This window comes from Sceloporus occidentalis, unplaced genomic scaffold (genome assembly GCF_023333645.1).
Source record: "Sceloporus occidentalis isolate IW3139 unplaced genomic scaffold, rSceOcc1.0.p SCAF_5, whole genome shotgun sequence".
Taxonomy (NCBI): Eukaryota; Metazoa; Chordata; class Lepidosauria; order Squamata; family Phrynosomatidae; genus Sceloporus; species Sceloporus occidentalis.
Window position 1 is genome coordinate 179,295,786 of NW_028316985.1, and position 118,665 is coordinate 179,414,450.

The 118,665-nt window shown below is 40.9% G+C and overlaps 2 protein-coding genes across 3 annotated transcripts; both read left to right on the forward strand.

The window, feature by feature from the left end:
- Positions 1-437: 437 nt before the first annotated feature.
- MOB1B (MOB kinase activator 1B) lies at positions 438-49,217 on the forward strand. Its single transcript, XM_089526328.1, has 6 exons — positions 438-545; positions 29,664-29,830; positions 36,743-36,836; positions 39,379-39,512; positions 40,803-40,966; positions 43,757-49,217. The coding sequence occupies exons 1-6, from the start codon at positions 532-534 to the stop codon at positions 43,832-43,834; spliced, it is 651 nt and encodes a 216-aa protein (XP_089382454.1). The 5' UTR covers positions 438-531; the 3' UTR covers positions 43,835-49,217.
- Positions 49,218-53,384: 4,167 nt separating this feature from the next.
- On the forward strand, positions 53,385-65,837 carry LOC149313235 (deoxycytidine kinase). Of its 2 annotated transcripts, none has more exons than XM_089526330.1 (7): positions 53,385-53,871; positions 57,942-58,057; positions 60,018-60,211; positions 60,849-60,996; positions 61,397-61,512; positions 63,005-63,104; positions 64,103-65,837. In XM_089526330.1, the coding sequence occupies exons 1-7, from the start codon at positions 53,802-53,804 to the stop codon at positions 64,127-64,129; spliced, it is 771 nt and encodes a 256-aa protein (XP_089382456.1). In that variant the 5' UTR covers positions 53,385-53,801; the 3' UTR covers positions 64,130-65,837. The 2 variants fall into 2 exon arrangements, with proteins under 2 accessions (XP_089382456.1, XP_089382455.1); XM_089526329.1 differs by lacking the exon at positions 53,385-53,871 and adding an exon at positions 55,989-56,111.
- The last annotated feature ends 52,828 nt before the right edge of the window (positions 65,838-118,665 follow it).

Here is a 118,665-nt window from a genome sequence, read left to right on the forward strand (position 1 = left end):
TTATTTGGTCCCGTCCTCCTCTGGCTGGAATGTCCTACATTTTGAGGCACGCTTTCAGGGAAACGACCTGAAAAGTCACACAAATCAACAACCACAAATAATAATAATAATAATAATAATAAATATTTTTATTTATTTTTTATCCCGCCTCTCCAATGGGACCGAGGCGGCTTACGACAGAGCAAAATGCAATACAAAATAATAATAATAATAATAAAGTATTATTATTCCCTCCAGAGCAACAATATTATAACTTCTTGATCTGGAGGGCAAAAGCTGAGTAAACGTCGGAGGAAAAGGGCGGCCTGCTCTGAGGAGGCGAGGAAGGAGGAGGAGAGGCGGCCTCCTCGGCGGCTGAAGGGAGGGAGGCTCAGTCCGGCCTCGCGTAGTCCCCGCCCCGCGGCCTCCGCGCTCCTCCGGGCCTCCTGCTGCTGCTGCTGCTGCTGCTGCTGCCGCTGCCATTGGGAGCCCAGCCGAGGCACTCGCTGTCGGTCGCCCTCAACCGCCAACGCCGCCGCCGCCGCCATCGCCATGAGCTTCTTGTTGTGAGTCTGAGGGAGCGGGAGGCCCAAGGCATGGAGGCCAGGAGCAAGGCCTCGAAGGAGGGGAAAGCCTGCCTCCCGGGCCCTCCTTGGGGCTGGAGCAGCCGGCCTTCAGGCCTGGCTCCAAGGAGCCCTGCGGAGGAAGGAAGGGAGGAAGGAAGGAAGGAAGGGGGTGCTTCTGGGGGGGAACGCCGCCACGAACCACCAGACAAGACCCAAGGCGCCCGGGTCTCCTTCGGGGAGACGTTGCCTCTGTCTGGCAGCCTTTGTGCTGCCCCTCCGCTCCCCTCAGGGCTTCCATTATTATTATGATGCCCCTTCTTTTCGCCCCAGTCTCTGTTTGCCCTCCTTCCTTCCTTCCTTCCTTCCTTCTTTTCTTCCTTCTTCCTCCCTCCCCCTTTCCTTCCTTTCTCTCTACTTTCCTTCCTCTATTCCTCTCTTTCCTTTCTTCCCTTTTTCCTTCCTTCCTTCCCACCCTCTCTCTCTTTATTTCCTCCCTCTTTCCTTCCTTCCTTCCTCTCTACCTGCTTTCCTCTCTTCCTTTTCTTCCCTCCCTCCCCCTCTTCTTCTGTCTTTGGCACATACCCTTCCTCTCCCGACCCCCTTCTGAGGTCTCTTCCTCCCCTCCAGGTGAAAATAAGGCAAGCAGGATTGAATCTTGTGTGTGGAGCCTTCTTCTCTTCACTGTCTCCCTGCCCAGGCCTCATCTTAGAAGGGAGAGCTTTTAAAGCAGGTTCTTTCTTGTCTTGCTAGTCCTTCTTCTTCTTCTTCTTGGCCATAAAAGAGGAAGGAAGTGAGTGAGTGGCTCTTGCCTGGGAGGATGTGGCTTTTGGGGGTGCCTTCTGAGGGGAAGGAGGGGGCTTGGGCTGGTAGTGTGCTCTCCCATGACTCTCTACACTCTGCACTCCAGTTTGATATCACTTTAAGTGTTGTTGTTGTTGTATGCTTTCAGGTTGTTTCTGACCTAGGACTACCCTTGTTGCAGGGTGTTCTTTGCGGGTTCACCATTGGCATCCTCCCGGTGGGTTTGCATGGCTGAGCAGGATTTGAACCCTGGTCTTCAGAGTCATAGTCCTGCACACTGGCTCCATCCTATGGAAACCTGGGATTCGTAGTTTTACGAAGTCCTTAGCCTTCTCTGCCAAAGTGTGCTGGTGCCTCGTGAAACTGCAAACCCAAGGAGTCCGTAGGATGGAGCCTGACAGTTATAGGTCCAAAATGCACTGTAGAAATCATCCAGTTTGAGACCTGGCTCAATTCTAGGGAGTTCTGGGAACTGTAGTTTTGTGACACATTTGTTCCACAATAAACTATAGTTCCCAGGATTTCCTAGCTCTGAGCCAGGGCAGTTAAAGCGGTGTCAGACTGGATTATTTTTGCTGTGTGTTTTGGACCACAGTGGTATCAAACTGCATTATTCCTGCTATGTAGATGCACCTCTAGTGCAGAAATGATTGGTTAGTTACCACTAAACCACCTCCTGTCTTAAAGGCTTGTATTATTCTGCTTTTGTACCTTGGAAAGCCTGTGATTTTCTTTTAAAGGTGATGTGACAGGTGGTGCGTCTGAGTGCTATGGTATGAATATGGTATGCCAAAATGATAACATATGTGTGTACAGTCAGCCCTCCACATTTGTGGTTTTGACTTTTACTGATTTGATTATTCACAGATTTCATTAATATGTTCTCTCTGGATCTCTAGGTCCTCCAGTGTGAGACCGTTGTCAGCTTCGGCCAAATGTCATGTTGGAGGACCTAGACATTCCAGTGCGATTTTGTGGTTAACCTCTGGCAGATCTTGACCATAGAATTGCCTTGGAGGACCTAGAGATTCCTAGAGAGGTATTCTCTCAGATTAAAAAAAGAGTGGTTTTTTATTTGTGGTCTTTCCACTTTGACGGGGTCCTTTGCCCCTAACCCCAATGAATGTGGAGGGCCCACTGTATTTGTATATGGACTGTATTTTACATTATATGAACTCCAGGGGGTTGTTTACAACCAAACTGGGGGGAGAAGGGTGTTGGAGGGAGCTTTGGTCTTGCAAGTAGCCCATATGTCTGCCTGCGCTTCCTTCCTACACTGTGGCAACAGCTTGGAGACTCCCCTGTGGTTTCTTTTTGTAGTCATAAAACGAAATGGCATCTTTTAGCTTGCTTTCCCTTCCATCCTTTTAAAGGGAAAGCAGGAGGCCTATAATCAGTCACTCTTTCTCCCAAACAGTCTCTTCTGTGACACAGATCTCTCTCTCTCTCTCTTGAGTGGTATTTGCGATTAAGTCGTTGTCAAACTTGGAGGAAGAAGGGGTTTTGTGTTGGTGTGTGTGTGTGTTTATGTGTTGTCTTTCTGTGGAAGTTGATAGTTAATGCAGCTGCTGCTGTTGTACTGAGGGGGATGGTGGCTAGACATCCTGGACAATAACCAGAGAAATCTCCTCTTTCTTTTTGGACTCTTGCATTGATGTTGTTGTTTGCACTGTTTTAGTTTTTTTAAACCCATTCTTTTAAAAGAAATATTTGCTATGGTAATAGACAAACCTCTGATTTGGTTAAAAGGGGGATTTACATGTTATGTATCTATATTTAGAAACCAATTGCATAGTACTGTACTGTACTTTGCAGCCATATAAGTCCTTTTAGGAAATGTAGAGGACACAGAGTGTTTTATAGTGGAAAATAAGCCTTCATTTTTTTGGTCCTGCAGATTGCAAATGATGCCTGCATTTTTCTTTTTGTGGAGGGTCTCTTGCTGTGAGGAGAAAAGATCAAACAGTTTTGAGAAGTGGAGACCTACAAATGAGAAAATATATATCCCCTCCTTCTGTTAAACACTGAGAAGCACTAGAAAAAAATGTATAGGACTTTGACAAGTACAGTATAAGTAGAGTCTTGTATACAAAACTAAGCCTCATTTTCAAATGTGTGTTGTGTTTCTGTATAGAAGAGGAGGACTCTTATGGCACCTTTAAGACTAAAAGGTTTATTTTAGCATGAGCTTTTGTGGATTGCCGTCTGCTTCCTCAGATGTATAATGAAGTACGTGACTGGCCTGTATTAAAACCATATGAAGTAAAAAAAAATTGACCCTTGTGGGATTGACATGCATTCTGAAATTCTCAAGCTTCTGGTTGATTTCTGTTTGGTATTGTTGTAAAAGGCAGGTGTGGGAAAGGACAGATGCTGCTACAAGTACTTACAACATAAAAATAGGCGTATCTTCCAAAGAGACAAAAATAGATGCTAGGTACTTGACATGCAAACAGTGTGTAGGGCCTATGGTCCTGCTATTTGGGTTTGGAGTTGAAAACCACAACAAGTCATCTGCAGTCCCTCCCAGTAGGAGTGGAGAGAGTGTAATTATGACAGTCAACACAAACCAGTTAAGTGACTTACAGAATAAAACACAATACAATTCTGGGAAAGGGGACATGGGTCTTGAAACAGTATACCCCTTTGTTGCAGAAACCTTCTTTCAGCCCTGATCCTGTACAACAACAGGCATTAGCAACTTGTGGCTCACCAAATGTTGTTCAACTGCAACTCCTAGCAGCCTTGAGTAGCATAGCCAGTGGCGAGGATTCCTAGAATTACGCTCCCACAAACCTTTGAAGGGCCATTGTTTTCCACTGCTGCTTTAAAACAAACTTGTATGTACAGTATATGCTTCCAAAAACCTCTGTGAATGTTCAGTAATGTTGACATAATCTTTTTGTTCCCAAACTTGACACTAAACTATTGAATGATCAATCTAGGACAAGCATTAGGAAACAAATAGGACAGTTTTCCCCTGCCAGAGTCCTCAGCCAATATGTGCCTTTGTGAATAGTGACAATATGTGCCTTTGATCATAGAAACAATGCTGTGCCACAGGCTACTTTTAAAATGGCTAGCACCATTTCATCTAATCCATTGATTCCCAACTTTTAATCTTCCAGGTGTTTTAGACTTCAACTCCCTGAAGTACTAACCACTTTGTCATACATCTGGAGGACCAAAGTTTGGGAACCACTGATTTAACCCCATGTGCTTTGCACTCTCTCTCTCTCTCTCTCTCTCTCTCTCTCTCTCTATATATATATATATATATATCTAGAGAGAGAGAGAGAGAGAGAGAGAGACATATTGTTTGTGTGTGTGTGTGTGTGTGTGTGTGTATAGTGGAATATTATCCATGAAAGCTAATACTGTAATAATTTTTTTAACTCTACTATTGCACAGTACTCTATTTTTGCCGCAACAGACCAATACAGCTACACTTGCCCCTCCGTATTTGCAGCTTTGATTATTCACGGCTTTTATTAATATGTTCTCTCAAGCATATCTAGGTCCTCCAGCACAACTCTGTGGTCCACTTTAACCAAAAATTGCACAGAAGGACCTACATAGAACACTCCACTAGGCATTTGTAGCTCCTCCAGCACAATTCTAAGGTCAATGTCTGGCAGATGTTGACAACGGAGTTGCGCTGGAGGACTTAGAGATTCCCAGAGAGGTGTTCTCTCAGGTAAAAACATATTGTTTTTCTTACTTGTGATTTTTTCCTCATTCACAAGGGTCCTGTGCTCCTAACCTCAGCGAATATGGAGGGACGAGTGTATCTCTGTTGTATTTCCAGTAATTATAACTGGAATCTACCTTTCAAATTTACAAGGAAATGGTTTGCTTAAGAAGTCTGCTTTAAAACATGCTATGACCTAGTAGAGTCATCTTTTGTGACTTTATGCTACTTTCTACACAATTAAGGCTTATGGTAGCTTCTGACTATAAGCTCTTGATATATATTTGTTCTGCTTGCCAAAGCCAACCCAAGACCCAGTAATCTAAACTCCAGTTTGAGAAAAATCCTCATGGCATTTGAGATTGATGAGAGCAGCTGACTGTTCAGAAAGATCTGGAAGTTTCTCCTTGTCTTGCAAAAAGAAATGAAGAGGGCAAAATAACTTACTGTCGTTTGTTTTGAGACTTTTAAGACCTAATTACAATCACACTACCTGAAAGATAATCTTCCCTCGTATAGTCCTGTTGGATCATGATAATCCATAAATAAGGTCTTGTCTGTGTCACATTTTGCAAAGTTCTGTGGTAGTATGACAACAGACTGATGCCTTACTTCTGGAATGACCTTCCTTCCCTTCATCATATTCTCGGCACCAATAAGCATGTATTTTCAAAGGTTTTTTAAAAAATACATTGATTTTGCATGGCTTTTCCTATCCATTAAGTAGTTAAATTCTTTTGAACTTTGTCTAGCTGAACCTTGTGATGTGTTTCTGTTTGGCTGTTTTACAATTTTTTGTAACTCATTTGTAGATTTTAAAATACAGTCGATCCTCTGTTTTTGCGGGGGATCCGTTCTGGACGCTCCCTCCGAAAACGGAGACTCGCACATATTTAAGCCCAAGTCTGAAAAAGCGGGGGCAGCTTTACATAAATGTTTTTAATATTTTTGCTTCCATGGCTAATAAGCATGATGGGAAATAAGGGTGAGAAGATAGTCTCTAACTTTTGTTCTTCAGTTCTTTTTCAAAGAGTAAAAGAGATCAGCTTTTTTCTTTCATTTCAGAACTTTGGACCTCATTGTGGTCATTAACCAAGGAGGAAGGTGTAATTAAAATATTTATGGACCACTTCTCATTTAGAAATTCCTAAACCATGTACAGTAAATTACACAACAGCAAAACATAAACATATTACAAATTAGAAGGCTTCAAACTGTACTCAGACAGTTAGTGGTTGGCAGAAACCATGATGCAGTGCTTTTAATAAGCACTAAATGCACATATCTATTTCTAAAAAGAACTCTTAATGATTTAAAAAGAAGGTGCTTCTTCCTGGTCTTCCCTCTTTGTGTAGTGTGGCTGTTGTGAGGCATCAGCAGCAGTGCTGTGAACTGCTGGTATCTTTGTGTTGTAGATCATAGGATTGTGCTGTTGGACAGTAGCATTTCATTGGAAATTTAAAAGCCATACTTTCATATAAGTCCGTTTGGCAGTATTTCTTTAAGAACAAATTACTGCATAGTTGCAGAAAGCATAGCCTGCATTTCCCAGAAAGATGTTAAAGATAGCTCTGGTAGGCGTACCATATGGCAGCATACCACTGCTTCTTAGAATTATTTTAATTGCCTACGAAAAAGAACCCCATAGTGGAGGAAAAACATACTTTTCTTAAACTCTTCATTTCTCAGTAGCTCATTTTTGTTATATCATAGACTAAGTAGCTTTTTGACCATATAAATTCCTGTGCCAAAGTTGATGGCTTTTTGCACAGAACCAAGCTTCTTTGCCAAAATCAAGTTTAAGTAATCTAAATAAATAGCACATCTAAGATTTCACTTGAATCTTGCTCCAAATATTTAAGAAGCCTCAAAAATGATAAACCAGCCTTCCTAAGCCTTTATAAACTGCTATCAGCCCTCGCGTATATGGAGCTCTAGTCCAAAATGTGCAGAGGACCATTTGTCAGAAAAGCCCTTTCTAAATTGTGTAGTTCAGATCTATTTAAGAAAACTAAAAATACTGTCTTTTTAAAAAAATCTTTCAGTTCTTCTTGCAGGCCTCTTAAATTTTGTATAATAGGAATGTTATGATGGACTTTGGGGTGAAAAGGATGGGCAAAATAAAGCGGCTTCCAGACACTTTGAAGGAGGGGTGGAAAGCGAAACTAAGTTGTTCTCTGGGGCTAAAGCTGGAGCAAAAAGAGGCTGGGATACTCTGGTTTAGTGGATAAAATGTGCATCTTCGAGGCTGCATATAAACAGCCCAGCGCCAATGCAAGGCCGTGGCAAAGCAAACAAATGAAAGTGTGACAACTCCAATTGATGTAATTACAACAACAACATATTATTATTATTATCCCGCCTTCCTCCCAGTACAGGGACTCAAGACGACTTACAAATCTAAAACAGTCCAACATACACAATCCAGACATTCCCAGCAGTGAGGCAAGGGGTGAAGGGGGGGCAAAGAGGGCATGTATGGAGTGTCTCCATGATTGTGCTTTGCCAGTGTATCACTCCACACCAGTGCCCTGTACCAGCAAAGCATTGCAAGTGAGACTGTGTGGCTGATCAAAGGAGTGGCTATCCAATGGGATGGTATCTGGGCAGGACATGGGGGGTAACTGGAGATCACAGGTGATGTGTTTGTGCGACAGTGCACATGCATGGTGGGGAAGTGACAAAAAATTGCCAGTGGCATAGCTTGATGCTGCTCTGTGGTCTGCCTATGGGTGTTCAGCCCACCTTGGGAGCGGTTTGTAATGCTGTCCTGTTAAAGTGCCGGTACGGTTCCTCCCTACCCCTGGGGAACACAAGTTAAACATGCTTTGGACTTTTAGAAATCTGCTAAAATTTGCTTATTGAACAGAAGTCAGTGCATGAGACGCACTCTTCAGGAAGCCCAAGTGTGAATATGTATGCATGCTTCTGTATAGAGATTGCAAAATCATTGTCTTATGGGAAAGTATACTGCCTGCGTCTGCTTTTGCTTACGTATTCTGTACAACATATATGCTTTCTTGGGCTCCCTTTGGTGGTGCTTGGAAATGCTCTTTCTTCCATGCATGCACATTGCTTTATAAACCAGTTAATGAGGTGTTTTATATTTGTCTTTAAATCTCTTGTTACTGCCCCAGCTTTACTGTGTGATGTATTCTGTACTAAATAAAAGCATCTTTAGAATGCCCCCCCCCCCCCCCCAATTCCACAGTATAAATTGGAAGGAAAATATCTGAATTTAACTGGTTTTTCAAACTTTACATAACCAGGGTTTAGTTTTTCCTTATTGAACAGCTACTGCAAGACCTCTGGTTGCTTCATGATGATTCATGTCTCCTTAAAAAAAACTTCCATGAGAGACTTTTTAGGGCCTTTTAACTGACATCTAGCCTACATTTCAGTGTGATTATACAGAGGAAGCTGACAAGAGAACTCCACATGGTGATTAATTAATTGTCATCAGAACACATAAAATTGGGCATTGATTTTTTCTGCTTTGGCATTTCCACAAAATGTGGAAGAATAAGATATACAGTTCTATATGTTACACTGGTGGCAGTCATAGCATTTACACTCATCCCTCCATATTCACTGTGGTTAGGGGCACAGAACCCCCGTGAATGTGGAAAACCCGCAAATAACGGAAATACTATGTTTTTACCTGAGAGAACACTTCTCTAGGAACCACTAGATCCTCTAGTGCAACTCTGTGATCAACATCTGCCAGACATGGACCATAGAATTGCACTGGAGGAGCTACAAATGCCTAGTGGAGTGTTCTCTCTAGAAATCTCTTGGTCCTTCAGTGTGACTTTTGGTTAAAGTTGACCACAGCATTGTGCTGAAGGACCTAGAGATTCCTAGAGAGAACATATTAATAACATCCGTGAATAATCATATCTGCAAAAGTCAAAGCCGTAAATGTGGAGGGATGGGTGTATATGCTATAACTGCATTTGTAGCATTTATACCCTGAACCTTCAGTACTTTAAATATTCTCAGGATAGCAGTTTCAAGAATGTAATAGTGAAAAGATGGTGCTGTTGCCATTGTTCTCTGGACTCCATTTGTTGGATTTACCATCAGTAGCATTTCCAAGACTGCAGTATTGAGTACAAGGACATCAGCCTATGTCAACTTAAAAGAAGAACAAGCAAAGAGTAAAGTGAAGGCCAAGTTGAAGATTTTTTTTTTCATGTGGCTATGTATGAACATTGTGTTGTACAGTAACAAACCCTCTAAAAGCACTCCTGCAAGGAAATTGATAAACTCACCTGCCTAATAAAAGGGAAATAATGGGGAAAGTATAAAATTGACTGGGAATCTTTAGTTAGTTTTTGACAGAAAGAATGGGGAATGCAATGAATAGTTGGATAAATATGAATTGTTAAATTAATATGAATTAATAATTTGGATATATAATTTGAAAATGATGTGTGTGTGTGTGTGTGTGTGTGTGTGTTTGTTTGTGTGTATATATATATATATATATATATATACATATACATATATATATATGAGAAGTATCCTATGATCTGTTTTGACAATATATATGATAGAGAAATACTAAGGAATGTTATAGAAAGGGTGAGAAAGAAAGCTTATAATTGTAAAATGGAATAGATCGAACTGAAAGGAATGTAATAGAAGAGGGTATAAAAGGAAGTTCGGGAAGTCTGTTTGTTTGTTTGTTTGTTTGTTTAGTTGATTCATTTCAGCCCAGTTTCTTGTCAATCTGTGTCTGCTGTGGTTATTGTTGCTAGGGTAATTTTGTATTGAAGTGTTTTAATAAATAAACAATTTTAAAAAACCCTGTTGCAATAGGTATTAGGAATTTGCGAGGGCAAAGAGAAATATAACAATGCTATCTCTGACCCACCATGTTGGCTGGTTGCAGTTCTTCTTCCTTTCGACTTGTGGAGGACAGATGTCTTTAGCAGGAAGTACCATTTTCTGTCGGGGTGATTTTGAACACATATTCTCCTTTGCAAATGTTTTCTTCAACACATGGAAGTGATAGAGGGAGTGCAGATGGTGTGTGTTTGTTCTTGTTTTCCTCCTTCATGTATTCCTTGTACTCATAAATACCTGTAATGTCTGAATAGGAGTTAAGAGACCTCTGTAAAATGTCCTGTAGCCCTGTTCCAAATGTAGCTCTTTCTGATACTGTTTTCTCACTACATGTGAATATCAGTTTTGGAACTTACTCCCTGAGATTTTTGTGAATTGCTAATTTCCAATGAACAGAGTAAAGTTTGCTGCAATTGAACTTGGACATTATGACAGACAACTTTTATTGGGAGATGGATGAGGGATTGTGAACTTGCTGCTTGTTCTTTAGTGTTGTTGACCATGATGTTCTCCTTCCACTGACTCCATGAGGTCGGAGTAGGAGCCATTGACATTCAGAATCTTTAATAATGAGATACCACAGAGCAGGATCTTGTCCTTAATGCTATTTGACATATGTGAAGCCATGGGCAGTGTCCTCCATTGGGATTGGGGCAAGGTGTCCTTAGCATGCAGATGACTTCTAGCTCAATTTCATTACATCTGAGTCAGATGTGGCTGTATATGACCTAGATGAAGTGGTTGGCTGGGTGAGGTCAACCAACAGAAAATTAATCCTGGTAAGACAGAGACAGTGAGTGAACAGTTGCTAGGTCTGGGAATTGGTTCATTTATCTATGCTGGATGTGATTACACTTCCTTACAGGGTAAACTATATAATCAGAGCACTCTTAGATTAATCTTTGTCGCTATAGAAGCCCCAATGGTCTCAGTATTACCAGCTTTGGCAGGTATTTTAACTCCAGCCATTTCATAAAACGGCTAATCTGAGCAAAGTAATCTATACATTGGTAACCTGATGGCTGGAACATTGTAATGTCCATTATGTGGGGCTGCCCTTGAAATTGGTTTGTGAACTGCTCATACAGAATGTAATCAAAAGGTTGTTCATTGGAGCTTCTTAGCAAACATAATGACTCCTTTGCTAAAAGCTCTTTGCTGGCTTCTGGTTAGGTACTGAGCCATGTTCCAGATGTTACTATTGATTTATAAGACCCAAAACTGCTCAGGGCCACATTGTTATCACTAAAAAAGACTGACTTTTTCTCATGCTTCCTCTTATATAGGTTGCTCCAGGCTTTACCGTCTCAGTGGGAGGCCCCAATCACTGTACCATCACCCATTGAGGCTTGTTTGGTCATGATGCAGGGGAGCAGTGATGAGATTTAAAAACAGTGAAACTTAGTACAGTGAAAGTGCTAAATAAATTAAAATCCTAGTTAAAACACACTGTAGTCATTCCTTTGTTATATTTCTGGATGGAAACATTTCTGTTCTCCCTTGGATATCTTTAGCTTAGGTAACATTTTAAATGGTTTATGTTTTTAACAGGTGTTCATTTTTCATGGTTTAATTAGATTTTTTAATTTTTATAATGTTGTTAATTTCTAACTTTGTTTTAACTGTTGTAAGATGCCTCAAGTCTTGAACTGAGAAAAAGACAGGGATGACGATGATAATTACAATCATTCTACAGTGAACTAACTGTTTTGGATTATTGTTCATTGGGCACAAGGAGACAGCTATTGACGTTATACTATTTCTTCCAGGAGAAGTTCCTTCTCTGTTTAAGAATTAGAAATCTGTTCAAATTAATCAAATTGATTTCTAGTTGAATTAGATTTTATGGAACCTAAGTATGTTGAGGGGCAGTTCCTGGGACAGCAGATCATTTTTACTCTTTAGAACAACAGTCTGACTGAGACAGCAGAGAGAACATCTGACACATTATTTTTTTGCTTTCATAGTAATTGAAGTCTTTGGCACATTACCCTGGTGCAGCAGTCGTTTTGAGAACTGATTTATGATGATTTGAGGTCATTGTTCATGTTTTGAAACCTATTCTAACATCTGTACATTCTACTCCTATGTTTAGCTTTAGAAGTTTAAGGATTTGCCCCAGGCTGGCAGATCCATTTCTTTGTGTTTCTCTAATAACTCTTTAAAGCTTAAATAGAATTTCTCCTGTTACCCCAGTGCTTTGGCTTCAGTACAATTAATATTGCTGTAATTCATGTACTGTCTGTATGTGTCTTTGAATAATTGTCATTCTGTTGTACAATACTTTAATCGCATGGAGGTCTTAAGCAGATGTAGACTTTTTCAAATATGCAAAGAGCTATCTTTGGCTGTACATGGTCCCCCTGCTTTCCCAGTGCGAGTCACCAACCATTTGGGAATGAATTCCAGCCCTTTCTTCATTAACCAGTTTCCATTTCCATAAATTACTTCTGGTATGAACAGTGAATAGGTGATTGTTGTAGGTTTTGATTGAAAGGGAATCCTGTTTAGCATTAACCTCATCTAATAGTTTATTATTTATTTATTCATTATTAGAAATATATCATACCTTTCTGCCAAAAGAGAAGTCAGCTAAAAGTAAAGTATTAACTAAAAACAAAGTCTCAGTTAAACTGTATCAACAGATTAGTTTAAAATAGCAACAAGAAGAAATAAACAGCAGCTAACCAGTTATAACCAACTTCTACCAACAGACCAACTTAAATGCCAAGACCTCTCTGAATAAAAGGGTCTTTGCCATTGTTGCTGAAGGACTGAATTTAAGACAGTCAAAATGGTATTGTATTCGATAGTCAACTGTCCATTGATTTCTAAAAGTTTTTTTTCTTTTGCAGTTTAAATTATGAAATACACTGTTGTAGTGGATTATAATTAACATTAGATTATATTACTTTAAAAGAGAGTTTTATCAATTACCACCACCCATAATAGTAAAAAAGGAACCCACATAAACAGGAGTCAGGAAGATAGGTATGGATTTTGGACTCCTCTCAGGTGGGAATTCTAGCCAAAACTTTGCCCAGGCTAAATACCTTTACACCTTGTTTGTGTGTGGGTGTGTGCGTGGCTTCAAGTTGCTTGTTGACTTATGGTGACCTCATGAATTTCATAGGGTTTTGTTAGGCAAGGAATACTCAGAGGTGGCTTGGCCAGTTCCTTCCCCTGAAATATAGCCTACAGCACCTGGTATTTATTGGCAGTTTCCCATCCAAGTACTAACCAAGGCTGACCATGCTTAGCTTCCAAAATCAGATGGGATCTGGCTTTTTTAGGATATTTAGGCAACTTAGTGATCCATAAATGTATAATACAGTTTTTACTTTGGCTCATTTTAGTGCTTTACTATCATCCCTCTTGGAGGGGATGTACTTATCGAACCTCTTATTCTCAACTGCCTTTGGCAGTTGGACATGTTTAAAGCAGTTGCTCTTGTTCTGCTGTGTACTATAAAGACACCTGCTCTTTATGCATTATCCCATTAATAAGAGTTTTCCATGCAGACATGATGACCTTAACCCTTTTGTCCTCATTTTGGACACCATAAATGAAATTATTATTAATGCCACAAAACTTTGTGTTTTAGCATGTTGTGTTAGGATTCAGTTTGTTAAACTTTCTTAGTACTCAAAACAGGTATGATTCTGTTACTGTTTGCATACATTTTAGAATACCCATAGGATCATAAAGTTGGAAGAGACCACAAGGGCCATCCAGTCCAAACCCCTGCCATGCAGGAAATCATAACCAAAACATCCTCCTGTATCTGTAATTTGAACTTGTTTATTTTGTAACTGTAGAGGATTGTCAGTGACATTAATAACATTATGTATACTTAATCAAGAGTAATTTCTCTGTTATCAAATGTTGGAGAAAAACAGCAAGGGGGGTCATGTTCTTGGAAGCTTACAGGTTGGATCATCTGACTTAGAGTAACCATAGCTGGAGACAGAAAATTAGGCTTGATGGATGCTTGTTTTGTCTTAAACTTGCATGTCTTGAGACTAACTAGCCCCTAAATTGAAGTTATGATTAGGAATGTATTTAATAGAGGTTAGCTTTACTCTTAAGCAATATGAAGCAGGAAGTATCAGGTTGCAGTGAAGGCTATAGATTAACAAGATGTGATGTGGTATTTCTTAAAGCAGGGGTAGGCATCCTTTTTGAGCCGGGGGCCAGGTTGCTGTCCCTCAGACGACTGGAGGGCCGAAGCTAAAAAATAAAGAATTAAATAATTTTTAAAAAATTTAAATAAAGAAAGAAACCGGGACAAATGTAGGACAAAATTTTGAAATGGTGGACACTTTTTTTTAAAAAGTAGAGGACACGCGGAAAAATTTGCTGATTTTTTAAAAAATGTTAACATAAATGCATGTTTCTGAGGCTTCTATAGACAATTGCCCCTGCGCGAGAGAGGCCAAAGGCCCCGGTGGCAATCGGCGGCAGGACCGGGCTGGGGCCGGTCCCAAGGCCTCGCCGGGCCGCATCCAGCCCACGGGCCGCAGGTTGCCTACCCCTGTCTTAAAGAATGGTTTCCTAGTAAAGATACCATATCACTGAGTTAACATGGTAAAAGTAGCTAATAGTGATAGAGAACAGAGACAGGCACTCCAAAATAATCATATAACCTTCCTACTCCTGTGCCTTTTCCTGTCCATACCTGCAGAAAAATCACACAGCTGTTTTCCTTTTTCATTCCTTACCAGTTTTTTTGTGGCTAGAAAAAAGAGTGATGCAACAATGCAAAAATGTGGGACTAATTGCAAATGGTGCATAATAAAGGTTCAGAATGCTGAACCATACTCTCACTGTATTGTAGATTACTAAAATGCTCTCCTTTTTTCCTCCTACACATTGATCAAAAATATTTTACTTATTTGTTAAAATATTTATATCATGCCCTTTATCATGAGGTCTCAGGGCAGTGTACAAAATAAATAATTTTGAACATTTTCATATTAAAGCAAACAGAATGATTTTAAAAGCTAATACAATTTAAAATCCTGTCCATATTTTGAAGTACGTGTTTTAGTATCCAGAAGCTTTAGTTTGTGTCCCCAAAGGCTTAAACAAAAAGCCACGTTTTGGCTTGGTGCTGGAAAGAAACCAGGGTTGGTGCCAGTCAGATCTTGAGGGAGGGTAGTCCACAATAATGGTGCCATAGTCAAGAAGGCCCGCTTCCATGTCCTTCCACTGTATTGACCTCACTGGCTGTACACAGAAGAGTATGCTCCTACAGGCCTCAGTTCTCTGGCAACTATATATATATATGAAGAGATGTTCATGTCCCAAGCTGTTTAGAGAAGTTTTCACAAACTGGACCTCCCAAAACTTGCATGACTTAAGCAGAGTGATTATATAATAAAAGCTTTATATGGAAGAACTGACATAATGAATCTTTGACAGATGACAGCTGGAGGACACTACTTCAAGAGACCTTGGAGAGCTACACTTCTTCTAGAGGCCTTGGAGATAGTTGTTATTGTTGTATTTATTTATATCCCACCCTTTCCCCAAAACTGGGACTCGGAACTCTTGAGTAGTTGGAGCATATAATACAGTCAGCTCCCCACATTCATGGAGGTTAAAGGTATAGTGTCCCCCCCCCCCCAATTGCAGGAGTGGAAAAACCATGAATATAAATAGGAATCATGGATATCTAGCTATCTGTTAACCAGAGAGAACACTTCTTTAGGAAGGGCATTAACCATAGAATCGCTCTGGAGAACTAAAGATCTCTTTAGCAATCCACAAATCATCAGATCTGCGAAAGAGAAATCTAGTTTAGCCTGTCACACTTGAAATAAGGCAGCTTCATGGACAATTCTTTCTACTTTGTCTTATTTTTTTCTTTTTCTATTCCTGCTTTTATATTCCCTTTCTTCTCCAGAAAAAAAAAACCTTGGGGAAAGAGAAAAACAGTACTGGCAGCCCTGTTTGGAATTCTCTAGTTGAAGACCAAAAAATGTAGATACTGGCCTAAATTTTGTTGTCCGCACTGACTTTGTTGTTGTGTGCCTTCAAGTCATTTCCAACTTACAGCAATCCTAAGGCACACCTATCATGGGGGTTTCTTGACAAGGTTTGTTCATAGGAGGTTTGCCATTGCCTTCCCCTGAGGCTGAGAGGATGTGACTTGTCTAAGGTCACCCAGTGGGTTTCATGTACTGACTAGACTGAGCAAGCCAATCAACTGAATGGGATTTACCTATGTATTGACTCACTATTCAGCAATTGATTGAATGGTTCTACTTTAGTTGGGAGTAACCAGGCAGAATGCCAGCTTGCCTTTTTAATATTTGTGCAGAGAGTATATTACTGGCAGTACTTTGACATACATGATTCATCATACGATTTGTTGGCAATACATTTTTGCTCTTTTGGGCTGAGAGTGTGTGCAAACGATGTAGACATGGGCTGGTGTACTTGATCATATTCTAAGCAAGAATGGTGAATACTTCATACTCGCCCAAACTAATGCTGCCTCTCCTTTTTTACTCCTTTCCCTTCAATGGCTAGCAGGGAACATTTTGATCCTTAAGTCTTGGTTTTAGTATTTTGATCTTACACTCTCCCCCTAAATATATATATATATATATTGGAATGGCTTCTATTCCAAGTGTTTGGCCATCAAGTGAATTACTTTCAGATTACTTTCCCTCGTCAGTTCTTAGTTTTCCATCATTCCTAGCTAGCTCCCTTTTTTCTTTAATCATTCACAATTCTTTTCTTTTCAGGCTCTGTGAAAGCTGTATATTTACATTTTCCAGTTTTCTATGAGAACAAACATATCAGTTTTCATTAGCCACCCCCTTCTTTTTAAAAATTACATGAGTATGATATATGATGGTGCTAGTTATGGAGCAGAAGTAACTCAAGTGTAGCATAGTAAAAAAAATCATTTGGCAGACCTCTATGCTGCAACTTGCTCCTTTTAAATGCTTTAATCATATATGACTGTACCTAGAGGTTGCTATCTGAAGATTTATTTATACTAAATAACTGCATCACTTTTCTATCACTTTGACTTCATCTTGTGGGAATCTGGGGATTAATAGATTGGTTGTATGTCTGTATGTGCCATAAACTTTGCCTGTTCATTTATGAATTTAATAGAATTTTCTTAGGCAAGGTTAGATACTGCTGGTGCTTGCCAACAGAATGGGAGTCATAACTGTTCAAGTAGTATATCACTTTGCTGCTACCTACTGTGTAGTGCAAATACAGGAGGAATCTTCGAAATAATATATTGCCAGGGAAGCCATGAGTGATGGAAAATGTAACTAAACAGCAAAGGAGAACTTTCATGATTGTCTATACATCCAGTGGTTAAGAACTCTGTTACATTTACCACTTTGAGAATAAATGGTCCTAAATAATCAAGGATTATTTCTGTGTTCTTTTGCAGAGTTAAAAAGGCTTTTCTTATTAAAGTAAAAGTTCTTGGTTTGCTATCTTGAACACTCTTACTGGGAAGTTAAGAGCTGTTGAACTCAGATTTACATAAGATATTGCTGGATCTTTTATCAATATTGCTATTTTATAATATAATGAAGAATCTTTTACATTTCCTTAATTCTCTGTATTGCTCTTCTACTATTACTATTTTCTTTCATTCAAATGTGAATTTAAAATCACGGATCACTTCCTCCATTCTTTATCTTTAGCAGTTTCTGCTTTTCCTTCTTCCTGGCTGTTTTGTCTTGTCTCTTTCCTCTTTACAGCCCATTTCTATAGGGTCCCATCCTTTATTGAAACAGTTTTGGAACTCCTCCTTTCAAGATCCTTAAGTGTTTATGGCCTCTCTGCTGAGGCATTGTGAAATATAATTGTTCAGAGCCATTCTCTTGAATAAAGAAGATGCCTTATTTGTAGTTGTCAGTAGAAATCATAATATATCTTCCTCCACTCTTGCACTCCCTACCTATCTGCATCTATATGAGTATTATCTTTGGCCTTGTTTTCTTTTGACCTCTCCTGTTGTAGAATGTCACAGTGGTATATTTTTTGCATGTCTGATTGTATTGTGATGTGCTGTGGTAAGAGAGAACATTGTGTAAAAGTAGTACCATGTACAGTTTTGTGTTAACAGTGACCAGACTTGGAAGACCTTTCTGAAATCCTCGAAAGAGCTGCTCCCGTGCCTCCACTCACTGACTTGAGTCTTATAGTAAACAAGATAAAAATAGGCCCTACTGCCAAATTACAACTTAAACTTCCTTTGGCTGGTTTATATAGCACAAACTTCTTGGTCTCATGCATTTGGTACACATGACAAACACTTTCTGTCCCCTTTCTCACATATTCTACAGCAATAACTGCTGAGATTTTTGTTTCTCAACAGCAACTAGCTGTGGGAAAGTGATACTCTTGGAACTGGAATCACCATTACCAGAGATCTCTGCCAAGATCACTGTTTTCCTGCAACTACTGGTAATGGGAATTTTACCAGTCTTGGCGTAATAGTAGTCCTGGAAGCCAGGGAACATGGCTTCTCCTTTCTTCCTCCCCATTCCACGCCTTCGTCTGGTCAGCTGGGATTAGAGGTGTAACATTTCTAAAAACAAACAAACAAACAAAAAAACCTTGAAGCCATGGGGGGGGGAACCCAGAAGTTTTAGGAAAAACTGGGAAATATTCAATATTAAAACCTTTACAGATCACTGCAAAGGAGAGACCACCCTGTGAACAAATTAATACTTTGAATTGTAAGGAAGGCCTATATTATAGTCAGTGAACTTTGTCTTTTGCTTAAAAGAAGAGGCCACACATCAAATGAATAGTAGCGGCACTGCAGGGATATATCCAGAGCAGCACTGTAATGCACTCAGCCCTCTTTATCCAAGGATTCTTTATCCATAGATTCAACTATCCATGGTCTGAAAATATTTTTTAAAAATACAAATTCCAGACAGCAGACCTTGATTTTGCCATTTTATATAAGGGACACCATGTTACTATGCCATTGTATTTCATGGGACTTGAGCATCCATAGAATATGGTATCCATACAGCAAGTACATTTCCATGGAGTGTCCTGGAACCAAACCCCAGTGGATACCAAGGGGACATGGTTATTGTTAAGAAATAAGTGTGAGGCCCTTAAATATGAATTTGATTACAGGTATTTTAAAATAAAAATAATTTTGAAAGCTTTACGCTCTCAAAGTTTTGAAATTTGTTTTTAAAACATGTAGTAAAGGCCCCATGTAGTGCATAAAGGCAGTGTCCTCTCACATGTTGCTACAAGTATTTTAAGATCCCTTGGAGTGCTTTTGGACCAACTGGAGGATAAGATTTTTTTTAAAAAAAAATAGCCTAGCAGTACTACATTGCCACCCTACATTTACTTCTTGTAAATAAGGCTTACTGCCAGGTAAGTGTAGGGCTACTGCCTTTATTAGCAATTTGAGCAATTAATGATGATTGTGCTTACAGTGAATCACAATTTTGTATCATTATACTATGAAGAAAAACGTCATTTCTCTTCTGTTGGTAGACAGTTGCAAAGGTATACTGCATCTCAGGTGTTGTACTTTTTATCTAAGCATGGATGATACTTTCATAAGTTTATTTTTCCAGAGGTACTTTGATTGTTGCTCAGTGAGAACTGTTAATAAGACAAAACTGTTTCATCAACAAAGAAAGATGAAAGAAAATGGAGAGTAATATAAAAAATATACCGCCACAGCATTTTTGATTTTTTTACAACTAGTGTTTAACTGATTCCAGGAAGTCTCCTTTATTTAATTGTTTCATGCAGTATCTGGCAGCTGAATATGTTGGAACTGGAATGCAGCAGTTACTAAATATATACACATACCTGAAGGGTCCTGATTATACTCTGTATGTGCTGAAAAAAGTTCTCTGCTCAGCCTTTGTTTTGGGCAGGCAGCCAAAAAGGGGAGGTATTGTTTTGAATCAGTAATTTGGAGTAGCAGGCAGATGAATTTCCTGTTAACCTCCGTCTCAAGGAGAGTAATCTCTTTAACAGAAATCTTAGGCCCTGCATGTGAAGTTGGCATTTTACTATAAAAATTCAGTTTGGCTTCTGAGGAAACAAGATGGCCCTGTTCAAAGAAATGTTGATTTCCTAAACTGTTTTGGGCCATACAAAAAGTGCAAAAGCCAGAGTGGTGTAGTGGTTTGAGTGATGGACTGGCACTTTGGGAGATGAGGGTTCAAATCTTTACACAGCCATGGAAGGATGTCTGCCCAAGCGTCCAGGAAGACCCCATTACATGTTCAGAGTACTCAAATTTGAAATTGCCTTTAAAATAGCTAGAATCTAGTTCAGCTGGCTGTACTGCTAGCATGTGGGTGGAGATGAACTGAACTTGTTGTTAACTGCCCTTGTGTTGGCCTCGATTCAAGGTGACTCTTTGGATGAGACACCTCCAAGACTCCCCGTCCTCCACTGCTCTGCTTAGATCCTGTATGTTCAGGCTCATGACCTCCCTGATTGAGTCTATCCATCTGACATGCCGTCTTTCTCTCATTCTAGTGCCTTTTACCTTCCCTACATTATTGTCTTTTCTATTGAGTCATGCCTTCTCATGATGTGACAGCCTCAGTTTCATCATCTTGGCTTCCAGGGAGAGTTCAGGCTCAATCTGCTGGGGATCCACTTTTTTGTCTTTTGGGCTGCCCATTGTATCCTCAGTACTCTTCTCCAGCACCACTTCTCAAATGAATTTATTTTCTTCATATCTGTTTTTTTCTGTGTCCAGCTCTCATACCCCATACATGGTGATGGGGAATACAATGGTTTGGACGATTCTAACTTTAGTGCTTGTAGATCCTCTGTGATGATCACTATTTTTGTTTTCTTTATGTTCTATATGTTCAAAATTGAACTTACCACCATTTGTATGGTTAGAATAAAGACATTCTGGGGTGAACTGTAGAATATTTGTATCTTCAGCCATGTCAGTGCGAGTCATCCTGGAGCAGAATGTTTTTGGTTCAAATATAAGGATCAACATGATGCAGGATAATCCAGCAGCAGCTGTATTCCTGATACAAGAATTACATCAAAGTTATAGCAGCAACTGTGCCATTCTCTTTACCATGTTTCTAAGCCTTACCACTGTGTTTAGAGCATCCTCAGAGCAGCACACAATGGCCATCTTATTTGTCAACAGAAGGAACAGGTTAAAATACGCAATTGGGAGCTGGGTATTTAGTGCTTTAATAAGATGTGTCATCCTCCAAAAAAATACCAGACCCTCTCACTCATTTTTGCTGTTCTCTCCCTGCCTCCACATCTTTCTGTAGCCATTTTTGGGTTGTTTTGGTGTTCCCCCAGTGTGTGTGTGTGTGTGTGTGTGTATTTTTTTTTTTTTTTTAAAGGTAGGGTCATATTTTTGTCCTTCCGCAGATCTCAGTATTCCCAGACCTTGGTAATACTTTCTTCTTGTGTTTGGATGGTGCCATTCTAGTTATAAAAGCAACTCCACTTTCATTCCTGAGCATTTGAAAATGGGAGGATGATAATGTTGTAATTTTTGGTGTTTTTTAAAAATGTTTTTTTAAGTCCTCCACTATAATATGTATGATTACTTGATGTTTATGGGTAGTTCTAGCAAAAACAAGTATTTCTGTGTGGAGTTTTATTACTGAGTAAAGCTTGGAGGAAACAGAAATTGTTTTGTGAATGTGTGTTTTCAAACAAGCACTGAAATTACGTGATGAATGTGAGACATTTGGATCACACAATCTGGGAGTGGAATACCTTTTAAATATTACTTTAGAATACCAATGGACAATGACAACCTTTCACAGGTTTCTTTTTTAAAGCTTGCAGAAATAATATTTACATCTGGATAGGAGGTGTAACTGCAAACAGAGTGCATTTGGTGCATTGTGAATTAATACTAAAAGAGGATTAGGTGCAGTTTACATGTACTTCAGTGCTCCAGTTTGTCAGTCCTTTTGACAGTGACATGTGCTTTCAAGTGTCTCTTGAGGACGGCTTCTTGGGCTATTCTTGTCCTGTACTCAAGACATGTATGTTTACTCTTCACTCTTGTTGATTGTAAATGGGATTAAGGGATACCTTTGACCTGAGCAGGAGAGAAACAGCTGTTACTTTTTGACTTCTCACCTTTTACTTGTCACCTTTAAAAAAAAGTCAGCAATCTCCAAATTATGCATGATTCTAGCAGATTTTTTAGATTGTAAACTGGAAGGACATGTGTCTTTAGACCTGTAGTTTTTAAATAGGTGTCATTTTACGGTTAAATATGGGGGTGCAAATTTGAGATGGCACTTCTGTCTGGTATGCTTCATTTCTTTGACTTGCTGTATATTGTCAGGGTTGCTAAATGCTTGTTATGTTTAGGGAAGGACCATAATACAGATAATGTATAAGAACCTAGGTTGAATCCCTGGCATCTGTAGCTAGAAGATTTTGGGTAACAGCCACCTCTTTGATTTTCTGGAGAGTCAAGAGTGTATTAGGTAATGGCCTGGTTTAGCGTTAGCAGTTTGAATTGTTCATAATTTTTTTTTCTAACCAGCAAATGAGAACCTAATAATATAGTTTGCAGTACCTAAAAGCTACACACTGCTTTTTAAAAATCTCTTGCTTTTTTGTTAAGTTATCCACTTCATGGTACCTTCTGCAAGAACCTTAGAAGAAACAATAAGCAGAACATTAGGATATCAGTTTTTAAAGACTGCATTTATATGCATGAAGTTAAACCATCCCAGATTGACAGCAAATTGATGTTGCATTTTCTTTTCAGTTTGCATTCTTCTGCCTATGATTATGTTAGCTGGAACCCATGATACCTGAAACCAACTCCCCACATTCTCTCTAAAGCAGTCTTTAAAAGTTTGGAAAGTGTTTGTATCTTTAGAGGGCAAGTGTAATTTTAATTAAATAAATGTGTGTTGCACACTTTAAAAGTGAAGGAATAACTACAGGGCTGGGTGTGTGTGTCTCAAGATATTGCTGTTTTAATCAGATGCTTGTCATTTGTGTTGGGAAGGTGGGAAGAAGCCAGGCATACTCTAGAGGGACAGAAGTACTGCAACTCTTGTATGATACATTTGTAATGGTATAATTATGTGTGAATACTCAGAGGAGTAAAACTTAGTTGGCCAGTCCAAGAACAAGTGCATTGTGTACTGGAAATTGCGAGACGCCTTAGAAAAAGTTCAGAACTCTGTCATATGGACTTGTTCTTCCAAGGAGAGAGGGCAACACCCTAAGATTTGGTGGAGAGCCACAAAGTTCAAATTCAGAGCAGTTTGCAGATAGAGATGAAGTGTCCAGTCTTCCCTAGTCTCCTACTAATTTTGCAGTTTTGTTGTGTATATATGCCTGCATCTGAAATGTACATGTATGCCATATTATTCTTGACAGAGTTAAGCAGAGTCTTCATTTTGCACAGCACTGCAGTTGGCCCACAACTTTCATGGAGGTTAGGTGTGTAGCAGCCCTGTGAAAATGGAAAAACCATGAATATAGGCCCTTCCTTCCTTCCTTCCTTCCTTCCTTCCTTCCTTCCTTCCTTCCTTCCTTCCGTCCTTCCTTCCCTCCCCGGAAAACATTTCTCTAGTCAATTGTAGGTTTTCCAGTGTGATTCTATGGTTAGCTCCTAGCAGAAATTGATTACAGAATCATTCTGGAACATCTTCAAATGCTTTGAGAGAACACATTAAATAAATCCATGAATAATCTGATCCTTGAATGCTTAACCCACAGGTGTGGAGGGATGTCTGTATACAAATTTGAATTAATAGTTTCCTTTTTATCAGTGATCAATAGGGGATGGATGTTATTAATAAACTGACTTGGTTTTGTATTAGCACGCACATCATTCAGAATGCCAGTGCTGTGAACTGCATCTTCATGAAATGCAATTTGTATGACAAGTGGAAGTTAAACATACCAACATCTATGATGGTCTGTAACTTAAAGGACTAACACACTGCAAATATAATCCAGTTTGAGACCGCTTTAACTGCCCCGGCTCAGTGCTAGGGAATCCTGGGAATTGTAGTTTATTGTGGCACCAGAGCTCTCTGACAGAGAAGGTAAATGTTTCACAAAACTACAGTTCCCAGGATTTCCTTGCATTGAGCCAGGGCAGTTAAAGAGGTCTCAAACGGGATTATTTCTACAGTGTGTTTTGGACCTAAATCACTCTATTCTTTAAGACTATAACTATAGAGTTACAATGTCATTGTGACTATAATAAAGTCTGATGTTACTAAATTAAAATGCACATTGGTTAAGAGGAGCAGAAAATGCCCTTCAGGGAAGGCAAACTGCAGAAGTCAACAGAATTAAAAACAGCAGCAGCTCTTCTTGTGCAAAAGTAATGTGTCTTCTCTATTATAGGAGGTTTCTTACACAATTTTGGATGATATCACCAAGTGTTTGCTTATCATTAAAGTAGAATGTATTGTTTATTTATTTAAATATTTATATTACCCTCTATCATAAGACCAACAATGGAAAACATTCTAAAACAAGAAAACAACTTAAGCATCTTTAAATCATATACAGTATTTATTCGGATTCAAGCCAAGCTCCATAGTCACTGAAACATTTAGTAAACTGTGGCTTTTACCTTGCGAGGAAATCAAAAGCCACTACCAGTTGGGCTTTGAGTATTCCACAGTCATTATCAGTGTAGAAAAGTTCATATTATGTATTGCTCATATTGATGGGAAACAGAAGACAGGCTCTCCAGCAAATGTCAATGCTCAGACAAGTCGTTCGCATATCAAGGTCTCAGGCTGTTTACAGTTTCTAATCATCACCTGTCAGACTATAGGGAACACTGAACAAACTGCAGGCACTATGATAACTGGGGCCATTTTTTGAGTGAGCAATCTTTGAAGTCACTTGCAAATTTATCACAGCCAGTAACTTGGTTCCTCTCCTGGTCTCTGAGTCTGACTTGAAAAAGTTCCTCACTGTCTGGAATAAATGTGCTGGGCAACAGATCAAGGAAGAAATAAATGGAAGCAAACTAAGACCTTTTTTGGTCACTGCTGCATAATAGGCATAGTGAACAGCCCTTGTTAATTTTCACTTGATCTTGATCTAGGCCACCTGCACACAACTATCCTCTAGTCTGATTGCCCATAAATCTTCTGTAAACCAAGGGGAAATTATGGACTCCAGAGCACTGGGGAAATTGTATTGATAACCCTTTCCATTCCATAGTAAAAGCAAGGTCACAGTTGAATTGACAGCCCTGTTAGCCAGAAATTTCCAGAGACCATTCAGGAATCTTTTGGATTCCATAAGCCTACAGGGAGGGGGCCATCTTAATCAATCTCTTGCATGAAAAGTATGTTACAGTCCAATGTATTTAGAGAGAATATAAAAATACACTTGTCCCTCCACATTTGTGCCTTTGACTTTTGTGGATTTGATTATTCATGGATTTTATTAATATGTTCTCTCTAGGAATATCTAGGTTGACTTAACCAAAAGTCACACTGAAGGACCTAGAGATTCCTAGAGAGAACACTCCACTAGGCATTTGTAGCTCCTCCAGTGCAATTCTATGGTCAATGTCTGGCAGATGTTGACCACAGAGTTAGACTGGAGGACCTAGAGATTCCTAGAGAGGTGTTCTCTCAGGTATAGTGTTTTTGTTATTTATGGTTTTTCCACATTCACGGGGGTCCTGTGCCCCTAATCCTAGTGAATGTGGAGGGATGTGTGTACTTGAGTTGGTTGATTACAAACAGGCAGCATGTTTTCAAGGTCTGGTTTTTTCCATTCGTGGTCATCTCCTTCTGAATGGTGCTTCTGCCCAGTTTTGAGGGATACTTCCTGTCCATACACTACAGTAAACCCCATTCAGTAAAGTCTCCTCACCCTTTTTGTATCATTTTAGTGAGCTGGGTCAAGGAAATTGAAATGCACTGGTCCATTTGCATCCACCATAATTTTTCCTACATGCATTATCTCGGTAATTTCTATAGCCATGGTGAAGAGAGGGCAGAGAAACTGGAAACACTCATCCAGTTGCATGTACTAAACATCTGGATCTAGAGCACAAGCATGTGTAATAACTTAAGAAAGTACAGAGCTGCTAGTTTTTTTAAAACATGAAGTGGGCAACTATTGGAGGATAGGAGACACATTAGTTTCTCCCCAAGCTTGGAGGGTCACACCCACTGCAAAAAAATAAATTCTGCCCCCAAAGTCCCTCCATGAGACATAGCGTTATTTTGGGTCAGGAGAGGGGTTTTTTGTTTGTTTGTTTGCAATAGGCAAAGGCCTTTCCTGGATCAAAATGGCTTGGAAACCCCCAAACGTATTTTTTTGCCCTCTACAGGCTACAAAATAGTCCTGGGGGCACGAGAGGCCTTTGACCATCCCTCCTATACATAAACACAGCCTTTTCTGCTATTTATCTTTCTTGTATTAATACTTGCCTTATGTATTAATCTTGTAATCATGTAATGCATGTTGGAAATACTTAATAAAAGAAGGCATAAAGATTTATTAACAAACGTAGTTCATTTTACAGAGCTATTTTGTAAATCTCTGTATACAAATAAACTATTTGCATTTGGGACATGTGCAACCTGACTAATGATTCCCATGCCTCTGGTGAATCTACTGTGGTATGATTGTCTCCTTTTCTGTCTCTCCCAGACTTGATTTTGTGTATGTTAGTTGGGTGTAGTTTTATACTAAGAGGATTAGTTGTAGTTCTGCTTAAGCAACCTACTGCAAATGATAAAGTTGATTGGTTTCATCCTACGGAAGTTTTTTCTTTCTTTCAGTCTTTTGTTAGTATGTTTTTACATTAGCCATGTGATAATCACAAAAGCATCATATTGCAAGTCTTCCTTCCTCTTTGCAGAGAAGTTAACAGATTAATTCTGCTATTGAAATTCACTGTCATATCTTTGACTATGAGAGCCATCCAAAATAAAAGACATAGGTTATTTGATGAGTACACACACAGTTTTTTGTGGTGATCTGAAACCTTTTTTCCAGTATGGTAATTCTCTTAGTCTATAGCAGTAGAAAGTCCTCTGGCATCCTGTAGGTTATTTCATTAATTGTATCATAAGGCTGTGGCCCCTGGTCCTCTTGAAGGCAGTATTTTCCTTCAGATCATCCAAGGTTTAAGTTGATTGAAATCCTCCCTACAGAGATCTCTCACTAGTCCATATTGGATTTGCAAGAACACCCTAATTTTCTTATTGTCCCAACATGTGAAAAGGACTGCTCAGATTACCTTTTTGTTCTTACAGCACATGGTATTTTCCCCCCCAAAGGAGCAGGAAGAAGCTCAGAGAGATCTTTCTCTATTCCTCTTCTAATGTCAGTGCAAGACTACTCCTCACAGATCTTTTATAGAAGCTGTATATGCACAGTTAACTAAAGGGTTTTGTTTTTGCAGACTCTCCTATGGACTAGGTTGCTATTGGATTGGATAAGGATCATAAGATAATGTTTAGAACAGAAGTCCAATTTTTTTAAAAAAAAAACAAGAAACACTGGAGTAAGCTTTTATAACAGTATCTCGAAGGCATGTGATGGTCTGGTTTGAAGTCGCATGATGCGGTTACATCATTCAAACTAAATTGGTCTCTTTTCAGTGTCTGGATAGCCTGTAGGTAAGGCCTAGATCAGCAGCTTTTAGTTCAGCTCAATTCTATAAATATATCCTTCAAAAGTAAGCCTCTGTACTACATAGTGCAATGCAGTTCTCAGTGTGTCTACTGCAATACATGTAAGACACAGCTCGTTTCTCTGCAAGGGTTTTAAAATGTAAGTGCCTTAAATTACTTCTTGTCTGAGATTCAGCGTGGCATAGTGGTTTGAGTGACTCTGGAGGCCAGGGTTCATTTCCCAGCTCAGCCATGAAACCCACTGCATGACCTTGGGCAAATCATATACTCTCAGCCTCAGGGGAAGGCAAATGTCCTCTGAACAATTCTTACCAAGAAAACCCCATGATAGGTTTGCCTTAGGGTCGCCATAAGTCGGAAATGACTTGGAGGTACGCAACATGCACAACCTCTTGTCTCCAGTCACCTTCTGGAGTAACCAACAGACCTGCATTTCTTTTTTTTCTTTTTTTTAATTTTATTTTTTTATTTGCCTTTTCTTTTACACACCTTTGTCCACAATAGACATCTATTGTATTTACATACTTACATTCTTATATTTTTTCTACTGTTTCTTTATCCCTCCCATTCCTCCCCTATTCCCCCTCCCCCCACCCTTCCCCCCTTTCCTTACCCCTCCGCCCCTTTAATAAATCACACTGAAACCAAACCATACTTTTCTTTTTCTTATACATATGTTTCTTTATGTTTTATCTCCCCCTCACGCCTCTTATCTATGTACCACTCATTTCTTTATCTTTTTATTCCTCTTTGTCTATAATCATCATTTTTTTCCTTCCTTATTCTAACTTTCTTATACTTTTTTCCCAGTATCTCATTATTATATCCCATTCATCTTCATCCTTGACCTCCTCCTCTTTTTCACCCTTTAGCCTTTTAGATAATCTATCCGATTCTCTCATATCCAATAATCTATCAATCCACTCTTTTAGCGTAGGAACCTCAGTCCTTTTCCACTTTTGGGCATATAACAATCTCGCCGTTGTCACCATATATAACACTATTTTCCAACGTTTTCTTTCTATTTCCCTTCCTATCACATCTGTCATGTTTAGCAAGAATAGCTCCGGGTTTCTCAGGAAAGTACTTCCTAGTATTTCCTTCATCGCTTCATGTATCTTTCCCCAGAACTGCTTTGCTTTCTTACACAACCACCACATGTGGTAAAATGTACCTTCTGTCTTTCCACACTTCCAACATAATTTATTTACATTTTTAAATATTTTTGAGAGTTTAACAGGTGTCCAATACCACAAATAAAACACCTTATAATAGTTTTCTTTCAAACTCTGTGCCAAGGTGAACTTACTAAGACCTGCATTTCTGATGTAGAAAAATGTGAGTGTGTGTGCTCCTTGAAATTATGAGGATTTGTTGTGTTATACTGAAGTGCTCCATTGCCCCTTCCTTTTTTTTATGTTGTTGCATACGTTCCTGACTTCCTACAGGCATTGCCTCTGCTTTTGTCTGTGGTTATGGCCTCAGTCACATATAACTTTATTCATACAGGAGGAAGACTCATAGCAGTCTCAAACGCATGTTTCATAGGGTCCATGGAATGGATCTTTCCACTTGAGGAATACCTTACATGAGACTTCAGCATGGAGAAATGTATTTTCCATCATCTGAATTTCTACAGATCTATCCCACTCCACCCTTCTTATTAAGAATTAATGTACTCCTAGTAGCAAACAGCTGATGCAAAATTTTAAAGTGACACTTTATTGTTTTCTGTTAAGATTCTAAATTTTCCTTTCAAGGCTGACTTCCCATCAGGTTCATGGGAATTTTTGAAAGACGTTACCTTCTATGTATAGCAAAGAAATTATATACTGTCCTTTAGAGAGAGAGTACTTAAATTTTATACTATATAGTTGTAGTGTATCATAAGGGGACACATTCTGCTTTTGATACACAACAAATTATGCACATAGTAATTGTGGTCTCTCTCCTCCTCCCCCCCCCCCCCCCCCCAGTTTCAGTTATTTGTATTAGTAGCTGATGTCTGGGTAAAGACATGTTAATGCATAAGAATATGAGTCTAGGAAAGAGAAACCATGTTATTAAATGGTTTCTTTCTTCCTCCCAGTGCAAAAGATCCTTTGAACCAAAACCCTTTTTCTCCCTTTGCAGTGGTAGCCGTTCTTCTAAAACTTTTAAACCAAAGAAGAATATTCCTGAAGGCTCCCACCAATATGAACTACTGAAGCATGCAGAAGCTACTCTTGGAAGTGGCAACCTGAGGATGGCTGTTATGTTGCCTGAGGGTGAAGACTTAAATGAATGGGTTGCAGTGAACAGTAAGTAACTTGACTTTTTGTCTCATGTATGATTCTGGGAACTAATATGCACTGATAGCTGGGTGTCGGAGATATCTTTTTGTCCTTAATAGAACATATTCTCCCTACAAGCTATTAACAACAAGAGATTTCATGTAATTTGTGGCGTCATGTAACTATTATTTTTATTTTTAGCAAGTTGCAAGCCTACTTCTAGTAGTAGCAAGAACCATTTTCTTGTAAGAAGGAGAAAATATGTTAGAGATAGCTGCAACATAACTGTGGTCTTGCTGTGGCATATTATAGAGACAGGTGGCAATCAAGATATAGCATATCTTGACCAGTAAGGCCTTTGACAAGGTTCCCCATGACATTCTTGCAAACAAGCTTGTAAAATGTGGGCTAGACAAGGCAACTGTTACATGGATTTGTAATTGGTTGTCCTGCCGAATACAAAGGGATGCTCAATAATGGCTCCTTTTCATCCTGGAGAGAAGTGACCAGTGGGGTGCCACAGGGTTCTGTCCTGGGCCCAGTGCTATTCAACAACTTTATCAGTGACTTGGATGACAGAATTAGGGGCATACTTATCAAATTTGCAGATGATACCAAATTAGGAGAAGTAGCTAACACCCAGAGGACAGGATCAACATTCAAAATGACTTGAATAAACTGGAAAGCTAGGCCAAAGCTAACAAAATGATATTCAACACAGAAAAATGTGAGGTACTGCACTTAGGGGAGAAAAACAAAATGCATAGATATAGGATGGGGGGCACCTGGCTTAAGGAGACTACATGTGAAAGGTATCTGGGAGTCCAAGTAGACCACCAGTTGCACATGAGTCAGCAGTGTGGTGAGGCAGCTAAAAAGGCCAATGCAATTTTAGGCTGCATCAATAAAAGTATAGTGTGTAGACCAAGAGAAGTAATAGTGCCACTCTATTCTGCTCTGGTCAGGCCCCATCTGGAATATTGTGTCCAGTTCTGGGCACCACAATTCAAAAAGGACATTGAGAAGCTGGAGCTATGTGTCCAAAGGAGGGTGACTAAAATGGTGAAAGGTCTGGAAACCATGCTCAGTGAGGAACAACTTAGGGAGCTGGGGATGTTTAGCCTGGAGAAGAGACAGTTAAGAGGTGATATGATAGCCCTGTTTAAATACTTGAAGGGATGTCATATTGAGGAGGGAGCAGGCGTGTTTTCTGTTGCTCCAGAGAATAGGACCTGGAATAATAGATGCAAGCTACAGGAAAAGACATTCCACCTCAATGTTAGGAAGAACTTTGTGACAGTAGCCCTGTTTAAATATTTGCAGGGATATCATATTGAGGAGGGAGCAAACTTGTTTTCTGCTGCTCCAAAGAACAGTACCCGCAACAATGAATGCAAGCTACAGGATAAGAGATTCCACCTCAACATTAGGAGGAACTTTGTGACAGTAAGGGCTGTTCAACAGTGGAACACACTCCCTCGGAGTGTAGTGGAGTCTCCTTTGCTGGAGGTCTTTAAACAGAGGTTTGATGGCCATCTGTCAGGGATGCTTTGATTGAGAGTTCCTGCATGGCAGGGGGTTGGACTGGATGGCCCTTGTGGTCACTTCCAACTCTACGATTCTATGATTCTACAGTAAGGGCTGTTCGACAGTGGAATGCACTCCCTCAGAGTGTAGTGGAGTCTCTTTCCTTGGAGGTCTTTAAACAGAGACTGGATGGCTATCTGTCAGGGATGCTTTGACTGAGAGTTCCTGCATGGCAGGGGATGGACTGGATGGCCCTTGTGGTCTCTTCCAACTCTATGATTCTATGAAATCAAAACCAAATTGAACATGCAGGTATATTTTCAGGTTATTGGTGCTGTAATATTTGCTTTCAGTCCCTACAGTCAACTATAATTATGAGTTTTATCTATGTTGGTTTGGCTTAATAGGCAGATATTAGCGCTTGTCACTCAACCCTTCACCATCTACTTGGCTTATTTGCAGACTGGATTGTAACTCATTTGCCTGGGTGAGCTGAAGGTGACAAAGAGCAGAAAATCTTCTCTTATACTTGGAAAAGATTTTTGTTCTTATCTTATCCTGCCCTACAACACAGATTATAGTCCTGGATATGAGCGTTCTGTGCCCAGTACTCCTGGTGATGACCACTTATGTGAAGGGAGGAGCAGGACAGGCCTGGTTGGAAACAGGCAGTCAGAGCTCATGGAATGCTGTGAAGAGGGCCTGCAGGGAAGAAATGTTTTTTAAAAATGAGGCTTGTTTCATGAGGCAGATAGGGAAATGATGATATAAATATAGGGAAACTATTGCAGAGACACAGGGAGCAGATGGTGGTAGAGACAGGACAGTCAGCAGAGGAAAGAGCTGACTATCGTTTTGGAAGATAATACGGACTAAAGAAACCTAAAACCCAAGGCAGAGCTAAGGAACTCATGGCTCACCATCATCCAGCATAGACAATCTTGGGGATGATGAGGCCTAACAATGTCTGGAAGGCCACATATTTCTCAGCCGTGGCTTAAAGTCTGAGCTATGAACTTGTAATTCCTTGTTTTGAATCTTTCCGTAGATTAAGGAACTCTTGTACTCTTGCAAATTAAGCTACCTACACCTCAGTTTCCAATTTGAAGATAGTAATAATGACCAAAGTAAAAAGGTTATTTTACAGTATAGGTGGCCAAAATGTGGTCCAGGGTTTGTATGTGTTTCCTTCTCCCCACCACTGTTTTTTTAAAAAACAAAAACAGAACAGAAGTGTCCCCTCCTCCTCTAATGGCCAGGAGGAGCAAGATTGCCAGGGTTGTTTTGGTTTTTTTGCCTTCTCCAAAGCTTGTTTGGGTTTGCGTGTCAGGGAGGTGTATATAAAGCACATAAAAAATTCCAGCCACATTTCTGTTTAGAAAAAAAGGCATCTTCAGAACTAAAAAGTGGGCTAGTGCTGGTAAAATATAGTGAAATTCCCCCTCCCCAGTCCGTAGGGGGACTTTTTAGAGTAATTTTAAAATGCGATTAAAAAAACCTTTCATGAAGTGAGAGCATCAGTGATGGAGATGTAGCCAGTGTGAAGGCCTGGAAAAAAAACTGGGAGGGGGGGAGAGGAGATGAAAAAAGGAAGAAAATAAATTATGGAATGTTTTATTTTAGCATGATTTTTTTTGGGGGGGGGATTGTTTTTTTTCCCCAGGGGGTTTTCCAGGCCTTCACATCTCTAGGTGGCTCTCTTTTATGTACAGCAAGTTGTGATCATGCCCACCAACGTCCAGACATGGGGAACTTCCCTTGTTAAGGGATGCAAAAACCTGAAATGCCCTAAACACTTGAAATCTCTGAACTAATATCATTCAACACAGTGCTAGACAGCGCTGATGGGGAATGAACTCAGAAAAGGGGGGGAATAGGAAGAGGCTTTGTAAGCAAAACGGATGTTTGTATAGAGAAGGAATTCCGTTATCTGTTTTTCTGCCCCCATGGTCAAGTGTTTGCACACATAATTAGAAAGCTGTTTTCACTCACAGATGTTATATTTTGAGACTTCTTCCTTATGACCTTTCCCAAATTCATCCCTTATGTTCCTAGTCCTGGATTGTCATTGTATGATTTGTAATTTCCTGTTATGCATGTTGCACCTTCCTCCCTACTCTCTTTGTGATGTTCAAGCTTCATATAAGCAACAGTGAATATCTTGGCACAGACGATAGCAGTTCTTCCTCTCAGTCCAAAAATAGATGCGACATTTGAAAAGGACTGACAAAATGAGTAGTGTACACGCTCATTTCTTCTGTCCTACTGCTTGCAAAATAGAGGTAACAGCAGGGTGAGTGTATTCCTCTTGGGTGGCAATGCCTCTTTTATGCCACCTTCAACTGGTCTAGTTTTAATTTCTACTCACCAAATAACATTTGTTCCAGCTGGGTAAACTGCCACTTAAATATACTTTCCTATAGAATCAGACACATTGCTCTTAATTTCAAGAGACTATTGGGAAGTCATCAAACAGAATGTTCAGGTAACAAATCGATTTTCTCCAACACTTCAGTGCACAAAAGTATTAAAGAACCTCAGTACTTTTAGTCCCCTAACAACATTTCCTGTTTTACACATGGGTGATAGAAACTAAAACATTATGACATCCAAAGCCATCCAGGCTTTGACTGGAAGAGATAGCACTCTTTTGTTTGTGGGATACTATAATCTTTATGAAATGGATTCAGTCTGCTAATGTCATGAGTAATGGCAAAGGCACTGACCTTCCATAAATAGAGAGAACAATGCAGTTCCTGATTCTTCTTGTTTCTGGATCAGCCTTCCAACATGTGGATTCCTTCTGTGTGTCAAAAGACATGTACTTCTAGCTTATAAATCCCATTCGTCTGTCTTGTTTGCCTCTGCTTCTCTCACTGGACACCTCTTTCACAGCTTCTTGGTCTAGCTGGTGCCACTAACATCTTTCTTTCTTTCTTTCTTTCTTTCTTTCTTTCTTTCTTTCTTTCTTTCCTTTCTTTCTTTCTTTCCTTTCATGCCTGCTAGCCACCATTGGGTTCTCCATGTGGCTTGTACATTGACTTATGATTCTTTTTGCATTCTTGAACCAGAAGCCTCCCTTCGCCATCCTTGTTAGAAGGGAGGGGCAGATTTAAGACTGGAATAGAATCATAGAATTGTAGAGTTGGGAGAGACCACAAGGGCCATCCAGTCCAATGCCCTGCCATGCAGGAACTCTCAATCAAAGCATCCCTGACAGATGGCCATCAAACCTCTGTTTAAAGACCTCCAGGGAAGGAGACTCCACTACACTCTGAGGAATGAGTGTGTTCCACTGTCAAACAGCCCTTACTGTCACAAAGTTCCTCCTAATGTTGAGGTGGAATCTCTTATCCTGTAGCTTGCATCCATTGTTCTGAGTCCTGTTCTTTGGAGCAGCAGAAAACAAGCTTCCTCCCTCCTCAATATGATATCCCTTCAAATATTTAAACAGGGCTACTGTCACGAAGTTCTTCCTAACGTTGAGGTGGAATGTCTTTTCCTGTAGCTTGCATCTATTGTTCCGGGTCCTATTCTCTGGAGAAACAGAAAACAAGCTTGTTCCCTCTTCATGACATCCGTTCAGATATTTAAACAGGGCTATCATATCACCTCTTAACCTTCTCTTACTTGAATGAGAAGAGTCCATTTTGTTATAGCAGCATACATGCCCATCTACCACTATTTTCCAGGAATCTTGAGATCTTAAAATGTAAGAAATGCAGGGTTCTTTATTACTTCTTTCAAGGCACAAAGACTTTCAGATATTTCGCTGTGGCCTTTGGTAGTGTAAACATGTTGGCAGAAGCTTGTGACTCAAAAAGGAGCTTTTGGGACTACGGTATATGCAGTTTATAAGCAATGTACTGCTCACTTGGGACTTTGACAATAAGAGATAGCACTTCATTAACAAGACAGACAGTGTTGCTTACTTATATAGGAGATTGCAGGAGGGCAGGCCATCTGTCCTGTTCTGATAGCTTTTATATGTGGGAGTTTATTCTCCAGTTTTTCCTACGTGCAGAATGTGTCCTCATGTAAGAATTTTTGTGGAATTCAGTGAATTCATGAGAGGATCTCTCAGAATTCATTTCTGCTTTTTAGTGCATGGAGAAAGCATTTCTCCTCTCTGGTGAAGGGGCACCAGGCAAAAAAGTGAGCTTAATATTTACGTGATAGGAGCAGCCTATCTTGAACAGCAGTCTGTGTTCTCCAGAATCTCTTTCTTATGGTTCTATAAGTCTACCACCTTTCCATCTCACTCACTGAACTATTGTAGCCTGTTGTTAAACTGATTACCTGTGTAAGCATGGCTACCTGTGTACACAGCTGTAGAGAAAAAGTGAAAATGTATTTGTGTATAGCTTATTCAAACGTTTCCCTGGAAAAAGGCAATCTTCCCTTAAAGTAGCATGGTTCTTTTATGTTTGTTAGTGATGAATACCAGCAATCAAAATGTGAATCCCCTGATGAGTAACTTATACAGTGCTCAGTTCCTTATTTATTTCAGTTTGGTTTCAGTGTAGCAGAGCGAGAATGAATGAATAATCTTAGAACCTAGGGGACTTTAATTCCAGTGTTCTCTGACTGCAGTTGAAGTGCATGGTCACTTTTTTTCTGCATGTAGGAATAGTAGTTTTATGGCAGTGGTACCGAAGTCATAATCTTTCCTCATGTAGCGCCCAGTGAGATTATAGAAAGTCACAGATACATTAGTGCTATTATTGTGTTTCCATCCAGTCTAAAACAAGACTAACTGCACAGCTGCTGCCCAACTTTTCAAGGCCAGTTTTTAAATATGAATCCTCTTGAAATACCCAACATGAAAATTCCAGACAATGGAACATAATCAGCAAGTACTTTAAGAAATTATTTTGTCAGTATTTGCGTTTCTCCAATTTGGATGGTATCAGTATCAGTTGTTTCTTTTGTTGCTGATAAAGAGATCATTGGGTTCACTATGCAGTAAAGCTTTTCTTTGCAAAACAGCATCTAGAATAGTTTTTCTTAAAATCTGGTCTATTTTTGACCAGCATTTCCTTTGTAAATGAAAATGACAACCACAATAGACCAGCTTTGCTAAAGAGCTATGTGCAACTGCCTAACAACATACAATCTTGTTTGCAAATAGAAGAATATAATTTTTGGTAGTTGTTGTTGTACATTTAAGGCATTTCCAACTTATGGCAACCCTAAGAGGAATCTATCACAAAGTTTTCTTGGTACGTTTTGTTCAGAAGGGGTGTGCCTTTGCCTTCCTCTGATGCTGGGAGAATATGACTTGCTCAAGGTCACCCAGGGGGTTTCCATGGTGGAGCGGAGATTTGAACTGGTGCTCAAATTAGTACACCATGCTTGACTCCCTCTTGATAGTTACCTGCTAACTGTGTCACTGTTTTTTTCCCTTGATAGCTGTGGATTTCTTCAACCAGATCAATATGCTTTATGGGACAATTACAGATTTCTGCACAGAGGAGAGTTGCCCAGTGATGTCTGCAGGTCCAAAGTAAGGATGCTTGTGATTGCCTGTCTGCAGTAGTGAAGCAATGAAACAGAAAATAACTGCTGCTTTTTAATTTTATTTTCAACAGTCATCTAGCTCAGGAAGCAAATTGTGCCTTCATTGCAATTTTTATAAACTACATAACCACATCTCTGAAGCCAGGACACAGAAAACCCATCTGCATAATGTTGTCCACTGGAAAATCCACCAGCTGCAAATGTCATTGCCTTCATATTGGTCTTTCAGCTGAAGGCGTGCGACTAGACAGTTTCACATAGTGGGTGGTATTTGGCCAAGTGTCCTCCGGTTGCTGTCTAGCCCTAGCATTGTTGCACTAGTAAAGAATAAACATACAGATCCACATTAATTATATTTTTCCTAATTTTACTTCCTCTTTGTTCTGATGACCATGTTTTAAGAGTTAATTTGTCCTTTAGTTCTGCTTTTGAATATCAAAATGACAAGTTTTATGGCTTTAAAAATATCTTGCTAATTGGTTTGGTGTGCAATAGATTCATGCCCTTTCCCTAATTGAAGAGACTACAGGTCTCTTCCAATTTTTTTAACTGACACAAACTATGCTTAATAAGGAGGCAGCAGCTTGCATGTGTTGGTGGTGTTGGTGGTGTTGGTGGTGTGTGCCTTTAATTCTGACCTTGTCCTAGTGAGGGTTTTTTTGGACAAGATTTCTTCAGAAGAGATTTGCAGTTGTCATCCTTTTAAGCTGACAGAATGTGACTTGCTCAAGTTTTTTCAGTGGGTTTCCTTGTCTGGGAAAGGGATTTGAACCCTGGTCTCTTAGAGTCTTAGTCCAACACTCAACCATGCTGGCTCCACAAATGCACACACACAATACAAATATGTTGCAAAACAGATTATAGTGCCGCCTTGCCATCCTGTTAGTATTACCATAAACTATATTTTCCTATCATTCCATCAGCACAACTGTAGGCAGCTGTTTTTCCTGAGTTAAAGGAGCACCCACAAGCCATTATGTAAAACATGCCATTGAGGTGGGATTTGCTAAACATGGTTAAGAATGTAATTATATGCAAACTGAACCTGTGAGTACTTCCAGCATTTATAGGAGCCGCCTGCAGTAAACATTTTCCTGCCTCCTCACTCTCACAGATAACAATGATGCTGGTTGTGGACAAGGGAAGTTGTAGTGTAGCACATCTGTCCATCTTAGAATGGGTCAAGCAGGTCTTATCTACACATACATTTGACAGGCAGGACTTAACTCTGCAAATTAAAAAGTATATGTTTGAGATACAAGCTGGTGTTTCATGTAATTGACTGATTAACATAACAGTGACATGTCTAACCATATTTCAGAGAGAGAGGTGGTTGTTGTAGTGGTGTGCCTTCAAATCATTTCCAACTTATAGCAATCCTAAGGCATGGTGTTTTCTTGGCAAGATTTGTTCATAGGATCTTGCCTTTGCCTTTCTCTGAGGCTGAGAGAGTGTGACATGTCCAAGGTCACCCAGTGTGTTTCCATGGCTTAGTGGGGATTTGAATACTGGTCTTCAGAGTAGTAGTCTAACACTAAAACCACTACACCATGCTGACTCTCTAAAGAGAGTGATGTCATATAAAAACTGGGATAGGCGAAAATTTCAAGAATTCAATGTGGTTGTGATGACATTTAAAGCCCTAAAAGGCTTGGGAGCTTGATAGTTAAGGGAATGCCTCTACCCATATATGCCTGCCTGAGGATTAAGATCTGCTGTGTGGGGGCTCCTTTGTATCCCACCAGTGAAGTCAATACACTATTTTGGGACATGGAAGAGAGCTTTCTCAGCTATGGCACCACAATTGTGATATGCCTTCCCCATGGAGGCCTGACTGGTGCCAATATTCATTTCATTTAGGTGCCAAGTAAAAACTTGCCTGTTCATAAAGACCTTTGTGCCTCGTTAATGCAACTCAAATACTGTCATATATAGTTTTAAAATCATTAAAATCTGTTTTTAACTCATTGTGGTTTACACTATATTTTAATTTATTTAAAATTATTATAGTCTAGTTAGCGTGATGTATTGCAGGCATGGCAGAGCTACACATGTGCAGCTACCATCAGGTCTCAATAAGGAAATCTGGATAATAATTGAATGAATAACAACCAAATATCTCCTTTGAATTTATTTAGTGGTTGGGAGGGATCAATTACTGGCTTATCCTTAAGGGTAAAATACTTTTTTCTGTAGCTTATGTTCATAGTATCATCAGGCTTCATTGTTCTGGTTTTAAAATTGCTTGCAGGGTGGAATATTAGATCTCATTCTTATTGGCTAGTATCTAAGACATGCCCTATTAGTACTGTGTGTCCAAGGAAGTGTTGTGTTTTGTAAGTTAAACAGCAACTTTTCATGCCATGTAACTAACTTTTGAAACCGAGGTTGTGTGTGACTGGGATGAAGGTATGATTGATGATTTTAAGAGAAGTAAAATCACCCTGGGTATTTCTGTGTCCTCAAGTAGGTCCTGCAGACTGCAGATTATTTTTAAAGGGATCTCTTTAATTTCCATTTCATTCCAGATATGAGTACCACTGGGCAGATGGGACAAACATAAAGAAGCCAATCAAGTGCTCAGCACCAAAGTACATTGATTACCTTATGACCTGGGTTCAGGACCAGCTGGACGATGAGACACTATTTCCATCCAAAATAGGTATTTTTTTAAAAAAGAGGGGCTTTAGTATATTGTCAGTAATAAAAATTGTCTGGATTAATTTACAAATTGTGATCAACTGTGTTATTTCTAACACAGAAGAAAACAATAACCCTAACCTGAAGGGGAAACCACACATTTGTAAATACAGTGGACCCTTGTTATTGTATATAAATAAAAATTATAGTCTGGCAGTTTTTACAAGACTGATTTTAACACTGATTCCAAAAGACTTCATGTGTGGGCCAGAACATATGTAATTGTAACAATCCTTGTTTTAAAAGAAAGGATTTTTTAAAAAAATGAACAGCTACATTTTCTGTGCTTCCTTTAATTTTGGACAGCAACATTTATTTTCTTAGAGAAAAGGCAGTATTGAGGGAAGCCCCAAGAGCCATTTTGTTTGAGCACCATTATTCTGTTGTTGGCTCTTATTGTTATACAGTGCTTTTTGAGAAACAACACTATGTTTGGAGATTGGTATGCTGGTTTACTATTGTATTTTTCCTCCCATATGAGCACTAAATTCATAATTGTTTTAAATACATTATTGTTTCAAATCAATCAAGACATTGTTCTGTTCCAAAAAAAATCCTTAAGTTCTGAAATCACTTTTTACCTGATTTTTGTAAATGATAAAATGAGACTTGCTTGTGTTGAGTTTTGTTAATTTCTGAACCACTCATCAGATCCTATTATCATTAGTAGATTGCGTAATAACACCTTTGTGAAAACGACAATAGTTTTTTAAAAAAAATATTTTGAATGTTTCTATTTCACACTTTTACTGTGAGTGATAAAGAGGCTGTAGTCCTCAGGTTTTGAATCCCATAAAATTATAGTTTTGTTTATTGATAAACTTGAATGTCTTGAAAATGTTTGAAAACTATGCATTCTTAGTTTTATTGAGCATGCTCTGTGGCCATGCAAAGCAATGAGCAATATCTACAACTGCAGGATCCAGACTGAAAAATACCGATATCTTGGCTTTATGTCTCTGTAATAGTACCCGTATCACAGGTAAACCTCAGTGGTCAAATAAATTGAATTGATGGAGTTCTGATAGTAACTTTGTAGTCTTCATGGCTACTGGTCTCCTGTTTTTACTGGAAAGGTGACATGGAGAAAGATTTACTTAGCTTTTCATGGGCCATGAACTGTACTCTTGCTTAAGCACTGAACTAAAAAGCAAACATGTAGTTAAGTCCTGAGAATGTGATAGCTTTTGTAAGTACAGTAGCTATCAGACTGAAATATTAAAAATGAAGAATTCTTTTTGTTGATTTCTAGGTGTTCCTTTCCCAAAGAACTTCATGTCAGTAGCTAAAACCATCCTAAAGCGTCTCTTCAGAGTGTATGCTCACATCTACCACCAGCATTTTGATCCAGTCATCCAACTTCAAGAAGAAGCACATCTGAACACATCCTTCAAGCACTTTATCTTTTTTGTTCAGGTAAAGTACTACAGAAATCACTGCTGCATTATCCCCCTCTAAAGTGGAATAGACTCCAGTACTCCTTGCATTTTCTGGCACTTAAAGCCATAAAATTAATGTCTTCATATTATTCAAAACCTTAGTAATCTTTTGCTGTGATCTTAAAGGTGCTGCCATGCTGTGTAGATGGTACCCTATTCTCAATAAAATTGCCATAAAGTTGTACTTAAAAAAAACCCTCTCTCTCTCTCCTCCCATTCTCTCTCAAATATGTATATGCATATATGGATATGTATATATAAAAATATAGATATAAATACAGATAGTGGAGGCATTAAGGAGAGAAGGGACTGATAAAACTGTAGCCTTTGCTGTCTGATTTCAACAAATTTTCTACAAGCATATGATGAAAGTAGACTTGCTTTTTTATAATCAAACCTGAAATGTTTATTGGCTTTTCCACACGGAGGAGGCAAACATTAATAAAACGTGATTAAAACGTGGTAATAGCGCAGTCGAGGAATATTGTCACACCCCCGCACACTTTTCCCATTCGTGTGCAGTGCATAAACTGTAATGGACGCGTCATTGTGTAATAATGGAAACCCCCATTATTACCCAATGATGTGTCCATTACAGTTTGCGCGTGGGACATGAACGGGAGAAGCGCATGGGGGTATGATAATCTTCACCCTGATCACGCTATTACCACATTTTAATCATGTTTTATTAACGCTTGCCTCCCATGTAGGGTTGCCATAACTCTCCTGCCAGCGGGACATTCCCAGTTTTTCACCACTAGGGGGCGTCCCTGCACGGTTTCCTCCTTGACTCCCGGCCTGTTGCCAATCTGGTGACTTTCACACCAAAATGGGTACTTTTCAGAGCCTTTGGTGTGATTTTGGTGGTTGGTTTTAATGGTAATTTTGAGAGTTGAAATAAGTTCCAATTATTTTTATTCAATTAGGGCTACGTTTTATTGCCATATTAACATTACAGGGACTTTTCAGGGATTTTGACTGAATATTTGGTGAGATGTGGGGGGGATTTGGTGAGTTTTGGCCAAATGTTTGGGGAATTATCTTCGAGGCTTGTTGGCAACAATTGTTGCTAGACTCAGGAAGAGGAGCTCCTCCTCTGTTTGGTCCCCAAGGCAGCAGGGGGGAGAGGGCCATTTCCTTTGGCACCGAGGTGAAGATGATGAGGAAGAGGAGGAGGAGGAGGAGGAGGTGCATGGCCATTTTCAATATTTATTTTGCCCCTGTGTATTTTTTCTAACTTTGACTGCCAGGGCTCAATGCTCTGGAATTCTGGTGTCTGTGAGGCATTTAGCCTTCTCTGTTAGAGAGCTCTGGTGCCACAATAAACTACAATTCCCAGGATTCCATAGCACTGAGCCCTGGCAGTCAAAGCAGTGTGTTTTGGACACAGATATCCTCCTTTTGTGAGTTAATGAATGAATCCAGTCCCTAGCCTTTCTATCTCTCTCACACACTGCAGGAGTAATAACCCACTTTGAGACTGCTTTAACTCATTGGTAGGGAATTCTGGGAATGCTAGTGTTTGGGAGACATTGAGACTTCTCTGTCAGAGGTGGCTCTGAGGCCACACTAGACTACAATTCCCAGGATTCCCCAGCACTGAGCAGTCTCAAACTGGACCATTTCCTCAGTGGGGATGCACCTGGTGAGGAACTCTAGGCACTGCAGTTCAACTACGTTTGGAGGGTTATGTGACTCCCTGTCAGAGATAGCTCTGGGGCCACAGTGTACTACAATTCCCAGCATTCCCCAGCACTAACCCAGGACAGTTAAGTCACTCTCGAACTGGATTATTCCCTCAGTGTGGATGCAGCTTTGGTGAGGAACTCTGGGCATTTCAGTCCAGCTATGTTTTATTTCTGCAGTGTATTTTGGGCCAGAGACAAGGTGACCAGACATCATCCTCCTTTTCCAGGACATGTCCTCTTCTGTCAAATTTCAAAATGTCCTCCATTTGGATCATGCCTAAGAAACATGCATTGATATTAACATTTTAAAAAAAAATCATTTTTTCGTGTGTCCTCCATTTATCAAAACTGTGTCCTACATTTGAAAATGTTGTCCTACATTTGTCCTACATTTGTCCTGGTTTGGAGGTCCTGACTTATGGCAACCCTACTCCCATGTGAAAAAGTCCCATGACTTGCCATATGAGCCACTTTTCATCTTATGTGATACTACGTGTTTCCATTAATATGTGCATGAAGGTTGTGTCTAGACATCAACCATAGTGCATTTTAATTGTCTATTTAAGAATATGTAAATATGATTATCAGAGCAAGGTACAAATCTTGGAACATCTATAATTAAAAACAATGTATCTGCTTTCCTAAATATAAGTTCTGCAACAATGCTATACAGATTCAAGAACATTGCAGAGCTTTACTTAGGGAAGTGGATCTCCTCTTATCTACCCACAAGAGCTGAATTTGGGTCTATCTGCAAATGCTTGAAGAGCTGAAAAGAATACCTTCCTATTAGGTTGTCTTCTCCAGCAACTTGAAAAACATTTTCTGTTAAATTTTCTCCACAATATGAAGTTTAGTACACTTTTTCTCCCTCATGTTTTGGTCTTTATTTAAATCATAGTTTAGATATCTGTGGCTCGTCTTTGTGTTCTGGCTCTCTAGCATTACCCACTGGTTCAAGGAGCCCATAAGATAAAGTTGTTCTTTATTATTTGGGTTAAGTAAAGCTGTCGACAACTTAATGGATAGCCCATTAAATGTCCAACTGATATTTTTGTTTTTATTTCTACCTCCTGCAGGAATTTAACCTTATAGACAGAAGAGAACTTGCTCCACTTCAAGAACTGATTGAAAAACTCACTTCGAAGGACAGATAAGCAGAAATGTATTTGTGCAAATCACTTGTTTCTTTAAGCAGGCATGTGGTGTTTTAGGGATTTGGGCTGTAATTCTCTACACACTAATTGAGATCCATGGGACTTACTTTTAAGTAAGTGTATAGAGATTTGCAGCCTTTAATTTTTTTGTTTTTAGGAAAAAAAGAAACCTGTTCTGTTTTTATTTGGGCAACCTAGATTCATTCTCTGTGCTTTTATTAGAGGAACTCCTTTCTCTTTTAGTGAGACACACACACAGTAAATGGCTTTCTGTTATTGTTCATTGTGTACTTTTTAAGAAAGATGTGTGTTGAAAAAGAAAAAAAAACATGCTTGTTGGGAAAATGTGACTGCTGGCTGTATGGGTTCTGCATTGCCAGTTGGAGCCCATTCTCAGAAGGTCCTTATAGAGACAACCTTCTCTAAGTGCCTTGGCAGACTCTCTTCTGAGGTACAAAGCACATACAAAGAACATTGCTGGAAACAAAATACACAAATTGCTACCCAGGACACTTACTAACACTTGTTATATATAAATAAATATGTTTAGAACTTTTTAAATAAGCCATAAAATTTCTATCAGTGATCTCCAGCTTTTAATATAAAGCAATGCCTTTAGAGATGAATGTGGGCTGTAGAAGGAGGAGTGAGAGAGGGGCTCATTTTAATTTTTTACTGTCCTGTTCAGAAACCCATATGTTAATTCTTAGATCGTTGGTGGACCAAGGATAGCATGGGGTTGATAACTTCCTTCTTTTTGCTTGCATTTTTTCTGCAAACATTACCTTCTGATTTAGATCAGTCAGTAAGATAGTTTTGGTGGTTCATACAGATGAAACTATACTATAAGCTTTCTTTCCCAATAAATTAGCAGTTTTGCAAGGGATCAGATTAAAGCAAAAGAGAACAGTGGTGCTATCAAAGAACCTTTTTTTTAAAAAAAAACACATTTCAGATAAATCCATGATAGTAATTTTAGTGTTGGAATAGGAAGCCCAGTTCATTGAGAAATACCCGTTTCTTAGCCATTATTTTTTATAAAATGAATAGAAAGTGTCTCAATCCCTTTGTCATATAGAACACTTGACATTTTATTCATCCTAAACATCCTTTTGTATTATGAGTTGTGCCAAGAAAGAATAACTAAATGCATCCATTTTCTTAATTGGTGCAGAACATAGTTGGGTTTTTTGTATTGGAGGCTGATTTACATGTCTCGGTTTAATTTTAGTCACCTTAATTTTGAAGCAGTTGGGTCTTTCCCCCCTCTATTTCCCCATCCTTTCCAATGAGGAAAAGGGCCATTATTCTACAGTGAGGCATGTAGATGACCGTTGTCAAGAGCCAGTGTCTGATAATATTTATGGCAGAACTTGGAGAAATTTCTTTCCTTGGCATCTGAAACTTGACACTTCTCTGAGGGTACAGTGTTAATTCAAAAATGCCATGATTGTTTGATAAAACCAGTGATAATGTCACCTCTTCCATCACAGCTTTTACAGGGTGGTTGAAAGACCTGGTTTGTGTAGCTTTTAAGTGGGCCTCCATCCTTGCATTAAGCTGAATTGGAGCCCTCTTCAAACATTACTATCCTGATGGCAACACATTACAGGCATATGGTCTCAAACTATTAACCCACAATGTTTAAAATGCATACATGTCCTTTATAAATTCTCATGTATACAACTGCTTCTCATACTGTGTTTTAGTGTCCACAAGAATACATCTATGTTGTGTGTGCTTTAAGCTTTACAGTGTTAACAATATGTTCTTGGGATTGAGAAGTGATCTCGATTTCCTTGTAACACAGGCATAAAAAAAGCAAGAATAGCCACGATCACTTTTATCTAGCCCAACATCATTCATGCTTTTGATTTTGAAAATTAATTTTTTTTACTGATTTTCCATGTTCTGTTTTTGGCCATGCTTGATTTTGGAAGTCATACTGATTGAAAGTTCAAGTAAGTATGACAGTCTTATTTTCAAAAGAAGTTTGGAAGTACAGACACTTTACAAAATGTATCCCACCCACATAGTCATTTTAATATTTCAAAAAACAATTGTTTCAGCAGAGGGTGAGATCTTGCCACATCTTCGATTGAAATATTATAGGATCCGGTACTTTGTAGTAATTTTGAATAGTGTTTATTTTAAGGTCATATTTAATATTTTGGCCATGATACTTGCATTGCATAGTCTTAGGACTTGAAATAACATTATTTTAGGGACTATGGTGAATATTAATAAGGCTCTGAACAGAGTGTGACAAGTTTCAAATGCTTGCTGGCAAGAAATAATGCAAATTTTGATTTGCATTTATTGTTGACTTCCCCACTGGAAACTAAAAGCCTGGATATCACTGTCTCGTAGTGCTGTTGGTTAACATTTGCTGAGTGCATTAAATATGAAGACAAAAACATTTAAGATACAAAGGCAGTGTTTAAACTGAGTGTTGCTTTTTTTGTATTGCATTGGGGATGTAGAGTGCTTATTTTTGGTCTTCAGAAGATTGTTTATTGTGTAAGGATGCATTAAAATGCAAATCTAAACGTCTCCTTGATTTTTCAGCTGACCAAGCATCTTGAAAACCAAACATTGTGGTATCATTAAAAACAAAATCATAATCTGGATCTGGATTTTGATTTTAAAGGGATATTCTGTCAGATACTGGATATCTATTGGGTATTAAACAATGGATATTGAATACTAGGAACTGACTTCTTTGTCATATCTAGCCATTTATTAATTTTCCTTCCTCTATGAAGGAAGAGCCTTAGAGCTTCAAGAGGCTGAAACAGTTTTACTCTTACTTCAGTTATTGCTGTATTGCTTTTTTCTTGGTGATATAATTAATGATTTCTAGAGGTGTAGTCTACCTCAGTTAAATGAGACTGAGGATGCATTTGCACTATAGAAATAATGCAGTTTACTCTACTTTAAGTGGTAGAGTTGCCTATAGAATCCTGGGATTTGTAATTTTACAAGGTCTTTAACCTTTTCTGCCAAAGGCTGCTGGTGCCTCACAAAACTACAAATCCCAGGATTCTGTAGGATGGAGCCAAGGTAGTTAAATTGTTGCCACACTTGCAACATAGATGCATCCTGAGCAAAAGTGGTGGTTTAAATAGTAGCTGCAAGTCCATTAAAACCAGTTGTGTTGTGCTTTCTGAGGTCAGTGATAGATTTGATCCCAACAATTCACATTGTTATGACTGAAATTTAAAATACTATACTAGTATGTTTACTTTACATATTAACATCAGGGATCCATGCTAACTGTTCAAGTATTAAATGTCCCATATTCTGTTATTACTGGTTGCAGGGCTTTGGAGAAACAACTTTCCAAAAAGACAAAGAGCCCTTTTACTTGTACATGTGATTTTTTTCTGTTACTGCTTACTATGCAACACTGAATATTACAAGTTACCTTAAAATAGAAAAACAGAGTCTGTTAATATTTTAGAACTAGAATTTCCCTTTCAATCTTCCTTCTGAGGCAAAAAGCCAATTTGCTGCTATTGACTCTTCTTGGTTTTTTTTTTAAATTAGCCTTTCCCTTGCTTTTCCTTGAACCCATGCCTTGGATTACCATACAAAATTATAATTTTTTAAAAAATTAGCTTTTGTGGTTTGGCAGATACCTTAAATCAGCCAAAATATATTATTTTCCCCCAGGATGCTATATTGTAGATTAAAAACTAGCTCTGCTATGGTTTAACATTAAGGTGGACCTGCCAATTTCCCAACTGCCACATTATCATATTACCTAAAACACTGGGAGGGGGTGGGATTACATAGCATTTCTTTTCCTTGGTAACAACTATTTGGGTTTTCTAGACTGCATTTCTAAAAGCACTAGCCAATTTAGAGTGAGATATTTACATTTACATAAAAGAATAGTTGGCATCTTGTTTCTGTCACTTTGTATGCACCATTTCCTTGTTTGAAATATAGTTCCCTCCTAAAACTGCAATTTCAAATTTTAAAATGCTTTGGTTTGCTTCCTGCCCGCCTCCCTCCAAGAGCACTGTCCTTACAATAGTTTTTCATGGATTACTGTATTTTTAGGGGAAATTAATTTTTATAGCCACTAAACTGTATTCATTATTTTTCTACGTGTATAACTAGGTCATTTGGGAACACAAAACTTTAGAAGGGCCATTTTGTTCCATTTTTAATACATTTATTTGCAGATAGTGTGTTGCTAAATATTGCCATAATAACCAATACCTTTGACATGTGGTGGTGTGGGAGAAAAGACTTGAAGATAATTACTCACTGATAATCCTGGTACATACATACTAGAAACAGATCCATCTAATTGACAGGGTCTTAAGAGGCAGAATGGTGGAAGAGAGACTTAAAAATATTGAAGGACCACTTGCTTTTTCTGCTCTAGACCAGGGCAACACAGAGGAATGGGATGGCTTCTTGATGTAGGCTGAAGAGTCTCTTATGGCTGCAGCTTCTGAATGAAGCAAGTTTTATACATATACATTCAGCAGAACTGAGTAGTCAAGATCTTACACTTCAGGGTGGCTATGGTGAGAAGGGTTGTATCTTTATGTGCAAGTATAGCAGAACGTCTTGTAAGATTTGAATCACTCATCTTGACAAGCTTTCCATGTAATCTGTGGTGGGAATATTCAAGCATGCAAGAATTCTGTATTTTGAAGTAGTACAGGCCAGGAAAAGTCTTACTGTTCGATTCTGCTGACTAAATTAATTGGACACCCTGGTATTTGTCTTATGCAATGTCTGGAGGTTGCCTTCATGTATGAACTCACCCAGTGACCCCACCATAAACCTGGTCCTGGGGCTGCTTATCTAAGGCAAAAAGGTATTGAGATGCAACACAATCACATCTGCATCTTTAAGTACTTCAAAGCAGCTGGACAAAAAGGCTTAAAATACAAAATGCAAACAGAGACCTGTACTGTAAAGCAGACTGTGCCAATATTACTTTGATTTGTAGTCATTATTGATCATTACTTGTTTTAAATGAAAACAGCTTTTTGATTAAAAAAAGTTGAATGTCTGAAATTTCTGCAACACGTGTATTCGAAAGATGTAAATAATGTATACAGATTGTTGTAAGTGATGGGATGAAATAAATATATAAATTCTAGGCTTTTTCAGTAAGGAACTGAATGCTGTTTATAAGAAGAAAAATAAATAGCTATGTTTGACCATGATTGCCTTTTCCCCCCTTCTCATCCTTACCAGTTCTTGTTTGTAGATGGGCATTCATCATCTGTCTAGACATTGTACACATCTGAGCATTCCACATAAACATTACTGTGTGTAATTACCTCACCAGAATTTGTGAACTATTTGTATTGCAAGCAAATCTAATAGCAATAAAATGAACCTGATCTCCTTCCATTTCCTTAACTCATGGCACTGAAATGTTGACAAAGAAGTTAAGTTCCAAAAGTGGGAGGCAAGACCACTCACCAAATTCTAGTCAGTCAGAGCTTGCAAATGTTAATTTTTAGGCGACAACACCCAGAATCCCGCAGCCAACATGGCCATGACATTGTAGCCCCCCCAAAAGAGCAGTTGCCACTAAGGAAGCACTATCATTTCCATTAAGCGTTTCCCATCCCCTTCATACTTTCAAGTTGACCTTGAATGAGACATCTCCAAGACACCTTATCTTTTACAGCCCTGTTCATTTCTTGCAGACTCATGGCCTTGGCTTCTTTGATTAAATCCATCTGTAATGCGGCCTTCCTGTTTTTCTGCTGCCATCTGACCTTGTATTAATGTCTTTTAGGAGTAAAAGAATTTTTTTTGGGGGGGGGACTAAGGGGCTGTGCAGACTGGCCATTAAGGCCAGCCTGGGGGTGGAGTTGGGACGTGGTGTCCACATGACGCATTCCCCGATTCTGTCCCCAGGCCACCGTGACGCCACGCACCACATGACATGGCGCACGGTGTGATGGCTCTCCTCTGGTGCTGTGTCTAGATGATGCAGTGCCAAAAGTGCACCATAAAGCCGTAGCTATAGCACCCTTTCCAGGGCGCAAAAAGGAGCTGCTTTTTCCGTTGCAGAAAGACCAGATTGGGGCTGCAGCATGCAGTTGCCGTGGCCCCTATCTGGCGAAGACGGGGGCAGCTGCAGTCCGCCTCTTCAGGGATGGTCTGCACAGCCCCTAAATTACTGTCACTTGAAGTAGTCTCAGAAAAGGGCAGAAGAACCTAATATCCAGTGGCTGTTTTCTGCTTTGGGAGGCCTGCCCTTCTCTTAAAATTGCTAGGACATCTGAAGAACTACATGATCCTATCTGCTGTATGTCCCAAAACAGCCAGGGTAGGGTTGAGCCCTCCATTTTCCCAGGTTGGCTGGTATATGTGGTAGTGGGCTCCCAGAACATTTATGCATTTATGTCAAAGATTTGTATCCTGCCTTTTTCCCACAATGGGATTCAGTGGGAACAAGGCCTGTAGATGCATGACCGAAAAACCAGACTGAAATTAAGCAAGGCTGAGTTTGTTTGAAAGTGGCTACTGCTTCCAGAAAGTGGATTCCAATATAGGATTCCAATAGATCCTATATTCAGTGTTCTGAGCATTCTTAATCCCACGTTACTGAGAATTAAAAGGAAATATTAGCATTTAGAATTGGCCCTATGGTCGGTGATAGGAATGAGAGATTTTTTACAGAATTTTTTTAATATTAGCCAACACTTGGTGTGTGAGGTCTTTATCTCTGCCTAATCCATAACCTAGACCAGGGGTGGACAAGGGGTGCCCCCCCAGACGTTGCTGGACACATTAGTGGAAGTTGAGGTCCAACAACATTGCCAGCTGCATCCCTGTTGTATAATTTGTCCCTTTTTCTTTTTATACAGTACATCCACTTGCAAAAAGATAAAGATGAATAAATCTTGACAAGAAGTCCCCATGAGTCAGGGTCAACTTGAAGGCACATAACATTTATGTGATTCATTAAAAGGGTTGCCAGCAACATCCCAGGCTCTGAGATAAAAGGGCCAAAACCTGGGACCGGGGTTGGACACTGGTGATATTATGTAAGCATAATTCATGACTGTGCCAATCACAGTTGCTCAGAATATATCATTCAGATAATAGCACCAAGTTTAACACAAAATGAGAAAAGATTCCTCTGGTTGGAAATTACGTTTTCCAGACCTTATTGAACCGGGGGGGGGGGGGGGAGTCTAGTTGCTTTTAACACCTTTTCAAGTGTTTCTTTTTGAGGACACATGGGAATTGTAGACAAATCCATTTCCCCCACAGGTTCTGCTTTGAACAGAAAACAGCCTCCAGGAGCTGTTGGACTTCACACACACACACACAGAGTCCTGAATTATCCTAGCTGGAGTAGATTGATTAAATCAATTGCTGAGTGGTGAGTAAACACACAAGCATGGTGTGGTTTGAGTGTTGGACTACGACTCTGGAGACCAGGATTCGATTCCCAGCTTGGCTGCAAAGCTCACTGGGTGACTTTGGGCAAGTCACATGCTCCCAGCCCTGAGAAGGCAATGGTAAATCTCTGAACAAGTCTTGCCAAGAAAAACCCGTAATAGGTTTGCCATAATTCAGAAACGACTTGAAGGCACACAACATACGCACAACATCGACAATTCAGTGCATGTGCTCTAGGAGGGGCTACCCACAGGATTTAGGCCAGACTGTATATATACAGTGGATCCTTCCCATCTGTGGGGATTCAGTTTCACTTCCCACTCTGGAAGAGGACAACAATTGTGGATGGGCATGCCCCATCTTATTCAACGGCAGTGACGTGTGTGCATGGACTAGGGCAGGCCTGCACAACATATGGCCCAGGGAGCCACATGTGGCCCGCCAAAGGATTTTGGGATGTGGAACAACTTCAAGGCTTCTCTGCTGCTTGGCCTTCTGAGGAGAGGGCCATGTGGAGGAAAAGGAGGAAAGGCAAACACTTTCCCTGTAGGTCTCCTCCACTGCCTGGCTTTCTCTTAAGGAGAAGGCTGGGTGGAAGAGGAAGATAGGCAAATGCTCTCCGTGCAGGGCTCCTTCCACCCAGCTTTCTCCTGAGAAGGCTGGGCAAAGGAGGAGGAAGAAGGTAAAATATTCACCCCTCAAATCTCCTCCATTGTGTGGCTTTCTCCCAAGGAGAAGTCTGGGCAGAAGAGGAGGACAGGCAAGGCTCCTCCACCTCTTTAATTTCTCCTGAGGAGAGTGGGGCAGAAGAGGAGGAGGACAGAATTAATATTAATAATATTAATTATTTAATTAATTGTTTATTTAATTAAAACCTATCTGCATCCCAAAAAAGTTTAGTCTATTTTAATTTTGGCCCCTACCTACTGCCATGTTGTGCAGGTCTGGACTAGAGTGACCTGATGCCCTAACTGCAAAGGAGGACAAGGCACCGCAAAATGTAGGCCATTACTAAAGAATAATAATAATAATAAATTATTTTTCTTTTATTATTTACTTTTATATTTAATTATCGTTCTACATATTGTAATATTGCGTAGATCTCTTAATATGTATTTTTTTGCAGCTTAATATGACTAACATGCTTCTTAGTCAGGCTTAAAATGGAGGACGTTTTGGAATTCCTCCTGGACAGAAGGTTGAAATGTAGGGTGTGTCCTGGCAAAGGAGGACATCTGGTCACCCTTATGGAAACCCACTGGGTGACCTTTGCCAAGAACAAAAGTTTCCTCATGCACACAGAGTGAATCCATACTGCAGAATTAAAGCAGTTTGATGCCACATTAACTGCCATGGCTCCATGCCACAGAATCCTAGGATTTGGATGCTTTGATTTGGATTTCCTGCATGGCAGAATGGGGTTGGACTGGATGGCCCTTGCGGTCTCTTCCAACTCTATGATTCTATGTAGTCTTGGTGACCTATTCATCCTGGTCTGTCAGAACTCTGGCACCCAAGGATTCTGTAGCCTAGTCATGACAAGAGTGGTGTCAAACTGCTTTAATTCTGCAGTGCGGACGTGCTCACAGACATTTTGGGCCAATGCTTAATGCCTATATTGGATTCACAGCTCTGTCAGCAGAATTCCACGATAATAACTTGCGCATGTAGTGTTTATTTATTTATTTTTGTGCCTTCTTGGGCAGTGCATAACTATTTGTGGGTGTCTTCAGTGAACAGCTTGCATTTACTGGGGTTGTACAGACAGCTGTTGTTCACCCTCCATTAAACAGTGAGGCAAACAAGCTCCACATTTGCAGAGAAACCAGTTCTACAAGGCTGGCATTCAGCAAAAAGATGATCTATCTCACAGTGATTCCCAAACTAACTTTTTTTTGGACTTCAACTCCCAGAACCCTTGGCCATTTATTTACTTATTTGGCCAGGATGGCTGAGGCTTCTGGGAAATGAAGTCCCAAACAGTTGGAGAACCAGGTCTACAGTTTCCTCTCTGGCGACTACCGCAGAGAAACCTTAGGCCTGGGGTTTTTTCCTCGGTTGCCATGACAACCCCTTTGGCTGAGCGATGCGCTCGAGACTCAGCAGCGTTCCTGGCGGCGGCATCCGTTGCTCGGCGCGTGATTAACCTCCCTTCGCCGGCTTTTCTGAGGCCGCGGCGACTTCGGAACGCAGCGAGTGGCGGGTTTTTTTTACGAACGTCTTTTGACCCTCCCGGGCACCTGTAGGGGGAGTTGCTGACTCCTGAAGAGGAGGGGAAAAGGAAAGGGAGCGAAGGGTCGGCGATAAATGTAACATTAGAACCTAAACAGAGAAAGGAAGAGAAGCAAAGACGGAAGGAGTCTCCACTGGCGGAGGGGGGCGGGGCTTCCGCGGTGACGTCACAGCGCGGCGCAGCCAACCCCGAGCGACCTCGCGCCAAATTCGAACGTCAAAAGGAGGGGTCCGTTGGGGGCGCACTCAGGCGAAGCAGACGCCGAGGAGAGAAGGCAGCGTTCGGACCCCCGTCGAACTCTCTTGTCCTCCCAGAACCACCGTGTCTCCGGTTTCCATGGCAACCCCGCCCAAGCGGAGCCGGGCCGAGAAGAGCATTAAAAAGATCGCCATTGAAGGCAATATAGGTACGTTGAGGGGAAGAGGCGGGAACCCAGCCATGCCTTTATGGATCCAACCCAAATGCACAGGCTTCTTCCTCAGGGAAAGGCGTTTGCGACGCAGGAGGAAGAACAATGAGGCCCTGAGAACGGAGGCGCCAAAAGGCAGGCCTCGGACTGGCAGCTTCATCATCCTTTCCCTGAGGAGGAAGAGGCCAGCGGCGCCTCTTGTGCGTTTTGGTTGTCCCCATAAAAGTGTCACTGTTTGGTGCTTTGATGTTACTGTCCATGCTTCTCAGAAAGGCCCAGAGTGGAGGACAATTTGGACTTCTTCCTGGATAGAGGTTTGGAATGGAGGACATGTCCTGGGGAAGGAGGACAGGGCTTTCTTTCTTTCTTTTGCACAGGAACCAGGTCCGTAGCTTGGGCTTTAGAAAACCCAGGTCGCTAAAAAGCCAATGGGGAGAATAGATACTCAAGTCACAGAACAGAAGGAGCCCTGGTGCTAACCGACGAAGCAAAACCGTGGCCAGCAGACTGGCAATGATCAGTATAGATCCCCATCCACAAAGAGAGAGACACAAAAGACCACAGCAACTAGAGGACCATAGCATTAAGCTGCTGCCAAGCAAGCAAAACTACAGGAGACTTCCCAGAGGTGGAAGCAGAGGCGCCAGGGACCACCCCAAAGTACAACAGCCTCAGCTTCATCCTCTTGGCCCCATCTCTGGTATCTCTGGCCCGATTCACTCAAGGAGCCATCATTTCTTTGTCCTCCTCCTCAGCACTCTTCTCCAGCGCCACATCTCCCATCATGTTCTTTGTGTTTGCTTTCATCACAGCCATCCATGGCAATTGGGAACACTATGGCTGCTTGGATTATGCTGACCTGGGTGCTCAGTTGTCCGGTGGGCCCTTGGGATCCGCTGGGGCCTGGTTCCAGGAGGCCAGAATCGGTGGATGCTCAAGGCCCATTTAATATAATAGCATAGTAAAATGATCCAGAAAAGACGACTGTATTTCAATTGCCTCATTGTCTCATTCAAACTGATGTAGGTGCTCCATGGTCATTATTTCTGTTTATGTTCAGCAGCAGGCTTGCCTTTGCACTTTCTTCTTTGACCTTCCTTAGTAACTGTGCCCAGCCATGGATGTTTTCTGCTGTTAATATTGTGTCATTCACATATCTTAGATGTTGATGTTCCTTCCTCCGATCTTCGCTCCTCCTCCTCCTGAGTCCCAAAGCAGCTTACGCTAGAAGTTGTCCATCCCACCGACAAAGATGAATCTGCTACAACAGAAGAAACCTTGAAACCAAAGAGCTTTCCAAAAAGCAGAAAAATGCAGTTGTTAAACTAAACGACTAAAAAGCTAAATATAGGTGTTTGTGTTTGTATGCATCGCAAACACATCTGCCAAAAAGGCCCCCATACACTCAGCAGTTGCTATATGCTTTATGCAGTATGAGCCCCGAAAAAAGCGATGAAAGAAGGGGCATTTTTTTACCTTTTCACAATTGAGAAAGAAATATTTTAGCATTCAGGCGGGTGTGGGATACAATAAGGGGGCCTTGAGCCCTTTCCAAAATGTTTTCAGTTCCTCTGAACCTGCGAAATAATGCAGAGTGTGGATTTCAAATTGATAAATAACAGCTTCCTAACTGCTCTGTATTTGACCTTAACATTTCAGCTTGTAAAGTGAAAAATATGCCATTGTTGACAACTTCATAATATTTCCTGTTGATATTCTAAGAAGAAATATAGTCGTATCGCAAAAACGAAAGCAGAGGCCATCGCTGGCAGTTGCTGAGGCGCTTCCTGTTTGTCAAGTGAATTGTAACCCTGAGAACTTGTTTTTGCAATGACTCCTTTTAAAGACGAGCTGAAGTTATGACTTGGGAGGGAAATCCACAGAGAAGGTTAAAATAGATGTGAAACTCGGCTCATGTTTGTTGCTTAAAAAGTACCTCAGTCAGTAAGTGGTGCTTTGTAGTCAAGTTGAAAAGGCAAACCTTGCCCATAGACTTTCAGTGTTAAAACAAACGAACACTGACACTTTTTGGAAAGGAGAATGCAAGGAGACAGATGGTCAAATATTGAAGTAAGGAAGACAATCTTTAACTGTCCAGATGTTTTGGTGACCAGCTCCCAAAAGCTCCAGACATCTTTAGTGAATGGTAAAAGATTATGGGAGTTACAGCTCTAAACCTTTGAAGAGCCAGAGGTTCACCAACCCTGGTTTAAACGTTCCAAGAAAGGATACATCAGGTGCTATTTAAATATTATCTCATTTTGAGTAGCTTTTCTTTTGTTTGTTTCTTTAACTTAAGGAGATGAACAGTCAAAAGAGCAGTAACTTCTGAGCAACAAAGATGTTTTCTAACTGACAGCCCAAATAACAAAACGCATTATCAACATTTATAAAACATGCAGAGTCTCCAGGTCTAACAACCCTAAAGTTAGTGTGCTGGCAGACGTTTCTTGTAGCTCTTTAAGAAGAACTTCAAAATCCAAATCACTTTCCCAGTGATTTTGGTTAATAGTCAAATACAATCTAGTATGCTGTAGTGGCTTGAGGGTTGGACTACAATGAGTCTGGAGATGAATTTGAATCCTGGCTCGGCCTTGTAAAAAGCCATTGGATGATCTTGGGCAAGTCACACTGTCTCAGCCTCAAAGGATGGCAATGGCAAACCCATATGAAGAAGGCTTGCCAAGAAAACCCCATGATAGGGTTGCCATAAGTTGAAAACAACTTGAAAGCACACAACAACAAACAATCTAGATAATCCTGAAAGTATGAATTATCATATCAGTTAAAGGATCCCTTTACTTCCATTTAAACATTTGAAAGAAAAGCGAGGCATGTCATGAGCTCAAAGGGGGAAAAGGCCAGCAAGGAGGAAGATGTATAAAATCTTGCATGCTGTGGAGAAAGTAGATGTAGAATAGTTTTACTTCCTCTTGTAACACTAAAAGAACCCAGTGTCATACAGTAAAAGTGAATGGTTGAACATTCAGGGAACAGTAAAAGTATCACTTCACACAACATGAAGCTAAACTGGAATTTCCAGTCATAACAGATAGTGATGGCAAGCAACTTTTATGGCTTTAAATCATATTGGGCAAGGCTTTGAATAGCTACTAAACACGATAGCTATATTATAGCTTTAGTCATTCAGGTATCTGAATCTCTGTAGCAAATAATATGTACAGGAATGAATGTACTCATGTCCTGCCTGTGGGCTTCCAATTGCCATCGGTTGTCCTCTGTGGGAAATAGTGTGAGACTGCTTAGGCCTTTTTAGAATTAAGCAGTAATCTTAAATTCTCATGGTTTAAAAACAAAAATAATTTGAATTGACTCCAGTATACAAACAGGAGCAGTAAAAAGGTAACAAGGAAAAAAAAGAACAGATTACATACTGAAAACACCAAATGGACAGCAGACTTGAAAACAGAAGAGAGGACATAACTGAGGGAGAAACAAACTGAAAAGGAGACAACTGCAAGTCGGTCTGCCTGCAAACAAAGTTGTATATCTCTCCTTTTGAATTTCTACTCCATACAGATTGATTGAGTAAGCATGCATAGGAACGGGCTGTATGGCTTCAATAAAACACAGCTACTGGTAATAAGTCCATTCTTACTATTAGTCACTCTTGGATTAATAAGCACCAGCTCACATTTAGCCTTGACCTGGTTTTCTGGTATGCCAAGGAAGGTTTCTACACTTACACATAAAATTTTTGCACCTTTCAGGATATACATATTTCTTGTACAGTACTGTTTAATTTATGCATATGTGCATAGATTAAATTTACATTGTTGCAATCCAGTTATGTGTTGCAAAAGTAGTGCAGACAAGTTCTAGGACACTATGATTGCCCCTCTCTCTTGGGAAATGTATTTTAAATTGACAAAACAGGCTACAAAAATGCCGCATTTTATGCATAGGTGCTTAAACCCATTTTTTTCTTAACATTCTGCAAATGAAGTGTTTAATTACCAGTGATGTCCGTCAAATGTTTCTTCCATTCAGACTTGGTCTCTGACAACTGTTAAACCGTTTCACCAGCTTAGTGCTTTTTTCTACAGCTGCAGGGAAGTCTACCTTTGTGAATCTTCTCAAGCAAGCCAGAGAAGAGTGGGACGTGGTTCCAGAGCCAGTAGCAAGGTGGTGCAACGTTCAGAATTGCCAGGATGACTCTGAGGTAGGAAGAATTTTGTTTAAACGGTTGTAGAAGGGAAAGGACTTTTGGGGATGCAAATGGTGGGATGAGATAAAAAGTAACAGATCCTATTTCAGACCATAAAATGTTCAGTGCTAATACTTATCTCTTCAGATTCATAATGCACAGTATCTTAAGGTCTGAAGTTGCTTACAGATCTCTGTACCAGCCCAGATTAAACATAAAGCAACTTGGTTTTCCTTTGCCTGTGGCAAGGAACACAAATGCAGAAGTAAAACTGCAAAAATAAATATGGAAATAAAGATACTTTCTGCAAGACTACTTTTTTGCATAACTGTGTGCAGTTTTTTTTTATAATTAGTATTCCAATTATATACCAGCATGAAAAATAAGGTGATTCAAGACTTTTTAAAACAGTCTGTATTCAGTGATGCTTAAAATGCATGTCCCTTTCCTCTCTTGGCCAATTTCAAAGTCCTCTTTCCCCCATAAGGAGCTACTTCTCCTTTTTTATTACCAGTGCAGCAAGTCTGCTCTCTAGTGGTCAAAGACATAAATAATGCAGAGAGACAAACTCCTCACTGTTGAGGTCTTTCAGTGCCTCTTAGCAGGAACAGTTTATCCTGGTTTGTACTCACACAACAACTTTACTGTTGCCACAAATTACCTATAATGTCTAGTTTTTAGTTATTCTGGCAAAGTGTTTTATAAATATCTTTAATGTGATTCCTGTATTAGTGTAGTCTGAACATTAAGTCAAGGTTCACATCTTACTATGCACCTGTACAATTTGCATGCTGGTACATATTACTCAACGATTCTCACTAAAAGCAAGGGTGATTAAACATCATGCACTAGCATGCTGTCTTGGCACAAACAAGACAGAATTGTCTCAGATTCCAGTGTGTCGTGACATTCAATTGTATCCATTATTTATGGTCTTTTGCTGCTCCTAGAAAGGTTGTAAAGCATACAGTTTCCACCTGTTATAATTTTATTTTTTTAAAATAACTATTAGGCTACTGGCAATCTTGTGAAAGAAAAAGCTAACATAGAACTTCAGAGTGGACAGTAAAAATTTGAAGTGTTCAGATTGAGTTCTGTTAGCATTTTTAGGCCTAGAATGTTGCCACCTGCTTTTGGATATCATTAACTATTGTTAGCTAAATTGCCTCTTAACTCAACAGATGGTATATTAATTGTAACAGTTAAATGGCTATCAACAACTCAATGCTATGTTAGACTGCTGGCTGCTCCATGAAGTCTCTTAAAGTAGCAGTGCTTTACACTCATAACACAAACATTTTTCATTTGAACTTAATCCATATATTTTGTTTTGTTTGAATGTTTACATTTTTATGAAACTGAGGGCAACATATTTTCTCTAAAGTGTTTGACTCCAAACATTTTGGCATGCACCTCAGTCCATCTTTTCTATTTGCTATTGACGAGAGTAATGTGGGAACAGAATATTTGCTTTTGTATCTGAATCCCCTGTTGAATTAGAGTTCTCACCATCTGCGCTTCAATGTGTCCAGTAGGAAAGGAAACTGGAGCCTGATAAGGCAGAGCAGGAGTACAAGAGTACATGTAACAACATACTGTGGTTTGGTGTTCATGTCAGCCAAATGTGTGTGAAGTTTCTTGAAATTACTGGCCTGTGTGAACACATTTTCAACGTATGCCTAATATTGCTTATGTTTATTTATTCATATGGCTTGCTTATTAGTTTCTGACTGGGAGCTTTTCATTAATAAATTTTAGTCATAATTAAGCGTTTTGCACTCTCATGCTAATTTCTCACATATATTAGGAGGTAAAATAATAATTAGGCAGCAGTGTTTTAGCCCTCATGGTTTTGGTGTTCATTGTGTTGGTGAAAAAACTGAATTGTTCAACCATATTGCCATTTTGGTCTAGCAAATCTTAAGTACCCCTATGCAAAGTGTGTCTGATTTAATTTGTTTTGCTTTTTAAACAGGAGCTGACAGCCTCACAGAAGAGTGGTGGCAACTTACTTGAAATGATGTATGAGAAGCCAGAGAGGTGGTCCTTCACCTTTCAGACTTATGCCTGTCTAAGCAGAATCCGGGCTCAGCTCAAATCTCTTGAGGGAAAACTCAAAGAAGCTGAGAATCCTGTAGTCTTTTTTGAGAGATCTGTTTACAGTGACAGGTATGAATGTGTGGCATCCTATCTTGCTGCCTATCATTTCTTAGTGTTAATTCTTGTGGTACTTACAGTTTTGTAAGTGGACAATTAAAACTGAGATCTTAAAGCTGGAACAGGCTGCAGGAAAGATGTATTTCTTTATAAAAGTATCATGGAGCAAGAGAAATAGATATCATAAGCTGATGTGTTGTGGACCGCATTTTCCGTGCTGACTTCTGTTATGATGCCTTTTTGCTTTGCAGAAGGCTGCATATGCTGATATGTTTGATCTATATGTACTTATGGTACCTATAAAATGTTATTCTAGAATCCCAAAGCAGCTGCTAGGAGGCTATCTTTGTCCAGCAAAAAAACAGTAAGTGGTTGAATAGACAGCTAGTTTTTCTAAGGGAATTATTTTTCTCCAATTACAATAGAAGCATTGACAGTTGCCTTATTCCCAGTTCCTGCAGCCCCAGACATTAAGTAGAATGTGATGTTTGTATCACTTATTTAAAAAGAGTGGGCAAAGTATAAGCCTGTGAAGTGAGTTAGAATGGTATATTATTAACCCCAGCAATCAGTTCTCTGTTCTCTCTCCTTCCTCCTGCTAATATGCTTACACACATTTTAGAAAGAATGAACATTCTTTTCTTGGTAGGTACATTTTTGCATCTAATCTATATGAGTCAGACTGTATGAATGAAACAGAGTGGACTATTTACCAAGACTGGCACAACTGGATGAATCAGCAGTTTGGATCACATCTTGAACTGGATGGCATTATTTATCTCCGAGCTACTCCTGAGGTAAAAAAAATGAAACAATAGCTGAAATCCTGGATCAAGTAATAACGACATAGGGCTGAAACAGATGGCCCTGAAGGGGCAACTTGACGACACCTCCTTAAATGCCAGGTTGGGGCTGCAGCAACTGCATGCCATGCTGCCAACCTGGCTTTTTGCTGGCAAAATGCTGCTCCTTTTTGAGCTGGCCAAAAGCCAGCTTTGCCACCACCACCAGAGCACTGCAAATATACCTACCATACTTTCCCTGTCCCACAAGTATTTTACTCCTGCTGGTGCCAGTACAGTTACATCAGTCCACAGAATCTTGTTCTATGGCTTCCCTTAAGGATTATTGAAACTGCTCTATTCCAGTTCTTTCTGAAAATTCTACATTAGAGTCTTGTCTCTCTTCAATTTTTAGAAATGCTTGAATAGGATTTATGTTCGTGGAAGGGATGAAGAACAAGGCATTCCTATAGAATATCTGGAAAAACTCCATTACAAGCATGAAAGCTGGCTCCAGCACAGGACCTTACGGTAATTCTCTCCAAGCAGACTGTTTCTAGTGAACATGCCTGTCAGTGTTTTCATCAGGTTTTTGATGAGGCATAGATATTTCAAAGATGTCAAAAGGACTCTTTTGTTCTGTTGTACAGATGGTATTAGGCCTGCAGATTTTTTCAAATGCCAAGTAACTTTAATTGGATTTTGAAGTGTGCACTCCTCCAAACAGTGCTGGATTAGAAGTGTATAAGACACTGGTTAGTCCTTGGTACTTTATTGTTGTTATTGTTGTGCGCCTTCAGGTTATTTCTGATCTGTGGCAACACTGAGGCAAGCCTGTCATGGCATTTGCTTGGCCAGATGTTCAGAAAGTTTCCCAGTGCCTCCCTCTGAGGCTGACAGAATGTAAGTTGCCCACAATCACTTAGTGGGTTTCCTTGGCCAAGTGAGGGATTTGAACCTTGTTCTCCATGGCCATAGGGACTGTACACAGGGTCCAAAAGGTCTATGTTCTCTCCTGGTTTGGCTTGGTCCTGTTTAGATGACAGGCCAACAGGCCTGGGCTGACCGCAGCCCAAATTTATAATTTAATTTAATAATTTAATTTATTTTAATTTAATAATTAATAATTTAATTTTAATTTAATAATTTAAAAAATTAATAATTAGCTCTGCAGCAGAGTTTCCTGAAAACTCAGCCATGACAGGCAGAAGACTGCATAGCCGCATGTCCCCTTACTTGCTGCCACTGCTGCATTCCCTGTGAAGGCCCCAGTCATGGCTTGTGATGTCAGAAGGGGGCTCCTGACCACATGGGTGAAGCCAGGTGCCCCATTTCCACCCTTACAGGCTGCAGTGGGGGCCTTCACAGGGAACGTGGTGGTGACAGGTAAGGTGGCGGTGGTGGCTCCACAGTCCAGTGGCAGATCGGCATGTGAACACCCACTTGTCGCTGCACCAGCACAGGTGGGTATCACAAGCAGGAATGGACCAGAACTGCAGGCGGGATACCACAAGGTTAGCCCATCGTATTCTCCCCATGCACTCAGCTCCATAGTCCCATGTTCAAACTGCTACACCATACTGGCTCCCGGTCTAGATACTTACCAATTCTAAAAATCATTTGTGTGCCTATAAGCCATTTCCAACTTATGGCAACCCCAGGGTGACTCTTTATGTTTTTTGGAGCCAAGGGTGTGTGACTCACCCAAGGTCACCCAGTGAGTTTCCACTGCTGAACAAGAATTGTAGTCTCCAGAGTCAAAGTCTAATCCTCAAACCATTGCACCGCACTGAATCTCTTTTTTAAAAAAACAAAAATTAATTACAACAATCTTTTCTAATAAAAACCTTATTAATATAACTGAAGATGTCAGGGAAATACTGGCAAATTGACTACCCGGTAGGACTTTTTGAAGTAAAAACTTATGGGATGGCACTCTACATCTTGAGAAATTGTCATACTTTTGCAACAAATACCTTTGCAAGTGTAGTTCCCCAGATAAAATACCATGTTTCCTTTACAGAATGGATTTTGAATACTTGCAAGACATACCTATTCTAACGCTGGATGTAAATGAAGATTTCAAGGGCAACAAAGATAAGCATGAAAACATGATAGAAAAGGTAAAGACCTGCCCCAAAAGCACTTTTTTGGGGTGACACTATTTTACTATTGAAAATCTTGTGTGTTTGTGTCCACAAAGCACCTGTACATCCACTTCACTCTGTCCTTTGCTATGCACCACTATTTTTGGTGAGGGGGTGGGGAGAGTAGCTCTGTGCCTTCCAAAAGGTCCACTAGACTGGAATGGTTTTCATTATGTTCCACATTTTTCTTTACATTGGCAGGTCTCAAAGCAGCTTACAATTTAAAAGCACAGTACAATTTAAAAAGTCCTCTGAGTGACAGTTGCTAGGCTAGTCCTAGCCAGTTGAAATAAATGCTCCTCAGAAGACCTGAGTGTACAGAGCAGATTATATGGGAGGAGGTGATCCTGTAGGTAACCTGGACCCAGACCATGTAGGGCTTTAAAGATAGTAACTAATACTTTATACTTTGTCCAGAAAATAACTGGCAGCCAATGGAGTGAATTTAATATTGGTGTGATATGTTTACTCCTAGATGTACCAGTGATCATTCTGGCTGTTGTGTTCTGAACTAATTGAAGTTTCTGAATTTGTTACAGAGGTAGCCCAATAGAACATTGCAAAACTCTTGCCTTGAGGTTACTATTGCGTGCACTACCATCTTTAGATCTTCCAATTCTAGGAAGGGGTGCGGTTGGCGTATTGACGGAAGCTGATATTAAGCACTCCTGGCCATTGCATCTATCTGGGCTGATAATTGGAGAGATGTAACCAGCTGTACTCCCAAGTTGTGAACATAGTCTTTTGTGGGGGGGGGGGGTGTAACCCCATCCACAAATGGTTGACACACTTCAAAACCCAGATTAGGTCCCTGGATAGTAATTCTGTTTTATCTGGATTCAGTTTCAATTTGTTTTTCTTCATCCAGCCTATTACCTCCAGTATGTCATATTGTGCTCCAGTTCACTCCAAAATGTATGATGGTCTTTCCTAGTAGGTGAATAACTGGTATTCATATGCTTTTGTCTTTACAGGTCAAAGAATTCTTGAGCACTTTGTAGTCTTTCCAGAAAATGCACTGCATCCGAGCATTCATGGGGTTCACATTAGTTAATTGATGCCGCTATTTCTGCTTTTGCTTATGGTCTCAGAGGACAAGATTCAGCTTTGTTAAACTATTAACTACTTCATGGAGCTAGTTTTATGACTATCTTGTGTTCAGTTTCTTGGGTGAAGTGTTTACTGAAAACAGTAAGATCATCTCACATTACAAAGCAGAGCTTGGTTCCTCTGAAATACATGTCTTTAATGTGATTGAAATAGTTCAGTAAAATTACAAGTGTCTCTTAAATGGAAGAAGTGAAACTTAGATGGCCTTTCTAGTCCATTTCATGAGCCAGCTAGAATTGGAATGCCCATATTTTCTCCAGTGTGGTGGGATCACACCATAGAGAGGCATTTCCCACCTATGGAGTATATGTGTGCATGTATCCATGCATGTGGTTGAGGATGTACAGCCTGCATTTTGTTCAAAGGCAGTCTGCTTGCTTAAGAGTGATGCATTTCAAAAAGTCCTGTGTAAAATAGCAACAGCAAACACACTGTCATGAATGGATAAATTAAGATGGTTCTTTAAATTAAGTCTTTAGCTTTCTAAAATTTTGCTTTTGCTTGCTTTTCTAGAGTAAAATATTCAAGGGTTGTTTGGAACCATTTGCCTTTCTCTAGTAACTAAATTCTACTTCTTCAGTAAAACATAGGATTTTAAAACTTGCTATTTATGCTGATTTCTCACTGAGCTGAAAATATAATAAATAATCTTAAAGCTACAGGTGGAAAGTTTAAGGCAAGAATATGGCAAATAGGATTCTTCACCCTGCCCCTAAATCTTTTAATTGAAACTTTTCTTTTTCTTTATGTGGGAACATCTGATGAACATTTGATGACTTCTGAATTAATAGAAGGACTCAAAATACCTTTGTGACTGCATCAGCACTGCAGAAATAATACAGTTTGACACCACTTTAACTGCTTATGGAATCCTGGGATTTGTAGTTTGTTGTAGCACTAGAGCTCTCTGACAGAAGGCTAAATGTTTCACAAAACTATAAATTCCAGAATTCCATAGCAGTGAGCCATGGCAGTTAAAGTGGTGTCAAGCTACATTATTTCTGCAGTGTGGATACAGCCTAATTGTCATGAAATCTCTGGTAGAGTGGTCTTGTGTGGAATCTGCTGCAGTTGAACTTGTTATAGGCAAAATTAGCAGTCAATAAATACAGTGATAGTTGTGATCAGATGGTTGTGCTTGTCTAGAAGACAGTTATGTGGATAATACCTATTCTCCTAACAACTGACTGCTGTCTTGCTTCGCATTTACTGATTTTTGTGTGTCCCTGCATTTTCTTTTTAAGCAAAAAGGGTTTTTTGTTTAACACATCTGCCCTTTCCTTTTGGGAATCATTGAAGGAAAGGGACATTGGCACCCTTGTTTTCATTCCCACATTTTACTTATTAATTGTGGGAAGTCATCTCTTCCAAATTCTGTATCCTCATGGAGTACTAGAACGGGGACCTCTGCAATAACGTATTTTAAATTATTTTTACAGCTGATTTTTGTGTATTGTAAAGTATCAAATTGTATACCACTTCTTAGATACTGTTTTTAATGTTGTTAGATGTAGTTGGTCTTTCAAGGCCTTTTGCATTTCTTCTGTGTTAGTGCTGACATTTTGTGTGATCATGTTGGAAACTTTTGTAAAGCTGAAATAAATATGGAAGTATCCTAGTTCTGTTTTCTTTCATTCATTTTACACTATCCTTGATAATTGATCAGCCTTGATCAGTGCTGAGAGATCTTGTAGCACCTTTGAGACTAACTGAAAGAAAGAAGTTGGCAGCATTAGCTTTTGTAGGCTTCAGTCTACTTACAAGATCTCTCTACATACTAATTCTACAGACTAACATGGCTGTATCCTTGAATTCTACCACTTGATCAGTGCTGTTTGTTGGTTTAGCTCTGAACCAAAACTGCAGATCTTAATTCTTTCAAATAGCCCGAAATGGGGGGGGGGGGGGGGTGTTACTCTGAATTTCAATTTCCAGAATGTGCTCTGTCTTTAAAACTCAAAAAACTCTGCTGGCACAAGTTGATATAGAAGGAAGTGGGCTGAGTGACCGCATCAGCAGTTTTGACTTGCTGTGGTGTCATTCTGCTTCTGCATGCATTGCAGCTGCTGTATGCATAAATAACCATATCATACAACGACAGCCACTAGTCCTCCTACATTTCAACCCCATAAAAATTCTTTGCATTCACTGCAGTGGTTTCAAGCTGACATTACAAGCAGCAAACTTTGTCTTTGTAAAAACACAGTCAACTGTTTGTATAGGGCTCATTTGACTGTGGGAACCATTGGCCAAGTAGCTTTTTAAGAGGGTGTTATTCCCAGCAGGAATATCTGCTGTGTCCAGAAGGCATTAGCATTTGCTGTTGGAAAAAGTGAGCCTCCAAAAGCACAGTAGTATGGAGTCACTAGGGCCTTCTGAGATTTCTTTTTTAAAAAGTTTAAGTTGTGCAGAACTAGTGTCAATGGACCAGGACTCCTCATTTGTCTTCCAGCTTTATTTATTTTATTTATTCATTGGATATGTATCCTTTTATTGGTGTGGGATATGTTCTGTGCAATGGATGTAAAAGATGAAGCAAAGAAAAGGGCTCAAAACCTGCCCTCAATTTATCTACAAGATCAACTGATAGTCTGCTAATATCACACAGTTTTCTTAGCAAGCTTTGTTCAGAGGGGGTTTGCCATTGCCTTCCTCTGAGGCGAAGAGTGTGACCTGCCCAGAGTCGCTCAATGGGTTTCCATGGCCCAGTAGGGGATCCAAACCCTGGTCTTCAGAGTCCTAATACAATGCTCAAACCACTGCAACATGCTGCTTCCTGTACATAAGTTTGTTGTGGTGGTGTACCTTCCAGATGTTTCCAACGTATAGCAACCCTATCCTGGGGTTTTCTTGGCCATATTTGTTCACAGAGGTTTGCCATTGCCTTTCTCTGTGGCTGAGAGAGTGTGACTTGCCCAAAGCCACCTAGTGGGTTTCCATGGCCAAGCCAGGATTCCTGCAGTCATCTGGTGAAATTCATGGTTCAGTGGCAACTAGAACCTAAAGCTCCCAAAGTGCAGTCCGGTAACAGCACAGCTGAACACATAGTTTGTTGGGGAATAATTTTGAATTAAATTGTAGTTCCTGGGGATCTTTCTATGGTATTTCAAACCTCTTTATAGGTAAGTGAATAAGGAAGGTAATAATAAAAGAATGGGAGGAATAGTTTTTCCCTAGAAGAAAAAATACAGGAGGAGATGTCAAAAGAGTGTTGAAGCCTCACTATGTACAGTACTTAAAGACAATCTAATTTTAGTCTGAAACTTACTTTGCCCAATTTTATTCTCAAGTGGAGGAACAAGAGAGGATCCACCTCCTCTGTGACCACTGGAAACTCAAGGAATAACCTTTGCTTTCTGGAAGTTGATTTGAACAACGGACAGATGATTTCAAGTGTACTTCCAATAAACCAAATACATTTTTATAAAAAAGCAGAGGTTCTACATATCTTGATCTTACTCCTCTTGTGCACACCCATGCACTCCACATTTATCCAAAATCACCTACTCCTTGAGAATATTACACATTTAAAATTAATTCAGTTACCATCCATGTTTAAGGTATAATGGAGCCAAAAATGTATTCTTTGCATTGACTTTCCAAAACATGATACTGACTGCTGAGATCTTTGCATCTCCTGTAGTGGTGGATAGTAGTTTGGGCCAAAAGTTCAATGCAGCAACACAAGATCAAATCACTATATGTAGCTGCCACAATATAGTACAGGTCATCCATCAAAGCAGCTAGAGATATCTCCAACTCATAGCCAAACCCCAAACCAGATTGTAATGGCTCTCACTAGTTGGACAAAGAAATGGGGCACCCCAATAGGTTTCAGGCATGTCTGCTCTACACCAGTGGTTCTCAACCTTTGATCTTCCATTTGCTTTTGATCTTAGATCCCAGGAACCCTAGCCCACTTGGTCAACAGTCAGGAATTATGGAAGCTGAAGTCTAAAACATGCAAAGATAATGAAAGTAGCATTTGAACTTGTGCATATGTGAGACTGTATAATAGTTCAGTTGTCAGCAGGGAAATGACAGTCATTTCAAAGTCATGGCCAGACGAGATTACTTATTTGGGTTTAAATCAGATTATAAAAAATCCATCCTCAAATCTCATTTTCATGCAGGTTCATTCAATGAATATAATTGACCTTGGAACGACAGTTTCCTTTGCTGGCAAGAGACGTTGCTGTTCTATGGAACTCCATGGAGCATCGGCTAAGGCTTTCGTGCTAACGGTCGTGAGAAGTTGTCCTCTAAAGTGTACAGTTTTGATGGTGCTCAGTTGTGCCACACGAGGCCGCTGTATGTCCACAGCTTGGCCATTGTGAGCAAAATCATCTTCCCTCTGCAATGAATGGCCTTAGACAAAGCCACAATGGAGGTCACTGGTTCTCGGTGCCCTAAAGCACAAGCATTAAGTGATTAATCAAGAGTCTTCTCAATGGGCAACCCTTATTTTATGAACTGAAAATAAGCTCCGATGGCTTAAGCAAACTGGGGTTTCGAAAGGCTGGGAACTGTTTTTTGACACCAGAAGGTTTCCTCTCGAGCTCCCAGCTGTTTCGGCTCTGCGGTGAGATATTAATGCAGAGATAATACTAATCCTGGCGTGCCTGCATGAGAACTGTCTTGCAGGGCAGAATCTCTTGGGCTTAGATCCAGGCAGCTGGAGGTTGTACGTAAAGCTGGCAAGCTAGGAACAACAAAGCAGCCGTTAGAAAATTTACTGACACAGGCCACTGTTTGTACCAGCAGAGCATATGTGCAGAGAAGTACTTCGGTAGTCAGAATTCTATCATTTTAAATGCACATCATTCACTTCAACTTCTTTTCTGTTCTCTCTTTGGCTATGTATTCCCTTAGGTCTGCCTTCCAGCATTTCATAAAGGAAAGCTGGGACACATGTGGCCGAGCAAAATCAAAATGTGGTCAAGATGGCAAAAGTTATAAATGAGGAAGAACAGACCAGCTAGGAGAGGTTGCAAGGGTTGTTGTTGCTTGAGCCCACTGGGAAGGGCAAGATTCCACCTCTACTTTCCTTGCCTCCCAACTGAACTAATTTTGTAGACTGAACTCAGTTTGTAGCAACTGAAGTAAGCTGTGTACAAAAGCAGAAAGTGAGAGCATTTTAAAAGAAGCTGAAAAGTGATGTGACAGAGGATTAATCAGGACTGTCGTTGCCAAATTGGGACAGTTGGAGCATATGCTTATGTTCTCTAATTTTTTCTCTGTATCCGTCTTAAGTTTTGTAAACTGTAATACAAAGAGCTAACAACAACAACTGCCCACTTTCTTTTTTCATTCACATTCACTCCCTATCTCATATTTTCTCTGTTGCTGGTGTCCACCTTTTGAATTCACAACCTACTGACTTCATCAGACATCCCTTTGTAGCAGGCTTTCTCAGAGTGTATTTATGCTGATTTCTTTTCCTCCTTCTAGCTTTCATAAAGGACATGTCTTAGAAAGATAGCTGTGAAGGAATTAGAGAAGATCCTCAAGTGTACAAATATAGCATTCCATACCAAAGTCAGGACTGTCCATTTCCCAGTATCTCTGATTTCTATGTATGGTTGTGAAAGCTGGCTAGTGAAGAAAGCTGATAGGAAGAAAAGCAACTCATTTGGAGTATGGAGCTGGAGGAGAGCTCTACCATCAATGATGCAGACATGACTCAATTGGCTTGGACTTGAGTCCAACTGAAGTCACTTTAATGACTCAACTTGGACTCAACTCAGCAATAAATAATGTACTGAGTTGACTCAGGACTTGAATATTTTTAGCAACTGACTTACTGATCTAACTTCATCCAGAAACAGCAAACGTCTTAGGCACTGGGCTAGAGGTGAGGGTTGAGGTGGGGCTTGACGTCTATTCAGTTGTCCCTGCTGCACATTGGAGTGTCCTCCTAAAGCTTTTGAAAAGCCTTAGAATGATCCTCCTCAAGCCCATTGCCTGAAATGTTTGCTGCTCTGAGAATTTTATGTGCACTTCTTGATTTTCTAGTTTTTGAAACTCCATCCCTCCCACTTCCCATCACCACCTTTTTCTGTTAAAGTTGGCTCCTACACTTTAGACTGGACTTGAGACTTGACTTGAAGATATCTTGCAAGAACTTGAGACTAGACTTGATACCTGAAGGTAGAGACTTGAGACTTGGAGTAAAAGACTTGAATACATCACTGCAATGGTTCAAGAAATAAGAAGAAGATCAGGAATGGGGAGGGCAGCTATGAAAGAGCTAGAGAGGCTCTTGAAGAGTAAAGATATACACTCAGTACAAAAGTTAGAATTGTCCAAGCCATCCTCATCACCATGTATTGATGCAAGAGTTGGACACTCAAGGAAGCAGACAGAAGGAAAATCAACTCATTTGAGATGTGGTGCTGGAGAAGAGTGATTAGGATAAGGTGGACAGCCAAAAAGACAAACAGTTGAGTCTTAAAACAGATCAAGCCAGAGATCTTAGAAGCTAAGATGATTAAACTGAGGCTGATGTACTTTGGCCATATAATGAGAAGGCACTGATCACTGGAAAAGACAATAATGCTAGGAAGGGTAGAAGCGAGAAGAAGGAGAGGAAGACCACATGCCAGATGGATGGACTCCATGGGCATAGGCCTACAGGATCTAAGTAGAGAAGTGGAAGAAAGAGGTTCTTGGAGGTGTCTTGTCCACAGAGTCACCTTGAATCAAAGTCAACTTGAGGGCAGATAACAACAACTCTGGGCCCGAATAGACAGGCCAAAATAAAGCTGCTTCAGGTCACTTTGGAGGTATGCTGTTTAAATGATACATGCATCTTAAGAGGCCAGAAGCTGCACCAAAGCTGCACTCCAGTCCTTAGGACTGAAGCATAGCTTTGGCACGGCTTCCGGTCTCTTAAGATGCATGTATCATTTAAACAGCATACCTCCAAAGTGACCTGAAGCAGCTTTATTTTGGCCTGTCTATTCAGACCCTCTGATTTCTTTAAAAAGCCAATAATCCTTGGCACAGTAGGGAAAAAAGGAAGACTACATTGTAAGTGGATTAATTCAATCAAGGAAGTCATGGCCCCAGGTTTTCAAGATCTGAGCAGGCCTTTTAATAACAGGGTGTTTTTGATGGTTGTCATAAACTAAAGTTGACTTGATGGCAATTAACATGACCTTTCTATCATAAGTTTAAGGACAATGCATTTTTCTGGCTAGGAATGTGATTGTTGTTGTTGTGTGCCTTCAAGTTGTTTCTGACTTATGGCAACCCAAAGGTGAACCTATCATGGGGTTTTCTTGGCAAGTTTCTTCAGAGGAAGGTTGCTATTGCCCTCCTCTGAGGCTGAGAGAGTGTGTCTTGCCCAGGCTCACTCAGTGGGTTTACATTGCCAAGCAGGGAGAACCATGTTCTCCAGAGTCATAGACCAATGCTCAAACTGCCACACCACGCTGGCTCCTTGGGAATGTGTAGCTAAACAGTAATTTTTAAAAATAAGGCAGGGGTCAGAGCCTTAAAACAAGCAACCTCATCCACGGCAGTACAACCACAGGGGCTTGCCTATAAATGTGCTGCTGAAAGTCCAGCTGGAAGGGAACAATTAGGGAAGATGCTGATCGAAAATGAAATGCACTTGCTTATTCAGCTCTCTGCTCTGTCTGCAGTCAAGCAGAAGGATAGTGCTTCCCTCACCCTGACTTGGGAGAGTGGAGCTGACCTAATATTTCTTAAAACACATTGGAGCAACTTTTTACAAGAGATGTGATAAATGGGAGCGAAGGGTGAATGATATTCTGGAAGCCAGGCATGTATGTTACAGTGATGCCTGGTTCTGAGGGCAGGTGAGGTTTTGTAACAGAGCAAAATGGTTTTTAAAAATCCTCAAAACTATTTGAAGAAAATTAAAATGGAATGCAATTAAAAAACACGCACAAGTACAAAGGGATTGTTGTCATTCTCATGCCTTTCCACTCATTGATCAGGAATCTGTATAACTATTTATGACAATCCCATTCTAGGGTTTTCCTGGCAACATTATTCATTGCTTTCCTCTGAGGATGAGAAAGTGTCACTTATCCAAAGTCACCCAGTGCATTTCCATGAGTAGGTATTTGTACCCTGATCCCAAAAAATCCTATTCCAGTAGTTCTCGGCCTTTGATCCTCCAGATATTTGGGACTTCAGTTTCTAGAATTCCTGAGAATTGGCCATACTGGCTGGAACTTTTGGGAATTAAAATTCAAAACACCCGGAGAAGCAAAGGTTAAGAATAAATAAATAAATAAGAATCACTGTCTTAGTCGATCACTCAAACCACTCTTGTCTGTTAACTAAAATAAGTTAAGTAAAATCTTGCAGAGGTTTAATCCTTGCTTCCTTGGCATCCTTGCTTCTGTCAAAGCAGCTCTTCTCTACTGTCAGTCAATTGTTTTGCAAAGGCTGGAGAAGAATAATTTTACAACTAAGGACTACTGGATTTCAGGCTAAGGTAACTTGGAGCATACGTGGCACTGATGTTGCTCAGGGGTTAAGTGACTGCTCATAGATATCAGTTTCCTTCACTTTGTTTTCACTATGGAGGGAGTTTATTTTCTGGAAGAGTAACCTGACGTTAGATTGATTTTTCCTCACCTGGTTTGCACTGGCACAGTCCAACAAAACCTGTATGAGGTCATTGTTCTCTATGTAAAGAATTATTCAGAAGGAAGTCCCATTGTATTCTGCAGGATTTACTCAGTAGCAACCAGGCTTAGAATTGCAGCCCAGGCTAATTCCCCTTGCAGAAGTTAGTGAAATCACTGTAAGTGGTTTGTGGATAGCAACACCACTTCCAGTCTCACCTTTTTATACCATTCATGTCTTTTGGTGAATTAGAAAAAAATATTATTCTGAAAAATTATTTATTTGATGAGTTTAATACTATATGATTTCTAAATGGCATACAAATAGTACAGTACTGTTCTAAAATACAGTGACCCCTTTCTATCCACTGGGGTTTGGTTCCAAGACCAGCCTTGGTCTTAGAACCAAACCACCCGCCTTGATACAAAAATCTGTGGATCCTCAAACTCCATTAAATACAGTAGAGAGTAAAATGATGTCCCTTATATAATATGGCCAAATCAAGGTCTTCTTTTTGGGAATATCTATATCTATACACACTCTCACACATACATATGAATATTTTCAAGCCGTAGGTGCCTGAATGGGTGGATACAGATTCCGTGGATCCTAAGGGGCCAACTGTATAGCATGGTGACATTAGCATGACTACAGAGTGATATAGGTAAATGAGAATCAAAATCGGCTTTCTAGAAAAGCTTATTCAAGTATGTTTTTAATTCTCTGCATGAGCACATAAGGGTAGCCCTTGTGTAATTTGAACTGGGAGGAAATGTCAGAGGGCCTTGGGTAAAATGCCTTCCCATGGGTCCCCTCACTATTTTGAAGTTCCTGGTAGCTTTTTTCTTGAGGGTACTGACTGGGAAGTTACAGCAGCAGCACTGGGATATAACTTGCTCTCTCTCTATTGTTTGCCTCCAAGTTGATTCTGACTTATGGTAACTCTCATGACCCTATCACAGGGTTTTCTTGGCATGTTTCTTCAGAGATCATTATCACACGGGGGGAATTCAAAGGTCAATGCAGTATGATCCCGGATGCAATCATGCGGATTCACATTATTGTGTGAGAGGTTATCATACGTAATCGAAATCAATGCTAGGTCAATTCAAACCCAATCCAGGGTCAACCGAGAGATGTGTAAATTCGGGGAAATACAGAATTTACAAATCCTGTTCCACTCCAAAGTTGGGTTCAATTCGAATTTGGCAGGTATGGAATGCATGTCTTGGCCGACCTTGGATTGCCTTCGAATCAGACTACAATACCCAAGCTCCTTTGCTGGCTGTAATTTTTCCCTCCCTCTGGGTGTGGGGGGCTTTTCTCTCAGCCTCTCGGAGTACTTCTGAAGCTGTTTTGGGGATGAAGCAGCCCTCCCCCCCCCACACACACTGCTTCCCTCCTTCCTCCTCAGCCCTTTCTGTCTCTTTCCCTTTGCAACCACATGCTCTCCAACTGGTGGGAAGGGTTTGGCTCTCCCTTTCTCTCTCACGACCCTGTCATAGGGTTTTCTTGCAGCCTTATTCAGATGGGGTTTGCCATTGAGGGAGTGTGACTTGCACCAGGTCACCCAGTGGGATTCAATCCCTGCCTTCTAGAGTCACAGTCCAATGCTCAAACAAGTACAAGGTTGCTTTGGACTGGTTTTGTATTGGTGAATTGCCTAAATAACGTGAAATAAGGGGTAATGAATGAACAAATAACATGAAACAAGGCAAAACCATGGGAACTGGAGGCAAGACCCAACAGAAGTGTGAAAAGGTCACAATCCTATTCTGCCCTCACTGTGCATGTGCAGGGATGCTAATTTGAATTCTAGACTACGAAGGGTACATACTCATATTTCAGATTGGCTGCTAGCACAATGGTTAAGCCAAGCACCAGCCTCCTTTCAAAAACAAGACAAAACAAAAAAAGCTTCATTTATATACCACTTCAAATCAAACTAGCAGTGTCTAAGGGGATGTTCCCACTTGGCAGATGAAACGGATTATATTGGCACGATTCTGATTCGGATTATGTTCCGGGAATAATTCGAATTTTTTCCATCGTTTCCATTACCAAAAGGGGCAAATTACCCTGATTCATTGAAACCCTTTTTTCGTTCCCATTTATTTTAAATCGCTTTATTTTAAAGCGGATTAACTTGCTCCCCATTCCCATTTGTGTCCACAAGCTGTCAATCAAGTGCGTAGGCTTCAGACGTCACAAGTCTTGGTTTTTTTTTTATTTTTAGGGCAGCCAATGAAAATCGGCGCATCCAAGGCTTTTCTGTTGTGTCTCCCCAGACTAGAAGGAGGCTTGGCAAATTGGATCAAGGAGGAGAAGGCAGCGGGCTTCATTATTGGGGAGAGAATCTTTGGGGAAGGGAGAAGATAAGGCTCAATCCCTCCCCCTCAGATCCCTGGGCGTCCAGGCTCTCCATTCCCCAAAATCGCTTTGCCTTCCCCATTGCTCCCTGGGCTGTCTGGGGGGCGATCAAGCAGGGATGTCCTGCAAAGCCCATCCCATAGTTCCTCTGGAAGGAGCCTCCTTTCCCAAAAATCCCTTTGCCTCCCCCATTGCTCCTTGGGCTGTTTGGAGGGCGATCAAGCAGGGATGTCCTGCAATGCCCATCCCATAGTTCCTCTGGAAGGAGCCTCCTTTCCCAAAATCGCTTTGCCTCCCCCAATGCTCCTTGGGCTGTTTGGAGGGCGATCAAGCAGGGATGTTCTGCAATGCCCATCCCATAGTTCCTCTGGAAGGAGCCTCCTTTCCCAAAATTGCTTTGCCTCCCCCATTGCTCCTTGGGCTGTTTGGAGGGCGATAAAGCAAGCATGTACTGCAAAGCCCATCTGCTGCTCAGGTGCTCAGGCAGAGGTGAAAAAAGAAAAAAATAATAGTTTAAAATGGTGTTCAATGGCTCTCCTCACACATCGGTCTATGAATGAGGAGCAGAGGGGAGGTTGCAATCCACCGGGGAAAAGTCTATGCAAATTGAAGAAAATGGCGCTGGCAATGCAGAAAGAGAACAAAGAGGGTGACACCCCCAGGCCAGCTCCTTGAGCGCTGCTCCACCCATCTCCATGTTCCCGAATCAGACACCCTTTCGTTCCCATTCGGTTACCGCGAATCGTACCCGGCTTTCAAAAATAACCCGCGTTATAACCTGCTATTTTTTAAAACTGGTTTATAGGCGTTTAATTCGAATTATACGATATAATTCATTTTTGAATCAAATCGCAGTGGAAACGATTCTGGGGCATCAGTGGGAATGACACCTCTTAATTTGCTTCATGATCCACTTTATAGGCAAGTGGGAACGCGACCTAAGTGGTTTACAAAGTGTAAGCTAATTGCCCCCCCCCCCCCCTTTCCACTTCAGTTTGATCATTCTCCATGTTTCCCTCATTGGTCTGAGGCTCTCACTTGGTCTAAATCGCCTCTGCTTCTGTGATGCTATAAATAGGATCAAAATAATTATAGTTCAGATGGAAAGAACGGGCAAGCAAGATAAAACAAAAGATAGGAGAGATCTACGTACATTAGCAAGACACAAGGTTGTAGGGTAGCACACTCCTTGGGATTTTAAAAAAAAACTTTATTCTGGCTGTTCAGTTTTTGTTTTCTTTACTTGAAATGTCCTGTGTACCTTCATTCCCATCAATTTAGATGGAGAGGGGGAGTATGTTCCTGTTGATTTTGCTGGACCTCCCAGCATCTTTCCATGCAGTCAACCATAGTGTTCTCTTAAGTAGTGTATCTGAGGGGTTATTCAGATGGTGAAAATAATCCAAGATGAAGCCAGGTAGAATCTCAAATGTACCCAATTAAGTTTGGGGGGAGGGTTGCAAACCACCCCACTTAATCCAGGGTAATAGATATAGGATTTTCCCCTGAGTTTTTAAAAAAGATCCTCATCATCGGTAGTGTGAATAACTGATGTGAATAGACCTGGGATAAAACTTTGCATGCCTTGAATGTGTTCTGGATGCATTTGCATCGTCAATTCCACTTTTATTTATAAGCTTGCATGTGTGAGCAACAGAACACACAGAGATGTGCACTGATGTGGTTCCATAGTGTGAATAACAAACCTGGAATGCGTGAGTAAGATGATTCGCATTGTCATGTTGGGAAAAAAAAGATGTCTGAATGACCTCTGAGGTGCCACTTGCCAGCACTTTTTCCCTCTGGTTACAGTTCTTTGGAGTGGGGATTTCACACTGGTGCTTTGATTTTGTATTCCTGCATGGCAAGAGGTTGGATTGGATGGCCCTTGTGGTCTCCTCCAACTCTAGGACTTTATGATACAGGTTGAGACTTGCTTATCCAGAATTCTAAAATCTGAAATACTCCAAAAACCAAAACTTTTTTTCAAAGGTGGCTGAGATAGTGGCACATTTGCTTTCTGATGTTTTGATGTACACAGAACTTTTTTTCATGCACAAAACCATTTAAAATGTATAACATTACCTTCAAGATATGTGTACAAGGTGTATATGAACTATACATGGATTTTGGGTTTAGACTTGGATCCCATCTCCATACATATATGCAAATACAGGTATTCCAAAATCCAAAAATAATCCGAAATCCAAAACACTTCTGGTCCCAAGCATTTCGGATAAGGGAGACTCTCAACCTGTATGTTGAATAAGCCTGTTCCTTAAATCAGGTGTTTAAATGTATGAGCAGAGAGGAGGCAGATGGGAGGCCAGCATGTAAAGTGTTCCAAAGGTAAAGAGTAGTAGCAGCAGTCAGGGCACAGTTGGAAAAGGAAATGCATAAAGTGTTGGGTTTGTGAAGAGCTGAACAAGCCAAGAGAACACAAAACAAGAAGTGAAGGAGCATGTTTGAAACAGAGAATGATGGCCATGTTGGGTTTTTGCTGTTCTTAACTGCCCTCGAGTTAACCCTGACTCATGGTGACCCTGTGGATCAGACATCTCCAAGACCCCCTGTCCTCCATGACTCAGGTCCTGCAAATTCAGGCCTATGACCCCCTGATTGACTCTATATACCTGGTATGTGGTCTTCTTCTATTTTTTACTGCTTTCTATCTTTCCTAGCATTATTGTCTTTTCTAACAAGTCATGCTTTCTCATGATGTGGCCAAAATATGACATCCTCAGTTTCATCATCTTGGCTTCGGAGGAGATTTCAGGCTTGATCTGTTCAAGGACCCATTTGTTTGTCTTTTTGGCTGTCCATGGTAACCTCAGCATTCTTTCCCAGAACTACATCTCAAATGAGTTGATTCCCCCCCCCCCCCCCATTTGCTTTTTTCTCTGGCCAGCTCTAACATGGAGATAGGGAATACAATGGCTTGGACAATTCTAACTTTGGACAATTCTAACTTTGGACAATTCTAACTGTTGTGCTCAGTTGTACAGTGGGCCTTTGGTATCTGTTGGGATTTGGTTCCAGGACCCATTAAATTGTGGATGCTCAAGTCCCATTAAATACAATGGCATAGTAAATGTTGTCCCTTATATAAAAGGGCAAAATCAAGGTTTGCCCTTTGAAATTCATGTATTTTTAAATATTTTCAAGCTATAGATGCATGAATCCATAAATTAAAAAATCTGTGGATGGCTGACTGTATATCTGTACACTTTGGGATTCTGTCTGGTTGTTTCATAGCTGCCCTTTCTATTCCTAGTCTTCTTCTGATTTCTTGACTGTAGTGTCTATTCTGTTTAACATTTGATCAAAGGTATAGGGACTCTTTAACTATTTTGGTTTCATAGTTTTTTGTGGGGTTTTCAGGCTATGTGGCCATCTTCTAGAAGAGTTTCTTCCTGATGTTTCGCCAGAAACTCTTCTAGAACATGGCCACATAGCCCGAAAACCCCACAAAAAACGATGGATGCCAGCCATGAAAGCCTTAAACACCACATATTTTGGTTTCCTCATTATGTAGGTTGAATTTATGTAGCTACATAAGATTATCCATCATAGGAGCTTATCGCTTTAAAAAAGTGACTTACCCTTTTTGTTTTACAGTCTCTTACAGGATGCAGTTGGGAATCATCACACAGAAAATGCTGCTGATGCCGCCACCTGACTGCATCCTTCTTAAATCCCAGCCACACTCAGCTGGCTGATTTGCAAAGTTGGGAGCTTCCCGTTTTTGAAAAGTGGTGGGTGAAGAGTGTCTGAGAGCCAGGATTTAGGTTGGATGCAGTCAGGTGGCAGCATTGGCGGCATTTTTGTGATCATTCCCGGCTGCATCCTTTAAGTGACTGTAAAATGGAAGGGGTAAGTCGCTTTAAAAAAATGTGATAAAATCCTTAACTGCCACCACTTTGGCCTCGGAGGGAGAGAAGGAGAGGCAGGCACAGTTCCACCATGCCTAGGCCCAGAGGAAGATTAAAGCCTCCCATTCCATCTTAACTGCTACCACTCTGGCCTCGGCAGTTATATTCTTTATCTATTCGGCTGTTTTCAAATATTACCCTAAAAAAAAGTCACAATCCCATGCTTGGAAATATTTTGAGCTTTCTTGCATATTTGTCACTGTGTGCCTTCGAGCGGTTTCCAAGTTACAGTCCAGCATTCAATTGTATATATCACACTGTTTCTCTTCTTTAAGTATACAGTAACATAAAATGTCTAAATGAAAACCAAAGGTATCCAGTTTCTAGGTCATTTATCTCAGTTTATTGCTCAAACACACAGGTGTGAACCTTTAGGGTTGTTGGCTCAAAACACAGTTTCAACTGACTGAAAAAAAAATCCATTTGGACTGTTGGGAAGCCCTCCCACTCTTTTGGCAGTTAGAGGAAAGTCTAGAACAGTTGTTTTCCTGTTTCAATAGCTGTGAATTTTCCAATTTAATAAAGCACTCCTGGGAAAGAGGACCAAAGTAATGGAGTTCTGTTTGTGCAAAGAATGTGCAAAAGAAGCCATGTGGTTTTCCTTAAAAAGCAAAGGCATGGAGTTACTGTACAAGACACACACATTGGGTTCCATATATTCACCTCAGTTACTATTCATAAGGGCAAATGCCAATGGTGCCTTGTGTCCCCCATTCCAGTGGTGTGTGTGTGTATGTATGTGTGCACACATATGTATATGCTTTGGATGTTGGTCTGAAGGATGCAAAGGTGCTATTGAAGTGACTGAATTCAGATGAACTATCAAATGTGTTGAATCTCATTTGAATGAGTTATCAGAGTTTTCTGATAACTCTTTGAAACTTTTGTCAAGCATCAACTGCAGATGCAGTGCCTGACTGACATGGGAGTTTATCACATGGGAGGAATTTCTCTTAATTTCAAATGAAAAGAAAGTGGGGCCAGAATGCATTCATGTGAATTCGCTAGTTCAGTGAATTTACCTGAATTCGAATTGTGTTTGAACTGACTTCCCATTGCCTGAAAATAGCTTGCCATTGCCCAAAATTGCGTGTGGTAGTCTATCACACAATAACGTAAAACCCCGATTGCGTTTGGACTGACTTTTCATTGCCCGAAATTGTGTGTGGTAGTGTATTATGCAATAACGTTAAACACCGTGATTGCGTTCGGATTTCCATTGGATAATACTTCCAATTTCCCTTGTCTGATAATGTCTATGGAAGCCACCAGCTGCTGCTGAAAAATCTATCTGGTGGGAGTTGTGGTCCAAACCACCCAAACTTTTTAAACTCTGGGAAGCAGCCATTCTAGGTGTGTATCTCGAGTCAGATGAGGAACTGCACACCCAACTACTGAGCATGGGCAGAGCAGTCTATGAAAATCAGAAATGGTGCCAACACTCTGATTAGAGAAGAGAGATATATTTAGTCTTTCCCTTTCTCACTTCCCCTGTAAAGCTAATTGGTGCTATTACCAATTATCTGGTGTGGATTTGGTAATTGGAGACAGACGGGAGACAGAATTTAATGTTTTTCACTGCTGGCTAGCAGATGCTTGCTTCAATGAACACTGAAGGGCTTTGCAGGTACTAGCCACTGGATAACATTCACCATATTTGGGTGGAGGCTGAGAGGGAAAGAGACTGTAGTTGGAAAGCTGTTGATGAAAGTGACTGAAATGGGGCTTTTAGTATCTGGCTGTGAAGAAGGAGCCAAGAGCATGCAGTTTGGACTTGATCACACCAGCCTGCTATCCCACCACAATCGCACTAGTTTAAGAATGGAAAAATACTTGTTTGGCATAATTTGAGCCTGCTTCCTCAGATGCATATTTTCGAGTGGAGACTCCAGAGACAGACCTGCACAAGTTGTTTGTGTGTGAGAATGTCAATTCAGATTCAAAACCCTGTTGATATGGAGATGGCAACAGCTTTCTTGCTGCCTTTGTCCCCCAATGACCATTGTTAAAATTGTAATCTTCATACCCACAAGGTTTTGAATTTGAATTGACATTCTCATGCACAGATGACTTATATAGGTTTGCCTCTGGATTCTCTACTCCAAAACATGCATCTGAGAAACTAGGCTTGAGTCTACAAAAGCTCATGCTACCAACATCTTTCTTTCAGTAAGGGCCTGAACAGACCAGCATAAGGAGCAGGTACAGTGGGGGCATGGTGTCTGCACCCTGACCACACAAATGCCACCTGCCTGACCAGATGTGTTTTTGGGGCAGCGCTTACAAGCGCTGTGCTGAAGAAGTGGTAAAAAGCTGCTGCTGCGGCAGCTAAATCATCCTTTCCATGGCACAAAAAGGAGTCGCTTTTCGCAATCTGGCAGCAAAATAGACAGCTGCAGGCCACCCCTTAGTCTCAAAAGTGCTACAAGATCCCACTGCATATTGGAGGGCCAGAGTTTGGGAATCACTGTTTTAACTTCTCTGGCTTTTCCTCTAAGACGGAACTTAAACAACAACAACAACAACAACGTTTCTAATAGAGAATGTGTAGCTAAGGTCCTCTCACAAACATTTTACCTGTACTGTTACAAAGCTACCACTTACAGAGATCCTTTAATGTAAACATTTCAAACCAGTTTAAATGTATTTAATTTATTCAGTGGCTTCACACAGCTTCGGGCTCTTCCACATGCAAATGCCCGCCTGTACACCTGGCCAGGCAAGACCGCACAAGGGGAAAGCCTGTGTAACAAGACTCCTTTTGCCAGGCTTTGCCAACTGTCACTCTAAATAGTTGTCTAGCTTTGTCTTGAGATCTGGCTGCTCTTGGCCCAGGCCATTAGACTTAATGGATCACTTCTTACCTGGAGTCACACTCTTTGGCAATTACAAGGAGGGCACATTTCTAGATCCTGCAGCTTCTGCCACCGACTGACTCATGCTTTGACTTTGGGTGCCAGCTCAGCACTATGCCCTCCAGCTGGGATTCTGAATTGCAAATTTTCACTCTCCCCATGTGATGATGTGCAAATGGCACCTCTCCTCATATGACTAAAATCATTTTCATAATATTTCTCATGGCAAGGGAATGAGGACGAGTGTGGTGGAAATCCCAGTGGGTGATCTTGGGCAAGTCACATCTTCTCGGCCTCAGAGGATGGCAGTGGCAAACTTTTCCTGAATAAATCTTGCCAAGAAAACCCCAAGTGAAGGTCACCATATGACTAAGTTGGACTTGACTTGAAGACACATAAGAACTAAAAGGGAATGTGGAGGCAGTTCATCTGTGGTGGGTTCTAGAACTGAACCCTCACATATTGGAAGGGTCCACTGTATACAGTATTTCCCAGATAAGAGAGGGTCTTGCACAAGGCAAGTCTGATTCTAGCAAGCTATAGAGTAGAGGGAGAGGAGAACAGCAGGGATATAGCACTGCATCTATTGAGTCTCATATTGAGAGAAAGATAAATTATCAATAAAATAAAATAAATTGAGAGACTGGCTGCTTTTGGCCTTCCCAGACGTGATTCAGTCAGTCTACCTGAAGTGTTTCCATTCCAGGTGGAGGTGATACAGGCTGGAATCCTGTTGGAGAGCTACATCTTCATAAGTGGGATTATGTCTGTGGAAATTAGAATCAGGCAGTTTCATAACATTCGTACCCAGTGAAGGAGCGCTGCTATGTGTACTGTGTAGAACTAGCACAGTGACCTGATGATCCAAAGGACAATGGGATGCTCAGCAGGCACCAATGTCCACAATCTTTTAACAGAGTTTCTTGGCATCTCTGTTACATAGCTAAGTATATGTAACGTTACATGACATAGCTGGTGTCATAGGATTCTGGCAATCTACTGTAACTTTAAGAACTGGTACCTGAGCTCACATTTTCCTCCTCCCTCTCCATCCTTTTTTTCTTTTGTGTCAGGTCTTTTAGACTGTATTCATAAAGAGCTGGACTGTTTTATTACTGATATTTGGAAGCCACTCTGGGAGTCTTTTTGGCCAAGAAGAAAGGTAAATATACCTTAAATAAGTCATACCCAAGACTGTAGGGGAATTCAAGTTTCCTAAGGCTTCAGCCCTTGGTAAGGAAACAAAAATATCAAAACTATCAAGCCAAGCCTGTTAGGGTCTTGCTTGTAAATCAGCAGAGCAGCAGAAACGGTCTTTTGTCTTAAGATGCTTCTATAAGAACTGAGGCTGACACAAATAGCTTGTAGTTTAAAAACAAAACTTTACTAATGGCGTAAATCTACATTTACATGGAAGCTACATCCTAACCTATCTAGTGAATAGTTCAGGTAAAAAAAAGAAGAAGTTTGTATCTCACCATCTTTCGGAGGAAAGTTGAGAGAGCATGATGATGGAGAGACCGAAGGGAAAGCAGCAGAGATCTATTGTGTGAGAGAAATTCCTAAGGAAGTTACTTAGATCACATGATCTGTTTACCAACTTACAAAGGTATTTATTGACCCTGGAATTTAGCAGGACCAAATGGCATGCAAATAGAGATAGAAGACTGTAGAGATGCATGCAGGAAAATCCTATCTATCTGAGGAGGGGGAGAGAGAATGCAATGATTTTCCAACAAAGACTGAAAGCTGGACTCTTTCTCTCTGCTGCCCCTTCCCCACTTGAAAAGAGGAATATAACTATGACAACAGGGCAAAAATATATGTAATGGTACTGAGGAGTGGTGTGTTCCCTCTTCCTCAGTCATAGGATTGTTAGTGTGTCTGGCAGCAGGCTTTCCTTGGCAACAAAAACGTATCTGCAGTTATAGAATGCAAACTGGATTTTGTGTGTGTGTGTGTGTGTTACAGTAAGAAGCAATGGAGACTGTTCATCTAATTAAATGACTTAATTTAATCACTTCTTTTCATATGGGACCAACAGAGTTACAGCAATGACAATTACCAAACTGAAGAATATGAAAGGGCAACAGCACTCTTGAAACACATTATTGAGTGACCTGTCTAGTTTGGCTTAATCTATGCTGGTTGTTACTTTCAGTGAAGTAAATCTGAAGGCCCAGGTTTTGACTCTTGGGCCCTTTTACCCTACATGATTATAGTACTATGATTTCACTTTAATTGTCATGTTTCCATCCTATTTTGGAATCCTGGGATTTGCAGTTCAGGGAGGGCAAGTTAGAATTCTCAGCCAGAGAGCTCTATTGACTCCCCAAAGTATAAACCTCTGAATTCCATAGGATGCAGCCAAGCAGTTAAAGTGGAACCATAGTGCCATAACTGTGTAGTGTGATAAGAACCTTGGGACTCTATCACGCCACCCTGCCACAATAGCACCAGTTTAAGAATGGAAGCATACCAGTTTCACACTTTTCCCCATGCTTTGGTGATCCATCTGTTTTTTGCACTGCCAAATGGTGCATTCTGGGAGGAGGATGGGGAGAAGTGGTCACCACTGAGCCCATTTTCTTCAGGAGCCAACTGTTGTGTGAATGTGCACACAGCAGCCTACTTTGGGAGGCTGTTGACAGCTGTGATCGCTGTTCCTGTCCCCTCCCAAAGCTGCTTGGGAATTGTGAGGAAGAGGAGCAGAATCATGCCCTCTCATACAACATGATTTCTTGAGAAGTGGAACTGCAGCAGAAGGGACCTATCGCACAAAGGCAGTAATAGAATAGCATCCTGCCAACAGGTCAGCCAGGCTCTAACCTCTGGCAGACAGTCAAACCTGTACTATAGGTGTCCCATCTAAACATTAGGAGAAACTTCCTGATAGTAAGAGCTGTTTGACAGTGGACCTGTTTTTAAAAGTTTATTCCTTTCATACACACACACACACACACACACACACACACACAGAGAGAGAATACTGTACATTGTGTTGATGGCCCTGGTGAGCAGAAAAGTGATGTTTAATTTTAATAAATAATAAAAATGTCCATCTCAACCAGTGCTGAAGTGCTGAAGGAAGTGCATCTGAATGCATAGGAAAACTGTGGCTACAGAGAGGGCAAAATCCCCCCCCCACAATAATTCTGCACCCCCTCCATGAAATTTTCAGCAGTTCCCAAATTTCTAGCATTGCAGTGAGTGAGAATCTTTCACATCTTTCACACTCTTCTGTATGCTATGTTTGCATTCGCTTGGTTACTTTGCCTACCCATTTTCTTGGGATGCCTATAAACCCTATTTCTAAATGCTCAAGTGAAGTTTTAAATTACTGCAATGCTAGAAATTTGGGGACTGAAAGAAAGTTTCACTTGGAGTGGCAGAATTCTTACTGGGGGGCGAGTAAGATTCTCACTTTGATCCCCTGCTCCTGAGGAAGAGTAAGGCTGCATCTATACTGTAGAATTAATGCAGTTTGATACCACTTTACCTGCCATGGCTCAATGCTATAGATGTCTGGAATTTGTAGTTTTATGAGCTTTTTATCCTTCTCTGTCAGAAGGATCTGTTGCCACAACAAACTACAAATCCCAGGATTCCATAGGATGGAGCCATGATGGTTAAAGCGGTGGCAAACTGCATTAAATCTGCAGTTTGGCATCAGTCTAAATTGATAGATAGAAGATTCACGTGGAAAAACCCTGAAACACTTTGGATTACACTGTCCAAGAAAAGTGAAGTTGAATGAAGTAATCTATTGGGTGTCTTCCAGTTCTATTTGAAAAGCATTTGGCTCTTTTCTCCTCTCTGCCTATTTTGTTCCTTTGTAACATCTCCTAGGATTAACAAAACCTTTGCAAACTCCCATTATTTAGGAAGCTGAGATGTTTTATGGCTCATTTCTTCCTTTGACGGCTTCTCTGAGGAGTGAGGTTCATTTTTCTCCTCCTTTTGAATGGTTTGTTGTGTCAAACAGCTCCTCTAAGGAGCATTCACATGCAGTGTCCTTTACCAAAATAAGACCCAACTCATGGAAACAAGATGAAAGATTGAAGTGGTGGTGGTGGTGGTGGTGGTGGGGTATTGCAAATCTCAATAACATTTCTCAGAGGTTACCAGGTGGATGCAATTCCATTCTGCAGCATACTTTTTCAAGCAATTGCTTTGGTTACACCTAATTTTATAGCACCCCCCAGTTTATAGCAGGTTTACATCCCCTGTAGCGTAATCCTGTGAATTTCCAGCACAGTAAATTAAATATATACAGTAGTTTTGGCAACTAAACCATTGTGTCAGTGGAATATCATAATTTATGCCATCATGTCAGCAATTAATGGTAACCTAAGATTGCTGACAGGTGAGTTCCCTGCAGCTTGGTTGCTCATTGGCTCAGAATTTATGAGCTTTCTTGGTGTGCTTTTCAGCTTGTCTAGTGTTCAAAGGAACTCTGTCAGCTGGCAATGCTGGTGCGTGCATATGAGTTGCATTGCACGTGTGCACATTATCTGTGATTTGTAGTTTGCTATCAACCAGTTTGCAGCTGTTGGAAGTGAGTGGAGGTGAAAGAGGGAAAGTGGGAAGAGGAGAAGCAATCAGGAACATTTTAAAAGATGCTGGGAAAAATGGAATGGCAGAAGATTAATCAGGACTTTAATCTTCCAAACTGGAAAGTTGGAGCGTATGAAATGCAGGCTTGGTAGGATTGGGAAGGAAGTAATAGAACTTTATTGTTTTAGATGCTGAGGGAAAGAGCAGGGCTGGGAAGGTATGTGGAACTGGAGGCTAAAGGCAGGGCCAGCATTACAACTGGGCAAAGTGATGCAGCTCCCTCAGATAGCAGATGATGGAGCGAAGCTTGATGATGATGATGTTGTTAAATGTCCTTGAGTCAAACTTGACTCATGGCAACCCTGTTGACGAGACATTTCCATGACCTTGTCCTCCACAGGTCTTGCAGACGCAGGCCTGTAACCTTTCTATCCATCTGGTGTCTGGTCTTCTTCTCATTCTACTGCCTTCCATGTACCTTTCCTAGCATTATTGTATTTTCCAGTGCATCATGCCTTCTCATGATGTGGCCAAAGTACAACAACCTCAGCTTGATCATCTTGTCTTCCAGGGAGATTTCAGGCTTAATCTGTTCAAGGACCCATTGGTTTGTCTTTTTGGTTGTCCATGGTATTCTCAGTACTCTTCTCCAGCAGGAGTTTCCAAACATTCCTCCAAAGACCCCTGGTAAATCTATTGACTGGTGTCTTGATGTCTTATGGCTTACCCTGTGCCCCCTAAACTGGCTTGCTGCCCTTAGATGCTGTGGGGGAATGGAAGGTTAAATCTAGAGAGATTGTTTTTTGTATCCTACTGCCTTCGCAGGCATGCTAGATGGGAACACGGGAGAAGGTCTTCTCTGTGGCTGATTCTACATTTTGGAAGTCCCTCCTTGGACTTGGTAGAATGGCTTCTTCTTTGTTGTTGGTAGCAGGTGAAGACCTTTCTTTTCCACCAAGCCTTTGGAAATGGGCTTTTAACAAGAAAGGTTTTTTCTAATGGTGTTGTACTGTATCTTATTTTAAAGCAAGTTTTTTGGACTTTAATTCCCAGAAGCCCTAGCTGACTTAGCCAACACTCAGGAATTCTGGGACCTAAAGTCTAAAACATCTGGAGGACCAAAGTTTGGGAATTGTTTTAAAGCAATATTTTAAATGGTTTCAATTCTGTTGTTGTTAAAACCTGTTTTAATTTTGTATGTTTTTACTGTATTTTCTGCCATTTGTAAGCCACCTTGACTCATCTGGGAGAAAGCTGGGGTATCCAGAAAAGGATGGATGGCTGGATGGCTGGATGCCCACCCATTCTATGCCCTTCACAGAAAATTTAGTGTCTGTGAGCAAAGATGGTGTAGTGGTTTGAGTGTTGGACTATGACTCTGGAGACCAGGGTTCAAATATCAGCTCAGCCATGTAAACCTTTGAGCAAGTCACAATCTCTCAGCCTCAGAGGATGACAGTGGCAAACCATCTCTGAAGAACCTCACCAAGAAAACCTGATGTGTTCACCTTAGAGCAGGGGTAGGCAACCTTTTTGAGCCGGGGGCCGGGTTGCTGTCCCTCAGACAACTGGGGGGCCGAAGCCGGGGGGTGGAGCCACGTGCTAGGGGTGGAGCTTCCACCCTCTGGGCGCGGAGCCACATGCCGGGGCCACATGCCCCAGGCCCCGTCAGAGGCCAGCAAAAAAGCCGGCGGGGGCCGCCAGTGCTGGAGGTCACCCCCTCCTTGCCGGCCCCTGACGGGAACCCAGGCCCCGTCAGAGGCCAGCAAAAGAACCGGCAGGGGCCGCCAGCGCTAAAGGCCTCCTCCCGTTTGCCAGCCCTTTTGCCGTTGCTGGGGCCCTCCAAGACGGCTCCAGCGGCGGCAACGGGCCTCTTGGAGGGCCCCAGCGTCGGCATTGGGCCTCCCAGAGGCCTGCTGCCGACATCGGAGTCCTCCTGGAGGGCCCCAGCGATGGCAACTGGCCTCCCAGAGGCCCGCTGCCGCCACTGGAGCCCTCCTGCAGGGCCCCAGAGATGGCATCTGGCCTCCCAGAGGCCCGCTGCCACCGTCGGAGCCCTGTTCGAGGGCTCCAGCGGCCGCAGCGGGCCTCCTGGAGGCCGAAGTCTCGCACGACCTTTTCTGTGGTCGTGTGAGACTTCGCCTCTGGGCGCCGCCATTTTTTCACCCAAAATGGCGGCGAAGTCTCGCGCGACCTCACCGTCATTTTGGGCGAAAAAATGGCGGCGCCCAGTGCGGCGAAAAGCCGCAATTGGTGGCGGCAGCAACAGCAGCCATGGGGGCAGACCAAAGGCCTCCACAAGCCGGAGGTTGCCGACCCCTGCCTTAGCGTCACCATAAGTCAGAAAGGATTTGAAGGCACACAACAAGAGCTATCTTGTCCTTTGCCTTAGGCAGCAAAATGGGGGGTGGCCCTAGTAACTGCAGTGACCTCTCTTCAGAGATTCTTTGCAGGTATAATGTATGAGGGAAACTAAATTTACAATGCTCATGTTATCACTTTAAAAGTACCACAAACTTTGTATTTCATTTTTAGGCACTCTTGGGTGGTGAGGGTTAGCATTTAGCCAATGAGGATGTCTTTTTCAAACAGCAAATCTTAGAACAGAGGGAACTGTTTGACTGTGAATTTTTGCACACAGACACCTTGTGGTGATTTCACCACACTGAAAAATTAATGTATTTGAGCAGCACAGAAGGCTGCCTCACATTGGTGGGTGAGAATGACCCAGATTCCACTTTTACTCTCGCCTCATAATGTTGAGCCATGATAGAACTAATTAACATACATTGATTTCCACGACTGACTCACAGAAAGGTGCTACTTTTGTTGAATCGTGAACACTAGCCCTTAAAATAGTGGTGTCCTGGACATTTCTCATCTAGCAGTAGACACCTTTTTCATGCACCATGCAAATGACTTACATATTTTGATGGTGAGGCAGAAGTGTAGCTCCTCACTGAGGGCCATCTGGTGATGGTGGCGACTCATCATGGAAACTGTAATATGTTTACATCCAATTATAGGTTGACAAATTACTGAACCAGGCCAGCTGTGGCATCAGTGCTTGGCATGCTGAAGCATTTTCTAGGGCACACTCAACCTGGCAGGGTGCATTTGCGCTGAGATTTTGCCCAGAACATCTCTTGCTTAGCTACTACCACTTGGCCTTCATTGTAAAAAATGATTGAGAAACACATAAAGAGCAGCAAAATGGCAATATAACAAAATCAAATTTATAAACCAAGACCAGCTTCAACTCTTACAGGAGCCCAAGAAGCAATATACTGTTAAACCTCTTTATCTATGGATTCTTTAACCATGGATTCAAGCATCCATGGCTTGAAAATATTTTTAAAAAATTCTAAAAGCAAACCTTGATTTTGCCATTTATATAATATTTTATTACCTCATTGTACTTAATAGGACTTGAGCATCCATGGATTTTCATGTCCAGGAACCAAACCTCAGTGGATCCCAAGAGCTCACTTGTATGTTTTTATAATTTTTTTCAACTCATAAATTTAAAGGTCATAATCTTAATAAGAATGAAAAAAGAGACAACATATATTATTGACCAGAGTTCTCTGCCTGCGTCATCCAAGATCTCAGCACAATATCCAAACATATCCACTACCGAGGCCTCACATGATATCCATTGCAAACAAACCGGCGTTTCTACGACACAATCAGCGGAGATCAAATGGCAAACAAATGTTGCATAATTTACTAAATGGATGAAAGCAAGCAATTAGCGGAGAGATGGCACTAATCGTAGTACAGAGGGGGAAATGAAAATGCCTCTGAAGGGATGCCGAAGGCTAGAAGCCATTGCAGAGATTGGCAAAGGGAGAAAAGGTACCTAAGAAAGAGCAAGAACTCAGAGGGGTTTTCAGGCAGAGCCGCCACTTTTGGCAAGTGGGATAGGACAGCAGCAGGCATCTAAGCAGAACTTTAGTGTGTGGGAGGTCCTGTTGGACACTGGTTGCAAATGGTAAAGTAAAGCATGCCCTACTCCTAAGAGTTGGAGTTATCCCAGTGTGGTAACTCACACACCCTAGCCTCCCCCTCTACCAGCCAGGCTGCCTCTGCCATTGTGGAGATGGGGTGCTGCTGCCAACCAGCAAACTCCAGGTCTGTCAGGGCAGCTGGCTAAGTGGGAAAGGGAGGCAAGTGCCTTTCCTGTCCAGCCAGTAGGCCCACTAGACCCGTAAGGCAGCACTTCCCACCAGTGATTACTGCTGTGGGTAGGGTGCCCCTGCTGCCTGGCAGCCCCTTCTAGGTCTGATGGTGCTTCTGGCTAGGCAGGAAAGGGAGGCAATGGTGGCAGGGGTGGCTGCAGATTCTTTTCCTTTAGCAGAAGGATAGGATGCTGCCCCCGCTGCTGGCACTTCCTTTTCCTGGAGAAGAGTGTTGAAGGGGAGAAAACACAGCAAAATGCTGGAATGCTAAAAAGTCTGGAATACTAAAAAGAAACACAGAAGAATCAGCTTGTGAAGAAGGGTTTTCCTGAAACGCATCAGCAGGGAAAATAAAAGCCTTTTTAAACAACAGCATGGCTTAACAATGTTTTGTTCCACAAAAACAATGTACATCTCTCATTTTCCAGCACTTCCTTTTCCCAGCCCATCCAACAGCACTGCTAGATCCAAAAGGGGCTGCCAGGCCGCATAAGCACCCCAACTGCACCAGTGGCATCAGCTGATGGATGGCAACAGGGACGTAGCCAAGGGAGGGGGGGTTCTTGGGGTCCGGACCCCCCCTTCCATTAGAAAAATGAATGGTGCGTGCTGCTGTGCTGCCGCACCCAAGCCCCAATATAATGGTGGCACTTAGTCTGGACCCCCCCTTCCTAAAATCCTGGCTATGTCCCTGATGGCAAAGTTACACTGGCTGGTGGAAGGGGTGGCGTGGGATCCTGGGATGGACAATGAGCAACTCTGTGAGATGTCACCCACTGTGGTCTGCACCCCCTGCACACCTTTGTGATGCCCCTGCTTACCTCCATGTTAAGAGTTTTCTTAGTGGGGAATGGAATGTTGGCAGTCGGGAAGAGCAAAACTAGTGGCTGTTTTCCACCATGCATGGAATGGAATTAACCTCTGTAAAATGAGAAGCTGGGATGATGATGAGGATGATGATTATTATTTCTTACTGCTTCTCCCCATGAATCAAGGCAAGAAACAACAACAATGAACAGATAAACAACATCGGTTAAAACACATAAGTTAAAATATGGATCAATTTAAAATCACAAATTATTATTACAGTTATTATTATTATATTTTATTTATAAAGTGCTGTAAATTTGCACAAATAACATAGACATTAAAATGACAAATAACATATACAGCGCGCCTGCATTTTACACTGAAAGCCGCTCCGGAGGAGCCCATTGAGTACTCAGGAAGAGCCTGTCATGCGCCCCGGAAGAACTAATGGGCATGAGCCCCATTAGTTTCTATGGGACTTCAGCATACACCGATTTCCCCTTATGCGGAGGGATCTGGAATGGATCCCCGCGTAAGGGGTGGGTGCACTTTACATTAAAATGTTGATTAGAGCCAACTTTTGGAATGTTGTGAAGGAGGGAAAGAATAGAAATTAGAGGCTAGTGTGATAAATAGTGAGATCAGAAGGAAACAAAGTTAGAGAGTCAGAAACAGAGAGTGCACACTAGTCAGGAGGAGGGGAATGGAGACGACCTGAAGTGTGTTTGGGGATAATGTGAAGTTCAAACAGAAATATTACTTAGGCGGGATACAGACGGGCAGGGGAAGACGTCTTGGAGGTGTATTCTGCTGAATACGGAGCCTCCAGACCGCCCGCCCCGGGGGCGTGGCTCAGGTGATGGGGCTTCCACATGGGGGGCAGTGAAGATGCCTCACCTGGGGCCGTTTCTGACCCGCAGTTTCCATACTGCCACCTCGGAGGACGCTGCAAAGAGAGAGGCAGCTTCCTCACGGGCGGCCAAAAACGGGGCTTTTTTTTTCTTTTGCCGGCTGGCGGATGCGCAGCTGCGGCGGCAGAAAGCTTATGTGCACATTTAAAGCGCCCAAGCCCCTTTAAAACTTTTTCCCTCGCCCTGCCCAAGAACAATAGTGGTCTCCTGCCAGCTGGTGATCAGCTGGTGTTGGCATCCTTGTCCGCTTGCACGTTGCCAATGTCACCAGCATCATGGATGCCTCCTCTCCTTTGGTCCCCGCGCTCTTGCTGAATCTGCAATGCACAGCCACAGCTGTCGCCGCTGCCACCGCTGTCCCCCTGCCATCCCCCATCACCTCCCTTGTACATATGTAAATATTTAAAGTTTTAGGGGTTTTTATTGTTAGGTGAAAATGGCACAGGAATGTGTGTAGGGGTTCACTTTAAATTCCAAACTTTCCCCGATTCTAGCAGCGCATGCGTACATGTTGCTCTAGGGTTAGGGTTAGGGTTAGGGTTACGAGTCTTAAAATGCGCTGCAGCTGTGCTGCAGCTTCCACACCTGCATGGCAGCTGACGCTGCAATTAAAGCCTGACTGCAAACTGCGCATGTTCCAGGACCCCGAATCATTATGTGACGCAGCAGACACGGAGCTTTTAAATGGGCAACTTAAATTAGCAGCGTAACAATTCTGGCATACCGGTGCAGCAGCTTACAGACGGAGCTGCGCAGCTGTGCATCATACAGAAAAGAAGCGGGGAAAAGCAGCACCTTTTTAATGCCGCTTCTTCCCGCTTGGGGCGTGCGTGCGGCGTGTTCATGGCGGCATTCAGGTAAGGGCCGTCTGAAGGCTCTACCTTCATGACGTCATGAACACACCCCTTTTTGCCCGTCTGTATCCTGCCTTAGTTTGAAACAGAAGTGTTATTGTATACAGTGAATGTGGAATCAGCATAAGGCTAAATAAATGTCTATTTTATGTTATATAGTAAATCTTTAAGATGGATCTCTTCCGGCAGGCCTTCCCGGAATAAAATACTCGGCCACAAATAAGACTTCCCATCTATTGAACTCTGCCCATGATTACTATTATTTGGATTATTCAGATTTTAGTATGTAGTTTTTAATCTTATACTGTTTATTCTTGCTTTGGGGGGGCACTATGTATATATGGATGTATTTTAACTTGTTGTATGCTGCTTTGATTGCCTGGCAAAAAGTGGGATAGAAATAAAAATGTTATTATTTTATTATTGTTATATTTTCTACGAACATGTTCATTTAACAGTGAAAAGGAGAATGTGTCATGCTTTATGACTCTGGACCCACTGATCAACATAGCCACTTATCTAGAAGAACAGTAGTCTCTCTGAGGTCTGAGTTCCAGATTCAGGGAGGGATCTTGAAAGTCAGAGGGCAAAATGAGAAACAGGAACTGTGTCACAGCATCACATGTAGACTCCTGTTTCTTAGGAGTTGAGCTTGCAACAAGTAACCAGTAGGAGGGATATACAGAAAGATCACCATGTTGATCAAGGTATCTTTCCCACTCTTTATATTAATTTCAAAGAGGGAGGAAAGGTAGCCATGATAATCTGTTGCAACAAAAACTCCCTAGAATTTTATGACATTTTGGAGAAGCTGGCTGCCAGCTATTCCACCCCCTCAAAACACTTCCCCCCTTGTTTTCATATGGTTCCACAGGTCCTATTTTTAAGGGGCATAAAAGACATCAGAAGGCTTGACAGCACACCAGCTTACTTCAATGCCATGATGCTTTATGCTCTCTTTGTGGGATTTTTTTGGGGTGGGACTTTCTTTAGCAAGGCTTTTGATCTGTAATTTTGGTTAAATGCATCCCCTGGTGCTGCAGAGTAGGAAAACCTATGCCAAGGAACAGCTAGGGATGCAAGATAGTTCAGCCAAATTCATGTGCTGTCATTTGTCTCAATCATTTGCTATTCACATACAGTTGTTATGTGACAATCTTTGTAGTGTGTGGGCATGTTAATAATTGTAAACCATAAATCTCTCAATGCCTAACTCAGTATTTGGCCCAGTGTTAGTAGCCTTCTTAGCTTCAAGGAAGGGGGACCATAAATTAATTCTGTGATTCCTAGATACAGATGCTTTGCATTAGAAACACTCTTCTTTGCTTGGCTCCTGCTAATGCAGACTGATTGCTGGATTGCTATAGTAAGGCAGAAAAATGAGAGAGAAAAGTAAAACCTAATAAAGAGTTACAGTACACTCTCAATAAAGAGGATAAGTTCAGCAGATTTTGACTTGCAGAGGAACTCTTGCAAGCATCTCTAATTTGGTGTAACCGTTGATTTCTTAAAAACTTCTCAGGCTTAATAGTCAGGCAACATCACTTGATAATGCTACTAAAGCCATAAATAAATAAATAAAGTAAAATAAATACTTGATAGCTCTTTAATTTTTAAAAAAATATAAAAAATAAAAGAAGAGAACCAAATTACTAGATGGTTGGGTACATTTTAATTATTATTATTATGCTTTATTTATATAGCACTGCTCATTTGCACAGCGCTGTACGTACATACAATAAAAAGGATAAAGTAAACCTGCCCTTGGCGTACAGTCTAAGAAATAATGGCATAATACATATAAATACATGACAATACTGGAAAGGGTTCAATAAAACAGGCAACAAATTAAACGTCAAATAGCAAATAACAATCACGCAATGCCTGGGAACGCTTCTCTGAAGAGGATGGTCTTCAACTCAGTTTTAAAACTAGTTAAAGAAGTGATGACCCATGAGGCTCATGGGGAAGGAGGTTCCAGGTGTGAGGAGTAATGAAGGAGTAATGAAGAATTAATTTAGCTGTAGAAATAAGTCAGCTCTTGGAGAAAAGTTGGCAAAATTGATGAAGAGATATCACATGAGTGGATGTATTTACTCTAAGGGTCCCAGTGAAATCTTCCTTCTAGCAAAAGATGATTGGACATTTAAGATAGGGACAGTTGCTATAAAGGATTTGATTATAGAGTTTTGAGAGCGTGAGAAGAGTTCAGGGCAAAGTCTTACTTTGTTTTAAACTGAGGCGTTATAGTGTACCCTGGATGGAGCCAGTGTCAGGCTAGATGTTTGATATTTGCTTACTTTATTTATATGTTACTTTTCTTCCAGGGCAGAACTCAAGATGGCTTTCAGAAACTTATAAACAATAAATCATTACATCACTGAACTAGCTATCCCAGAATTCCATAGGATGTTGCCATGGCAGTTAAAGTAAAATATGGTGCTCTAACATGGTGATAAGGTCAAGAATATGGTGATAAGATCAAGAATCTTTTGAAAGAGTCAAAGAGCTTGGAAGAATGGTGGAGTTGGAGTAATGAAGATCTGGGCAGAGATGTATCATGACCAAATCTTGGTCTCCTAGTCCAGCACTCAGATCACTATACCATGCTGGCTCTTAGCTAACCATATGTCCCCCAATTGAACAAGAAACTTTGGAAGAGCCCTAATGAAGATATACGTAGTAAGATGCTCCCAAATGAATGGAACAAGTGAACATGGAGGCAGCAACAACAATAAACAGAGATCCAGAAATATCATGAGCACTTATCCTCCTTTAGACTAGTTTTGAGGAGCACAATGACATCATGGACATGGTCAACCCCAACATCATCTGACCTGTAGAGGGCTGTGCATGGGAGTGAGGCTGGGTTCCAGTAAGGTTCTTCACTCCAATATAGGAGAACAAAGACCACTCTCTGCAGTGCTGCACTACCTAGGATGTCACCTGGTGAAGATGGCATCAACTGTGAAGGGAATGCATTTGCCCCTTCTGCACCAAAGGGGAGAAGGACCCAACTGGTAGTCATCCCTCCTCTGGGATGTCACCTGGTGTGGTTCATACTCCCCTCACTCTCCCTTTGTGACACCACTGACTCTCAGTACCACTTTTTTTTTTAAAAAAAATCATAGGATCATAGGATCAAAGAGTTGGAAGAGAACCCAAGGGCCATCCAGTCCAACCCCTTGCCATGCAGGAAATCACAATCAAAGCATCCCCGACAGATGGCCATCCAGCTTCTGTTTAAATACCTCCATAGAAGGAGACTGCTGCAAGCACCAGATGTCTTCAGCACTAAGCGTAGTGAGAAATCCTCCCAGTTGTGTTTCTGTGACTTCTGTTACAGCCTTGCTGCTATTTTAACAGTGCCATACTTAGAAGAACACCAGAACAATTAATTGCCTGTATATCATCTCATTGCTGTGGCAACATCCAGAGTGAGTTATAATTATCCAACCTCCTTTTTTGTCTTAAAACATATTTTGCTTTACAAAGGATTTTTAAAAACAAAGCCAGCCAACCAAGGGAATAGATTTCATTAACAAATGTCCTGTTGATAGCTCATAACTCAAGTGTGTGAAAATCAGGCATGTTAATAAATTTGGGTGCAACAATAAGTCAAAGCAAGAAAAAGGAAATCAGCTGCCAGTGAATAAAGAACACAACCATAATCTAAAGAAAACTTGAGGAAAGGCCACGATCTCAAGCATGATCAGCAGAACGTTTGAATTTGCTATATCACAACACAATTTGCTTTGGAAACTCCCTAAAGTTTCAAGCTTGAGAAAAGCTGGTGCCTCTTATTTGTCTTTCTCCAGCAGGATAAAGAACTATTTGGGGTGGGAAAAACAGATGAGAAAATAGTTCCAAGGATGGGCTAAACATCCCCCTCATCTACAGTATCTTCATTGCTTTAGTCCCCTTTTTTAAGGAGAAGTGATTTCAAGTGAAAATCAACATTCAGTGACATCTGTTCCTGGCTCTCTTGTGAAAGTGCAACTTGGCTTTCATAGTATTGATCCTGATTAACATTACTGGCTGCTGTTTTGGAGTGGGTTGGTGTCCCACAGATTACACCCTGAATAAATTTGCACGGATTCTGGACTCTTTTGGCCTTCTCTACCAGAGTGATGGTGCCTTACAAAACTACAAATCCCAGGATTCTGTAGGATGGAGCCAAGGCAGTGAAAGTGCTGTCAAATTGCATTATTTCTGTAGTGCAGATGCACTCATGGTGTAACTTTTTGGGGCTCATGTTGTAGAACAACAACATTCTCTCCTGGCTCCTGTGTATTCTCTCAGTTTATTTACCCTCCATTCTGAATGGCTGCTTCATCCATCTCTGACACAGTGGGCAATGGGCCACAAAAGAGTAAGCCAAAATCAATGTGTTAGTCTTTAAAATGCCAGGAGATTTTGTTGCCTTTGAAGCAAATAATCTTGCGAACCTAGATTATTATGTGCCAACTCTCTCCCTGACTCTGAAAAGGAGAACCCTTGTGAATGCCAGTGAGGGCTTTATCTGGAATATGTTGCATTTCCACATGGTACTTAATAGGTCCAGCTAACATTTTAATGATAGGGAGGGGTTAAAGAGGGAAATTTTAATTTGATTTGCAACCCCCAACCTTCCATTTTAGCCATATGTTTAGCAGGTTTCATGACCAAAAGAGCCCAAGTTATCCCACTCTTTATATCTGTACCAAATATTTGCTTGCACTGGCATTTCCAGCCGCTTTCTTCTTTCCAATGGCTGTTTAATAGATTTCAATATCTTGTTGACTTGGTAACCGTATCATCAAGATGACATGTCCAGGGACTATAAAAGTACATTGAACTAGCAATGTTTTGCCTTGGCCTTTGAAAGGAGAACACCACACTGAAGGAAGAACCCGTTTGCTTGAATGCTGATGAGCTGGCTGCATTTGCCCCACGACTCCACACTGAAGCGAATGTTATCAGCATACATAAGTGAAAACAGATCTAGAATTACACAGCAGACTGGTCCTGCCTGCCACCTTGAATTAGCTGATGGGAAACAAAGTTTCCAAAACAATCAGCCAAAGGACAACAATTGATATGAACTAATTACATACTGTGGGTAAAACAAGACTATTTTTTTTACCAGTGGTGTCTAGCAGAGTTGTTGGATTGCTGAGAATCATAGCTTTCATTTAGAAACAGGCAGGTGAATGTGCCTTGACTTCATTGTAATGGCGATTCTTGACAAATATGGGAAGAGGAAGCACATTAATGCTCAGAGTGATTGCCATGTCCCCCGGAAATGTGTCACCTCAGGTCAAACTAGGCCGGAGAGATCCAGGTTCAAACCTCCACTGAAAATTAAGCTTGTATCTCTTAGCCTAACCTGCCTCACATGGTTATGTCCATACATATGTCATATGTATGGACAGTGTTGGTGGGGGGCAGGAAGGAGAACCATGTTTGTCATTTAAGATCTTTGAACAATTTTACTTTAAAACATGCAGGATAAGTAGAAATGCACCATTTTTGTAGAGCTGAATACATTACTGTGAGACAGAATTTGGATCTGGTTTCTATTATGAACATCTGAGTGAGGTAATGTTCTTAAAACATGACAAACGGAGCAATCCTAACCTCCTTGGATTGGTTTAGGATAAGCATGATATGCCCCTTTGCTGGTAGTGGAGAAGTGATAACAGGCCATCCAGATAACTAGACTGTGCTGATCCTTTAGAAATGACTTCAAGAGTTCAGCTAGACTCCCTGCATAGTACACATGGTGCTATGATATAAGACAAAGTAGAAACCTTCTGCTTTTATCACCAACTAAAGTTAGCCCTCCATATTTGCATCTTTGATTATTCATGGATTTGATGAATATATTCTTTCTAGGTTCTCCAAGAAGATTTTGACAAAAGTTTTCATGCTGGAGAACCTTGAGATTATTAGAGAAAACACTTCTCTAGGCATTTGTAGGTTCTCCAGCATGATTTTATAGTAAACTTTTGGTGAATGTTGACCATAAAGTTAGTTGCACTGGAAGACCTAGAGATTCTTCAGATTAAAAAAGTGTTTTTTTATTTTCAGTTTTTCCACTTTCACTGGGGTCCTACGTCCCTAACCCAAGCAAATGTGGGGTCCCCACTGTATTGTAACCTGGGCCTATTTATTTGCAGGCTGGAGTTCCATGCTGCTGCTTCTACTGAGGATAGAAACTGGCACCTGGACTCCATGTTGATCACATGTCTAGGTACGCATGTCTGTCTCTGCAGAAAAGGTGGCATGCTGGACAGGCTCTTTCCACGTGGAGGTGGAAGTGGAAGAGGCGGTGGCAGCTCTAAAACAGGCCATCCCCTTTCTCTGCACAGGGAAAGGGGATGGTGTGGCTCTTGGCAGACCCAATCCACTGTCCACACACCAGAAAAAACCAATGTCACTTTGTTGTTTCTTGGCAACACTGGGATTTTTCCTGCCTTTACTTAGTTCAAAGCAAAGTCAGGTTAAGAGCAACCCCCCCCCCCAACAGATCCTACATTGTCAAGACTGCCAGAACTAGCTTCAGGGTGAGCACAGGCCTTACCATGGAGCAAAATAATATATCAATTGTTCTGATCTTCCAGATCCTCTGTTTCCACACTATGGTGGCTGCCTGAATGGGCATCCCACTGGGTTTCTTGGTGTGTCCACTGCTGCAGGTTGCTTGTTCTGAGATCAGATGCATGAGGTCCCATAATGTGATCATCACTGGGAGTTTCTTTGTGATCTCAGAATCAAGCGACTTGCAGGATGCCCATGAAGACAGCTGCTACAGTGCAGAACTGGAAGCAAAGAGAACGAGGCAGAATGGGGCAGTTGTGGGGCCAGGATACTCCAGGCTGCCCCTGGAATATCCTGGCCAGTTCAGAAAAAGCCTGTAACTCTAACACTCCCAGCCACCATGTCCTGTTACTGTGTTGGTTCAGGAATTTTGAAACCTGAGTACAGAAAATATAACTTTTTCAAACTTTGACCTGATTAATATGCTTGACAATACTTGAACAGCCACCTAGTAATAGTTGCCAGATGGGACAATTTTAAGGTCTTCTCCCTGTGGCAATTGTAAGATGCCCATAGGACCACCCTTAAGGTTCTAACAGCAGATATTCTTAGCCCATCAAACAAGTTCTGGCCGGGAAACCAGTAACACAATCCTTGGATTTGTATATTGACTCAAGAGAACAAGTTTTCTGTCCAGTCCGTTGATTTTGGAATATAGTAATGTAATAACAATTAATTCTCAGGCAAACCTTTTAAAGATGTGCAATTTTTGTTTTAGGACATGGCTAGAAAGGTCAAAGGCTGAGCAATAATTTTAGAAGAAAAGTTCAGCCATGGGTGAAGGGCCTTTTCAGTGCAAGGGCTTTACTTTGTAACCCTATGTACAGAGAGATATATTGATACATAACCTACTAGGGATAATTCTTCATCAGTCTGTTGAAGTGGGGACTAGAATCTGCAGGGGTGCAACTGCATGCTACCTTATCTGTCTACATGTTGCGCACCCTCCAACTGTTCCAGTTTGGCATAGACAGTCCCAGTTAGCCTCTGTTATCTCTCTTTGCTTTTAAAATGTCCCCATTTCTCTCTCATCTTGTCACTTGGGGTGAGGACAGGGGCTTTCATCTATGCAGACAGTCCCTCTGTCATTTGAGGGCCAAGCGGAAGCTATGACTTATTCATAGAATGGAGGGCATGAGGTCAGCTTTGCCATGAAGTTGTCATAAAGGTGATTAAAAACCAAAGACAAATACACTCTGTGTTGACTGCCATCTATGCCACCTCAGCAGCTGCAACTTGTGTAAAGCAGAAATTGCTGACTGGAACATTATACAGAAGCCATATAACACAAGTCTGCAGTCCTGCCACAACTGTGCTAGTTTAAGAATGGAAGCATCCTGTTAAGATTCTGCTTTTATAGCCTCGTGTGAGATAACGCCCTAAAATGAGGGCTGGTATCCTGTTCAGTATTTACAAGGTCATAAGGTGGACTTCTTATGGTATCGCCAAAGTATGACAATCTCAGTTTAGATATCTTGGCTTCTAGGGAGAGTTCAGGCAGGATTTGCTCTCAGACCATATCATGACATGAGAATGAAATATCACATGAAGAAAAGGTGTGGGCATAGGAGGTGCCTTTTTGTCCTTAACCCTGCTTTAGCTGTTGCTGTTGTTTTGCTGATCAGTCTGTTTGGCAGCTTGTGGGTCTCATTGTTTGCTGTCCTTTTTTGTTTCACTAGATTATTGGGTCAATTTCACAGACGGAGAATGCAAGTAAAGCAGGCATGCCCTCATCCTGGCTACCCATGCGCAGATAGGATGGTTGAACTTTTTGCCTCCTCAAGTCCACAGTCTGGATTTTTCTGCTTGGTTCACACACAGAATCAGTTTTGAATGACTCTCTGATTTCCCAAAGGAACACTCCGAAAGAGAACTGGTCAAGCCAAACTTGTATTTATGAACTGCTCCCACCATTGTATGGTCAGGGAAGAGGTGTGCCAAGATCAATGTTGCACTAGGCAATCAAGTTCCAGTTAACCCTAAAGTAATAAAAATGGATTTGAGTTCTCTAGAAACAGGGACACCGCAGGACAATGTTTCAGTCTCAGTTGACACCCTGTTGCAAGAGAGCCTGAAGCGGAAAGGAAAGAAGTCTGGTTTAATTGAGTTACTGTTATTAAAAAGCATTTGATGGCATGAAGATGGTTAGGAGGTGCAACTTGGAGTCATGTTACAGATGTTTGTTTCTGCTTCACTATTTCTAATGGGAGGTCCCTTATTTTATTAAGTTCTCCTGCTGTAACATCCTTCACTCTTCTAAGCCATTAGAAGTCAAAAGGTGAATCCACACAACTAAGCTGGGTTGTTTAGTGTACCATTTCCTGCTATAGTTATACATATAGTTACGTTTTGTTTTTGGTACTGGGTGAAGTCTAAGGACATAACCACATGAGCCTTATTCTTACTGCAGCTGTGTCAGCAAACCTAAATGGATGTATACCATTTTGGGAGCTCTCAGTATTACACATCCCTTCAGTAGCACAACTGGGTCTTTTTTCAGCCATTGATGGCCAGATCTTGGGACTGCAGCTGGAGAAATTTATCGCACCAGAGGACTAATGCCACAGCAGCACAACTGGGAGTTTATTGATGAGTATTATCCATCAATGGCAAGGGATGCCCTAACCACGCTTTGGAGGAACAGCAGCAATGATTTGGAGGTGATGTCATGTGATAAGTGTAACCAAAGACACAGTTATCCAGCTTTAATTCTGATTTAAAAGTCTCATGCGATAAATTAATAAGAGATTGCAAAAAAACAAAACACAACAAAACTTCATGCAACAGGTATGAAGGAAGAGACAGAATTAGAAGGATACTGGGAGGACAGTGAGTTGTATATGTAGTAGTCTGGGAAGACAACAACATAATGAGTGGTGTAATTCAGGAGGAGAAATCTTCTGGTGGAAACATGTAGTGGTCAAAATGAAGTACTGAGGGACACTTGGTATAGATATATTGTGAAATAAGAAAGGAAACATGGGGATGACTTGGTCTACCATTATATTCCATGAGGCAGCCTATATCAGATTTCAAAGAACTACTGTAGAAGAGATAATTCTCAATTTAGGGGCTGAACAGACTGCCTCTAAGGGGTGGCCTGCAGCTGCCCCTTTCGGAACAGGATCGGTGTTGTGGCAAATTCATGTCACAGCCACAATCTGGCATTTACATGGTGAAAAAAAAAAGCCACAAAAAGTGGTTCCTTTTTGCATCATGGAAAGGATGCCTTTGCTGCCATTGTGGCACCTTCTGGTGCTCCTTTTGGCGCTGCCACATCTGGACACAGTTAGTTTCATTTATTTCTGTCACCGTGCTCACATGGATATTTGGCATCAGGGTCTAAAAGGTTGTGGGCAATTTTTCAGCTGCATGGTAAGGCATACCCACCAAATATCCCAATTTGGTAGGTACAGTTCCAAATAATCTTCTGTCCTTCCTACCAGGACACACATGATCAAGTAACATCAAAATGTGGTCAGAATGATAAAAGATATTCATGAGGAAGAACACACAACCCTGAAGAGGCTATAGCAGTTTGCTTTTGCTTGAGTCTACAGGGAAGAGCAAGATTATCCTCCTCCTTGAATGAACTGACTGCAAACTTCTTTTGCAATTGAATAAACTAATGACAAATAGGGAAAGTGGGAGAAGGAGGGAGAAACTGGGACATTTTAAAAGCAGTAGAAATAGTGGGAGGACAAAAGATTAATAGGGATTATCACTACCAAACTGAGATAATTGAAGAGTATGAAACATATTGTTTGTCACTGCAATTGTTAATTGCACTTTTCTTCTCAGCCACTATACTATAATGGTTTGGGTGTTGGATTAGGACATAATACTAGGGCTTGAACCCTGCTTGGCCATGAAAAAATCCATTGGGTGATCTTGGGCAAATCATGCTCTCTCTGGCTGTATCTACACTGCAGAAATAATGCAGTTTGACACACTTTAACTGTCATGGCTCAATGCTATGGAATTCTGGGATTTGTAGTTTTGTGAAAGATTTAGCCTTCTCTGACAGAGAGCTCTGGTGCCACAACAAACTACAAATGCCAGAATTCCATAGCACTGAGCCATGGCAGTTTGAGTGATGACAAACTGCCTTATTTCTCTGGTGTAGATGCAGCCCCAGTCTCAAAGAAGTGCAATGGCAAAGTTTCTCATAATAATTCTTGCCAAGAGAACCTAGAAGAGAGTTGCTATAAGTTGGAGTTCACTTGAAGGTACATAACAACAACAACATTTTCTGATCTGTTGCAACCTACAATGACATCATCTTCACAACACTCAGGCCAGCCAAGATCTTCATGTCGGAGCAGAGGGGGAGACGGGAAAATTACCAATCTTTCCTCACCTGGTGTTACACCCCACCTTCTTCCAAACAAAGGAATTAGGGCAATACTGCTCAGGAATGCTTTAATTATTTAGGATCTCTCGGCCTTGAATTAGTCTGTTGTGGTTCAGTCTTACCTTAATGACAGGAAGGTTTCCAATGCAGTGATCTGAGGATCTTGTACAGACAGAACTATGTGGTCCTTCTCTAACCTATAATTATCAAGTGGATCTTTTGCCAATGTGCGTTGGAACTGACGTGGGCAAATATATAAAAATACAGTTTGGGGCAGGTGCAAGATTGGGTACATGTGCCACCAGGCAAACATCTGGTAAGTTGGATGGTTGAAGGCCAATGTATCCAGATTTTTTCCCTCCTAGACAGTTTTGCCTGAAGCAGATTCAGAGGATGGGGATCAGGTGAAATGTTTGTTGGGATTTCAAGGAAAGTTAAAAGAATGCTAACGTTTCCAGAGTTTTCTCAGGTTGTGGTTAGGTCTTTCCAACATCTCAGATCCAGGGCAGAGCTTGGAAAATTATGTTTGACTAACATAATAGCATGCTGAACCCATTCATGACTGAGTAGTGGATGAGATGATGTTCTGGGACTCAAGCACTATCTTATGACAGCTAACTCAGTATGGCTTTAGCATACAGTCAGCCCTCCTTATCCACAGATTTTTTTCTCTCCATAGCTTGAAAATATTCAAAAAAGTTTAAATTCCAAATAAATCCAAATTAATTTTTCATTTTATGTAAGGAACATCATTTTGCTGTGCCATTATATTTAATGGGACTTGAGCATCCATGGATTTTGTTATCCACTGGGGATCCTGGAACCAAACCCAAGTGGATAACAAGGATCCTCTGTATTATTATAATCATCCTTCTTAAAAATAATTTTCTAAGGGTTTAATTGGAAATGTGTCGCTTCTGTGCTTTGGGACTATATTCTTCCATAAGTAGACCTGTTGCTGAGTCTTCTAAGAACTGAAGTCCAAAACATATGAAAGGACAAACGTTTTCCCATCTCTCTCCTGGACTATTGCCATGCACTTTGCAGTGTTGTGGGAGGTGCTTGCAATAAATGAAGGGCAGGCATGAAGAAAGAAAGAAAGAAACTCAAAGATGGCTTTGCTGATGTGATTAAATGCTTATTTACATTAAATGCTCAATTGCTTACTTTAAAACAAGCACATGGCATCAGCTGAGGGGGGGTAATAAATTATCAGGACTGAAGGGAGCATTGATATATCTTTCCTCCTCTGCTCAGCTCTGAAGATCCTCCATCTTCTAAAGCTAGTCTTTGGGGAAATATCCTATATTAGTACCAGTGGGGGATTTCTTCCCAATGTCAATACCAGCTTCACGGATGAAATTTTAGTTGAGAATTGTAGCTTACTTTAAAACATTTACAACAAATAATCCACTCTATTGCTAATTGTACAGACTGATCCTCAGCTGAAGTTTTGTCCATCATCTGCTATCTAAAGTTTTTTTAAAATTATTATTATTGAGAGATGCAGGGGAGTGAACTTAGGATCTTCTGCTATCGGCTGTATGTGTGAATAGTATATATTGAGCTTGTTTGTTACTTGTTGTCAAGTTGGCTTTGACTTGTGGTGAGTTTGAGTTATGGTGAACAGGAGAGTTCTCCAAAAGCCAGAGTCAGTAACAGGTTTTGACTCAGAGCCATGGCTTCCTTGATTGCATCATTTAACCTCTAATGTAGTCTTCATTTTTCCCACTGGATTCTGCTTTTCCAAGCATTATTGCCTTTTCAAGGACACATGTTGTCACATGATATGTCCACAGTAAAATACGATTGATATTATTATATACTGTAATGAGGAGCAGAGGTTAGAAAACCTAGTCTTTTAAACCAAAACTCCCAGAATGTCCCAGCTAACCCCAGACATTTATGGCAGTTGTAGTCCACAAAGTAGCTTTCCCAAGCATAGAAGGGTTTCTATTTGGGGCTGTTTTTGTTGATGTGTAGTCCAGAACTGGACATGGAATCACCACCCACAGTTCACATCGGATCAATGCAATGTGTGGATCACATCATGGATGAGCAACCATAGACCCCACTTCTCTGAAGTATGGGCAGTTGTGACTCCGGGGACAGACCATCCCCTTTTCCCATGCACTCAAGCACAGGGAAGGGAGATGGTGTGGCACTTAAAGTAAGAACAGCTCACTGGCCAAAACTGGGTCCAATCCACGTGCCACAAACCTCCATGCCAACCCCAGGGTTATGGGAAAACATCAGGGCTTCCCATAACTTTGTTAACTACAGGGCAAAATAAGAAAATCCATGATAATTTCATTGGAAGTTACCGTGTGCCATAGAAACACACAGCACTGGCATCGGGACGAGGACTGAGCTTTCACCTGTGCAGACAAGGTCTGAAATGCTTGAGGCAGTTACCAATTGCACATCTCACAGTTCTCTGAATCAGAACCGAGTAGCATTTTCTAGCTCAGCTATTATTACCAATTCCGTATTATTTGCTCTTTGTTTCCTAATACAGCTTAGCATTCCATTTGCCATTCTGGCGGCTGTGCTGCAGCAGATGGCTTCAGTGTGTTACCCACAATGACTCTCAAATCCCTTTCCTGAAGTAGTAACAGTTAATTATAGCCCAATTTGCATTTAGTGTGTTTGTATCTATCTATTTTTCTGTCTATTTATAGAAAACAGGATTAGAATGAGGCATGTTTCTCAAATTTTATTTATTTCGTGATGGGAATGCCTTTGGAGTTTCACTTACGTGTTCATGGTTGAACTGGGCCCCAGTTAAAGCACATTTTTGAACTGAATAACTGGCTGTGGGAGCCGTCATTTTAATTTCTCACAAGGCTACCAAGGCCTCGTTGATCTGAGCCATTAATTTAAATGGCAGCTTAACCAAAGGACTAAAGGTGGAATGCAAATCAAACAAACAAACAAAGAAAATACTACTACTACTTTACAATGGATAGTCCTCTTTCTGAAGGGCTGTCAAAGGACAGACCTCTATTGAAGGGAAGTTTTCTATTTGAAATGTTGTCCAGTTAAGTAGGGTTGCTAGGTTTTAAAAAACTTAATATGGGCATTGAACTATGATTCTGGAGACCACAGTTTGAATCCTCACTCAGCCATGAAATCCCATTGGATGACTTGGGCAAGTCACACTCTCTCAGCCTCAGAGGAAGGCAAAGGCAAACCCCTTCTGAATAAATCTTACAAAGAAAACCCAGTTCTCCTTGGGGTGCTCACATGTACTGCATGTATATTTCATTTATGTTACTTACCTAATTCAGCACATGCACATTTTATACAAATTGGCATCCTCTTTTAGCAATTCTAGGCAGGCTTCTTATTTGGTGAGGAAATCAGGACCATGGCAGCTATACTGAAGTCTACGGAGAGCTGGGGCCCTTTCACACTTCATAATTATAATATGATTCTGCTTTATCTGCCATCCTAGGTTCCACCCTATGGAATCCTGGGATTTGTCATTGATGCCATGGGAGTTAAAATGGAATCAAAGCGCTATAAATGTGTAATGTGAAAGGGAATCAGGGAACACAAAAGGCTGTAAAAAAAGTACAGTAGTTTAGAAGCAATTCTCAAGTACACAAAGTGAAGCAGCCCCTGCTAACTCCTGAGGCCTATTCCCACTAAGATGTGGAATGGATAAGCATACATCCCAACTGTCCTGATTTGACAAGGACAGTCCTGATTGATTGTCGATCATCCCACTTTTTCAGCGGCTTATAAAATGTCCTAGTTTCTCTCTCTTCTTCCCATTTTCCCCATTTGTTCTTAGTGTATTTCAGTTGTTGCAAACTGAGTTCAAAGTGCCAATGTAGAGTCAGCCCTTTTGCCTTCCTATCCAAGAATACCTTATCCACACACACATTTCAAATAGCAAACTTTGATTTGGTCATTTTATATAAAGTGCACCAAAGCAAGCAAGCTGCTGCTGCCTCTTTTGATTTGTGTCTTTCCCCTCATTAATAACTTTTGCCATCTTGACCACATTCTGGTGTCTCTTGACTACACACGTCACTGTTTTCACTTGCAAAATTTGGGAGGGTATAGATAAGGCTAGAAAAGTCCAGTTAATTCAAGCAAGGCTGTCCATTGTCGCTTAAATCTAAATACCTTTGATATAATATGTCTAAGGGCCGCCTTTACACCAATGTTTTCACAGGGCAAGCCAGTATCTCTGCACAGCAAACAAGGGGAATTGTTTTCCTCAGGTTTAGGCACACCTTTTGTTAATGTTGCTGTAATAATGTAATAAAAATCACATGTTCAAGATGCAATGTGGCTCAAGGATCGCTTACCTTTTAAAACCAGAGCAATGAATTTCTTGCTGGTAGATTTGACTCTCTCTCTCTCTCTCTAGTAATAGTATACTTCATGTCAAGATATACTTCTGCTTGATGCTGCAGGCAGAAAATTGCCTCCTGGTGTGACAAATAGTAGCGCTAACAACTAGAATAAGAGACAACACCATTCTTTATCAAATGGTATAAAGAGTACTTCCTGTATAAGAGTATCTACATAGTGCTCTGGAAATTTCAGGCAGCATATTGTTATACTTTTAGGCATGGCCATATTTTTTGTTAAGCTGATGACTAAGAGATGACTAGGGTATCTCAAATGTCTGATGTTTTCCTGCTGTCAGGCTTACAATCTAAATTTAAAACAATGTAAAAAGAAAAGAAAAGAAATGTGCTGTGGGGCATCACAAAATGGCACACCTTCCAATTTTCCCAGTTTGGCAGGGCAGTCCAGATTAACCTTCTGTTGCCTCACTTTTTCAGCAGCTTTCAAAGTGATCCAGTTGCCCTTTCCTCCTTCCACTTTCCCTCTTTGTCTTCAGCTTACTTCAGTTGCTGCAAACTGAGTTCCAATTACCAAAGTAGTGTTCCCTCAATTATCTGAGTGAGAAGAAGGGGGAGGGGGGCAGAGCCTTGGCCTTCCCAGTAGGTCCAGGCAAAAACAAACTTAGCTGTGCTGTTCTTTCCCATTGATAACTTTTGCCATCATGATCACAAATTGATGTTGCATAGTCACTCATGTCTAGTTTTCATCTTCAGAGAAGGTATACGCTACCCTAAGGCACCAAGTCCCATTTGAATTTGGATAAGCAGGGTCAGCCCTTAGATAGGAAACCACCAACAAATGTCAAGTGCTGTAGGTTACAGAGCTTATTGCACAGCCCCTTGGAATGGGATTGGGGCAGAATGGAAGGGGGCGGGATGGGAACAGAATGGGGGAAATCACCCATTTTATCGCATTCCAGAATGCCACTGATGCCACTGGAAGTTCCCGTTCCATCCCCAGTCCGTCCCACAGGAGGCGATTTTCAAGAACGCTTCTGAACAGTTCCTGAAAATCACCTCTTGTGGGATGGATCACAAATGGAATGGGAGCTTTTGGTGGCATTGGCAGTGTTCTGGCGTGCAGTAAAATGGGTGATTTCCCTCATTCTGTTGCCATTCCACCCCCTTCCATTCTGCCCTGATCCCATCCCAAGGGGCTGTGCGATAAGCTCCTTAATTTCAAAGGCCAAACCACCTCTCTGAGTATTCCTTGCTTAAGAAAACCGTATGAATTTCATGGGGCTTCCATAAGACGACAGGCTGCCTGCCACAGGGGTTGTGTCTGCTTACGAAACACACATAAAGAACACTCAGCCACCCTTTCCAAAGAGCGAACATTACATACACATACCAATTTACTCCTGCACTCCCAGTTCCAATGTCATTTCCCATCCATCCCAGTGCCCTTCTTGAATCTGCTGCCTAATGGCAACTGTCTCACTTTGCCTTGTGGCATAGCTGACCTTGCTGGTATGTCTGCATCTTTACCATAATCCAGAAGTGATAATCTGCTGGATATCATTGTCATGTTCCGGGGCCTAAGTGTTCAGCCTCGAAGTACCTATGGTCTCAGGAGAGGATGGTCATAATGATCAACTGAAGATGTTTTCACACATCAATTCCCCTGAAAGCTGTCTTTCCCTGTCTCCCATCATTCTGGCCAGTTTCTCTGCCCAGAAGAATCATTGCATTGATGCATAGCTTTGAGAGGAAGAGAAGTCGGGAGGCGGCCACCCAGATGCGAAGGATCAGTTCATGTGTTTATCTAGCCGAAATGATGTGTGAGATCCTCCAAAGGAAATATTTTATCCTGGTGCTTTGAGAGCCTGAAATGAAAGCTTGCCCTTTGACAGCACAAATGTTTACACTTGGCATGTGAGCCCAGAACACAATGTCTTCTCCATGCACATCAGTATCCTGTCGCGCCTTGTTCAAACCCTGTAAAGTCAATGGAACAGAACGGACGCACCAAGACAATGGTTCCCTGTTGCTGAGTAAACCTTGAGGTGAAGCCCCGGTGTTGATTATTTTGGAAAAGCAGAGGCACTCGTCCTACATCACTCACTCTCTTTTGAAAGAAATCAGAATGATTTTCTGCTATGCCAGCTGACAAGGATGGCCTTTCAATTGGTTTGTTTTCAAAGATATTGGTGTAACTGGATCCAGGTGCTTGCAGTGAATGTGACCTCATGTGCTGTTAAGACTTATGGAAGCCAATAGGGCTTAAGCAAGTTGCCATTTCCTATACATGGAATGATATGGCTCTTGAAAAAGAAAAACGAATGCTAAGTTTGGGCATATCTCCCCTGCTAGAAAAATGTATTGTATTGGATTAATAGGGCTTTCCTGGTATGTCACTGGGAAGTCATATCCCTGCCTCCAAGATTACCATCTTGGCAAGGGAGAGACCAACCTGGCCCCATTCATTGGCCAGTGTAGGATAGGGTGGGCAAAGCATAGCCTGGGAGCCATATGAGGCCCTATGTGGCCCCCGAAGCACTTGAAAAATACCCTAAAGCCCCAGACCACCTAAAGTTCTAAAAACATTTTGGGGAAGCCAATTTTTGGGTGATTTTGTTGCCCCCAAATTGTCCAAAGGCACCCCAGACTTCCTGAGTATGTAATTTTTCTTCCTCATCTCCCAGAGATCCTCCAGTCTCCTCACATTTAATAATCTTCTCCAAATTAGCCAAAATGGCTGCCAGAAGTGACATTATATTACTTCTGGCATGCTAAAACATGCCAGTGTGGCCCACCAGGTGGGCATGAGGGGAATTGCCATAAGCACCTGCACTATTGTCCGCCTTGGCATAACAGCATCTACAGGGAGATTGCTTCAGCCCTTCCAACCAGAAAGAATGAATGGTCTTGATTGATGGCTACTCTGGAACTGGAGAGCAGATGGGAAGCAAACGTTTGCATTGTTCATGAGCCATGAGCTGAACAGCTCCTGGGAAGCTAGACAGACAGACACGCAGATACACCCTGCCTCCTAGAAAATAATACCAGAATTACTGCTTAATATTTTCTTTTTTTCTGTGCCAACAAGGACTAATATTGTTCCTCTTATGTGCAATAACACCAGGACCATTATTTTCGCAATTTTTAGAGAAATGACTAATATTTGCACATTGCGTCACAACACTGGCTGAGCTCCTGCGTCACCAGCCTAGTTATGATGGTGGAGCCCCATCACTGTAGTTGTGACTAACAATCCCCTTCCCAGTCCTACATTTGAAGCTTGGCAGCACCACAACCAAAGCCTCCCCGAGGTGCTGGTCACGTTCGGTTGTTAATGAAAGTAAATGTAAATCCCCAGGAGTTATGATATCGTGAGTCCAATTAACAAGATCATAATTGCTAAACAACCATGATGCTGGGGGCTCATTTGGAGTGATTTGGAGAATGTTCTTGGCTGTATTTTTGTATTTTAAAATAATTTTTAAAAAATCATTTACAAGCAATGTATTGCAAATAACATCCCACTTTTTGCAAGTAGACAATGAATAATAGAAATGGGTTGGTTAGTTTTTCATAAAGCAGGTGTGGCCTATGGACCACATGCAACCCCAAGACCTCATCTCCACTTTCCCTTGGAATATTTTGGGTGCTAATTTGGCTCAGAATGCCCTCCCTTAGCGTCTAGAGGTTCGGGTGGGAACCATTTTTTCTTTTTTTGTTTTGTTTTCCCTGGGCTTTTTCAGGGTCAGGGAAAGCCTTTATAAAAAACCAGAAAGTAAAAGACCAGAAAGTCCCAGATCGTTTTCCTTCTCTTTCTAATCAGGATAAACATTTTGTTTATCCCAAAATGTTTTCTGTCAACTCTTGGTATAATCAGAGACTTTTTATAGCAGCTCTCCAGGTCAGTTTATTTAAACTCAGTATGAAACTGAAGAGAATCAGTCTGGATGAGCCCTGAAATTATTTCAATAGGTTTTTTCCTAGTTTGAAAAAGCCTGGGAGGATTAAGGGAAGCAAAAGTGCTCCTATGGCTCCTAGATGGTGAAGGAGGGCATTTTGAGTTATTTTTCAGATGATTAAAAAAAAATAATTTTAAGAATTTAGGGAGTATAGGGCATTCCCAGGGGATTGGCGCTTTCTGAGGTCCAGCAGGCCCACCTCATCATAAAATAAATGTTCTAAACTCTTGATCTGAAGGGCCATTAGAGGATAGTCCTTTATTATACATCTTTCTCTGAAAGCTCTTCAGTCAGGGCTGTATCTACACTGTAGGACTAATGCAGTTTGACACCATTTTAATTGCCATGACTCAATGCTATGAAATTATGGGATTTCTAGTCTGGTGAGATATTTAGCCTTATCTGCCAGAAAGCTCTGGTGCTACAACAAAAGATCCAAGGATTTCGTAGGATGGAGCCATGACAGTTAAATTGGTGTCGAATGGCATTAATTTTGCAGTGTGGCAGCAGCTGAAGTTAAGTTTAAAGATACAGAACTTTAAAAAGGGACTTGAAGTTGCCTACTGTCCTTTTTTAGTACTTGGTCAACAGGCTGAGTGCTCCTTCAGATGGGAAAAATAGTTTCTGAAAGTTCCAGGTTTTGCTCCAGTACAAACTGATTTTATTTTGGAGATCAATATGGTGTTTTCTTCTCCCTGGAGTATTTCCTGGGAACTCCTGCCATTATAACCAAGGGCTTTTCACTTCCACTCCCTAGGTCAGCTAAAATTAACCAAGTATTTTCTGAAATGAAATGTATTTTTGCTTGGAAGTGTGTTTGTACTATCTTGGAACTAGTTTAGATGGCTGCAGCCAATAAACACAGCTATTGTTTCCTGGACAGTGATTCAAGGGAGATCAAGTGAGGGAAAGAGGAATGTTTGCACCAAAACAAAATGATCCAAATGTTTTACCCAGTGTAATCTTGCTAAAGCAGTTGAACACTTTGACTATAACTCTTGAATAGTAGTTTTTTTAAAAAAGGCTCAGTGGAAGTAGGAGAATATCAGTTCCTGAAAAGTTGTATGAGACTGCATGTGACATGTAAACAGTGGGAGAAGGAAGAAGAGGGACACAAGGAATGTAAGGAAACCTGGGATGTTGCAAGATTTGGATCCAAACATGGGAATCAGCAAATCAAATCAAGGTAAAAAGAAGTGTACATCCTCAGTACTTCTAAAGACTTCTGGATGAGTCCTAACTTGGCCCACAGATCCCCCAGTCTCATTTTTCTCCACCATGGTGAGATGTACCATATGTGCATATATATATATATATATATATATATATATAAAAAATATTTGGCCAAACTTCCATTTTATTTTTGTGTTGCTGACCTATGGCAACCCTACAATGACCTATTGGGTTTTTTTTGGAGCTAGGTTTCCATGATTGAGCAGGGAATCAAACCTTGACCTCCAGAGTCACAGACCAACATACAAATGTGTGGGTCTGAAGAGTCTTAGTTCAACATCCAAAACGCTATACCATTCTGGGCCTCCACTCCTGTTTTACAAGTGTATTACAAAGCTATTTTTTAGGAGCGGGCTTGTGTCATTTTGTATCTCCCTTTTAAAAAAAATCTTTAAGATTGTGTTTGTCCCAGATACTTTTTTTAAAAAAAGTGAGCAATTCATTGGAAAAAGAATGTAAACTGTACAGATTCTATTTTAGTCCCAAAGAAGGAGATAATACAAACCAGCAAAAACATCAAGAGTGACACCAAACATCTGAGTTAATAAGAGATTGAAACAAGCCCTAGAGACTTGTACATCAAAGGTCTACATTGTTCTAATAAGCAAAACCCAAAGTCAGATCTAACAATTGCCTTACATGCAGGGATCTTTCAGGCACATCAGCTGTTCCATGCTAAAATGCACGTTAGGTTCCACCAAGTAGAAAGAGAGCATTAAACATTTTCTTTTCCCGAGATGGGGATGGGAGCATACTCTGAGAATGAATGCATGCACCCAAAGATGTACACATGCACTGTTTTTCATTGTGTGTATAGGATGGATGGGACTGAGCTACCCCCAAAATGCATATTCTCCAACAATTCAACATTTCATCTGCATGCACAAATGCGTACCAATGTGCAACATGCAATGCTTATTAATATGTAATAACATGTGTAACATTGCTACTCTGACTGAATTGAACTGCATATAACCATTCTGCACTGGACAAAAATGTCCTGCCACATCCGCAAGGAATCCTATGCACGCATAATACATGTGCTAGTCTATCATAGCTTTAGCAAATGACATAAAAAACTCCATAAACAGCACAGGTCAAAAGTTCAGTATAAAATGTATGACAAAAGGTTGCTCAAAACAGTTAAGACAGAAATAATAACAGCAATTTTAAAAGGAAAGAAAACAACAAGGAACTCCTGTGTCATAATGCACCAGCTATTACAACAGCAAACAGTCATAATCCAGTCATTTATGTAGAGCGAAATTGCAGAAGTAAAGATTTGATAGAGCTGCAATTTTGTGCAATAAAATGTCAATAAACACTAGTAAATTCTCTCTTTTTCACATAACCAGAAGGGGGCACTCAGACAAGGTTTAGTAGTAGCCAGCATTTGTAGGAGCCCATTGTATCTAACTTGAGCAATAGCTAATGTATGTTTCTTCAAGATCTTCTCAGAACAAACTGTGATACTTGAAAAGTTAGGTAATTGTATTATGGCACTTGTATGAATATATTTCATACTGACTGACTGATGCTGGAAGTGTTAGCAGGGTATTTATCCAGGAACTGCAGATCTGAAATGGGGTGCAAGAATAATACAGGATACTGTGGCCTAAATCCTATTTACTAAACCAGACACATTGAATCAAGTGGAATTATTAATGTGTTGACTCTCCATTCAACACATAAATAAATGTTGATTCAATGGGTCTATTCTGGTTAAGATTATCTCGTGATTATTTGGGAGGTAAAGTCTTTCCTTCAAAATGTGGGATACAAAATGGACCCTAAAATGGTTCATTTATTTTTTTAATAGCTAAACAGTTTGAAGTCGACAAATGCTTTCCTCTAAAAGGCATAAGTAAAAGTTTTTTTGGTTTTTCAGGCTATGTGTCCATGTTCTGCAAGAGTTTATTCCTGATGTTTTGCCAGCATCTGTAGTTGGTGTCTTCAAAGCATCTTAAACAAAGTGAATTATTTTTACATTGAAAAGACAGATGAAATTTTGTAATAGATATTGGGTCTATCAGACCAGGCCTATGCCATAGAACAAATCAAAGATGCGGAAGGGACCAGTAGTAACCAGTTGTCGGACATCCATGAGTAAAAGATGTAAACTAAATTTACCAGTATTACATAGCTGTATTTAATGAATGTGAAATAATCACTTATTGATAACGCTAACCTTTGTTGACATGAATTAACAGTTGCTCTTTTGGGACAATTTTTATTTATCACTTAGTTGGTGTCCACCAGAAATGTTTTGCACATTCAGAATATGACCGAGCTTTTGTTGTTTTAATAGTTATTTTAATGTGTTTGTGTAAGAAGGTATCCAGTACCTGTTTAGGCCAGCAATTCCTCAGCCCAGGATGTAAGCACCACTCCAGCCACCCATGAACCAGAGCTACCACCAGAATAGACTCATAATCTGTCATAAATAAGCTTTATAGTTTACCAGAATTAACCAACATATTGGCCTAAATCTTAGCATGCTGATTCTAGAAATGATTCTATGATATTATGAAATGCAAGAGCATTTTAAAATGGCATATAGCCCAACCCACTTGGAATAAGAAGTGGTGCAGCCCAACAAGAAATACATCATGGGATTTTGCTGATCATGTGCTCCAGTTCTTGAAGATGAAGATTTTTTTAAAAAGTCTTTCTGTTTCAAGTGACAAATGTTTCTGGTCTGATGCTGAGGTTGCTGGACAACCAGTTGGTTTGCTTGTGTGATGCAGAAGGTCAGAAACAGATTAATAGAGCCCAGACCCTCCTGGAATTATGATTTATGAGTTAATGGAAAAACATAAGAAGCTGACATTCTTCCTGCTCTGACTTGTTTACAGTCTGGGGAGGTTGACATGAAGTGCGGCAGCATGAGAAAAAAGGCAGTAAAGCTGCTCGTAATTCTAATTGTCTGACAGCTTGGAAAGACTATTTATTCGTTTCCAGATTAATAACTGTAAATGTATAGTACATTCTGATTGGCTTCAGAATGTACTATACAGCCCATTTCAACTGGGCAGCAATTAAATGGCAAGTTTATTAATTATTTATTAATTAAAATGTTAATTTTCTACCCTCTATCTAACGCTCTCAAGGCGGCAGACCATAAAGCAACACAATCCATTTAAAATAAAGCAAATAGTAGTAATGATTTAAGAAGGCTAAAAAATATGAATTAATTTTACATATTTAAAGAAGGCAGATTAAAATCAGTTAAAATGCTTTAAAACAATTTGAAACCATGCGTACATGTGCAGTGACGGCACTAGTGGGTTCATAGGGTTCGAGGGTTCGTAGAATCGATGTTTTTAAAGAAAACTTTAAAATAATTTTAAAAATTAAACACAAACAGTTAGGACTACTGGAATTTTGTAAGTTCTTGGCCAATGTTTTCCTTTCCTTCATCCTTGAGATTCTTTGTTACATGACCCTAAGTTTTACCCTCGACTTATCCATGGGTCATATCAAAATCCATAATTTTGGCCCCCAAACCTAATCTCAGTTTAGATGTGAGGTCGACTTACAGTCAAGGACTACTTCCTGATCTTGTAGCACCTTTAAGACTAACTGTGCAAAAGAAGTTGTAGCTTAAGCTTTCACAGACTTAGGTGTGCTTCCTCAGATGCATGCATCCATCTGAGGAAGTAGACCTGAGTATATGAGAGCTTATGCTACAACTTCTTTCACAGTTAGTCTAACACTGTGTCTCTGAATTCTAAAGATACAGACAGGCACCCTGCCAAATAGGCAGGGCCATCCAAGTTATCTAGTCCAGCGAGGGGTGAAGTTCCTCTTCCCCGCTGTAAATCTAAGACCCTCCAAACAGAGTTAAATGTAAAAATATTGTTTCAAGAAGAATGGCATAGAATTGCAGAACAAGATGCTTTCAAGTAGGTGTTGCTTGTTGTGAACTGCCCTCAAGGTGGCCATGACAACCCTGTGAATGAGACATCTCCTGTCATCAACTGCTCTGCTTAGGTCCTGCAGGCTCAGGCCCATGGCCAACCTGGTTGAATCTACCCATTTGGCATGTGTTCTTCCTCCCTTTCTGCTTCCCTCTACCTTGCCTACCATTATAGTATTTTCTAATGATTCATGCCATCTCACGATGTGGCAAAGTATGACAACCTCAGTTTCATCATCCTTGCTTCCAGGGAAAGTTAAGGTTTGATCTGTTTTCTGAAATTCACTTTCACTACCAGAACTAGTTCTTACTCAGAAATCCTTTCTCTCTCTCACACACACACACACACATACACATCTACTTCTGTTTCCTCTGCCCTTGGCATAAGCTTTCTTGATTTCAACAGAGTAATTAAGAGGAGGAAAAACTGGGAATTTTTGTTGTCATTATGGGTAAAGTACTAGGAGTCAGAAGTACTACTCTCCTGAAAATCACCAGAACTATCTTCTTCCTGCCCCTTTTACAAGCCATTTGCTGGATTGCTTTTGCAATCTTGACCATGTTGTAACACAAGCTGAGAAAAAGAAGGTGGGGGTGGGTGGGTAGCTTGTGCAACAGAGAACTATTGTGGCATGTTGACTAAGCTAAATAAGGAAGTTGCTACTTCAAATTCCATGTGTGTCATGATGAACTCAGGAGGTAGCCTAAAGGCATACCCATCCTATACAGTTAGAGTGCTTTGAGACCCCTTTCACAGCCATGATTAACTTCTGTGGAATCCTGGGATGTGTAGTTTGGTGAAGGACTCAGAAGTCTGTTCTGCACGTCCCTGAACTACATCATTACTGCTGCTCGGCAAACAATTCTCAGCCCCTCACAAAACTACCAATAATAAGATTTGATAGTACAGAGCTGTGACAGTTAAAATGGTATCAAAGCGCTATACTTCTGTAGTGTGGATATATCTTTGGGGAA

Bases quoted from the DNA above. Each gene is read 5' to 3' on its own strand.
- MOB1B (XM_089526328.1), top strand. The intron at 29,831-36,742 runs GTAAGTAACTTG...TTCCCTTGATAG, and splicing joins TGAATGGGTTGCAGTGAACA to CTGTGGATTTCTTCAACCAG. The intron at 39,513-40,802 runs GTATTTTTTTAA...GTTGATTTCTAG, and splicing joins ACTATTTCCATCCAAAATAG to GTGTTCCTTTCCCAAAGAAC.
- LOC149313235 (XM_089526329.1), top strand. From the start codon at position 56,018: ATGGTAAAAGATTATGGGAGTTACAGCTCTAAACCTTTGAAGAGCCAG. The intron at 58,058-60,017 runs GTAGGAAGAATT...CTTTTTAAACAG, and splicing joins ATTGCCAGGATGACTCTGAG to GAGCTGACAGCCTCACAGAA. The intron at 63,105-64,102 runs GTAAAGACCTGC...TTGTCTTTACAG, and splicing joins ATGAAAACATGATAGAAAAG to GTCAAAGAATTCTTGAGCAC.